Source organism: Puma concolor, chromosome D1 (assembly GCF_028749965.1).
Source record: "Puma concolor isolate L17-30 chromosome D1, mPumCon1.1.hap2, whole genome shotgun sequence".
Taxonomy (NCBI): domain Eukaryota; kingdom Metazoa; phylum Chordata; class Mammalia; order Carnivora; family Felidae; genus Puma; species Puma concolor.
In genome coordinates this window covers 82,875,497-83,019,675 of record NC_141676.1, presented here as the reverse complement: position 1 = coordinate 83,019,675, position 144,179 = coordinate 82,875,497, and positions in this window count along the sequence as shown.

The window sequence follows — 144,179 nt, the reverse complement described above, 5'->3', positions numbered from 1 at the left end:
ATACATCTTGAAGTCCAAGATTGTGAAGCCTCCAGCTTCAGTTTTCTTTTTCAGGAATACTTTGGTTATTTGGGGTCTGTTCTGGATCCATAAAAATTTTAGGATTGTTTGTCCTAGCTGTGAAGAATGCTGGTGTTATTTTGTTAGAAATTGCATTGAATATGTAGCTTTGCTTTATTTTAACAATATTTGTTCTTCCAATCCATGAGCATGGAATGTTTTTTTCATTTTTTGTGTATCTTCTTCAATTTCTTTCATAAGCTTTTTATAGTTTTCAGTGTATATATTTTTCACCTCTTTGGTTAAGTTTATTCTTGGGTATTTCATGGTTTTTGGTGCAATTGTAAATGGGATCAATTCCTTGATTTTTTTGTTGCTTCATTATTGGTGTATAGAAATGCAACTGATTTCTGTGCATTGGTTTTATATCCTGTGACTTTGCTGAATTCATGGATCAGTTTTGGCTATTTTTTGGTGGAATCTTTTGGGTTTTCCATATAGGGTATCATGTCATCTGCGAAGAGTGAAAGTTTGACTTCCTCCTTGCCAATATGGATACCTTTTATTCCTTTGTGTCATCTGATTGCTGAGGCTAGGACTTCCAATAATATGTTGAATAACAGTGGTGAGAGTAGACATCCCTGTCTTGTTCCTGACCTTAAGGGGAAAGCTCTCAGTTTTTCCCCATTGATGATGATATTACTGGTGAGTCATTCATATATGGCTTTTAAGATATTGAGGTATGATCCTTCTATCCCTACTTTCTTGAGGGTTTTTATCAAGAAAGGATGCTGGAGGGGCGCCTGGGTGGCTCAGTCAGTTAAGTGTTTGATTTTCGCTCAGGTCATGATCTCTCTGTCCCTGAGTTTGAGCCCCGCGCTGGGCTCTATGCTAACAACTCAGAGCCTGGAACCTGCTTTGGATTCTGTGTCCCGCCCACCTGTTTCTCTACCTCTCCCCCATTCATGCTCTGTCTCACTCTGTCTCTCAAAAATAAATAAATGTTAAAAAAATTTAAAGATGGATGCCGTGTTTTGTCAAATGCTTTCTCTGCACCTATTGAGAGGATCATGAGGTTCTTGTCCTTTCTTTAAATTTTTTTAATGTTTATTTTTTTTTTTGAGAAAGAAAGAGACAAAGCGTGGGGGGAGAGGGACAGAGAGTGGGAGACACAGAACCAGAAGCAGGCTCCGGGCTCCGAGCTATCAGCACAGAGCCAGATGCGGGGCTCGAACCCACAGACTGTGAGATCATGACCTGAGCTGAAGTCGGAGGCTCAACTGACTGAGCCACCCAGGTGCCCCTTGTCCTTTATTTTATTGATGTGATGTATTACATTGATTGATTTGCAGATATTGAACCAGCCCTGTATCCCAGGTATAAATCCCACTTGGTCGTGATGAATAATTGTTTTAATGTATTGTTGATCTGGTTGGCTAGTATCTTCTTGAGGATTTTTGCATCCATGTTCATCAGGGAAATTGGTCTGTAGTTCTCCTTTTTAGTGGGACCTTTGGTTTTGGAATCAAGGTAATACTGGCTTCATAGAATGAATTTGGAAGTTTTCCCTCCATTTCTAATTTTTGGAACAGCTTCAAAAGAATGGGTGTTAACTCTTCTTTAAATGTTTGGTAGAATTCCCCTGGAAAGCTATTTGGCCCTGGACTCTTGTTTTTGGGAATATGTTTTTTAATGTTTATTTATTTTTGAGAGAGAGAGTCAAAGTGTGAGCAGGGAAGGGGCAGAAAGAGAGGGAGACACAGAATCCGACACAGGCTCCAGGCTCTGAGCCATCAGCACAGAGCCTGATGTGGGGCTTGAGCCCATGAACTGTGAGATCATGACCTAAGTTGAAGTCTGACAATCAACTGTCTGAGCCACCCAGGCACCCCTGGGGGATTTTTTTTTAATTTGTTTAATTTTGAGAGAGGGATAGAGCATGAGTGGGGTTGAGACAGAGATATAGAGGGAGACACAGAATTCGAAACACACTACAGGCGCCAAACTGTCAGCACAGAGTTGGATGAGAGGCTCAAACTCACAAACTGTGAGATCACGACCTGTGCTGAAGTTGGACACTTAACCAACTGAGCCACCCAGGCACCCTGGGAGAGTTTTCATTACTAATTCAATTCCTTTACTAGCTATGGATCTGTTCAAATTTTCTATTTCTTCTTGTTTCAGTTTTGGTAGTTTACATGTTTTAGGAATTTGTCCATTTCTTCCAGGTTGCCCAATTTATTGATGTATAATTGTTTATACTATTGTCTTATTATTGTTTGTGTTTCTTCAATATTGTTTGTGATCTCTCTTTTTTCATTCTTGATTTTACTTATTTGGGTCCTTCCCTTTTTCTTTTTGATCAAACTGACTAGGGGTTTTTCAATTTTTTTCTCTTTCAAAGAACCTGGTTTCATTGCTCTGTTCTAATGTATTTTTGTTGTTGTTGTTGTTGTTTGTTTGTTTTTTGTTTTTGTTTTGTTTTGTTTTTGTTTTGTTTTGTTTTTTTGTTTTTTGGTTTCAATACCATTGATTTCTGCTCTAACCTTTATTATTTCCTGTCTTCTGCTGGTGTTTGGTTTTATTTGCTGTTCTTTTTGCAGCTGTTTAAAGTGTAAGGTTAGGCTGTGTTTCTGAGACCTTTCATTCTTCTTTAGGAAGGCCTGGATTGCTATATACTTCCCTCTTAAACCAGAGGTTGCTGCATCCAGAGGTTTTGGGCTGTGGTGTTATCATTTTCATTGACTTCCATGTCAATGAACTTCCATGACTTTTTAATTTCTTCTTTAACTTCTTGGTTAGTCCATTCATTTTTTAGTAGGATGTTCTTTAGTCTCCAAATTTTTTCCTGTGGTTAATTTCGAGTTTCATAGCATTGTGGTCTGAAAATATGCACAGTATAATCTTGATCTTTTTATACTTGTTGAGAGCTGATTTGTGTTTCAGTATGTGTTCCCTTCTGGAGAATGTTCCATGTGCACTCAAGAAGAATGAGTATTCTGCTGCTTTAGGATGAAATGTTCCGAATATATCTGTTAAGTCCATCTAGTCCAGTATGTCATTCAAAGCTATTGTTTCCTTGTTAATTTTCTGTTTAGGTGGGCTTTCCGTTGTTGTAAGTGGGATGTTGAAGTCCCCTACTATTATGGTATTATTATCAATCGTTTCTGTATGTTCGTGATTAATTGATTTATATATTTGGATGCTTCCATGTTTGGAACAAAAATGTTTACAATTGTTAGATAGTGGATAGACCCCTTATTTATCATATAATGCCCTTTACATCTCTTGTTACCGTCTTTCTTTTAAAATCTAGATTGTCTTATATAAGTATGGCTGCTCTGGCTTTCTTTTGGAAAGTAAGTCATTTATTTTTTATTTTATTTTTTTAATTAAAAAAAATTACATCCAAATTAGCATATAGTGCAACAATGATTTCAGGAGTAGATTCCTTAATGCCCCTTACCCATTTAGCCCATCACCCTTCCTACTTCCCCTCCAGTAACCCTTTGTTTGTTCTCCATATTTATGAGTCTCTTATGTTTTATCCCCCTCCCTGTTTTTATATTATTTTTGTTTCCCTTCCCTTATGTTCATCTGTTTTGTCTCAAAGTCCTCCTATGAGTAAAGTCATATGATATTTGTCTTCCTCTGACTGACTAATTTCAGTAAGTCATTTATTTTTAATCCCACAATGAATTAATTTAAAATTTTTAAGACTATACAAAAATACGTATTTTGAGAATAAATGTAATGAAGGAAGCCATTACTCTATATGCTGTTCACTTAAGGTAACACTATTCTTTGTTTCTTTTTCAAAACTGGGTTCATTGTATATTCTAGTTTTTAGCTTCTTTTCTCCTCTTATCAATATATCTTTTTCAGTTGCACAGTGACTTGTTTTCCTATTTGATCCAAAACGTGGTAATCCAGAGAAGGTCTTGATTCCTTGATTTACTGTCTTAATTGTTAAATTCTTCCTTCAATTCTGTGAGATACCCCAGGATCATTTCAATAAAATCTTCCTTCCACTTAAGTTAGGGAGCCCGTTTTTGGTGTTTGATACCAAGAACATCTTAAACAGAATACATAAGTATTATGGGAAATATGAAGAGAAACAGGAATATACTCTGATGTAGTAAAAGGTGTTGCTCTCCAATGGGCAAGTTTAAGTTTAAAGAAACAAAAACAAAAACATTCATTTGAAACTGCATGAACAAGAGAGAAAAACTTACAGAGAAATAGAGTTCCATTAAAAAGAGAATTATACCTTGCTGTAGCAAGAAAAGATATTAGAAACTTATGGACTTGGCAATTTCATTAACTTAATAAATGTTGTTCAGGGCCTGGAAATATTTCCAACAAACAAACATAAAAGATGAGATTTTGGGATGAGTATATTGTCTAGGACTCACTAATTTTGGTGTAAGAAGAACCAAGAATCAAACAGTAACCCTAGTTTAGAAACTCTCTGAGGATTCTCCAGCTGGAAGAATCTACAATGTGGGACATTTATTGGGTTAAATGCCAGGGAGGAGGCAGGGCACTGACCAATATAGTAATAAAGAAGGCAAGATTGAGAATTGTTTCCTCAAAAAAGATTTTTTAAACTTTCTGTATTTTGCAAATATTTTAAATTAAGCATGAAAATTACACACTTTTGGGGCGCTTGGGTGGCTTAGTCAGTTAAGTGTCTGACTTTTGATATCAGCTCATATCATGATCTCGTGATTATGAGATGGAGCCATGTGTCAGGCTCCATGGTGAGTGTGGAGCCTGCTTAGGATTCTCTCTCTTTCTGTCTCTCCTTTTGTCCCTGTTCCCTACTTGCATGCTTTCTCTCACTCAAAATAAAGAAATAAACATTAAAAAATACACACCTTTTATTAAAATTTAAAAGCTCACTAAAAATTTAATTAACAGTTGCCACTTCAGAAGGAAGATCTTGTAAACATATCAGCTTTTTGTAGATGACTTGTCATATTTTTCACTTATTTTTTTTTTTTTACTCACTCAATTTGTTAAAGATACAGGGAGACCATTTTGAATTAAACTAATATTTATAGGCAAATAAAAGTGGATGTATTAAGTCTCTAGGTTGAGTTCATTTTCTATTAAGACACACAAAAAAATTTCCAGGGGGAAAAAAGACAATATGTAGATTCTTTTACATTTTGTGTATGGGCTATAAACTTAAACTTACCCATTTAATTGCCTTGAAATTCAAGTGTGACTGCCTGTGTTTGGTCTGTGCCCTATTCTATCAAGTTTTAAGCTTGCTACTATATTTACTGCCAATAAATGTTCAGAGTTTACTAGGGCACTAATGGATTTTTTTGAAATGTTTATTTATTTTTAAGAGAGGGAGAGAGAGCATGAGCATGGGAGGGGAAGAGAGAGATGGAGACACAGAATTTGAAGCAGGCTCCAGGCTCTGAAAGTCAGCACAGAGCCCAACGTGGGGCTCAAACTCATGAACCGTGAGATCATGACCTGAGCTCAACCAACTAAGCCACCCAGGTGCCCCAGGGCACTAATGGATCTTGATCAGTGGTCTCAATTCTCCAAACTCCTCAGTCATTATGTTGTATACTTTTAGAAATAGACATTTATCTTTTCTAGTTGTTGTAAAGGTCAGTACATCGATGGGCAATAGGCAGTCATTAAGAAAGTTAGATAGACTTCTGTCAGTCTGCTTTTCAGGAGCAATTACCATTATTGGGCCCAATTCTACTGGTAGTATAGAGAGTTACACTAGTTTTAGAAGAGCAGTTGAATAGATAGTTACATGTCTGTGGAGTCTGCATTTACTTCTCTTTTTCATCTAAGACATTAATAAAGAGTAATGAATCTAGTGACTTCCTTTGAATGTATTAACTATGAAAAGGAGACAAGACAGTTGAATGGTCACTGGAGCCTCTTTGAAACCATGCTAGGGAAAAGGAATAGGAGGTAGAAAAAGGAATGGGGAAGGGAAAAGTGTAAAGATGGAGGAACTGATTTATTTTATTTTATTTTTTAGGCAGTGTCCCCCAGATAAACCTGAGAAAAGGGAAAAGGGGCTTTCATTCCCAAGAGCAATATTATTTGTAGTTTAAGTTAATTAAAGCCATATCAGAAATTGACTATGCTTTATAAACATTCTTTGGTATGGTTTTGTGGATTTTCTTTTACTTTACAATTTATGTTCCATTTGAAAAGTTCCAACCTTGTCTTGGCTGAGGTAAAAGGAAAGGATGACTTTCCTTCCTTCAAGCTTTATGATTTTAAACAGTGTAGGTCAAATCTGCTAGGAGATTCAAGGGCCTCATTTAGGAATCAGGGTAAAGAGAAAAGCTCAGAGATTAGATTGTTTAATGCAAGAACAGATTTTAAGGCAAGAAACAAGACGGAAATTGAGTAAAAGGACCAATTTTCCCTGAAAATAGTGTTGGGGTTCCCAGAACTTTTTATCAGGTGCTAAATTCCAACTTACTGTGTTCTGTTGTGCACGAAATTACTATTAGAGCAGATTTATGGCCTTGTGTGAAGTTGCTTCTATGGATCATCTCTGGCAGGAGGTAGCATGGTCCGTATCTTTATTTAGCTCCACAGCATTTATGAGGTCAACTCCATCCTCAACACAGTTAATTATCAGTATACTTTGCTCTATACTTAATTGACATAAAAAAATTCTACCTCAAGTGCTGCTCAAGAAATATAAACAGTTTCCAGATAGCTAACAAAAACTCTGAGGAGTACCAGAAGGACATGCTCTACACATAAATAGAAACTTAAAATCCTTTTCTGCATTATCATTGCATCAAAGAATAATTTCTTCGACCATTATCTTTGGCTTCCTATAGAACTGCTTTTATTGAATTAACTGTTTTCCTTAAGGTGCTGGCTGTGTAGTGTGTATGTTGGCATAATCGGATCAGATATGTTCTTTCTGAATAAAAGATAATAACTGGTTAGTTTGATTGATTCAGGCCTTTTGCCTCAATCCTTTTTGCCATGCGAGGAGGGGGTACTGAACCAAGCTTTTTCTGGCACAAGAACATTGGGTTGACATCATTTCAAACTCTTTCCAAGTACTTACACTTTTCTCTGGGTTTAGGACCTGGGCTGCTCTTTATGGCCCATAGATATGCAGTACTTCCCCTCTTCAGCAGTCTCTGGTCCCCAGGCAAAGAAGCCTGCTAAGAAAAGTTATCAAGGGGTGCCTGGGTGGCTCAGTCGTTTGAGCGACCGACTTCGGCTCAGGTCATGATCTCACAGCTGGTGAGTTCGAGCCCTGTGTCAGGCTCTGTGCTGACAGCTCAGAGCCTGGAGCCTGCTTCAGATTCTGTGTCTCCCTCTCTCTCTGCCCCTAACCGACTCACATTCTGCTCTGTCTCTCTCAAAAATAAATAAACATTTAAAAAAATAAAAAAAAAGTTATCAAAGCTTAGAAATAGGCAAAATGATGATTATATGTCACTTCACTATCATTCTGGAATGTTATCTATCAGGTTTACTGAATAATTATCTAACTCTCTAGAGAAATATAGATTTGTTTGATTTACTATTTGCTATTAATTAGAGTCTGAACTCTGTATAGTTAGAAGACTGATAAATTACAAATGATTTTTACCAGTAGAAATGTAATGTGTTGTTTCCAGTGGGAGAAAAAAACCACACCAAGAGATTATGGTTTTATTGCCCTCTAGGACATCAACCAGTTTTCAAAAATCTAATTTATAGACTTGTTTCATCACTACATTCCTGACTGACTGTATAAACCTCTGTTCTGCAAGTGCTCTTTGAACCAGCTTCCCCACCCTGTTGGTTCCATCATTAATGAGTTATATTTTTGACACATGGTCTTTTTAGTCTCTCTTCTAAAGAGCTCTCTTCTTGGATCTCTGTAAGCCATATCCTTGCTTGTGATGATTTTTATGAAAGGCAAAATGGTGTCATGGGCAGTTTTAGAGTTTTAGAGTCAGATTTAAGCTGGAATCATAGCTTTCTGACATAATAGCATTGCTATCTTGAACAGATCACTTAACTTCTCTGGTCATATTTTCCTCTAAGATAAAATGAATTACATGTGTTCCCACAATTAGAATTTTCAGTTTCTTCTTCAAAGTCCTCTTCTGAAATTCTCTGATTGCAACATTTAAGAGCTTCTTATTCCCAATTAACTTTTAAGTCAGAAATTCAAATGTGCAAAATTCTTTTCTCCTAGTTCATTGCTTGGTTATAGAACAGCAATAGTAGGTTATGCTGAAAAACAAAAACAAAAACAAAAACAAAAAACAAAAACTCAAATATCCTTCACAAAGCAGGTTCATAAACTCCAAGGATGCAAGGTCACCAGGCAATCTTCCAGTCACTTTCAGTTCCATTTGGAAGCATCTGTTGCTTCGTTACAGTTTAAACCTAAGGATCTAACAATTCAGGGGGTTGACATTTAACTTTAAAATAAAGAGAGCTTATAGGCGAAAAAATTATTACAACTTGTGCCAAAGTCCACTGCAAAAATACCAGATGAGGTTGATTCCTAGTGCTGTGATATCATCTTCAAGGACAGGTATTGGCAGATGGTGTTGTCTCAAAGAATTACACAAAAATGAGACTCTCTAATAAGAAATTATTTTTCCCTGTTCCTATGGGCTAAAAAACCCTGATTTTAAAGTTTCCTTATTTAAAATCCCTCCAGTAAGGGATATTTCATCATGTTTGTGAGCTTAAAAGTCTGTTTCTATTTTAGATTTTTTACATTAACACCAAAATGTATTTTAATAATGCTCTTTTATAGATATTGGCATGGTGTTATCCTGATAACATTTCTAACTTTAGTTTACCTGTTTTCATTTTATTGAGTGATTTAAAAATTACACTGCAAAGCAGAATAATAATAATAATAAGCGTTTCCAGTGACTTCCTTATACTACCACAATAGCTGATGATTTCCTGCACTTAAGGCATATGTGAATGATGTATCCATTTTTACATTTTACTAGTTTGTTTTAACTAGACAGAAGTTAGAATCATAAGCAACAAAATCAATTGTGAAATAAGTCACAAGTCCTACTCATAGTCAAGGGGAGAGGATTAAACAGGGGCATGAATGAGGTGTGGATTTCTCGGGGCCATTTTAGAATTTACTCACTAATATTCATAAACAAAAAGTGTCGCAAAGTATTTAACCTATGATTAAATACAGAGATATAATATTTTCCAATGAAATCCTTGCATCTAAAATATAAGAGTTTTTTTTTTTTTTTCTGGTATTTCAACTTAGCAACTATGTTAACTTAGATTTTGGTTTTTTTCCCATATAAAAATAATTTGCTCAAGCTGTAAATATCATTGGAAATAACTATTTTTTATTACAAAATTTTAGCTGAAGATCTTAAAAATAGCCCCCTTTTTCCAGTGGCAGTAGCTTTATGTATGTATATTAACTCTCACTTATTAATATTGACTCATCTGTACCCAGTTTGTGCCAATGAAAATACTAGTCTCAGAGTTGTTCTACCATGCATTTCTAGATAAATTAAATATATATTGCACTGTGTTTACTTTTAAAAACTGTCTTAGGGATTTTACATTTCATGAAGTTCTCGTGTATATGGTTAAGTTGGTTCATTTAAGATGGCATTTGAATCAATTGTTGCATAAAAGATGGTGTTTTATACTAGTGTTATTAAGAAAATGATTTACATATATGTGATGAATCACTAAATAGTACTCCTGAAATCAATACTACCTTATATGTTAATTAAATAGAATCAAATAAAAGCTTGAAAAAAATGATTTACATAGAGAGGAGTCTGGAATTTGTAACAGGACAGTCCCCAGTCTTTATTACCTCTTATTTAATGACATAACAAATCTAAATGTTTTAATTTTAGTATAGTGTACTATAGACTGGGGACTAGTAGCCATGGAAACTTGGGAGCTTTGGTTGTGTATGTCAAAAGTGCAGGAGCACCTAAGTGGAATCATGATCTACATTATAAATACATCGCCATAGAGACAGAATTGTGGAATCAAGAAAGCACAGAGTGTCACAGCTGAAAACTTTTAGGTCTTCTAGCCCAACCTTGGGTTTTTTATTCAAAGTTTTTATTTGAACAATTTCATATCTTATGAAATTGCAGAAGATCCACTGAAATTTACTTATTATAATAGTGAGTCAGATTTGTTAACCTTCAATCGAAAGAATTGTGTGCATTTTTTTTTTTTGAGAAATGGTAAGATTTTATCCACTTCACAATCAGATCTTGTTTTGTTGCTAGATGACTTCCACTTGGTCAAGCCAATAGCATGTAACTTTTAAATAAGAACTTGAAGTATTATATTTAAATCAGAAATCATATAATCAATCACACCATATTAAAAATAGCTATTATAAACCATTGACTTCAACTATCTGCCTACTTCTCACTTTCCAAACATTTTCCAAAAAATAAAAATTGTATTAGTTAAATGTAGTACACAGATATAACAAAGAATAGCTTGTAATAGCTTGTAACATTTTTTTTTACGTTTATAGCTTCTACCTCACAGAATATAGTTCCTTCTCACTTCTTTCCAAGAGTTCCATGCAAAGTAGGGGGAAACAGTCTATTGTTCCAGATTCTGTAGTATGGAGGGGCGTGCAAAGAAGCACATCAGAAGAATACAGAGCTTTGGGGTTTTTTAATTTAGTTTTTGCTGATTTTTAAAAATTACAATCATAATATAGATACATTTAAAAATTGAGTATTTTTTAATCTTTATACAATTAAATGGTAATCCCCTCCCTCCCCCTGTCTTCCCTACTAACACTGTAAGCAGTTTGGCATGTATCTCCTAGTCAGTTTATGTGTGTATACATATATGTGAAATGTTATTTTAAAAAATTAGATCATATGTACAAAATATTCCATTCCTTTTTCCCAAATTCAATAATATATCTTGTTGGTAGATTAACAGCTCTCTCATTCTTTGAAATGATGACATGATAATCCGTGGTATGGATGTATAATAATTTAACTCTTTTTCTAACTCATTGATGGATATTCAGAATGTCTCAGTTTTTCTTTATTATATTATATGTGTTTCTTTTTATTTAATGTAATCTTCCTTAAAACAAGTTATTCAAGAGTATTCAGTGTGTAACTTCACATTACTCTGGTTGAGAATAAATTAATTTGTTAACAAAATATCCCTTTCGTGGCTGCCATGTTCTGAGAAAACATTGCTAAGTACTTAGGGATCAAAGAAGTGTAATACAGAGGTTTACCCTTAAAGGCCTTATATAACAGAGTGCTGTAAAGAGTGATGCATCCAAGATCTTGAGCCTAATTATTTTAATCTCATGTTTTGGTTTAAAAGTTCTATGCAGTGCTATATCCCTGAAAAGATTATTTGACTAGATAAAAATCATTCTATGATTATTGGTTATCTATTGTTAGTTATCACATTACCACAAATTTACCAGCTTAAAACACATTTATGATATAATGAGAGATAGAAGCCAAAAAATGTTCACCTTTAGCCTAGAAGGCTGACCTATAGCCTGCATAGTTTAAATAAAGATCAAATATGTGCAGGCTCCTACAATCTTTATAGGGTCTCCTGACTGCCTGACATCTCGCTGATAGTTAATGTTGAACTGAATGATAGACACCAAAGAAATCTTGTGAAAATAGTTTTATGAGTAGAAATTTGAAGAAAACATTTATGATCTAATACTTCCTGCATGTCTCCTTCCCCTTAAACACTAAGCATATAACCACCTGCTTCTTATGGCAAAAGTGCATCTCTTTCTACCCTTGGGTCCTGTCCCCTTGCTTATTATAATAAAAACACCTGTTTTGCACCAAAAGTGTCCCAAGAATTCTTTCTTGACAGTTCACTTGAGACCTCACATCATTGTACACATTCTGCAAGTGAGGAACCTGCACATGGCTTACCTTGGTTCTCAGCTTTGAGGCCTTTCATGAAGCTACAGTCAAGATTTTAACCCAGTCTTACCTGAGGCTTGAATAAGAAAGGATCTGATTCTAAGCTCATGTGTTTGTTAGTAGAATTAAGTTCCTTGTGAACTGTCAGACTGAAGGACTACTCTCTTTTCCAGATGCTGTTTGGAGGTCACCCTCAGTTCCTTGTCACACTGTCTTCTCTGTCTGGTGGCTAATGAAGGGTAGCAAAAATATGCACACAAACACACACCCCTCACCCCATCCTATGCCATGTTAGCATAAGGATTATTCTGAGCTGAAGGCAATTGTAAAGGAGATACAAGAAAAGCTTTCCTCCCTCCCCCATTTGCCTAAAAGAAGACCATAAATTTGTAAAGTTGTCCTCTCCTCTCCTCTCTACCAGTAAAGTTAGAAGTAAAAAACCATAAAGAATTCTAGATCTTTATCAACTCAAAAGTGGCACCAGAGAAACCTACATAACAAATCCTACTAACTAGCCCTTTTCTTCCATTAGTTCCTCCATGCATTTACCACCCACAATTTGCCACCTCTGGAAACTCTAATTCATCTTCCTCTATCTTGTCATTTCTCTAAAAAAATATTATTCTTTTGTTAAAATGCTATATAAGCCCAAATTCTAACCACTCCCTTGAGTTACTTATCAGAGTGTTCCCATGTGTATGTACAATACACGTGTTAATAAACTTGTTTGTTTTTCTTTTGTTAATCTGTCTTTTGTCAGTGTAATTTATAGGGCTCCAGCTGGGAAACCTAGGAGAATAGAGAGAATTTTTTTCTTTTCCCTACACTTATTTCATCAAAGCTGGCGTGAGAGAACCAATAAAGAATGTCTACTAGCAGAACAGAAATTACAATCTTATGTAATGAAATCACAGAATGATATTCTGTTATCTTTGCTACATTCCAGTGGTTAGAAACAAGTCACAGGTCCTGTTCTTACTCAACAGAAGGGAATTACACAGGGGCATGAGTACTAAGAACTGGGGATCACAACTGTGAAGTAGGGACAGGGAAGCTGATGAGTTTTAGAGCCAGCTCGCCACAATTCACAAAAAGTGTCACAAAGCTTTATCTGTAATTACATTCTAGAGGTACAGATAACAGATATAATAGTTGTTCAGAAGCTAGAGAAAGCAATGTGCCAAAACAGATGGAAAACTATTTTTGTTGCTTAGCCTAAATTGCTTATTATGGACTTATTTCCATATCTGTAAAAACAGATAATTGGAGTAGAGGACACCTAAGGTCCTAAACCTCTATGGTTGCCAAAATACTTTGGTGAGCTTCAGTTTTCATAGCTATAACATTTCATTTATTATTATTATCTTTCTAGTCACAGAATTCAGTCACAGATTCAGTCACAGAATCTGCAAATAGAAGAACTCATCAACTTTGAGATATTCTTATTCCCAAAAGCTATTAAAAATATCCACAATATGACTAACAATAATTTTTTTTTGTTTGGCATATGTAGGATGCTGATTTACTGTCATGTTTCAGAAAGTACTTCCCACTCTTTGTAAAACACAAACAGAACTCTGGGCAATGGAAAACCATGTCAGTGCAGGCTGCTGGCCTGGGTCTATGAGTACTGTTTAATAAGAGCTCTGTGCCAACTGAGAATGAAGGGAAAAAATTAACTATTTTCTGGTCACTCAGAAAAAAGAATCACATTCTGATACAGATACTTCTCAGATACTCCCAAACTAAAGATTCAGAAAATGGATCCCAGTGAAATTTAACGGACCATACATAAGTGGAATCATAACCAGAAGATTCACTAGACACCAATATAAAGCCACAACATTTGAATTAAAAAGGTGGCAAAGACAAAGAGCATGCTTTGCATTGGCAAGTTCTGAAAAGTGAGAAACATTAGATTTTATCAAAAACAATAGAAGAAACTGCTTGCACAATGTCTGAATAAGCAAGTGGAACAAAGTCTACCTAAAAAGAGAGCAAAACCAAATTGAAATTATCCCACTGTGGTATAAATCCCTCTGTGCATTCTTTTTGGATGCATTCTTAAACTTGGAACTGGTAAGAAAGAATGTATAAAAATAATTTCTAAGAAACAAATTCCATTTTCAAACATCATTCTTTTACAAATTTACAAATTTACAGTTTTCTTTTACAACTGCATGTCACTTTCTGAAAAGTCAAGTTGACCTTCCCATCATGTCAATCAAAGTAATTCTATCTTGAGTTTCAGATTTGATTGCATTCTCCTTGTTATGTTTCCTTAGTCATACCTCTGGATAATAAATCTGCAGTCTCTGTATGTGTGTGATTTTTGAACTTCCTTTTTCTTTTTCCCTTGAGTTCTGCTGTTCTGATTAATTGGAAGTATTTGAAATGACACCTTGAACTTTTGCAGTTGAAGAATGATTCTGCCTGAGTCTTCTCTAGGTGTCAGGAGAAGCCCATTCTCCCCGTGGGACTGAGTAAATAGTAAGGAGAGCAGAAGGGAACTTCTTTAGCCTGGCTCCCAGAGTCCTCCTCAGACTGAACCTGTAGAGGAGAAACATTTTCTATAAGTCAGCAGCTGGTGCAGATAGTGACTCTCATGCTATCTTCATGTCTCCAAATCTAAGGCAGCTCTGTTGAATTGGGAAGCTGTAATGAACCAGTATTCCCATGGGAAGTTTCATGACTCTGAATAGCTCCAGACAAGAATCTCACAGAACAGGTGGCTTTAACATGTACAGGTCCACCTGGGGTCACTGGAGTCATATTTTGGCATTTCATGGGTATGCTTCCAAAGATACAAGCAATTGGTTTTGCAAACATCAACAACAATATTTAAGATACTAATTTAAAATGAGAAAAAAAAAACCCAGAATTTTAGATTTAGGACAGAGCTTTGGAGTTCAGTGCTTCTCAGACTTTCCATGCATGTTGTTAAAAGATAAACGGAGGCATATTAAAACTTCAAGACTTTATTTGACCCTAAATCAATTCCAATCAGGCAGTGCCAAAACTGGATGTGGTTAAGAGTGTTCTACCAACAGGAGCTTGAAGAAGGACTTTTATAGAGAAAAGGTGGAAGCAGAGTCAGGAAATTATTGATTGGCTATAGCTTAAAGCCAAGATGGCTGTTTTTGATCGGTTGTCCTTAGCCTTTTGATTTAGAAACTTTGAGGTCACAACAGCATTAGAGTCACATCGGTCTAATGACCTCCTGATTTGGTTAATTTAGCTATGTGAATCACTTTCTAATTCTAATACAGGACCTAGGGAAGATGGCGGCGTAGGAGGACGCTGGGCTCACCTTGTCCTGCTGATCACTTGGACTCCACCTACATCTGCTTAAATAACCCAGAAAACTGCCAGAAGACTAGCAGAACAGAGTCTCTGGAGCCAAGGGCAGACGAGAGGCCCACAGAAGAGGGTAGGAAGGGCGGAGAGGCAGTACACTCTGCATGGACTGGCTGCATGGACTTGCGGGAGGGAGCCGGGGTGGAGGGGCGGCCCCCCAGCCAAGCAGAGCCCCCGAGTCTGGCTGGCAAAAGTAGAGGGGCCGGACGGAGTGTGTTCCGACAGCAAGTGGGACTTAATATCTGGAAGGTTATAAGTTAGCAGCTCTGCTTGGAGAGTGGGAAGGCTGGAGGACAACGGGAGGGAGAGGTGCTGAGCCCCAGGAGGACAGAGCTCAGTTTGGTGGGGAACAAAGGCGCTAGCCAGTGCCATCTACCTCGCCCATCCCCCAGCCAAAATCCCAAAGGGAACCAGTTCCTGCCAGGGAACTTGCTTGCTCCTCGCAAACACCCAACGCTGTGCTTCTGCGGATCCATCCCTCTGGTGGGTCTGACTCCCTCCCGCTGCCGCAGGGCCCACCCGAAGCGGATCACGGAAGGAGAAGCGGGCTAAGCCTGCCCCTCCCGCCCCCGTGCACCTTGCCTATCCACCCCAGCTAATACGCCAGATCCCCAGCACCACAAGCCTGGCAGTGTGCAAGTAGCCCAGATGGGCCACACCACCCCACAGTGAATCCCGCCCCTAGGAGAGGGGAAGAGAAGGCACACACCAGTCTGACTGTGGACCCAGCGGTGGGCTGGGGGCAGACATCAGGTCTGATTGCTGCCCGCCCACCAACTCCAATTATACACCACAGCACAGGGGAAGTGCCCTGCAGGTCCGCACCACTCCAGGGACTATCCAAAATGACCAAGCGGAAGAATTCCCCTCAAAAGAATCTCCAGGAAATAACAACAGCTAATGAACTGATCAAAAAGCATTTAAATAATATAACAGAAAGTGAATTTAGAATAATAGTCATAAAATTAATCGCTGGGCTTGAAAACAGTATAGAGGACAGCAGAGAATCTCTTGCTACAGAGATCAAGGGACTAAGGAACAGTCAGGAGGAGCTGAAAAACGCTTTAAACGAGATGCAAAATAAAATGGAAACAACCATGGCTCAGATTGAAGAGGCAGAAGAGAGAATAGGTGAGCTAGAAGATAAAGTTATGGAAAAAGAGGAAGCTGAGAAAAAGAGAGATAAAAAATCCAGGAGTATGAGGGGAAAATTAGAGAACTAAGTGATGCACTAAAGAGAAATAATATACACATAATTGGTATTCCAGAGGAGGAAGAGAGAAGGAAAGGTGCTGAAGGTGTACTTGAAGAAATAATAGCTGAGAACTTCCTGGATCTGGGGAAGGAAAAAGGCATTGAAATCCAAGAGGCACAGAGAACTCCCTTCAGATATAAATTGAATCGATCTTCTGCACAACATATCATAGTAAAACTGGCAAAATACAAGGATAAAGAGAAAATTCTGAAAGCAGCGAGGGATAAACATGCTCTAACATATAAAGGGAGACCTATAAGACTCGTGACTAATCTCTCTTCTGAAACTTGGCAGGCCAGAAAGGAGTGGCAGGAGATCTCCAATGTGATGAACAGAAAAAATATGCAGCCGAGAATCCTTTATCCAGCAAGTCTGTTATTTAGAATAGAAGGAGAGATAAAGGTTTTCCCAAACAAATAATTCTAATACAGCGCATCTGAGTGAGGCCCAAGGTTCTTTGGTATGTTTAATAGGATCTAGGGTGACCACACTTGAACTAAAAAGGGCCTAGTTTAACCCATTGTTTATAGGTGTTTAAGGATTGCTTACAGTCAGGTAGATAGTTGGCAATAGAACCCAAACTAAAAGCCAGATTTACTGTTTCTCTTTGCTAAATACTTTATAACATCCTTTCTCTCCTTGTCATATCCCCAAAACTTAACATCATTAAGTCTCACTATGTGTAGATTATAAAGGTATCCAATTTACTACCTATGCTAAAGGGTGTGAATTATAATCGTTGGAGAATTTTACTTCATTAACATTTTTTCTTAGAAGATAGAACTGTTTTCATATTTTCCTTAACTAAAAGGTGCTTGATTACTTCCTTAGTTAATAGGAAAAATAGGAAAAAAAATTGAGAAATTACAAATTTCAACCACATATGTAGGATCTTTGGCAAACCACATAGCTGGAAAAAAACCCATATTTTATAACTAGGTGTCCTTCTTCTACACGAATATTAATACATAAACATATAAAGAAAAAATAGTGAAATGAGAACAATTAGAAAGAAAGGATTGGAAAGGTTTGTGAACTAAAACACTGCTCTATCCATCACAGGAGCAAATGAACACACAGAGGCAAAGACTTTGAAAAGTATATTTCAATAATGCCAGATGTAAAGTAGAAAGAAGGAAAGATAACATAGAGCTCCATATCCCCGTGTGGAATCACAGATCAACTCTTTGGAACAACTGAGCTGATTTCAATTATTTGGCTTGAGTATATTTGTTGTCTAGAAGTCCAGCAATTTAATCATTTGAATATCTAACATCGCCTAAAAGCAGGGCTGAAAATTCTTTCAGAAAGGGAGGTCTCTCTTTCTCCTCCCAGGGCCCAGTATAATTCTCACAAAGGAGTGCACACTGAGAAAGTGTTGGAAGTGATTTTCTGGGTCAAGCTCTGCATTACAACAAATATGGATTCCACCAGAAAAGTAAGCCTTAAATTGCTATTTTTTTTTTGTAACCACAGTTCCTTTTGCTGCTGCTTAGATTGTTACACAAGCAAATAAATCCTTTTAATTGGCCCACCCCCAGGGCAAACAGCTCACCCCAGTAAATAATCATGTGGAAGAGTGGAGGCTGAGGAGGTGGGGTGCATCCTGCTGAACAATCTTTGCTTTTATTTTACCAACTGATTTTGAAAGGCGGCATTGTAACTTGCCATTAAATATTTACGAATTATATTAAGGTAAGATTGATTCATTTAACAGACATAATGGAGTAGGGAAGCCACATGGAGTGACTAAAGGGCTTCACAGTGGGAAATCCTTGCTAGCAGGCATCAATCTGCACCTGGTAATGGCCATGAATAGGCTCGCAGTCTTGCTACTTAAATAAATTGATGTGCAATTCATCTGTTGTTTAGAGCCATTGGAAATGCACTGCACTAACTCTGTTCCTTGGCAAGTATCCCAATTAAGTGCCTGGGTCATTTATTAGAGTGCCAAGTGCAGTTCAAGTTGCTACCAAGTTTTTTGCCATTTACCAAATGGCAATTTGTTCTGAAAGGGGTATAGGGGATGGGGGAGGTGGTGGAGCAGCAAGTGTAGTAGAAAAAAACCTGGACTCAGATGGGTGCAGTTCAAATTCTGAATTCCCCACTAGAAGCATATGTCATTGAATCTCCCCAAAGTTGTTTTTTTATCTCTATAATGGGAAGAAAATATCCCTGCTTTACCTACTTGTGAGACACAAAACAAGATAATAAAAGTGGAAGCACATTTTAGTTTAAAAAGTGCTATTCAAAATTTTGACTTACCACTACAAGCATAATTCTTGCAGGGGTACCTTAAGTGCCTGGCATTCATTTCCCCTAGTGTTCTACATTCTTCTGTCTCCTCCGTTTTCTGTCTTGATCAGACATTCTCAGAGCTAGGAGGAGAATAAAAGTGTCAAGCTTTTAAAAAGCTTACATCTTATGAGATGCATAGGTTTGTATTTCTTGGTGCTAAAATTTTCAGACTAGTCTAGTACTTTTATTAGCCACTTCTTGGTGATATATAAATCAATAAGAGAGTACTTTAAAAGCACTTGAAATTGGTATGATCATAAAGAGCAGCTAGCTAATTTGAAATTTTTATTTGTTTCATAATGACTTTTAATAGATTTCTGTTGATTCCAGTTATTTTGAAATGTGCCATTCTTTATTCCATCTTTCCCAGTTGGATGTGTGTGGTGAATTGGTTGTGAAATATAGAAATGTGACTTATGCTTTTTAATTTTAGAAAAATATAACTTAGAACAAATTAAATCCGTGCTTTTCATTGAAAAAGAAGTTCTACAAAACAAAGTGCTTAATGAATTGCCTCCTATTGAAAAGTTTGAAACAAGCAATACTATGGGCTATAACTATTTGTAATCCATATTTCTTTACTGATTCAATTAAACACAGTGCACAGTAGTGCACTAAAATGTCATTGATAGAAAAGTATATTAGGAATTGTATTGATTTAGGTTGTTTACTATTCTAATCCCTTTGTTGTTTCCTTTTTTAATTATATTGTGCTAATTATTAAAAAATAATTAATAAGATGGTTGAATAAATTTGCTGAATCATTACTGTCTAATACTCTTCAGCATCCTTTGTGATTAAATCTGATGTCCACCTTAGCCAAAATAAGATATTTCCATTGAGGGCAAGCAGTGTGATGATAATTCAACTACATTCAGTGAGACCCTAAACAATGTTACCTTCTATGTAGCAAAGTGATATTTTCCAACCTTTTCACTATACTAGGGCAATTGCCATTATATGGACTATAACTCATCTTTCTACTCAGTCTTCCTCTACTGATTTTTATCTTTCTCGGCTATCACCAGAAAAATGGTTTCTACAAGAATCTAGTTGGTATCAAGTTCTTTTTGCTTGGGAATAAGCATGTGCAAAGAAATATTGGTTATACTGATAAAGTATAGTGGAAAAATAGCTGGCCACTCTCTTCCCAGCTTTAGTTGGAACAGAATTTCTAATATCTCTCAACTGAACATCCTTCACAAGATAGTAAGAAATAGTGGTAGAGATTGATTAGGGGGATAGCAAGATACTGTCAAAACAGATTGCTGCCTATCTGGACTTTTGAAATGAAAAGATGCTCAATTCTTTAATTTTATGTAATAAAATTTTTGTGTAATAAAATTACATAATTAATGTAATTTTTTATGTAATAAAAATCCAACAGAACTCACAAATCTCTTCTTTAACTCCTCCACCTCTCCCTACAGTACTGTAATTCTATAGTCATATTTTTGTTAAACTATTGTCTTCAGGAGTGCCTGGGTAGCTCAGTTGGTTAAGTGGCTGACTTTAGCTCAGGTCATGATCTCTCGGTTTGAGAGTTTGGGCCCCATGCTGGGCTCTGTACTGACAGCTCAGAGCCTGGAGCCTGCTTAGGATTCTGTCTCCCTCTCTCCCTCTGTCCCTCCTCCACTTGCACTCTGCTTCTGTCTCTCTCAAAAATAAATAAACATAAAAAACTTAAAAAAAACTATAGTCTTCAAAATATAAAAAATCTTGCACTTATATAAATATAAAATTAACACATGCCAAGATTTTATTAAACTTATTAATTAATGAAGGAACCATTAAAATGTTACAACTCATTCAAAGGAGAACCTCACAAACAGACCTCTATAGGCAATCTAGAATGATGAAATGGATTTGCTAACAGATGCAAAACTCAACATCCTATGGGCACTAAGGTAATGTTTGGAACCATTTTTGCTATAGGGTTGATATTTATTCTATCCCTACTAGACAAAATATAATTGCATTTTTCAGACAAGAATCATCTGCCTAGTCAAAGACAATAAAAAATAAAGACCATTATAGCATCAGATACCTCCAAAGGATTTGCTAGACCACACCCAGTATTTCATTATGAGGACATTCAGTGATCTTTTGCATACTTCAAAGTCTTTCATAATTTGTCCTAACATTTGTAACTGAATGATACTTTTGTAACCATATCAAGATTCTCCACCTTCATGTCCACTAAAGAGTTAGCTTCCTGACCATTAGAAGCTATTACCAAGACTCTGAGTCCTGTTTCTATATTTCCTCTTTTTGCTCTCACATCTATGGTCCTCTTACTAGCTACACCCCACTTACACCTCCCAAAAATGCATGAGTAAGCACCCTTGGAACTTATAGTCCATAATGCAAACACTTTACTAATGTTACTAATACAACATCATGAATAGAAGAGAGAATCTCTAAAAAGCTCAAACAATGGCTTTATCCTTAGAGTATCTCTAAGTTTAAGAAAGAGAAAAGAGAAAAATATATTCCTAATAAAAATAGAAGAGCACATGGATGGAGGTTCACTCTCTTTTTATACTCTAACCCTATGAATATGTAACTTAGTCCGTTTTCCTTAATAACATTCTTCCAGCAGCTATCTGCCTCTGTTCCCGAATGCTCTACTGTCACTCCTTCTTTCTTGCAAACATTTTCAGGAGAAGGGGGACCTCAACGCAATCAAATCCTGACTACTCCCTGAAAAATTTATTTGGCCAAATAGATCCCAAACAAGCCCAGCCCTCCTCATACTACCATCATCAGAGACTCACATAGTGAGACCCATTGGATTTGGAAAACTAGTGCTGAGATTTCAGGTGTCAGAAGTCTAAATATAGAACACACTTAGGAATCATTTATAAAGATACTTGCCCTAAGGCCTTGAGCCTGGAATGCCAATTTATAGCAGAGATTTGCCCTAGGCAGATAACCAGAAGGAGCAATGGAAACATAGGCTAAAGATGACTTGGATCACATCAGGGCCAATAGCCATGTTATTTTAGTCTGCACAAAGATGAGTCCCAGGCTAAGGTCTACATGAGAAATAGCCCACAGAAGATCCAGCAACAGAGATTGAGGAGTATTCCAAAAAGCTAAGGCAGATGAAGGGAATATGGACAATGGACTGGAGGCCAGAGGCCAGAGTGGGACAGTAAGCCTGACTCAAAACTAAAAGGCTTAGCTGTTTGTATGTTGCCCTGGGTCATGGGTTGGCTCCATTGCATGAAGTATGTGAATGGAGGAGGGTGAGTTTCTGGATGGTTAATATGATGCTTTTCTGTATTACAGATCTGTAGGTGTTGGTAGACAGTAAGGAGGAATCAAGCAGCTTGTAAGAAATATTGTCTCTGAGTTAAACCATAATTTCTGTAACTAAAAACTCCCAAAGAATATGACATTTGGAAGTATAATTACTTGCCCCTGATGTTTTAAGAGTACTGTGAGGTTCTGTCCTCAGATATAGGACCTCATGATTCCAGGTGGTTAGTCAATCCACTGCCAAATATCTGTACCTATTAAGTAGTTTTGTGGATTCATAAATCGTGAAAAACATTTTGTCTTAAATTTTAACTTTATTTGCCCTCACAGAGCAATAAAGTCAATAAAAGTATGGTTCATTTACCATTAAATAATTAAAATCTTGGTTTTTAATAGCTACTAGCTTTTCAGAGAGTCAATTGAATCCATTTTTAAAGTGCATTAAAACCTTCATTTTTACAAAATAGAGGGTACGTTAGCTGCTTGAAGGCAAAATTCTGTGCCAGATATTTAGACTACCCTACAATTTCTGACCATTTGTTCCTTCAAGTAGTGTTTGCAACATATTTACGCATATTTTTAAGTAGATACATTCAGCAAATTCTTCTAATTTTCAAGAACTAATAATATACTATGAGCACCTTAAGCTCAATTCTTAGGTTCTTGTGTGCTATCTCTGAAGCTGGGTTTTGTGAAGGAAAGATTTACAAAGTGATAATCTTTCCCAGTAAACAGAGGTGTAAGGAAGAGGAAGGTTTAGAATTTGGGGAATGTCTGTAGGAATCAGTATTGTAATTTTACAAATTTAACTAGTACCATTATAGTAGCTTTAAGAGAGCACTGCCCTGTTAAGTGCAGAAACTTCAAAATTACACTGCCTTTCCTTGCCTTCTAAATTTAAAAATAGATTAAAAAAGGCTTAAAATTTATCAAAATATTTGTTAGCCTATTAAAACAAGACAACTCTGTATCGAGTCATCTATGTTAATGGAATCATCTGGCTTTTGGTGTAGGACTATTATAAAAGGTTTATAATTTGGGCAATCTGTAACTTATAACACTCAATATTGAAAATTAAAAATATATATATATTTGTTTCCCAATGTTTGAATGAATTCAAATAGTGTATAAAGCAAATAATTTTCGGTGAAAATTGATTATTTTGAAATGTGTCACCTAAAATTATCATTAAAGGAAATTAGAACTTCCTTTTTCTGTGAGATGGTGAAGATGGAAGAACATGGAAGTTCTCAGCTTCTTTTGTCCCTGAAATGCAGCCAGATCAGCACCAAATCATTTTGCATACCTAGAAAACTGATGTGAAGATTAATACAATAATCTGCATAACTGGAGCCACAGAATTTGGCAGGTCCATGGTTTGGAGAGGTGAACTGGGGGAGAGAAGCCACGGAGGGTAAGGAACTATTTTTGTAGAGAAAGGACAGAGAAAGAAGGGAGAGTGCAGTGCATCTGGAGAGCAAGAAAAGCACTCCCCTGAAAGTAGCTGGAGAGAAAGAGTGGAAACACTCACAAGGGACTGAACAAGAAATCTGTTCTCCAAAATCATTGATAGGGAGAAAGGAAAAATACCATTAGGATTCTATAAACTGGGGAGTGCACAGTTGGAAATTCTGGAGCTTGATACCTGGCAATGCTCGGGTGGGGAAGAAGGGCAAATCCCAGGAGCAAGCAGTGAGGTACAATGGGTCGATGGGCCACACAGGGAGAAGCAATTCCTCTGCATGGAGGGTGTTTGGTGGAAGTCATATGGCCTTGCCACAGGCAAAGGTCTCTGTGGACCCTGGAGAACAGCCATATTTGCTGGTATTGGAACAAAGACGCCAGAATGTAGTGAAACCTGATGCTGGCTGTGTGCTGTGATTTGCCATAATACCTGAACCTCTTCAGCTGTGTGATCAACAAACGTTTTCTGGGGCAAGTCGGTACCTGGCCATTGCTCAGGAAAATTCTTCTCAGGTCCAAGCTGCAGGGTTCTCTGGCATGAGGGGTTTGGAAACAAAGCCCCATCTGAGATGAAATTTGGGAGGGAGATGCCACCTGGCAGGCTGACAGCTTGGAACCGGACAGTGTAGAAGTGAAGAGTGGACGGAAACCTGAGACAAAGGAAGGGTGCTTGATTGTGGGTCAGTGAGAGTAGAGAGTTCCTGTGCCAGAAACTAGGAAGGTGGCTGAAGCCATCTTTATGTCTCCTCCGCATGTGCATACACAGGCATGCACACACACCCCACACTGATAGATCCCGGTTAGCTAAGCAGCGCCACTTGGTGGAGAATGGAGCCATTACACCAAGCCCCGACCAACTGTACCCTTCCAAGCACACATTCTAGAGGACCACCACAGGTTTCTCCACCTGCTTAGTGTATGGACTGTAAAGTGCTTCATAGTTTGAGTTCTAGGGGAAACTGGATGTAATTTCATTCGGGTTTCGTTCTATTTGCTGGTCCACCTATTTATTTTTTTCTCTTTTCTTTTTCTTCGACACAGAGAGAGAACAATTTATTTTTATTTTCCTTTTTTTAAAATTAAAAACCTATTTACCATGTTTTTTATTTTTGGGTAAATTTTTAATTCTATTTCACTCTCTTCATTTCATTTTATTCTATATTATTATACACTTAAAAAAACTTTTTCTTACTTTTTTTTCTTTTCTTTCTTTTTCCCCTATTCTACCAAGCTTCTTTCAACAAACGGACCAAAACAAACCTAGGATCTAGCTTCCTTTATTTGATTTTTTGTGTTTTAAATTTTTTTTATTTTAAATTTAATTATATTATTTTATTTTCTTCCTCCAAAATGACAAATTGAAGGAACTCACCCCAAAACAAAGAACATGAAGAAATGACAGCCAGGGACTTAATCAACACAGATATAACAAGATCGCTGAACTAGAATTTAGAATCATGATAATAAGAATACTAGCTGGGGTTAAAAAAACATAAAATCTCTTTCTACAGAGATAAAAGAAGTAAAATCTAGTGAGGACAAAATAAGAAAATGCTATAACTGAGATGCAATCATTAATGGATGCCACAGAGGCAAGGATGGATAAAGCAGAGAAGCAAATCAGTGATATAGAAGATGGAGTTATGGGGAATAATGAAGCAGACATAAAGAGGGAAGCAAGGGCAAAAGAGAATGATATAAGAATTAGACAACCCAGTGACTTATTAAAAAGGAATAACATCTGAATCACAGGAGTCCCAGAAGATGAAGAGAGAGAGAAAAGTGATAGAAGGATTATGGGAGTAAATTATAGTGGAAAACATTCCTAAACTTGGGAAACACAAAAACATCAAAATCCAAGAAGCATATAGAACTCCCATTAGATTCAACCAAAACTGACCATCAACAAGGCAATATCATAGTCAAATTCACAAAATACACAGACAAGGAAAGAATTATGAAAGTAGGTAGGGAAAAAAAATTCTTAACCTATAAGGGAAGACAGATCAGGTTCTCAGCAGACCCATCCACAGAAACTTGGCAGGACAGAAAGTAGTGGCAAGGATATATTCAATGTGCTGAATTGGGAAAATATGCAGCTAAGAGTTCTTTATCCAGCAAGGCTGCCATTGAAAATAGATGGAGAGATAAAGAGTTTCCCAGACAAACAAAAACTCAAGGAGTTTGTGACCAGTAAACCAGCCCTCTAAGAAATTTTAAGGGAGAATCTCTGAGCGGAGAAAAGACAAAACAAAACAAAAAAGACCAAAAGCAATAAAGCCTAGAAAGTACCAGAGAACATCACCAGAAACTACCAACTCTACAGACAGCACAATGGCAATAAATTCATATCTTTCAGTACTCTAAACTTCGATGGACCAAACACTGCAATCAAAAGACATAGGGTAATAGAAGGGCTAAGAAAACAAGGTCATTGATGTGCTGTTTACAAGAGACCCACTTTAGACCTAAAGACACTTTCAGATTGAAAGTAAGGGGATGGAGAAGCATCTATCATGCTAATGGTCACCAAAGGAAAACCAGAGTAGCCATGCTTACATCAGACAAACTATATTTTAAAATAAAGACTGTCACAAGAGATGAAGAAGGGCATTATATCATAATCAAGGGATCTATCCACCAAGAAGATCCAACAATTGTAAATACTTATGTCCCCAACATAGAGTGCCCAAATATATAAATCAATTAATCACAAACACAAAGAAACTCATTGTTAATAATACCATAATAGTAGGGGACTTCAACACACTCCACTTACAGCAATGGACAGATCATGTAAGCAGAAAACCAACAAGGAAACAATGGCTTTGAATGACACACTGAACCGGATGGACTTAACAGATATATTCAGAACATTTTATCCTAAAGCATCAGAATACACATTCTTCTTGAGTGCACATGGAACATTCTCCAGAATATATCATATGCTGGGACACAAATCAGCCTCAACAAGTACAAAAAGATCAAAATCATACCGTGCATATTTTCAAACAACAATGCTATGAATCTCGAAATAAACCACAAGAAAAAACTTGGAAAGACCACGAATACTCGGAGATTAAATAACATCCTACTAAGGAATGAATGGGTTTACCAAGAAATTAAAGAGAAAATTAAAAAGTATATGGAAGCCAATGAAAATGATAACATGACAGCTCAAAACCTCTGGGATGTAGCAAAGGCAGTCATAAGAGGGAAGTATATAGCAATCCAGGCCTCCTAAAGCAGAAAGCAAGCTCTCAGAAACACAACCTAACCTTACACCTTAAAGAGCTGGAAAAAAAATAGCAAGGAAAGTCACAAAGCAGTAGAAGATGGGAAATAATAAAGATTAGAGCAGAAATCAATAATATTGAAATTTAAAAAAATAACAGAACAGATCAAGAAAACCAGGAAGTGGTTCTTTGAAAAGATTAACAAAATTGATAAACCCCTTGCCAGATTGATCAAAAAGAAAAAAGGAAAAGACTCAAATAAATGAAAACAAGAATGAAAGAGGAGAGACCACAACCAAACACTGCAGAAATACAAACAATAATAAGAGATTATGAGCAATTGTATGCCAATAAATTGGTCAATCTGGAAAAATGGGCAAATTCCTAACACATATAAACTACCAAAACTGAAACAGGAAGAAATAGCACAATTGAACACAGACATAACCAGTAAAGGAATTGAATTAGTAATAAAAAAATCTCCCCAAAAACAAGAGTCCAGGGCCTAATGGCTTTCCAGGGGAATTCTACCAAACATTTAAAGGAGACTTAACACCTATTCTTTTGAAGCTGTTCCAAAGAATAGAAATGGAAGAAAAACTTCCAAACTCATTCTACGAGGCCAGCATTACCTTGATTCCAAAACCAAAGGTCCCACTAAAAAGAACTACACACCAATTTCTCTGATACACATGGAGGCAAAAATTCTCAACAAGATACTAGCCAACCAGATCCAACAATACATTAAGGATTATTCATCACGACCATTCATCATGACCAAGTGGGATGCAAGACTGGTTCAATATCTGCAAATAAATCTATGTGATATATCACAATAATAAAAGAAAGAATCAGAACCGCATGATCCTTTCAAGATGCAGAGAAAACATTTGACAAAGCACAGCATCCTTTCTTGATAAAAACCCTCAAGAAAGTAGGGATAGAAGAATCATACCTCGAGATCATATGTGAAAAACCCAACTCTAATATCATCCTCAGTGGGAAAAGCATAGCTTTCCCCCTAAGGTCAGGAACATGACAAGGATGTTCTCTCTCACCACTATTATTCAACATAGTGTTGGAAGTCCTAGCCTTAGCAATCAGACAACACAAAGAAATATAAGGTATCCAAATTGGCCAGGAGGAAGTCAAACATTCACTCTCCGCAGATGACATGATACTGTATGTGGAAAACCCAAAATATTATGCCAAAAAACATCTAGAACTGATCCATGAATTCAGCAAAGTCGCAGGATATAAAATCAATGCACAGAAATCATTTCTATACACCAATGATGAAACAACAGAAAGAGAAATCAAGGAATTGATCCCCTTAACAATTGCACCAAAAACCATAAAATACCTAGGAATAAACCTAACCAAAGAGGTGAAAAATGTATACACTGAAAACTGTAGAAAGCTTATGAAAGAAATTGAAGAAGACACAAGAAATATGGAAAAGCACTTCATGCTCATAGATTGGAAGAACAAATATTGTTAAAATGTTGATACTACTCAAAGCAATCTACATATTCAATACAATCCCTATCAAAATAACACCAGCATTCTTCACAGCTAGAACAAACCATCCTAAAATTTGTATGGACCCAGAACAGACCCCCAATAGTTAAAGAAATCCTGAAAAAACAAAAGAAAACAACAAAACAAAACAAAGCTGACGACATCACAATCCCAGACTTCAAGATGCATTACAAAGCTGTAATAATCAAGACAGTCTGGTACTGGCAAAAAAAACAGACTCATAGATCAATTGTACAGAATAGAGAACACAGAGGAGTGCCTGGGTGGCTCAGTTGGTTAAGCATCCAAGTTCAGCTCAGGTTATGATCTTGCGGTTCATGAGTTTAAGCCCTGCATCAGACTGTGCTGACAGTCAGAGTATGGAAACTGCTTTGGATTCTGAGTCTTCCTCTCTCTCTGCCCCTTCCCAACTCATGCTCTGCTTCTCTCTCTTTCTGTCTCTCTCTCTCTCTCAAAAATAAATAAACGTTAAAAAATTAAAAAAAATAGAGAACCCAGAAATGGACCCACAAACATATGGCCAACTAATCTTTGACAAAGCAGGAAAGAATATCCAATGGAATAAAGACAGTCTCTTCAGCAAATGGTGTTGGGAAAACTGGACAGCGACATGCAGAAGAATGAACCTGGACCACTTTATTACACCATACATAAAAATGAACACTAAATGGATCAAAGTCCTAAACGTAAGACAAGGAAGCCATCAAAATCCTAGAGTAGAAAGCAGGCAAATACCTCCTTGACCTTGGCAGCAGCAACTTCTTACTCAACATGTCTTGGAGGCAAGGGAAACAAAAGCAAAAATGAACTACTGGGATCTCATCAAAACAAAAACCTTCTTCAATTTGAAGGAAACAATCAGCAAAACTAAAAGGCAACCGATGGAATGGGGGAAGATATTTGCAAATGACATATCAGATAAAGTGTTAGTATCCAAAATCTATAAAGAACTTATCAAACTCAACACCCAAAAAACAAATAATCCAGTGAAGAAATGGGCAAAGGACATGAATAGTCACTTTTCCAAAGAAGACATCCAGATGGCTAACAGATACATGAAAAGATGCTCAACATCACCATTATCAGGGAAATATAAATCAAAACCACAATGAGATATTGCCTCACACTAGTCGGAATGGCTAAAATTAACAACACAAGAAACAGCAGGTGTTGGTGAGGATTCAGAGAAAGAGGAAACCTCTTACACTGTTTGTGGGACTGAAAACTTGGCACAGCCACCCTGAAAAACAATATGGAGCTTCCTCAAAAAAGTTAAAAATAGAACTACCCTACGACCCAGCAATCGCACTACTAGGTATTTATCCAAAGGATACAGGTGTGCTCTTTTGAAGGGGCACGTACACCCCAATGTTTATAGCAGTGCTATCAACAATAGCCAAAGTATGGAAAGAGCCCAAATGTCCATCAACTAATGAATGGATAAAGCAGATGTGGTATATATATACAATGGAATATTACTCGGCTGTCAAAGAGAATGAAATCCTGCCATTTGCAACCATGTGGCTGGAACTAGAAGGTATACTAAGTGAAATTTCAGTCAGAGAAAGAAATATTATGTGACTTCATTCATTTGCTGAATTTAAGATACAAAACAGATGAACATAAGGGAAGTGAGGCAAAAAATAACATAAAAACAGGGAGGGGGACAAAACATAAGAGACTCTTAAACACAGAGAACAAACTGAGGGTAACTTAAATGGGCAAGAGGCATTAAGGAGGACACTTTTATGATGAGCACTGGGTATTATGAATCACTGGGTTCTACTCCTGAAATCATTATTGTACTATATGCTAACTTGGATGTAAATTAAAAAAAAAATAATAATAATTACAAAAACAAAGAAAACAGGAAGAGTTTATATTCTTCAGGCAAGGACAATATAGTAGAATGTATTTTTTTCTTTCTTTCTATTTTCTTATAATGAAAGTGAGGTGTGTAATTTTTAGAAATACATAAGCACAAAATAAGAAAATAAAATGAATATTAATTATGTAATTAAAAAAAGAAACTTCCTTTTTCTGCCTCCTTATGCCTATAAAAGCCGTCCATTCTGTACAATTCCCAGAGTTCCTTTCTACTCGCTAGTTGAAATCTGCTTGATTCAAGAATCATTGAATAAATCCAATCAGATCTTTAAAAAAAAGAAAAAGGAATTAATTTATAGTCTGTTCATATAAGCTTGTTGAAATAGATATTTTCAGCCTAGATAATTTTTCAATGTGATGAATGCTGATAAAAATATAATATTAAAAAATTACAGGTGAGCCTAGGTGGCTCAGTCAGTTAAGTATCTGAATTCAGCTCATGACCTCACGGTTCATGAGTTCGAGCCCTGTGTGGGGCTCTGTGCTGACAGCTCAGACCTGGAGCCTGCTTTAGATTTTGTATCTCTCTCTCTCTCTCTGACCCTCCCCACTCACTTTCTCTCTCTCTCAAAAATAAATAAGCATTAAGAAAAAAATGTTCTGTTGTCTCCATTACTTATTCCAAATAAACAGATAACTGAGGAGACCTGGTTAAACAGTTCTTTATTATTAATAATTTTATACACAGATTACAAAGCAACTGAAGTCAGTGATACCTTCTACATAGTCTCTGTTACTTAAACTCTCTGTGTACCTTAGTTTCTTCATTCATAATAATTGATTTTATCATTGGACTGTTTTGAGGATTAAATAAATCAATACATGGAAAACATAGGTACTGGCACATATTCAATGCTCAATAAATAATGTTTATTGTATCATGAATAATGTTTATTATTATATCATTATTTGTATTATTGGCTGCTGTATTCAAGTCCACTTGTGCACTAGCCTCACCTAGATTGTGCTTATTCCTTCACACTTTCCCTCTTCATCTGTCTATGGAACAGGTATCTTCCTTTCAGTTTTCTTTCTTGAGTTGTGAAATCTTCCCTGAGGCAAAGCTGTTCTGTTCTGTTCTGCAAATTGCATTTTGTGTAACTCCAGGGGGCACCCTTTATATTATGGTCATCATATTCGGAGTGTTATTATGATAATCTGGCATATATCACAAAGTATCTTGAAAGAAGGTGTGTATAACAATTTGTACAAAGTCAACTTTTGGGCTAGTGGAGGTGCAATTATTCAGCATCATTGAGCTGTCACTAATTTCCAAGTAAAAATGAAGTAGACAGAAAGCTAGACTTAGCCTGTATTGTCTTTGAGGATGGGGAAGTTGGTGGCTGAGAAAATATTTAAGTGAATAAGATTAAATAAACTTTAATATAAGAACGAAGTTGCATCAGTTTTGGTATGAATTTTAGGATATGAGATCTTATAATCCTGTTGGTTCTATTGCTCAAAACTGTGCTTGAGACCTTGATCTGCAGCCACAGTAATTAAATAGCCTTCACAAAACAATAGGAGCTACTCCTTTGAATGTCAACTTTCTCATTTTAAGATTGGGCTAAAAGCACTTGTGAATGCCTAATTCTGAAAATCAGAAAAGCTCATGTTTAGGAAAACAACTCATAAATGTAAGAATATTATTATAATTTGCTCCACATATTTTGGAAGAAATTCACTTGATTTCTTTTTCTTATCATACTTTGCTTTTATCTGTTGTCTTTCTACTACCTTATTGAAAGCCTACATGGGGCATGATTAAGCAGGCGATGGCTCTAGCTGGCAATTTGTGATGTCAAAGCAGCTGTTAAAAGCTGCATCTCAGGGGGTGCCTGGATGGGTCAGTTGGTTAAATGCCTGACTTTGGTTCAGGTCTTGATCTCATGGTTCATGGGTTCGAGCCCCACCTGGGGCTCTGTGCTGACAACTCAGAGCCTGAAGCCTACCTTGGATTCTGTGTCTCCCTCTCTCTCTCTGCCCCTTACCCGCTAGCTCTCTGTTTCTCTCTCTTAAAAATAAATAAACATTAAAAAAAAAAGCTGCATCTCAAGAAAGGGTTCGATCTGATTTCCAGTTTAATGAAACCCTCTGAAAGAGGGCTTGGGGTATATGAAACAGAGAGTCTTGACAAGAAATCATGTTTGAAGAGGTTGGTGGGAAGTGGACCTTGAAGTGATTCTTGAGTCAAAGAGTCACCTCTGGCAACCATTTTTCTGGTTTATTTTGCTGTTCCTATGACTCCAGACCTATGTGTACTGGGAGCTCTTGGAGGCATAGCCCTGAGCAGACACAATCCAAGTGCTTTAAGATCATGAGCACTAAAATTCAAACTGACACTTGAAGAATCTGAACATTTCATTCTTGGATTAAAATAGACAGCTTGTTCCTTTCTATGAACACATGTTATCCTAAAGACTGAGCAACCTTGAATTTAGTAAGCAAGGCTTAAGTGAAACATAAGTTCATCCTTTAACAGAATGAGAATGGATGCTCCCAGTTCCCATAAACATTCATTTTTCCGAGTGCACCTTTTCTTGGGGATGAAATTAATCTTTTTGAAATGAGGAAATGAAGTGTGTCACTAGCCCTCAGACTTATGAGTGAAAAATATGGTGGATGTTTAGCCTCACATACTGCAGCAAATAATTCAGCATATTGGAAATGTTATGTCAGCCCCTCAAATGATTTTAACCTGTATTTACAAAAAAAAACTAAATTTTAATTCTTTAAGATTTCAACATATCCTGCCTATTTTTAAATTCTCTTTTCAAAAATGTGAGAATAGCTAGTGATTTTTATGGCTCTTTTCTTTTAAAAAAGCAAAATTCTAGATCTTAGTCTAGACATCATGTAGTCAAATATTTTATTTGTTTTTTAAAGATTTATTTATTTATTTTGAAAGAGAGAGAGAATGCAAGCAGTGGAAGGGCAGAGAGAGGGAGAGAGAGAGAATCCCAAGGAGAGTCTGCACCATTAGTGCCACCATCAGCATGGAGAGTGACCTGGGGCTCGAACCCACTAACCATGAGATCATGACTTAAGCTGAAGCCAAGAGTTGGTTGCTTAACCAGGTGGCCCTGTAGTCAAATACTTTAAATTTAAAGATGAGCTACTGAGGCTCAGAGAGGTGATATGATTGCCCAAGGTCACAGAGAAGAAAGTTGTGGAGCTGGGACTCAAATCAAGATTTCCTTCTTCTCTTTACTCTCTACTACACTATTCAAAAATAGAAAAAGAATAAATAATACAGTTTCTACTCATCAGTGTCAACTTAAAGTTTAGGTAAAAAATTTTGTGGAACCGAGCTGCATATAACATAATGTTAGGGGCATGGGTTAATATCTGACCTTGTCTCCATCCCAGCTCTTTCATCCCTTTAACTTTGGAAAATTACTTAATCATTCTAAGTTTCAGTTTCCTCACTCACCAAAAGTGGAAAATAATAGTACATATCTCACTTAAACCACACAATTAAATGATGAAGTATAAGCCAGACACATAGTTATTACTTAATAAGTATTAGCTATTTCTTTTATGTTTACATCCAAAAAACCAAATTTTTTGAGGCCACTTTTTGTGGTTAGAGCCTTCTGCAGTGGAAAAATGCTACAATAAATAGTCCTAAGTAATTCTGGAATCCTGATGGACTGAGGTGTTCAAGAATCAAACAGTCCATTTACATAGATTCAATTTTCTTTAGGAAGATCTGACATCACGGAATTTTTTATGGTGGACAATCAAGTTCAGTTATTCTGCAGTTTGACAGCAAGTATAAGAACTTTACCAAAGGGAGAAACTAGTCAAGTCAGCTTCCCTTCATTTGCCGATAATGTTCCCTCAGTTTGGAATGCTCTTCTGTTTTCCTGTCTGTCCAAATTCTACTCCTCCTTTATAGTCTTGGATCAGATGCAGTAGGGACTGTCTACTAGCTTCATGTGTTCATTTCTTAAAAAGCATCTGTCATTATTATTAACAAGTTTCAACGTGGACGTTTCTTCTTCCAGGTAGTCTTTAACACCCTACACACTCCTAGATTATATCTCTCTGTACCACACCTACATGTACTTCTTCCACCATAAAACTTGGAGAACGGATGTGACATCATGGCTGGGGCATAGGCCTTGCCACTACATTGCCTGTGTTCAAATGTTGGCCCTGCCATTTCCTAGATGTTTGATTTTGAATAGATGACACATCCTCTCTGTTCTTGTTTTTCCCTTCCTGAAATGGGGCTTTAAATAGTATCTATCTCAGGTGGTCAGTGTAGAGTATTAAATGAGCTAATTCATTTAAGCACAAAATAAATGTTAGTTAGCTGTATTATTATCTCCTAGTATCAGGACTGCCCTTTTACTTGTCAGTATATTCTTCCAGATCGTAAACTCCGTGGTCTGTACTCCTGATTGTCTCTTCATAATATTTTTTAAGGCCAAGTAATAATATTCATTGATAGAATGGAAGTGGAGCCGTGATATCTCTAAGGGTAGGAAGAATGAATGCATATTCTTCCTAAAACCTTCTCCAAAACTTCCTGTCTGCCAAGCCTGGGAATTAATTGCTAATTCCTTTGTGTTCTTGGATTCTCACAGTACTTAGCTAGTTCCTTTCCCACAGCATTTATGCATAACCGCCCTTCATTATACATGTTTGCATTTCTTTTCCCTGACCAGTTTTTGAACTTCTTGAAGACGAAGCCTGTGTTCATACATTACTCCTTCAGCACTTAGCATAGTGTAAGTGCCGAAGGTGTATATGCTGCAAAATGAAACTAAAAAACAATGACCTTGGTCAAGCGTGATCTGGAACATGTTGACAATCTTATTGATCACTGAGTCCCTGCTTCCATCATGATTTCACTTGAAAAAGATTTTTAAAAAGAGTTTCCTTAAACAAACAAACAACCAGAGACTTATTTTAAAAAAGTGTCAAGTAGCCATTCTCAGAAAAAATTCCAGAAGTTGTTTCCTACTCCATATTCTATTATTTAGAATTTCATATTGTATTTGTTTTGTTTTTGTTAATTTTCTCCTTCACACTGTGGAGATCCGTTAGATCTTATTTAAAAGAAAACTTTATCTTAATTTAAGTTACTGAACTTTCATACTATTCTCTGGAGGCACCAGACCAGCTTGTTATAATACGGACCTTGAGATCAAGTTGAATCAGCAACAACTCAGAAACGCAATTTGTAGCTGAACACAGCATCCGGTGTTGTCTGTGTTTTTATTTCAATAGCACTCATGTCACGACTAGAGCACACATTCTTTCCCTGGTTTGTTAAATTTGCCAAAATGTCATTCTTGTCAAAGTGTCTACAGAGGCCCATAGTAGATGTTAAAAATGTAGCCTTGTGGAAAATTGCTGTTAATATTATTTAGCTTTTGATTCTAAAGATGCTTTTCTTTATAAAGCATTTTGGTTTTGGTCATACCTCAGCATGAATTGTTGTATGTATATTTGCCTTTTATAAAGGAACTAATTTGTTGAAATATTATCACACAACTAATAATTAGGCAGTAAGATTATCCCCAAATTCTGCAAGGGCACTGGGGTCACACAGGTTTATAGACACCTAGCTAATGAGTCAGACTCATTTTAAAACATTCATTTGTCATGCTTATAAGAATGAACCTATATTCCTTTATTACCCAGTACAAATCCTTTGCACATCAAGCCCAGAGCATAAAATTAAAATTGCATGAAACTTTGATCTCCTTCTTCACTAATCACACTAGACAATTATACACAGGTGTCAGCCTCTGTGTAATGGCAGATGCTTTCTGACCCCCACAATAATGCTGAAAATTTGCTGTGTATACTTAAAAGGCTACTGATACGTGTATAATACAAGCCATACTCCTCTTACTATATCATGAGTTGAAAATTCTACCTGCATTATACTTAGGGATAACTTTAATTAGGAATATCTAACAGCTAATCCAAGGATAATGAATTTAAAGGCTTAATAAACAAAGAATAAAAGATGTAAGAAGAGATCAAATTAATTTTTAAATTAAATTTAATATCTTGTAGATAATGTTTCAAGACCTTCATTTGAATTTCTTTGTTTAGCTTACCTAATATGATATCTGAAATAATTAACCAAATCGTGATCATTCTATAATTCTATAATCACACAGTATTGCATCTAGTAAAATATACAGTGCACAATGCCATTTGAAAAGTGTAATGTAGTGACGATTAAAAAAGTCCTGTGCCATCAAGGACAGTCTGATATGAGAATGTCTTCAATCCATTGACTTCCCATTAGTATAACTTTAAATGTCTATTCTCATTTAATTTTCAATCAATCAGCTGTCCCCCAAAGGGGTAAGATTCTACTAAGGTATAGTATAACGTATAAGTTATGCTCATATGTGTTTTACTTACTGTATTTTTCCCTAGGAATGTCAGAAAATAGAACATGTTACTGATATCAAAGATGAATTAAAGAATTCCAGATATTTAAGCTAATATGAGAATAATGTTCTTAGAAAAAAATAAAATATTAACACTTTAGAATTGATCAGCAAAACTTATTATTATCATTTAATTTGCTTGACACAAATATCTATTGTGCTAGATACATAATGTAGAAACCAGCCTTATCATAATAGCCTAAATTATGTGATTACATAGTAATTCATGAGTGGTTTATAGAGCATTAACTATTTTTAGGTTACTGTGCTAGGTCCTGGAGATACAAAATGAAAGAGAATTCCTGACCTCAAGGAGCTCAGGTACTACTGGGGAAGAGAGATTAGCAAACCACAATTACAATGGTGTGGCTTGCATGGAGTGCTATAGGTACTCAGAAAAGAGGCTCCCAATCACAGATGAGGGAAGGTCAGGGAAAAATTACTGGAAGAGTGATCCCAGAGGAAAGTAAGTCTGAAAGAATAATTTAGCTCAACATGAGAACATTGGAAGGAATGGAATGGATAAAGAGGGAACAGATTGGATAAACGCAGGAAGACTCTGAATGGAACAGCATATTCTTTCCTGGTTACAGCTTTGAGTTAGAGTATGTGCTGTGGAGTAGCAAAAGATGAGACCGGGTCATGAAGAGCCTCATGTTTGGATGGGAGCCACTCTGGGGCTCTGAACCATTTCAGACAGGCTAGTGAATGTGGTCAATTCGATTTTTTGTGTTAAAAAGACCACTCTGATAACAGTGATAAAGTTAGCCCAAGGAGGCCTGACTAGGTAGTTTTTGTAGTACTCCAGGTAAATGATACAGCCCTGAGCCAACATAGTGGTAATAAAATGAAAAGGGGGGAAGAAATTAAAAATAATAAGAATCAACAGAACTTAACTATATGTACCTATTTTAATAGAAATTTGACAAAGTCAGATTGGGTCAATATGTGAGACATTTTCCCTTTGTATCTCTTTCTCCTTCTCCATTGTTTCCCATCAAGCATGTTTTGTATGTCCCAGTTGCCTCAGGGGCATATGGGGCAAAGAGAATAGACGTAGCCAACACATTATTTTTGGTTGTTGGTTTCCAAAAGCTGGAGGTTTAGGAGAATTTGGGGGAATTTGCAGAGTTGTTAAAAAGGAGTCGGATGCATGGGAATAACCAGCTCGTTATTGAAAGAGAGGAGGAAAGAAAGGATTTCCCTTGGATTGAAAAAAGATTCCACTGTTACAGAAAGGAAGCTATGTGAAGACTTTAGCTAAGTGGTTCTGTCTCTGAATCCCTTGTGAGATGGTAGTCAAGATGTCAGTTAGCACTGCAATCATGATAGCTTGACTGAGGTGGAAGATATGCTTCTATGTTCCCTGCTTATGGTGGTGGCAAGACTGGAGAAGGATCACAGGGTACATTTTGGCAGATAGAACTAAGAGCAATTTTGAGGCAAGATGCCTGTACTCCAGGTGAGGGCTCCTGGGCCTAATGGGAATGTGTGGGCAGGGACAGCAAATGTTCTAGCAGAAATGGTTAAATTGATATCCCAATAATTAGAGAATATAACCCCATTGTTTGACAATGTTTACCCCTTAGTAACCTTCGGATGATCTTGAGGGGAATCCTGAAAACAAGTGTGGCTAATTTTACCACTAGCTCTAGTTTTTCATCATCAAAATCATTTATGTCTGTGATACTCCCAATGACACTGCTAAAGGTAACTTCTTGGTTCTGAAATGTCTATAAACTGGCAGCTTTGGTTGTACTCTTTATAGAAAAGGTCTGGGAGACAGCCAGGCTCGTTGACACCCATATATATTGAGCATCTTATTCACAAGAATTAGGACAAATGGGCTGCTTCTTCAAACAATTTTAGGAAAACTTTGCATGTTTAAATGCAGCTGTTCTGTCCACTGTTGTTACATGATCCCAGCTTCTCATTACATCATTGATTATCTTTGTTTAAAAACTCTTCTTGCATCCATATAGGGGGCAAATGACAAATAACAATAAATATTTTTCAATTAGTTTGAATAATTGAATAAAATATTTTTCAATTAGTTTGAAATGTAAATTCACTATTGATTCAGATTTTATGGTTGATGGAAAACTCTTATAGCTTTATAGGCTTTTAAAAAACATAGTTTGCCTAACCTGTTTTCAGTTTCTTCAGGGGTTTTTCAGATTTCTCTGCAGAATTCTCAAGTTTTATCTGAAGACCCTGAGTGCTAACTTTAAAAAAGAAAGGGATGGTCATTCATTCATTTTATAAATGAATATTTATTGAGACTATCCTGTGTGTCAGATGTTCTTATAGGAATCTAGGATACATCGTGAACAAAGTAGGCCAGGTCCATGCTCCTTGGAACTTACATTGTTATGAGGTGGATAGACAATATACAATGGGGTTAAATCATATAATGCATGTAAAGCACTCACCACATGGCGTGGCACATAATAAGTGCTAAATAAATTACTGTTATTATTATTATGTTGTTATTAGATGGGTGCAGTTGGACTCTGTTGCCTTTGGGGTCAGGCTCCCTGTCATTGCTATACTTTTAGATAAGGTCACTTATCTTCATCAGCCTCAGAAACTGTCTTGATATCTGGCATCAGGAGAATCTGTTTTGGAGGAAGTTCCGACCTGCCTATGTGCCCTGAGTCTAAACTGAAGCAGATATTGCCAGTAATAACTTCCCATTGCCCTGCAGCTACATTTCCATCATTTAGAATGCATCAGTAAAATTTTTTTCTTCACTGTTTCCCTTCATCATTAGTGTGATATGTCAAAACAAGATGCAGCATGTCAATCATTTCTTGGAGGAATTCAATAGCAATTTTGTGAGTAATGAAAATGATTACCAGGTTGATAACAAGTGTACTGTTGACAATCTGATATGACAGTTGTCTTACATGTACAAGTGTTAAATGAAGCTGAAAAGAAAACTGGAATGCCAGTATAAGTAACAATGGAGGGCTGAAGTTTGCTCATAAAACTGTGACATATGATCAAATATTTCTCATCTGGGTAAATATTTAAGGATCTATATGGGAAAATATCAACTAAGACTTTCTAGAACATATACTAGAACATCCAGCCTAATCTCTTAGCTGTGGATATTAATATCAATAATAAGAGGGGCGCCTGGGTGGCGCAGTCGGTTAAGCGTCCGACTTCAGCCAGGTCACGATCTCGCGGTCCGTGAGTTTGAGCCCCGCGTCGGGCTCTGCGCTGATGGCTCAGAGCCTGGAGCCTGTTTCCGATTCTGTGTCTCCTTCTCTCTCTGCCCCTCCCCCGTTCATGCTCTGTCTCTCTCTCTCCCAAAAATAAATAAACGTTGAAAAAAAAAATTAAAAAAAAATTAAAAAAAAAATATCAATAATAAGATACCAGGTTTGGCTTATCTGATATCTCAACTTTCATTCTGTTTTACTTTTAAATTTATTAATTTAATAGTCTATTCAGTCATTAAGACCCTTAAATTTAAAAACACAATTTTTATATAGTCAGTGAGGAACATTTAAGCTATTTTTATCTATTATTGTCATCATTTAATAAAAGAAAGAGCACTCTAAATAAATACCAAAAAGGCAGGAAGGGCATAATCTCAGAATAAAGGATAGTTCTACAAAAGAATAAACTTAATTTTATAAAAAAACCTCTCCACACTTTTTTCTCATTTTCTAGGCACCCTGGGACAAGCTTTTACAGACTGGTACTAGCCAAATATTATGCCTTAGTGATTTCATGTAAACTTATTGTGCCTTCCTAGCATGCTTTGTGAGGGCCAATACCACAGCAAATTCTTCTCATTCTCCCTGTCAGTGCCCACTTGAACTGGACTCAGAGAAAAGACTCAATGAGATTGTAATAGATTACATTTCACTACAGGAACATTCTACTAATGACAACTGTGTGAATTGGAAAGAATCACTTGTGTGTCAATAAATTGTATGTCTTTAGAGATCTTCAAGCAGAGATTAAGTGGCTTGCCAAGAAGGACTGAAAGGGCATTTTTCTTAATCTGGATCTTAATCTAGAAAACAGACCTCAAGTAAAGGGTTAAAGTGTTAATGCTTTGAGATGTCAAACTAGGGCAGAGAGTGAGGGTGAGGAAAAAGACAAGTGAGTCAAGGAGGGCTGTGAAGCAATGAGAAATCAGGTAAAAGTTCAAAACAGACCTCAAAAAGACACAGTAGGGTGCTTACTAGTGAGTCTTCTTTTGTGTGAGAAAATTTTAAGATAGGCTTTAAAGAGAATTTTTGCCTAGATTAGTTTGTGGGGACAAAAAAAATAGAGGAATTATAGGTCAAAATTTGCTCTATAGGTTAACTTCCCTGCATCTCTAGGTTTTATCATGCAACATCTCTAAAAGCTGGTCAGTGTCAGATCCCATGCCTTGTGTGTGAGGTTTCTCTAAATCTGGAAGTGTTGGAGTCAGTAACTCCATGTGTGGGGTTGGTCAGCCATGTTGCTTTGAGGTGGCCAAATGTGGGAAGCAGCTACTCCCGAGCATGTGGCTTGTTGGTCTCAGGTGGAAGAATCCCGTGGGCATAAGCAGTGATGGCTGAAGTAGATCAAGTAGTTGAGTGTCTAAGAAACAGGTGTCTCCAAGGGAACTTGGGAAGTTATACAAATTTGTGTCTGATGTAGTTTACACATATAGAGGGTTGAACTAGACCAATGTTTTCCAATGTCTATTACAAGCGCCACTTGTTTCATACATGATAATTTTAGGTAGATTGTGAATGGATAAATCTTAAATGTTAAGTGTTTGCTTTAACGTGTATTAGTACAAAATAACTAGTATCTTAACATATTATATGTTATATTCAAAACAAAAATGTATGTTTTCTCTTGAATATAAACTTTTAAAAACAAAAAATAGGGTCAATTTAAGGTAAAATATTGAGTAAATCAGAATATATATTATATGCAGATGTGACAAAAGTTGCTATAGAATAATAAAAGTTTAGAAATACCAGACCAGATGATTCTTCCAACTTCAGTGTCCATGATTTGATGAATGCCTATACAACTTTGCCCTAGTGGTAATAAGAGCTACAAAGATATTGAAAACACAGGGCCCCTGTTCACCAGTGTGTGAATTGCTTTGGCTTGTATTTGATTTTAGAACCCAATACTTTTTCTCAATAAGCTCTGCTAGCTTCCCAGCTTGGTTTTATAGTGTCCCATTTTCTTCTTTCATTAAATATTTATTTTCTTCAGTCCCTTAAAGTGGGGAAAAGAAAGTAAGCTTAATAGTCATTTGTAGTGGTACTTATTTTGGCTCTCCATGCTGAAGCATTACCACTAACCGAGATAATTCATCTTCATCCTTCGTTAGAGTGTGTTACTCACTGAAGTAGTTTATGGCCAAATAGACTTGCTGGCCTTGCAGATTCTGTTTGGGGTGGTACTGAATCAAATATGTTCTTGATGTCTAGATAAATCATGCCTTAGATTTTCTTGGTTGAATTTGTGCTAATTTCCAACCAGCAAAAGAGATGAGACCTTACTAAAAAAACATGTTAGTATTTAGACACTATGATTCAGATGGTTTCTCATTAAATACATCTTGCATTAAAGACAATCTTAAATGAATAATTAAAAGCATTTATTCTTCTCAACAAAACTAAAAGCCAAAACGCATGAAAAGATGAGGGCATATCTTTGATGAATGCAATTTAAAAATTCTTATAGGAATGTAAAACGGGGACAGAAAAGCACTGCCAATATATGAACTATTAAAAATAAAAAAAATAACTGGATCTAGGACTTTTTTGTGAAGCTGTACCATCCCTACAGACTTCAGCAGCACTTTTGATAACATTCTAAAAATGATTTCAGGGATCTTGTCCCAGTTTCTTTGCAGGTGATTTTCATTCATTCCTTAATGAAATTTTGACAGTGTGTTCTCTTGATGACAATGCTGTAAGTATTGACAAGATGTAAGTATTGTAAGATGACAATAATAACAGCTATTATTTATTAAAACACCCAAATACTAGATGTCAGTGGTACACACATATGTATTACTTTATTATACTAATACTAAATACTAATACCATATTTCTATTTGAGAAAGAGGAAAATAGGACTAATTAACTTGTCTAAGATGGCACAGTTGCGACTTGAATTTTGTCTGTTTGAAAACCTGTACTATTTTTTGTTTCAAATTTTTTAATGTTTATTTATTTTTGAGACAGAGAGAGACAGAGCACGAATGGGGGAGGGGGAGAGAGAGAGGGAGACACAGAATCTGAAGCAGGCTCCAGGCTCCAAGCTGTCAGCACAGAGCCTGACGTGGAGCTCGAACTCAGAGACCGTGAGATCATGACCTGAGCTGAAGTCGGATGCTTAACTGACTGAGCCACCCAGGTGCCCCTGAAAACCTGTACTTCTCATCAGTATGCTGTTCCCACAAAGACTATAGCCAGAGTAAGCATGAGTTGAATGGATCAACCTGAGATGTATCACTCTGGTCATTGCCTAAAATAAGCAAGAGATTGGAAAAGTAAGTAAGAAGTAAATAAAATTATGAAAAAAATGGATGTTGCCAATCCAGAATGATTGTGAGAATTCTGTGGTTTGGATAGCTTTTCTCTTTCTCCTCATATTAGTCTTTTTGGATTGGAATGAATAGTTAAGGAATCACTAACAGCTCACTCATAGTTTCACACTTTCTGTTTTAAATAATCAAATATGTCATGATGGATGAAATGTTAGGAAGATATAGCCTTGAAGAAACTCTGGATTCAGAAATTAAAGATGGACCCTATTTTTCTCCTCTTTGCTCAGGAATGTATGAATAAATTGAGCTACTAAGATTTTGTGAGAATTAATGGAGATTATTCAATTTTGACAAAAGACATAAGATCAGAGTCCCAGGAAGGAGAAATGGAAAAAACAGTTACTTTATGAATGACTAAGAAAAGACAGTAATATTAATAGACCCAAATTAAGACGCTGATATTTCAGATCCTTAGCAGTAATAACGGGAAGGGTCAATGGCAGTAATTGACCTTGTAGGCTGGAACTGGAGACTCTTAGGTGTTCTGGGGAAAGTAAATTGGAAAATGAAAGATGGGGACATATAACTATAACTCTGTTTTTATATTTGGATTTAGCTGGCTTACCTGAAGCTCTAATCGCAGTAGCTTGTGAATGGGAAGACAAATAATAAATAATAATGTCCAAATTTTGACATTGGAATTCCTCCATCTGAGAAGGTGGCTCTATTATCGGGTCAGAAGAAACATGGTTATAGAAATCAGGGGGAGTTGTGGGATTAGTCTGATGCTCAAGTAGGCCACATTCTTCTAGGAAAGTCATGGGCTTAATTTGGGCACTATAGCTGGGACTTCACTGCATGTGTCTTCTGGAGGTTGAATGTAAGGATATAGAGGAAGCCTCATGGGTTCTGGTAATAGGATGACAGAAAGTTTATTTTTTCAGTACTATGTTATAGGTAATCAATAGGTTTGGGTATACTAAATGCACTGTTTCTCAAAGTATGGTCCTTGGCCAACTGTACCTGAATCTCCTGGGGTGTTTATTAAAATTGTAGATTTCTTGATCCTAGTTTTGGAGGTTTGGGCAGAAATTTGCAGTTGTAAGAGTTTCTTAGGTCAGATTCCCCAACAAACAGACTCTGAGACAAAATTTTGGGTTTGAAATTTTATTGGGGGATTGCTTTCAGATATAGCACTTGTAAGGGAGTGAGGGCAGCAGAATTGGGTATAGCAGCAGAAACCTCAGGCAACTCTACAGAAAAGTATGGAGCTAGGGCCCTTTAGATTTGCAAGGAACTGAGGCAAAGGGACCAGGTCTTTGTATTTTTGCATTGAACAATTATTGAATATGGGCTGGGGAGGGAGTGCAACGTTGGGAGAAACAGTTTCCTTTAGCAAAGAACAGTTGTAATCATCCACATCAGTAGCCAATATTCCTGGTTTCTGGAGGCATGAATGTCTCAGTCCACAGCAACCACTATAGTCTATCCTTTGCACTAGGCAAATATGTATGGGTCATCTACTAAGTTCATCCCATTTGGTAAAACTTCCCCCAGGGTTCTGGTTTGTCTTTTTTTCTGGGAAAATTTATAAGAGGAAGGTTAGTGAGATGAATTATAGCCTCACCTACTGAAAATACCCTTGAGACTGCAACAAATACACATTATCTCCTTCCTCAACCTTCTATTCTAGATTCCCATCACCTTGGCTAACATCTCTATCAGACTAGGGGGATTACTTAGCAGTGTGACTTAGATTGTCATTGCTGAGGAGTCTGAGTCTCTGGTCACTATATTCTTCTCAGGCTGTGATTGCTGCACTTGTACATTTACTAGCAAAATTAAGAAAGAAGTACCAGTAGAGGCCGTGATGGATCACCTAGCTGCCAAATAATTTTTCCCTGACCCCACTGTGTAATAGCAGTTCTACCTTGTGCCGAGGGTCAGGGGCAATTATAGTTGCAGCTGTATCTTCAAAAAGTCCTTCTTCTATCTCATGCTGAAAGCTATTGAGTAGTGTGACAAGTGAAAGAACCAGTAGGCTGCATCATCATGTGCCCATTGCTACAGATCTTTGCTGTAAAGTGGGTCCGTTGGTCTGAGACAATATTTTGTAGTGAAATGTGTTGTTGGCTCTAATACTCTGTAACCCTGAAGATAGTGATGCTGAGTGAGGTCCTGCTAGCAGGATAGGCAAACTCACACTTGGAAGAAAGGGTTCAATATAATCAACTTGCCATCAAGTGGGCAGCTGATCTCTGTAGGGTATTGTGTTGTATCAGGGCTCTGTATTGTATTGGTACTGTATCTGTGCTGAATTGGTTTCTGCTTCTCAAAGGTTGGACATTCAGCAGTGGCTATAACTAGATCAGCCTTAGGGGAAGGGAAATTGTGCTGCTGGGCTCACAGTTTCCATCCCTTTAACAATGACAGTGGGGTGACTGATGATAGAATCTGACTGATGTTAACTGGTTGAGTCATTTGGTATATTTGATTATTGTTTTTTTTAAGGTGGTTGCTCTTCAGGAGGAATTACAATGCAATACAATGATTATCATATTTTTGTGTCCACTCTTCTAGGTTCTTCCATAAGCTCTTTCCTACACCTCATATCTCTGATCCTCAAATCTTTCTCCTTTGAGCTCTGACCAACCAGTAAGGCCATTCACCACTGCCCATGAGTTCATGTACATTCTTACTTTGGTCACTTGTATTCCAACAAAGTGGTTGACTAGATACATACCCACATCTCTGCCCATTGAGAGGATTTTCCTCACTGCTATCTTTCAAGCCACCTCTCAGTGGGGCTATAATGCAGCAACCATCTACCTTCAGTTTGCTTACACGTACTGAGAAGACCTAGATCAGTTTTCTCATTCATCACCTGGTAATAAAGGCACCTTTTCCACCCCCTCCCATTGTCATTGGTATGAGCTGTTAGAGAGGCACAAATAGAATAGTGGTGGGTGACATGGAAGTCTGGACCACTGCTTGTGTACTTACTTCCACCTTCTGGCCTTACCCATGCTCAGTATGCTGTCTAGATTTATTGTTTCCTCATATGATATATTGTTATTGTGTCTACTTATGACTTGGTATATCTGACTGTATGCAACTTATGATGGGCAGCTCTAGTTCCATGGCCTTTTGATCTTCCAAGATCAGAGATTACATTTTCCCTAGAGTTCAGCAACAGGCAAGTTGTTTTAAAAGATGTATAGTTCTTTGCTGAAGATGACATGGCTTGCACCAGATCCCTAGAAGATTTATATTGTGATTGTCCTATTGGAGATTGCCATAAGCTTCACGAAGCATCTTTTCCCACTATAGATGCCTCTTGTCCCATAGGATCTGCCAGAAATTGTGGCCAGAGTAGCAGAACTGTTTGTATGATACCCTGGACTTGATGCAGAACTGTTTCTTGCTCTAAGCCAAATTCAAAGCTATATGCCTCTGTAGTACTTGGAAAATGGATTAAGACAGTATTTTTAAATGTGAAATATGCTGTACCTAGAACATCCAAAGGCCTGCCAGATGATTGTGTTTCCTATCTGGTGATGAAAGTTCTGAGGTGTAATAATTTTTCATTTATTCTTTTTTTCAAAGTTTATTTATTTATTTTTGAGAGAGTTAGAACAAGAGAGGGAAAGAGAATCCCAAGCAGCCTCTGTGCTGTCAGCACAAAGTCCAATACAGGGTTGGAACTCACAAACCATGAGATCATGACCTGAGCCAAAATCAAGTCAACATTTAACTGACTGAGCTACCCAGGTGCCCCAGTTTTTCGTTTATTCTTGAGGCAATGTGTCAGCATGCCCCAGAACACTGAAATTTCCCCATCCCCCAAATGTCAAAGATGTGGACACCTAAATCTTCATAGAGTTTATCTTTCTTACCTTGGAGTGCATGATTCTCACCAGTACCTCTATTATATTTGCCCCTTCTTGCTCATCTGGTCTGATGACCATGATCCCCTGAACATAATGTACCGATTAAATATTTTGTGGAATGTTCAAATGATGCAGGAGTCTTTGAACTATATCATGGCAGAGACTAAGAGAGTTAACATGACCTTTGGGCACCACTGTAAATGCATTTTGTTGTTCATCTCATGAGTATGCAGAGTGCTTCTGATCCTTCTTTTGGATAGGAATGGAAAATATAGCATTGGCCAGATCAAGGGCAACATACAATGCCCATGAGGCTATGCAGATCTGCTGAAGCAGAAATACCACATTTGGCAAACCAGCTCAGTTGAAACTACCACTTTTTGAGTTTGCATTAGCTTATTGCCATTTGCTAGCAATATCCAAGGATATAACCTTGAGTCAGCCAACTGACTCCTGGAGAGAGACTCAGCTGTGAATTATCAACAGCCAATACTGCTAGCAGCTGGGAGAATGAGTGCATCTATCCAGAAGGTGGAATCTGGGCAACATACCACAGCATACGGTACAGACAGACATTTTTTGATGATTTTTATACCTAATAATGGCCCTTTGTTCAGGGGGGGCCCTCTACATTTTTCAGCTGTGAATTTAAAATCATTTTCCTGGGGCACCTGGGTGGCTCAGTAGGTTAAGCATCTGACTTCTGCTCAGGTCATGATCTTGCAGTTCATGGGTTTGAGCTCCACCTTGGACTCTGCTGACAGCTCAGAGCCTGGAGCCTGTGTCAGATTCTGTGTTTCCCTCTCTCTCTGCCCCTCCCCTGATCACTCTCTGTGTCTCTCAAAAATAAACACTAAAAAAATTTAAAATATTTTTCCTTAGTATCATTGGAAAATGTCCAGTTTTGATTTATATTCCCCTTTCGGTTTATTTTAGCAAACTGTTTCTGTCTTCATGTTTTTTGAAAAGTTTTTTTTAAACAAAAACTATTTTCTGTATTTCAAATTTCAGTCATAGTTTTGTTCAGTAAATTACCTAGAGGTTAAAAGTGATCACAATTGAAATAGAAACATTAATATTTTCTATTTTCAAAAGAGATATAGTGATTCTCACCTTAACACACACACGCGCACACACACGCACACACACACACTCTATATACACTACACACATTCCTCCCCACATACCATATATACAGACATATCTTGCATACCACATATTCCCACAAACACATTTAGATAGGAATGCTTCATGTGCCATCTCACTATGTTTACATTTTGTTGTTTCTGCAAAACATGCATAGTTTGGATAAAATAAAATGAGAGGTTTTTAAAATGCTTTTTCTGATTGTGGATAGCTAGCTATTATTGTATGTAATGTTGCAGATTTAGATCTTATCACTAAGTTCTTGTGGAAAGGGCAATTCTGCATAGCTTAGTGGTTATTATCATGCACATTAGACCTAGATTTCTTGGGTTATGGTTGCTTTTTGTCTTTTCCACTGAAAATGGCTTTTTATGGGCAAGGAAGAAAGAAAAGGAAGAAAGAAAAAAAAGCAAAAGACATTATTTTAGAATTAAATTTGAGTCATCTCTAATTTAAATATTAAAATATCAACTATAAACTTCTTAACTTGTTATTAGTAACACATTAATTGTGATAAAGTACACACGCCTGATTATGACATATCAAAGTGAGGAAACAACACAGTTGAAAACCACTGCCTTAGTGCAAACTTTCCAAATTTGGCTGTACATTAGAAACAGTTGGAACGCTTAAATAGTTCAGATTCAATACCTCTCCTTTCCCATGAGATCAAGATATAGAATAGTTTTTTCACGCCCAAATTTTCCCATGTTTTTTTATAGTCAACTCCTCCCTACATACCCAACTTCTGGCAACCACTGATTTATCGTCTGTCCCTATAGTTTTGCCTCTTCCAGAATGTCATATAAAAGAAATAATAAATACGTAGCCTGGTTTCTTTCACTTAACATAATGCATTTGTGATTTATCCATTTTGTTGCATGTATTAGTAGTTCATTCTTTTTTACTGCTGTGTTATATTCTATTCATCAGTTGAAGGGCTGTTTCCAGTTTTAGGTGTTCATGAGTAAAGGTGCTATAAGCATTTGTATATGGGAATTTGTGTGAACATAAATTTTTATTTAGTTGGGTAAATACTTAGGGATGGAACTAGTGGGTCTAAATGTAGACTTAACTTTATAAAAATATGCCCAACTATTTTCCGAAATGGCTGCACCTTTGGTGCCAACAATGCGTAAGAATTTTAATTGTCCTGCATCCTTGCCGTCACTTGGTAGCGTCTCTATTTAGATTTTTTCAATTATAATAGGTGTGTAGTGGCATCTAACTATGGTTTTAATTTGTATTTTTCCTGAATTTAATGTTTTAATGTACAGTTAGGTTTCAGAATCTAACTCTGAATATCTGTTCTGTCACTTTCTAGTTAAGTCATCTTCAATAGGTTATCCAACCTCTCAAAACATCAGTTTTCTCAAATAGACAAAAAAATTCTCTATTTTGCAGGAGTGACATGTATGTAGTTAAATGCAAGAATTACATAAAGGAGTTTACAATGTCTGTTATATAGTAGATACTCAATAAAAGTGGGTGTTCATTAATTTTCTCAACTGATTCTGTTCTCAAAATTCCATCTTTTAAAAACCACACCTTCAGACACTGTAAAATACACCTGGACCCAGGTAGACCCAAGCAGCCATTTGGTCATATTCTAATAAGTGTTTCAGGCCCTACATACATAGGTACATGTTGCCCAATAGACTCCCAAAGTCTCAAGCTTAAGAAAAGGCACTTGCAGCCAATTTGAGTGAGTTTGTGTTTTACCTGAAGCATTGTATGTTCTCTGTTCTTGTCTTGCTAGACAATGAAAGATGCATTAACAGTACCAATTACAAAGTGTGAATTTGATTTATAGCTCTTTGTTACTTTTTCTGTTAGCAACCAAGCAATAGGAAAAATCCACACACAGCAATCTAAAGACAATTTAGGCTGAAATGGTTCTTTGCAATTTAGGCATTTAATTAGGGTTTTAAGGCTTAATTAAAAAGTTAAATCATTTGTCTTTATTTCCGAAACAATGCTATTGTAGATGGTTCAATTATGTAAAATAAAACATAATAAGATATGTATTTCCTTGTCTGAAGTTATAGCATCATTCACATATAACAGAACAGGTCCATAAAATGTATTTGAAAGTATAGAACAAAATAGAAATATGGAACTATTAAATAGGTATTGAAGGTAACTTCTGGTCTGTGGAGTTGTTTTTCTCTCCCTTGTTTCACAGTCCTTGCAACATATGAATTTCTCCTTCAAAAATGTAAATGATGAGAAAAAAGATTTTAAGTGTGTTAGCTACAATTCCATCCAAAATGCACAAAGAAAAATAGAATGAATCTTCTCAATCTTCAGTTATTTTGCACTAAGGAAGAAACTGCTTACAATCAGAAACATCTTTCAGGTACATAAATGCACTTTCTAATCTAGAAAAAAAAAGTTTATTTATTTATTTTGAGACAGAGAGAGCACAAGTGGGGGAGAGGCAGAGGGAGAGAGAGGGAGAGAGAGAATTCCAAGTAAGCTCCAAGCTCAGTGTGGAGCTCGATGTGGTGCTCGATCTCATGACCATGAGATCATGACCTGAGCTGAAATCAAGAGTTATACGGTCAACTGGCTGAGCCACCCCGGTACCTTATATTTTCTAATTTTTAAGAAACTGAACTGTAACTAGGCTTCCCACTAACCTAGGTCCTGGGCCTTTCAATTTCTGTAGATTCTTGGTTCATCCCTCCCTGTTTCACATGCTCTAAGGTTTTGATCTAGTCTTCTTCTCAAAGCAGCCTTGATTTTGTGGAGTACCTGTTGCCTCACTGTCTTCCAAGTCATCCTGAAAAGGAACCTCAGAACTGTAATTAATTCTTTCCTTTTCTTTGCACTAAGTGGCAAGTGGCAAGACTTTGGAATCAGTTTTAGGTTCACATGTCTGTTCTAATTGTCCTACTTATCCTTATAACAAGTGCTTTATTAAGAGATCAAGTTGGAGGGATAAATCCAATATCAGTGGTCTCAAATGGCCAAACAAAGATAAAAACTTTAATTTTCAAGTAGAATTAATTGTATGGTCACCAAAGTACAAATTCCCTTACCACTCTGAATTCTTTGAGGATGTAATCTTGTTTACTTTCTATATTGTGTGCCTAGTATCTCCAGTATCCTAGTATCTCCAATACCCTGCACTCTGCCAAATAAATCTTTCCTAGTGAAAGTAGTAAGTATTCATTGGGGAGTTTAAAAAAATTTTTTTAACATTTATTTATTATTGAGAGACAGAGAGAGACAGAGCATAGGCGTGGGAGGGGAAGAGAGAGAAGGAGACACAGAATCCAAAACAGACTCCAGGTTCTGAGCTGTCAGCACAGAGCCCAGTGTGGGTCTCGAAACCACAAACTGCGAGATCATGACCCGAGCCAAAGTCAGATGCTTAACCGACTGAGCCACCCAGAGGCCCCTCACTGGGGAGTTTTTAAATAAAGGGGTGGCATGGTCAGATGTATACTGGGAAATTAATCTGTTGGTTGTATTTAGGTTAGTGGGGTGGGAAGTAACTGAAGTTGGAAGTTAGAGGAACCAGAGAAAGAGTGGAGAAATGGGAATACATGATCTTATTAGAGGAGTTTGACTTTGAATGGATGAAGAAAATGTAATGTTGCTGTCATTGTTGTGTTGCTGGTGGTAGTAGAACTTTTATAAGATAGAGGAGATTCATATATGTTTGAAACCAGTGGGAAATTGCTTAAATACATATAAGAGTGAGGTTAAAGATGGAGAAGAGAATGGGGAAAAAGTGTAAGTGAGTTTCTGAAGGAGTCTTGAAAGTAAATAGGCATGTGTTCTGTGAAAAGGAAAAAGTGTAAGTTAAGTTAGAAAAAATGTTGAGGGGTGTGTGTGTGTGTGTGTGTGTGTGTGCGTAGACTGGGGGGAACTGTTGGAAGTTGAGATAATTGGTGTCAAATGGCCTAGATCAGTGGCTGCACATTAGAATCATTTGGGGAGTTTTAAAAAATACGGATATGTAGATTCCATGTTAGGCCAATTAAATTATAGCCTCTAAGGGGTAGAATCCAGACCCCAGTATTTTTAAACACTCCCAAGGTGAGTCGAATGTGCAGCCATAGTTGAAAGCTGCTGGCCTATATTTTCTTAGTAACATGGCAACAATGCTTCCTGCTGCTTCCAAGACACAGCTTGGAAGAAGGATAATTTAAGTGACTGGGAAAACTTAAAGGGAGGTCAATAAACTATACTGAAAATGTTTTGAGGAGTTAGAAAGCTTAAATTTCATTAAGTGGTTGAAGTGGTTTGATCCAACCAGTGTGGCATTGTGATGTTCTGTTGAAATGCTTCACAGCTAAGGAGGAAAAATTACTATTAGGGTCATTCTGGTTAGAGAATTGTTAATAGCTCCCAAATCATGCTTGGCATAAGAATAACTTGAGAATCTTTAAAAAAATCCAAATTCCAGGACCTTACCCCTCAGTGAGCTTCTTTCAGTGGATCAGAAGATCTGGACTGGAACAGGCAATCTTCATTGTTAAGCAGCACCCCTGGTAACTGTGGCATACAGGGCAACTGGAGTTGGGGACAACGAAATAGAGGGTAGACAGAATGTCAAGGAAGAGGAGGGGGAAACTGCAATTATAGTGCATGCATGCCTGAAATAATAGTCCCTGAGATTTAGCTGGGTGGGGAGGCAAGCAGAGTCAGAAAAGCATAGAAAAATAACGATCTGTGGAAGAGGTAAAGAGGTAAGTCACAGTAGGACATGCAATGGATTAAATGCTGTGTACCCACCAAATTCATATGTTGAAATCCTAACACCAGTGTGATGATGTTAGAAGGTGGAGCCTTTGCAAGGCAATGAGGTCATAAGAATGAAGCCCTCACAAATGGGATTTGTGCCCTTATAAATAAAAACGCCCCAAAGAATTCCTTTCTCATCTTCCCCCTATCTGAGGGTCTAATGAGAAGTCAGTAGTTTGCAACCTGGGAGGGAGCTCTTATCAGAATTTAACCATACTGGCACACTCTGATCTCAAACTTCCAGCCTCCAGAACTGTAAGAAATAAATTTCTTTTTTTTATAAGCCACTCAGTATTTTGTTATAGCAGCCCAAACTGACTAAGACAGGCACAGAAGAGGATTTCTGGCAGCAGGTAAAGTGAAAGGGAGGATCTAGAGACAATGAGGTATTCTTGCAAAAACAGTGTCTTGAGACTGTTGCCAGAAAAATTCCAAAGTGTCTAATATTGGATTTTATCTTATATCTCAAACCTTTCTCTCCTGCCTGAGATAGAAAAAAAATAGCCGAAGAAAACTGAGGAAAACACTGTATTAGTTTGCCAGGGCTATTGTAACAAATGCCAAATTGAGTGACTTGAGCAGCAGACATTTATTTCTCATAGTTCCAGAGGCTGGGAAGCCCAAGATCAAAGTGCCACCCAAGTAGATTTCTAGTGAGACCTCTCCTCCTGGTTTGTAGATGGCTACCTTCTTTCTATGTCTTCACTGGGTTGGGGCAAGGGTGGAGGCAGGAGAGAGCGAGGGTATTCTCTGGGTCTCTTTCTATAAAGACACTAATCCTATCACTTTAGGGATTCTCCCTTATGGCCCTGTTTAACCTTAATTACTTCTTCAGAGGCCCCATACGCAAATATAGCCACTTTGCAAGTTAGGGTCTCAATATATGAATTTTGAGAGGACACAAACATTTAGTCCATAACATAAGGGGGAATAATTCAGTCTATAACAGGCACCAAAGCTGGGCATATAATGCCTAAACTCTCTGCTGAAAGAAAAGAAAACATACAAATCAAGGCTGTTTAGAAATCAAGGCAAATTTTCTAATAGTCTCACAGCTCAAGACTAGGTTAGAGATGGTGGGCATATGTGGAACAAAGATCACCAAGCAGTTCTACCATGATTTCTAGTTCTTGACCTGGAATATTATGTCCTTCTATATCAGGGACTGCTGTTGGTGTGCACTGCCTCCTAACTGCATTAGGAATAATGGACCTAGATTGATAACACAAACCAATTTCCTTTTTGAACCTGCATGGGAAAACAAGTTTGGGTCACTAGCATCGTAATATTTAGAATCCAAATGGAATTTTTATAGAGAAATTACAACTTATGTTGTTATTGATTGAATATTCTTTAAAAAAATGTTTATTTATTTATTTTGAGAAAGAGAGAGACAGACAGAGAGAGAGAGCTCATGTGTGCAAGAGCAAGAGAGGGGCAGAGAGAAAGAGAGACAATCATAAGCAGGCTCATTTCTGTCTGCGCAGAGCCTGACATGAGGTCCAAACTCACAAACCCTGACATCATGACCTGAGCCAAAATCAAGAGTCAAACACTTAACCCACTGAGCCACCCAGGTTCCCTTATTGATTGGATATTTTTATCAAAAATGAAGGGAAATAGATTTTAGGGATCTGAGCTATTGATGTTATTTTAGTGACTTGAATCAGATATTAGTTAGTCTCCTGCTTGTTTCCTGAATGTTGGAGGAGAAGAATAGTCTCAATATTACTACTCATACTTTAGCCTAGAAACTTCCTGAAACCACAGCCATGTATAAATTTGATGTAGGCCCAGAGGTGCCATGGTTTTATCTTAAAAGCTTCTGTTAAAAAACAGAAAGCTCTATTGAGGTATAATCTGAATGCTATAAAAATTCACTCATTCCAAGTGTACAATTCAATTATTTTGAATTAGTAATTTTACTGAGTTGTTCAGCCATCATCATGATGCAGTTTTAAAATATTTCCATCACAGAAGCAGGCCAAACATGGTGGAGAAGTAGAGGGATCCATACTTTCCACATTTCTCAAAAAAGAAGTGCTGAAGCCAAAGGACTTTGAACCCCACGAGCCTGGGAGGAAAAGAGACTGAGTCTAAAAGGGAGACACCAGGGCATCCTTGACTGGCTATAGGTGGGTGATTATGAACTGGGGAAGATAAAATGGGTCATGTAGGCATGGAGGGGAGAGATCCCCTTTTGCAGAGAGACAAAGGGAAGAGAAAGAGTGGCTGGGGAAGTGTAGGACTGTATCTAGACAAGAGATAAACCTCGGACTGGGACTAAGAGGGATCCCATTTCTAACTATGGGGCTTTCTATGGACTGGGGCCAGCTGCCCTGTTTGCACACCTGGGAAGGAGGGGAGCCAGCCCTGTGTTCAGTGGTATGTTGAGCGCATTCTGCAGTAGGAGAAAGTGGCCCCTTCCCTGGAGTGCTGTGAGACAGTACAAAGCCTGCCTGCATCTGCCACCCCTGGGCTCAGTGGCTAGGTCAGCGGGGCAGTCCCCAGGAGGAAAAGGCAGTCCTCCCTGAAGTCCTGCAGCACAGATGAAGCCAGCCAGGACCACATATTGGGCCACACAGAGGCGTGCTTCCCTAGTGCCAGAGTGCATGGAGCAGGACTTTGAATCCTAGCCAAGTGCTGGGTCAAGGGAGTTAGTGGAGCAAGAAGGACTGCTCCATCTGCACCTGTGACACATTGAAGATGACTGGAATGGAGTCCACCGGGTCTGTGGAGAAGAGACCAGGGGATTCCATTCCCCCCCCAACCCCCCCACCAAAGCGGGGCCTCAGGAATCAGTCTCTGGGGCCCACAGTGGAGGTGGGACCAGTTTACACCAAACCACACCACTCCATGCTGGGTAACTGCGTATCTGCTGGAGCAGGATAGATTCTGTAGAACCAGATGGCTCCATCATCCAGACCAATGCTGCTATATAGCCTGGATAAATTACAGGACATCTCTTGTTATTTGTATATATTCTCCCTTCTTATCTCTTCCCTCCTCTAGGCTGGTTACTCTGGTTGTTGGTTTGTTTAAGCAGACATATTTAATTAATTTGCTTGATTCATGTTCTACACTTCCGTCTATACTTTCCTTTCTCTCTCTCTGGAATAATCAAGCCATATAGTGTCTCTCTCTGGGTAACTTTACCTTGTTTTTGTTTCCCCTGCTTCCTTCTTTATTTTCCTTTCTCTCTCTCTGGATTAAGCCATTTAGTCTCTCTGCCTGGTCAATGTTTCTTTTCTCTCTGTCCCCACGCCTGTCATTTCTCTCTTTGTAGGCGCTCTTCCATCAGCACTGCCTCAACCTTCTTCTTTACTTGTAGGTGGTGTTTCTGTTTTTTGTTTTTGTTTTGTTTTTGCTTTTGGATTGCTTGTGTGTGTGTGTGTGTGTGTGTGTGTATCTTTGTTTGTTTTGTTTGTGTGTTTGCATGTCTTTGTTTCCTGTTTGTTTGTCTGTTTTCCTTTCCAGGGCTACTTCAAGGAACAAATCAAAGCATGCCTCGTGGAGAGTCCAAAACATCACTACAAGTAGAGAAATAAAATAACCAAAGTTATAACAACAGAGAGCAAGGAACACTCTCCGAAAAACACGTCTTGAAGAGCCAGACCCTGGACAGTGTATGATTCCCCCTTTAATATCACAGTACTTACAGGGGCAGAGCACATAACAAGCTTTTAAAACTCATAAGGGACAGAAAACTAGCCAAAATGATGAAACGGAAGAATTCCCCTCAAAAGAAATTGCAGGGACAAAGGACAGATAAAGAATTGATGAAAACAGATATGAGGAGCATAACTGAAAAAGAATTTAGAATACTATTTACAAGATTAATCACTGGGCTTGAAAAAGTCATAGAAGACAGCAAAGAATCTATTACTGCAGAGATCAAGGAACTAAAAAATAGTCATGATGAATTAGAAAATGCTATAAATGAGGTGCAAAATAAGCTGGAGGTAGCCACAGTGTGGATTGAAGAGGCAGAGGGGGAGGATAGGTGAATTAGAAGATAAAATTATGGAAAAAGAGGAAGCTGAGAAAAAAAGAGATTAAAAATTCCAGGATCAAGAGGAGAGAATTAGAGAAATAAGTAATGCAATCAAATGGAACAATATCTGTATCATAGGATTTCAAGAAGAAGAGAGAGAAAGGAGCTGAAGGTGCACTTGAACAAATCATAGCTGGGAATTTCCCCGATCTGTGGAAGGAAGCAGACATTGAAATCCAAGAGACAGAACTCCCTTCAGATGTAACTTGAATCGATCTTCTGCCCAACATATCACACTGAAACTGGCAAAATACAAGGATAAAGAGAGAATTCTCAAGGCAGTTAGGGATAAATGGGCCTTAACATACAAAGGTAGAAGCATAGGGGTAGTAACAGACCTATCTACTGAAACTTAGGTCAGAAAGGAATGGCAAGAAATCTTTAATGTGGTGAACAGGAAAAATATGCAGCCAAAAATCCTTTATCTAGCAAGCCTTTCATTCAGAATTGAAGGAAAGATAAAGGTTTTCCCAAACAAAAACTGAAGGAATTCATCACCACTAAACCAGCCCTGCAAGAGCCTAAGGGGAACTCTGTGAGGGAAATGTTGCAAGGACCATAAAGTACCAGAGACATCACTACAAGCATGAAACCTACAGATAACAAACTTACTCTAAACCCTTATCTTTCAGTAATAACACTGAATGTAAATGAACTAAATGCTCCAACCAAAAGACATAGGGTATCAGAATGGATAAAAATACCCAAGACCCATCTATTTGCTGTCTACAAGAGACTTATTTTAGACCTGAGGACACTTTCAGATTGAAAGTGAGGGGATGGAGAACTATCATGATACTACCAGTATCATGCTACTGGAAGTCAAAAGAAAACTGGAATAGCCATGCTTAGACGAACAGGACTTTAAATTAAAGACTATAACAAGATGTAAATAGTAATTACAGGGTCTATCCATCAGGAAGAGCTAAAAATTATAAATTTCTATGCACTAAATTTGTGACCACCCAAATATTTAAAACCATTAATCACAAACATAAACAGTGTTTTTGATAAGACTGTGGTAATTGCAGGGGACTTTAATACTCCACTTATAGCAATGGACAGATAATCTAGACACAGAGTCATTAAAGAAACAAGGGCCCTGAATGATACATTGGACCAGATGGACTTGACAGATATATTTAGAACTCTACATCCCAAAGCAACAGAATATACTTTCTTCCCGAGTGCATACAGAACATTCTCTAAAGTGGATCACATACTGGGTCACAAAACAGCCCTCAATAAATATAAGAGTTGAGATCATACCACGCATACTTTCAGATCATAATGCTATGAAACTTGAAGATAACCAAAGGAAAAAATCTGGAAAACCTCCAAAAGCATGGAGGTTAAAGAACATCTTACTAAAGAATGAATGGGTCGATCGTGCAACTAGAGAAGAAATTAAAAGATATATGGAAACAAATGAAAAATAAAACACAAGAATCCAAACCCTTTGGGATGCGGCAAAGGCAGTCCTAAGAGGAAAATACATTGCAATCCAGGCCTATCTCAAGAAACAAGAAAAATCCCAAATACAAAATCTAACAGCACACCTAAAGGAACTAGAAGCAGAAAGCAAAGACAACCCCAACCCCAGCAGAAGAAGAGAAATAATAAAGATCAGAACATAAGTAAACAATACAGAATCCAAAAAAGAAAAAAAAAAAAAACAACAAAACTGTAGAACAGATCAATGAAACCAAGGGTTGGTTTTTTGAAAAAATAAACAAAATTGATAAACCTCCAGCCAGGCTTCTCAAAAAGAAAAGTGAGAGGACCCAAATAGGTAAAATCACAAATGAAAATGAATTTATTACAGCCAGTCCCTCAGAAATACAAGCAATTATCAGGGAATACTATGGAAAATTATATGCCAATAAAATGAACATGAACCCCACATGAACCCCACCAACAAAATGACACATGAACCCCAATATTTATAGCAGCACTATCAACAATAGCCAAAGTATGGAAGGAGCCCAAATGTCCATAGATGGATGAATGGATAAAGAAGATATATGCAATGAAGTATTACTCAGCAATCAAAAAGAATGAAATCTTGCCATTTGCAACTATGTGGATGGAACTGGAGGATATTATGCTAAGTGAAATTAGTCAGTCAGAGAAAGACAAAAATCATATGACTTTACTCACATGAGCACTTTAAGACACAAAACAGATGAACTTAAGGGAAGGGAAACAAAAATAATATAAAAACAGGCAGGGGGATGAAACATAAGAGACCCTTAAATGTGAATAACAAACAGAGGGTTACTGGAGGGGTTGTGGGAGGGGGGGATGGGCTAAATGTGTTAGGGAAATTAAGGAATCTACTCGTGAAATCATTGTTGCACTATATGCTAACTAATTTGGGTGCAAATTAAAAAATAAAACTAAAAAACAAACCAATAAACCAACAAACCAACAAACATTAAAAAATACAGCATCCTTTCTTGATGAAAACCCTCAATAAAGTTGGGATAGAGGGAACATAGTTAAAATCATAGAAGTGATTTATGAAAAGCCCACAGCTATTATCATTGTCAATGGGGAAAAACTGACAGCTTTCCCCTTGAGATCAGGAACATGACAGAAATGTTCACTCTCACTGCTATTGTTTAACATAGTGTTGGAAGTTCTAGCATCAGAAATCAGACAACAAAAGGAACTCAAAGGCATCAAAATTGGCAAAAATGAAGGCAAGCTTTCAATTTTTGCAGATGGTATGATACTATACATGGAAAACCAGATAGACTCCACTAAAAGTCTACTAGAACTGATTGAACTGATGAATTCAGCAAGGTTGCAGGATATAAAATTAATGTACAGAAATCAGTTGCATTCTTATAAACTAATAATGAAGCAACAGAAAAACAAATAAAGAAACTGATCCCATTCACAATTGTACCAAGGACTGTAAAATACCTAGGAATGAACCTAACCAAAGATGTAAAAGATCTATGTGCTGAAAACTATAGAAAGCTTCAAAAGAAATTGAAGAAGATACAAAGAAATGGAAAGACATTCCATGCTCATGGATTGGAAGAATAAATATTCTTAAGAGATGAATACTACCCAAAGCAATCTACACGTTCAATACAATCTCAATCAAAATTACACCACCATTCTTCTCAAAGCTAGAACAAACAATCTTAAAATTTGTGTGGAACCACAAAAGACCCTGAATAGCCAAAGTAATATTGAAGAAGAAAACCAAAGCGGGAAGCATCACAATCCCAGACTTTAGCCTCTACTAAAAAGCTGTAATCATCAAGACAGTATGGTATTGGAACAAAAACAGACACATAGACCAATGGAATTAAATAGAGAACCCAGAATTGGATGCACAAATGTATGGCCAACTAACCTTTGACAAAGCAGGAAAGAGTATCCAATGGGAAAAAGAGCATTTTAACAAATGGTGCTGTCTTTTTAAGAAAATGGTGCTGAGAGAATTGGACAGAAACGTACAGAAGAATCAAACCAGACCACTTTCTTACATCATACACAAAAATAAACTCAAAATGGATGAAAGACCTGCATGTGAGACAGGAAACCATCAAAACCCTATAGGAGAAAGCAGGAAAAAAACCTCTTTGACCTTAGCAGCAGCAATTCCTTACTCAACCATCTCCCAAGGCAAGGAAATTAAAAGCAAAAATGAACTATTGGGATCTCATCAAGATAAAGAACTTCTGCACAGCAAAGGAAACAATCAACAAAACTAAAAGACAACTGACGGAATGGGAAAAGATATTTGCAAATGACACATCAGATAAGGGGGTAATATCTAAAATGTATAAAGAACTCCCCAACTCCACACACGAAAAACAAATAATCCAGTGAAGAAATGGGCAGAAGACATGACTATACACTTTTCCAAAGAAGACATCCAGATGGCCAACAGACACATGAAAAGATGTTCAATGTCACTCATATCAGAGAAATACAAATCAAAACCACACTGAGATGCCACCTCACACCAGTCAGAGTGGCTAAAATGAACAACTCAGGAGACTATTGATGCTGGCGAAGATGTAGAGAAACGGAAACCCTCTTGCACTGTTGGTGGGAATGCAAACTGGTGCAGCTGCTCTGGAAAACAGTGTGGAGGTTCCTCACAAAATTGAAACTAGAACTATCTTATGACCCAGCAGTATCACTGCTAGGAATTTACCCAAGGGATACAGGAGTGCTGATGCAGAGGGGCACATGTACCCCAAGGTTTATAGCAGTACTTTCAACAATAGCCAAATTATGGAAAAAGCCTAAATGTCCATCAACTGATGAGTGGATAAAGAACATGTGGTTTATATATACAATGGAATACTACTTAGCAATGAGAAAGAATGAAATCTGGCCATTTGCAGCAACATGGATGGAACTGGAGGGTAATATGCTAAGTGAAATAAGTCAGGCAGAGAAAGACAGATACTATATGCTTTCACTCATGTGGATCTTGCGAAACTTAACAGAAGACGATGGGGGACTGTAAGGGGGAAAAAGTTACAGAGAGGGAGGGAGGCAAACCATAAGAGACTCGTAAGGACTGAGAACAAACTGAGGGTCGATGGGGGTGGGGGAGAGGGGAATGTGGGTGATGGGCATGGAGGAGAGCACTTGTTGGGATGAGCACTGGGTGTTGTATGGAAACCAATTTGACAGTAAATTATACTTAAAAAAAAATAAAACATTTCCATCACTCCAAAAAGATCCCTCCTCCCTTTAACAGTTAATCCCCGTTCCCACTCCAGCCCTAGAAAACTACCTATCTATCTATAGATTTACCCAAAGGCATATGCTATTGTTCGTTCTCAGCTCCTCTAGTTGCATGCTATAATAACTGAAGGCTAATTTACCCTAGAACTGTCTTATGGCCTGCCAAGATTGTCTCTTAAGCTTGGCATGTGTCTTCTATTTCAAGAAAGACACTATAGAGGATATATGTAGTACAGATGTCCCGCCTGTATTGAGTCTAAACTGTGTTTTTCCATTGCAATTCTGACAGATTTGATGGGGGCAGGCCTGCCAGGCATCTTCTGCAATAAATTAAAACTCATCCTAAGGAAAAAGAGATTCTGTGACCAATACAGATTTGGTTTCTCACATTTGTTTCCTGCCTCAGTTTCCCCATGTACCAATCTAAAATAAGTTTCTGAATTATTTAAATAACATAAGGGGGGTATTAACATATAAAATTATAAATATCATATTCCATCTAACACTCCTTGTTCCCTTTCTTATGTGCTGTGTAATTAAAAAACTTCTACTTACTGGATATGCATCAATAAAATAAAAGCTAACATGATCGTTTTTAATTCAAATTTCCTAAGTTAGGTTTCTAGGTTAATTCTAGTTGTAATGGCTTTTAAAGTGAATTTAGTCATCAGGTCAATTTAATAATATTGGAAAAAATCTAATAGTAAACTTTGTTCTGATATCTTCCTTGTTTTACTAAAGGTTAAGTTATGCATTTACTTAACCTAGTAGTTTGTATATTGTTTTATAGATAATTATTACTTTAGAGATTCTTGATGCAATCAAGACTGTCAGATGATGTAAAGAATGTGTGGTGAGTCTACTTGTTAGAAGTGGATTATCACTTCTTATTTCTAAGGACTGACAACCTTTTATTATGTCTAACATCTACAATGGGGCAAATGGGTAGTCTAGTAAAATGGATTTTATTACTTTAGAAATGGAAGCCTATTATTTTCATTTCAGTAATTCCACCAAATGGTCATCATATTTAAATGTTTTTTTTCCTAAATGGGTCCTTTCCATCTATCCTTTATGTCCTTCACTGGAAGTGAAAGATGTAGTTTATTGCAAGTATGATATACAAGAAGGCAGAAGAAATGTTGTGGTTCAAAAGGACATGAACTTTTCTAAACTGTATAATTGAAATAAGAAATAGTAAACATAACTCACACAATTAATTGCATGCTGTCAAATAAACTGAATATGCTATATACAATATTCCTTTAGCTATGTTCAAAACACTTTTAAGAGACTGAGACCACACACAATTTATAATCTTTTCTCTTTCTTTTCCTACTGTTTTACACAGGATAATTTTATTCACATCCTTTTCCCACATTGTTTGTTAGGATGTTTCTGATTATACCAACTCACATCAGCATTCATAGTTCACAAAGCCAAGATAAGTATAAAGATTAAACATGAACAGCAACTACAAAATCATGTGAAGATGAAAGCAGAGATTGGGGTAATGCATCTATCTACAAGCCAAGAAGCACCAAAGATTGCCAGCAAACGATCAGAAGGCAGGAGAGAGGCATGAGTCAGATTCTTCCTCACAGTCTCAGAAGGAACCAATCCTGCTGACACCTTGATTTCAAACTTTTAGCCTTGAGGACTGTGAGACACTGAATTTCTGTTAAGTCATCCAGTTGTGGTGGTTTGTTATGACAGCCTTAGAGAATTAATACACAAGGTTCTTATTAACTTGTCTGTGCCTCAGTTTCCTCATACATAAAGTGATGGTGATGATAATAGTTACCTTCTGGGTTTTTACGAAGACTGAGTTAATAAGTATTAACTGCTTAGAAGTGTGCCTACCACATAGAGGCATAGGGGAGACATTACTGGTTGGTTGAGTGAACAACTGTTGCCATACCCTCTCCATTGCTAAATAGCATCCCATTTGTAAGATGGATCTTCTGCTTATTTGAAGATCATAATTTACTACTGATATAAGGGTAATAGAAATCAGATCATTTTTTGGCTTAGCGTGGTGGAAGTCATTAGGTTATAATAAAGATGATAAACCAAAGTGGCTAGTTTCAGAAAGTCAAAATTTTTTTCCCCAGGAAGATAGGGTTTTAAAAGAAGGAATAGTGATTCAAAGTGTTTAAAAGGCCAAATGTCAATACTTTTAGAAAAAGGGAACAGGGTCGTTAGGCACATAAGTGTGAACCAAAGGATAGAATGCTTTTAGATACCACCCCCCAGCCTTCATCTCCTATGATCATGGTGCCTGTGTCCTCATAAAGCTGTTTTAAATGGAAATGTTACATTATTGTGCTCTATTTATGAATTAGTATACTAGTTTATCTTATTAACACAAGGTTGAGTAGGATGGGAAGCAATGTAATACTACCTACGTTCATTGTGGCCAGAGGGAGATTAGTGGTCACGATTATAGGAGGAACAAGTCTCAAAATTATGTCCTATTTGGTAGGAGTGGGAGATAGATTAGACAATCGGGGGGAGAACTTGGTAGTTGAGGATTAGAGGTACAGTGAGGGCATGAGGGTTGGAAGAAAATATAATACAATATATTCCTCTCAGGAGTTCTGTTATTTAAGATAAGTTCATGTTTTTTGAGCTTGAGTGTAATAGTTTCCAAAGGCTGCCATAAACTAGGGACCTTAAAACAAGGGAAATTATTCTCTCACAATTCTGGAGACCAGAAGTCTGAAATCAAGATGTGGGCAGGACCATACTCTCTCTGAAGGCTCTAGGGAAGATTCTTCCTTATCTTTACTTAGCTTCTGGTAGTGCCAGCAATCCTTGCATTCCTTGGCTTGTAGACACATCATTCCAATCATTGCCTCCATCATTACATGGCAGATTCCCACTCTGTGTGTCTGAATCCACATTTCTTCCTTCTTGTAAGGACACCAGTCATTGGATTAGAGCCCACCCCTAATCCAGTGTGATATTATCCTAACTTGATTACATCTACAAAGACTTTATTTCCAAATAAATTCGTATTCACAGATTCTGGGTACATATGAATTTTGGGGAAATACCATTTAATCCAGTACTGTAAGTACATTTTCTATAAGAATAAAACATTATAATTTATATTCATGCTTCAGTTTCCTCATCTTTAAAATGGGGAAGATAATAGTTTCTCTGAAGGTCATTGTGAGAAGATGTTTGTTGTTCTTTGGTTTCTCATTTTATTTTCTTTGCAATACCCTGATTTCTTCTGAAGGAATTACTGCTTCCTCAGTGAATTGAGTTTAGTTGCTTGATAATCATGGGCCCCCTCTTCCTTAGCTGATGGGCATGTATGTGACCCAATGAATATCAGCTAGATGGGACCTTTGGAAGTCTAATCTTGACCACAAGAATAAAAAGACTAAAATGGATGGAATCTGTGTGATGGTGATTAAGGGCACAGATTTTAGAGACAGGTCTTCTACATCTGAATCCTGAATCTATCACTTGCCAACTGTGTGGCTTTGGGATATATTTAGCCTGCCTCTGCTTCAGTTTCCTCATGTATGAGATGAGAATGATAATAGTACCTATTTCATCCAGTTCCAGCTACTGTGCTTGGCATTAGGTATGCATCAGTTAATAAAACACATTGTTTCTGCCTTCATGGGGCTTTTAAACTTTGAGACACAGATACAAAACAGAGAAAAATGATATTTATTACAAATTGTGATATGTGCATATGTGTTATATAAAATAATGGTATTTAGTTACATAGTTAACAACATGTCAGTGTGAGCATTTGCTCATTTATTTTGGCAGCAGTGTTCTGAGCACAAATTATTGCTGTAGTTGCTGATTCTTAGCTCTCTAGAAATATCTTAGCTTCTGCTCATTTCTGAGCTTGGATTTTTGTCCTTCCCATTGATGCTGAGAATTTCAGTATACTTCCCCTAAACTTCCTTTTGCTGAATTTCATCAGAGCTGGTTTCCATTGCTGACAACCTGAGAACTCTGATACAACATTCATAGGGTTGTTGTAAGGGTTAGTAAGACTACATATACTAAGCATGTACATTCTCAATCAACATTAATTCTGGGAAGGGCGACCTGAGTGTAATGAAAGCAGAAAGGATAGAAGTCAGATGATAGTGAGCTGATAAACAGAAGTAAGCAGAAAAGTCATTAGCAAATGAATTTAGTGTAAGGGAGACTCAGATGACTGGCTTGATGATATAAGAGGACTAGTGTTCACTTATAGGGTAAAAAGTCTGAGTGGTTGACAGGTCAATCTGAGAAACTTACAGACTTGAATGGAATACATTAAAGGTATTGTTATACTGTTGACAGTATTGCCCCAAAAGACTTAACCTAGTATATGTAGTCCTATTCAGAAGCAAACCCTTTCTTCTTTTTTGTATTACCTGAGGAAGCATTCTATAAAAAACAACCTTTAAAAAATAGTCTTTGTTCTTCGTATAAAGGACTACAACAGGAAAACTAATAAAGAATGGTAGAGCCATTTGTTTGACACCAATCCATGTAGACTCATTATTCTAAGGTGCAAAGGTATACATTTTAAAGCCAGGAGAAAAGGTAATATTGTGCTGATAGATGCACTATCATAAGTATGCACATGCATATTCATATGTTACAATTATTCTTTTGAAGCTGTGTAAATTATGCATTTAAGAACTAAGAACTAAAAATAGGATACATATGGAAAACTCTAAAGCATTCTGAGATAAAAATTGAATGAAGGAGGATTACTGCAAAAGCTGTTTTTCTATCATTTCTTCTATTACATTTTTTAAAATTAATCTTTATTTACTTTTGGGAGAGAGGCAGAGAGACAGAGAGTGAGCGGGGGAGGGGCAGAAAAAGAGGGAGACACAGAATTCGAAGCAGCTCCAGGCTCCAGCTGTCAGCACAGAGCCCGCCATGGGGTTTGAACTCAAACCACTTGAACTCACAAACCATGCGATCATGAGTGATCCAAAGTCGGATGCTTAACCAACTGAGCCACTCAGGTGCCCCTCTTGTACTCCATTTCTAATCAACAAATCCTACTCAGTCCCTTTAACTACCTCCATTTCCCAATTATGCATTAGGCATCAGAAAACAGGAGTACTCCAGCCCTTATTTATTCCCAGTGCCAAGCTCAGACATGGCTTTGAAGATAAGATCCTATCCTGAATTAAAGGGATGACACAATAGTCATCTCCAACACTTTCTACCATGGCATAGGATAATCAACATTCCTTTATTTATTTTACAAGTCTTTATGAAGTCTATACTATTTTTGCCTGATATTGTCCTTGATACTGAATAAGCATGGCAAATAAATACAGTTACTGTGTAAAAAGAGCTTCCAAGCTTATCAAGAAGACAGGCAGTAAAAAGAGAAACAAAGGAATATAGATTTTTAAGTTGTGGTGTGTGCTATGAAGAAAATGAACAGAAAGTGAGTAGAGGTGTAGACCAAGGGGTGGGATGGTGCTAGAGAGGGGGGACCTATTTAGAAGGGGTCTATTTGGAGATAAAGCCTTCTCTGTAAAGTGAAGAGAAGATTTGAGTGAGTCCTGGTCCCAGGCCTCAGGAAGAACATTCTCAGGCATTGAAAAGGCAATTAAGTTGTCTGTGGTGGGATGCTGAGGTTAGAGTGTCTGTGTATGTGCAGGCTACTTTTGTGGCACTGGAGCTGGAGCATTTCTTGGGTTGGTGGCTCCTGTACATCTTTCTTTCTTTCTTTCTTTCTTTCTTTCTTTCTTTCTTTCTTTCTTTCTTTCTTTCTTTCTTTCTTTCTTTCTTTCTTTCTTTCCTTCTTTCTCTTCTACAGTTCAGTCCTGTTTTGAAGAGGGGACAACTTGAGGCTAATGGAATCAGGCAAAGTTTGGGACTCAGTTTCTATAGTCCTCCAACAACTTAGGGGAGCTGTCCTGACTGGTGAACCTGGGGCAATGGTCCTGGTTCTTTGAGGGTTTTGGTGCCTCTTTCATTTGTCCTTTCTATTGTCATTTGTCTTCTGACTCTTCCTCGTCTGTCCTGGGACCCAGAGATAAACTGTCAGCTTTCTTGTGGACTTTCCTTAGTGGTCCAGGTACCACCTTCCTATCCCCTGAACTCTCACATTCATTTAGCCCCTTCCCCATGCCAGTGTTCTGTTGGCCTTATTTCCCCTCATAAAAAAAAAAGTTTAATGAGGTAATTATCATTAGGCAGAAAGTGCTAAGTTAGTTATTAATAAATATTATGGCAGAGGACACAGAAATCACCTCCAGAAACTGAGAAGCAAGGCTATAATGAGTAATTTGATATTTGGGGGTAAGCATTAGAAAGCATTCTCCTAATATACCCCTACTCTCTGCATCCTGCACTGAAAGATCTTAAATGATAGGCTTCTCATGCTTGATCTTAGGCCTCTGGCTTGATTCCACAAAATCATGGAGGTTAAAAGTTGGTATATACTTTAAAAATAATTGTAATTTCTTACATTGTGGTATGTTGAAAGGGTATCTCAGTAACTCTCCTGTACAGACCCTCACTTTCCATGCTCTGATTGGAATTAAACTTTATACAGAGATAGATTAGATAGAGGAAAAAGGAGTCAATTTTCAAGGATGCAGCCTGAAGAGGGCAAGGTGTTGCTGAGACCACCTGGACATATACACAAGACCGAACCCAGTTAAGATCTCTATAGAAAATTTTAAGATTTGACTGGTGGGTGTAGACATCTCATCTTGTGGCTGTTCAAGCCTAATTGCTTATTAAACTTGCCACCTACCAATATGGATTGGCTTGTTCCCTTTCTTCTGTCTCTCTCTGCCCTCTGTGTTATGGGGGCCAGTTTCAGATTTCACCTAGGAAACTCCTAAGGTTTTGAACCAACAGTTGGTGAGCCAGCCAGGAGACTGAGGGAATGGGCATTTGAAAAGAGATATCTATGGGGAAAATCCTCAGCTGTCCATCAACCTCCGTGTGGGGAATGGTGGCCTGTATGTTAGATGCTTGTGGATTGCCATGTGAATACAGGAACACCCCCAAAATATTGACTGGTTTAATGTATTTGTTTGAGGAATATGCATAGTGCATTGTGGCAAAGAAGTGAAATGCTTGCCTCCGCAGTGGGCTAGCCTCTACTGTGGGCAGTTCAGCTGGCTGCCAATGCCCAACTAGAGGCTGAAGCTCAGGTTAGAAAGTTAGAAGCGCTGAGTTTGGAGAAGGATGTGAAGGTGTCCATTACTCTGCTAGCTTGGAGCTGGCAGACAAGGTGGGAGAGCAGGACGAGCTGGAGACTTTAGCATGCTATTTTGACAAGCTAAGAGTGTGCACGCTGCCACAGATTAAGGTTGGAGCACTAGTAACAAAGCCTGATTGGGACATTAAGAGGTGGAATCCTGAGGGGTACCTGGATGGCTCAGTCGGTTAAGTGTCCCACTCTTGGTTTCGGCTCAGGTCATGATCTCATAGTTTTGTGAGTTTGAGCCCCGCATCTCTTTTTATGCTGGCATCACAGATCCTGCTTAGGATTCTGTCTCTCCTTCTCTCTCTGCCCCTCCCACACTCATGCTGTCTCTGTCTCTCTCAAAATTAAAACATAACTTAAAAAAATTAAAAAAAAAAAGAGGTGGAATCGCGGGAAGGTAGGAACAAAGAGGAAGATTTTTTGGCCATTGACAACAAAACAAACAAAACACTTTGTGCCATCTGACCCCTAAAACTAAGGTCAGCCCCCAGTTCAGGAAATGCTAACGATGAGAGAATATACTTCCACTAAGTTTATTTATATAGCTACCAAATTTCAGCAAAAACCAGGGACAGTATCCATACATGTTTGGCATAGCTATAGGAATGGGATGGCATTTCTCTGGCCAGGTAGGAAGCAGAAAAAATGAGCAACACATTCTGTCTTCCAGTAGCAGCCCTATGGCTTTTGGGGAATTGAAAATACTCACTCCCTTACAGATTGAATTATTTTAGCCTTCATGGAGGCTTGGTCCAATGAGGGGAATCTCCCTGAGCAGGTCTCTCTGAGGGCCTTGGAAATCTATAGAGGACACACAACAATTTCTTAAGCCATTAGGAATGAGACAGGCTATCTATGTCCCTGTCTTTGAGGGTTCTGTTCAGGCCACATTCACTCCAGAAATGAAAGCCAAGGTACTCCAGTCCACCCACAGGACCTGGTAAGGGGCACTGATATCCATGCTGAGCCCAGTTGTGGGACAAGACATTTATGATGTTTGGCAATCTATTGTTGATCTGGGAGAAACTGACAAATCTTAGGGATGAGTATGGACTGTGGGAAAGACCCAAGACAAAGAGGGAATTTAAAAAGTCAAAAGGCTTGGCTGTAAAGAGTCTAGTAAAAATAACTGGAAGCTAATGTGGTTTGATTTCATTGCTGCTGGGACCCTACCTTAAAAGATATACCAGTACCCAGTGCTGTGTTGGTCTGCCTATGGAAAACCCTACCTGAAAAGATAAACCAGCACCCAGTGCTGTGTTAGTCAGATATACCTCATCTGCCTCTGCCATCCTTAATGCCCTGCCTGATATAGCAGAGTGTTATTTGGGGTTGGTGTCTCCTATGCCCAGGTATAAGATGCAGGCCAGTATTGTCTCCAGATAAGGGCCACTGGAAGAGATTGGAGGCCTTATGTTGAGCTCAGTATTCACTGGTTTCCAAGAAATAAATATAAGGTAGTGGCTCTGATTGATACTGAAGCTGAATGTACTTTGATAAAGCTGGAGCTGTTTTCAAGGATTCAGATTTGAGAAAGTAATGTGTTGTGACAACCTGGATGGTATACCTTACTGAATCCAGTGACAGTCTCTATACAGTTGAACCTTGAACAACATGGGTTTGAAGTGTACAGGTCCACTTACATAAGGATTATTTTCAATAAATATAATATAGTACTGTAAATGTATTTTCTCTCATGATTTTCTTAATAACATTTTCCTTTATCTAGCTTACTTTGTTTTAAGAATCCAGTATATAATGCATATAAAATACAAACTATATGTTAATGATTGTCCATGTTATCAATAAGGCTTCTAGTCAACAGTAGGCTATTAGTAAAGTTTTGGGGAAGTTAAAAGCTATATGTTTTAAATTAAGTTAAAAGCTATACACTGAATTGGTGTTTGGCATCCCCAACCTTCATGTTGTTTAAGGGTCAAACAACTTTATAAACTCTTAGGATTTTGGCCAGAGGGTACAGATATCTACTTGTTTTGTGACAAGCTTCCTATGTAAGTTCCCTTGTGTATTAAACCTACCACCTACCAATCTGGAGTGGTCTTCCTCTTTCTTTGTTCTTTGCCTTCAGTGTATAAGCGCCAGATTCCATCTGGGAAGTTCTTGAGGTTTTAAGACAACAAATATCAAGTCTATCCCCACTACATTTAAACTTCAGGTCTAATTTCCAAAGCTTCAGTAAAGAGGAAGCACCCAGGTGGAAGGAGATAGATAGATAGCAATGGAACATAAAAAGAAAAGTGCTTTCTGGGAAATGTTGTCCTACACCAAGAACTTCATTTGTCCTCTCTGTGGTGGGTAAATCTACAAAGTGAGAAAGGTCCTTAAGCACTCCTACTCTGATTCTACCCGTAAATATTGGCCTTGCTTAACCAACTCCCTTGACTCTGATTCCATGCTTACCAAGAAACCATATGACTATAACTTAGTTTCTCAAATAGATCTGCTGTGGTGAGACAATGTTTGGTCATACCGACAGATACATTTCAGATGAACGTTAACAGTTCTGTTTCTTACTGAAAATGAACAAATTGGGTCCCCCTCTATAATTCAGTCAGTTGTGTGTTTGGTTTGCTGGAGTCGTTTTCCCTGTACCTAATCAACTTTATGACAAAGGTTGTAATACTGCACTTTCAAAACTAAGATTAGAACTGTAGCCATGGTAACATCCCCCAGTTTCCCTGACTTCCTTGTAGCGCAACTCTTTTTAACTTTAACACATAGATGTTCAGAGGATGATGGAGAAGTCCTTGGATCTTTGGGTATTTGTGGTGGAGACATAATTTTCCTTTGATCTTTGTGAGTGTGTATGTAAGGGAAAAACTCCAATCTCATAGAGGAGGGTAAGGAGTAAACTTGCTACCACTCCATAAATGATTAGACAATGGATAAGAGCAAGACAGTTGAAATCTCACAGCACAAGAAAGAAGCATCCTGTTTCCCTGCCTTTAAGTCCCATAGGGACAGACAATAGCCCCAGATAAATGTTATGTGTGTGGTAAGTTGCATTGTCTTTTAAGTTTGTCACACTCAGCAATAATGTGCATGGACTCTCAGGGCCTGTGGACTGCCTTTCCTGACAGAGCATGCTCCAAAGAAATAGGAGAGATAAAGGAATTCTAAGAAGAAAAAAAGGTGTGCAAATTCTGTAGAGTTAGCATCTGCCAGTTTAACTGCAGTAGAGGGTCCTTCAGAGAAGTCAGAAAGACACAACCAGAAAAGAAGCTTGCAATCAGATTCTAAGGGATTATAATCAGCTAAAAGATTCTACATCTCCAAAGAGTGCTAGAAGATCATTCCATGAGTCTTAAAAGCAGATTTTAGTAATCTGATACTCCAATCTCCTTAATATATAAAGAAGAAATTGGTACAGGGGGATGCTTGATATTACTATGATCATATAGTCACTCTCTTAGTGGCAGAACAGGAAATAATCAGGAAGTAATTTGAATTTCTTAAAGATAATACTTGGTTAATTCATAGTAGTATTATAATTCATAGTATTTTCAACAACATAATTTTTTCTTTTTTTTAATTTTTAATTTTTTTTATTTTTTTAATTTTTTTTTTCAACGTTTATTTATTTTTGGGACACAGAGAGACAGAGCATGAACGGGGGAGGGGCAGAGAGAGAGGGAGACACAGAATCGGAAACAGGCTCCAGGCTCTGAGCCATCAGCCCAGAGCCTGACGCGGGGCTCGAACTCACGGACCGCGAGATCGTGACCTGGCTGAAGTCGGAAGCTTAACCGACTGCGCCACCCAGGCGCCCCCAACATAATTTTTTCAAAATGAATGTCTACAGTCCACCTATTTGAAGATTTGAGAATCTGACGAAGTTCTAGGAAATGTAGATGTTTATTCTCCTCCTATTTAACTCTACTCCTAAGTACCAAGACTGACTACATATCTCTCCTGAGATAAGTAGCGCTCAGACTTGAAGTGATCTTGTGTGGTTAAGGTTTTGGGCTATGCTGAAGACCTTGCATAGAATTGGATAGGCTTTCCCAACCCCAAATGGGGCCACAGGCACATTGAAAGCAGTGATGGAGCTTAGTGATTAGGACTGGGAAGGCAGAGGATGAGAATACTGGGTCTCCTGACCCCAAGAGGCAGCTGACAGCTTATCTTTACACTATTGGCTCATCAGATGAGAAGCCATTTTGTCAAGCCTCTGTAAGATTCCAACACCAGATCTGAGTCCTAATGAGAAAAATGCCTTCCCATCCCAACCAGAGAGTGCTGACTTAGAGTCAACAATTAGAACATGTACTAATGAAATAAGACTACAAGGGAATGAAATGAAAAGAGAATAAGGATCTCGGAGATGTGATCTTCTAGTATTCTTTTAATACCTACTAGGATATGAATGAGCAATCTGATCTGAGAAATATCCCATCAACAGTGGGACTAATTTCTTGCCTAATAGAGTGTAACTAACATCCATTAGGTCAGGGACCTGTCACTATAGTCACTACTATATACTTGAAGCATCAAGCATAATGCCTAACCCATACTAAACAATCAATAAATTGTGTGGGGTGAATAGATAAATGAAAGACCACCAATCTCTTTTTTTTTCCAGTTTTATTGAGATATAACTAACATACATCACTGCATAAGTTTAAGGCATAGAGCATAATTGTTTAACATATATATTTTGAAGTGATTGCTGAAGTAAGTTTAATTAGCAACCATCATCTCACACAAATACAATAAAAAGAAAAAAACAACAAAATTTTTTCCTTGTGATGAGACCTCTTAGGATTTAGTCTCATATGGATCATACAGCAGTGTTAACTATAGTCATAATGTTCTATATTATATCCCTAGTACTTATTGATCTTGTAACTGGACAGTTGTACCTTTTAACCACCTTCCTTCAATCCCCTCCCTTCCCACTCTACCTCTGATACCACAAATCTGATGTTTTCTCATGAGGTTTTCATGTTGTTGTTTTTTAAATATTCCACACATAAGTGAAATGATATAGTATTTGTCTTTCTCTGTTTTACTTTTTTTTAACTTAGCATAATGCCCTTAAGTTTCATCCATGTTGTCATAAATGCCAGGATTTCCTTTATTTAATGGCTGAATAACATTTCATTGTGTGTGTGTGTGTGTGTGTGTGTGTGTGTGTGTGTGTATCACAACTTCTTTATCCATTCATCCATCCCTGGATGCTTAGATTATTTCCGTGTCTTGGCTATTGTAAATAATGCTGCTATGAACATCAGGGTGCAGATATGTTTTGTTTTTGTTTTTGTTTTTCGGTTTTGTATATATTCTCAGAAGTGGAATTGCTGGATCATTTGGTGATTCTATTTTAACTTTTTGAGGATCCTCAATACTGTCTTCCACAGTGCCTGTCTCAGTTTGCATTCCCACCAACAGTGCTCAAGGGTTCTCCTTTATCCACATTCTCACCAGCATTTATTATCTCTTATCTTTGTAATGATGGCCATTCTAGCAGGGTGAGGTGATATCTCATTGTTTATTTTTTAAGTTTATTTATTTTTTTTAGTGATCTCCAAGCCCAACATGGGCCTCAAATGGACAACCCAGAAGTCAAGAGTCACTCTACCAGCTGAATTGGCCAGGTACCCCTCATTGTGGTTTTAACTTGCATGTCTGTAATGATTGGTGATATTAAGCATCTTTTCACATACCTGCTGGCCATTTGTGTATCTTTTTTGGAAGATTGTCCATTCAGGTCTTTTGACCATTTTTACATCAGATTATTATTATTATTTTTCACTATTAAGTGTAAGATTCTTTATATATTTTGGTTATTAACCTATTATTAGATATATCATATACAAATACTTTTTTCCTGATTCTATGGTTTTCATTTTGTTGAATTTTTTTTGTTTGGTACTTTTACTTTCATGTAGCCCTATTTGTTTATTTATCTTTGATTTTAATGCTTGCACTTTAGGTGTCATATCTAAAAATTATTGCCAAGGCCATGTCATGGAGTTTTTCTCCTACGTTTTCTTCTAGGAATTTCATCGTTTTAGGTTGTACACTTAAGTTATTAACCCATTTTTTAAAGTTAATTTTTGTGAGCCTACTACTGTCTCATGGCAATATTCTTTGTTGCCTTTTGTGTCTTGTATTTTATTTAAAACACTCATACCCTATCCTGTGAGAGCTGGTTCTCCTTCTATAGTAAAGTTTCCTAGAAAAATAATTCTAACTTTAGAGTTTACTGCTGTAGTTCATGGTTTCTTAAACAAGCTCTAAAAAACATTGACAAAATTTGTAGTAACTCCACTTGTCAACCTGAAAGCTCCAAGGTTATTTTTCTTGCAGAGCGGATTAGCAAAGCTTGCAAAGTCTGTACAACAGCTCCATTACAAATGAACCCAGTATGGCCAGAAGGACCTAAAAAGCCCAGGAGGACCCATACAATGTTTTTCAAAGTTTAGTTGTCATGTTTATTTTCTAAGCAGACAAGACATACAGATATTGAGCCATTTCTCAACATGCTTCTGAAAGGGCAGAATATAGTCCAATTTGATCAGATCAATATTAAAAATTTTAAATTATATATTTAAAATTTTAATTATATGTTTTAATTGTATATTTAAAATTATATAGAAAGTCAACATTTGGTTTCAAGGCAAAACGTTAAGAAGAAACTGTTAGCTTTCAAGAAAGAAATGAGAAACAAAGAGAGATATAGGCCTTGGCAGTCAGAACCTTAGATGTTTAAGTAACAGCACGTATCTCTGTCAACTTTGAGTATCTATTAGGTGCCGGGCAACTGTTTAGAACTGGGAATATATGGGCCAAAGAGATACATATGGCCCTTGCCCTACCAGAATTTCTTATTTAGTAAGAATAAGACACACAATTCACAATGACACACTGTGGTATGGTCTGTAGCAGTGAAAGTCACTGTGGAGCACAGGGAGGAGAACTAGAGAAAGTGAATTATGAATCAAAGATGTGGAGGATTTAGGTGAAGGAAGAGGGGTATATGTGGGGCAGGGGCATTAAAGGAGACATCATACACAAAAATGCAGAGGAAAAAGTGGCACATTTGGGGAATTGATCCAGGAGATTGAGTGGCTAGGCCACCATGTAAGATTATGCATTTTAGGCTCTGTCCAAAAACATCAGGTGAGGGTTCATGTAAGTCCAGAAAACACTCTTCTCACCAAGCTTTTCACTCTGGCATGAGGCTACATCTGCTCTGAGAAAGGGATCTTTTCTAATTTGCATTGAAGTATCATTTGGGCCAACTGTGGTCCTATGAAGTGGTAAGTTGGAGCCAGATTATGAAGGATTTTGTAAATTTGGGAACTAAGTTCTAAGAGCAGCGGTGGGGGCAAAAGAAGGATTCACTCCATCAAGCAAGAGAATGACAGATTAGATATGCATTTTATTTTTATTTTTATTTTTTATTTATTTTTAATTTCTAATGTTTATTTTTGAGACAGAGAGAGAGAGCAGAGCAGGGGCAAAGAGAGAGGGAGACATAGAATCTGAAACAGACTCCAAGCTCTGAGCTGTCAACAGAGAGCCCAATGTGGGGCTCGAACCTACGAACTGTGAAATGGTGACCTGAGCAGAAGTGGAATGCTTAACAACTGAGACATCCAGGTGCCCCTAGATATGCATTTTAGAAAGATCAGTAACTGTATATATAAAAGGACTGAGAACAAACTAAGGGTAGATGGGGGTAGGGGAGAAGGGAAACTGGGTGATGGGCAGGGAAGAGGGCACTTGTTGGGATGAGCACTGGCTGTTGTATGGAAACCAGTCTGACAATAAATTATATTTAAAAAAAAATATCACTAACTGTCCTCTTGGAGGGCAATTAAGATGGGAGGCAGGGAGATGGATGGGGAGACTACAGTAATAACCCAGAGAAGAGGAAAGGAGGACCAACTTGGCAATGATGGTATGGAGGGAAATGATTGGTGTTTTATTTGGATTTGGAGGCCTGGAGAAGGTGAAAGAATAGGTACCATTCCAGGATAGAGCCTCGAGAAACTGAGTTGACTATGCTGTTTCTGGAGATAGGAGAGCAGTTGAATAGAGACACACTGACTTCAGTTCTGGACATAATTAAATTTTAGGTGTCCATGATGCATACAAGTGGAGAGGATCACAGGTAGTTGGATATGTGCATCAGCAGCTCAGGAAAAGATTGGACTATAGATACACATTAGGGTGTTATCAAAATAATAGATAAAATTACCGAGGGGAAAGGTGTAGAGTTCAAAGAGAAGTGGGAGCAGAATGGAATCCTGGGAGATCCTAGTGTTTAAAAGATAGAGAAAAAATGATGTAAAAGGTACTGAAAAATAACAGCCAGAGATCCTAGTAGACTTCCAGGACAGGTGTGTTGTCACTGAAGTCAAGATATTGCAAGGTTTAAAGAGGAGAAAGTGTAATTAGATGAAGACCAATATCTGTTTATATATTTTTTAGTGGAATTTTGGAAAGAGGGGTGAGTGGAATAGATTGGAATGGGAAGATGAGAGACAGGGTAAGGCAGAGGAGCACTGAAAATGATGCAATGGGAAATAATGAATCATCAGTCTATTTCAATATGGAAATTTAACCATTGGATTATTTTCCTTTGTCTTCTACGTTAGGAAGACAAATGCTTCCAAACCATTGGAAGGAAAAGGTAAACGAGTCCTTCCAAAATAATGGAAATAAAATATTTTTTCTTTTAAAGGAAGATTTGTAGATTAAGACCTCTTTTTCCTCAAAGGAAAAGTAGGCAAATTTTTGGTTTCTTTTTTTTTCACCATATTTTTCTTTAAATTCCCATTGGTTAAAATATAGTGCAAATTAGTTTCAGTGTAGAATATAGTGATTCATTACTTACAACACTCAGTGCTCATCACAAGTGCCCTCCTTAACTCATTATCTATCTAACCCAACCCCTCACCCACCTTTCCTCAACACTCAGCTTGTTCTTTATAGCTAAGAGTCTGTTTACTGGTTTGACTCTTTCTCTCTCTTTTTTCATATGTTTGTATCTGTTTTGTTTCTTAAATTCTACATGTGAGTGAGGACATGTGGCATTTGTCTTTCTCTGACTGACTTATTTCACTTAGTATAATACTCTCTACCTCTGGAGAGTGTTATGCTAAGTGAAATAAGTCATACAGAGAAGGACAGATTCCATATGTTTTCACTCCTATGTGGATCCCGAGAAACTTAACAGAAGACCATGGGGGAGGGGAAGAAAAAAAATGGTTAGAGAGGGAGGGAGCCAAAACATAAGAGACTCCTAAAAACTGAGAACAAACTGAGGATTTATGGGGGGGGGGTGGGAGGGAGGGGTGGATGAGTGACGGGTATTGAGGGCACCTGTTGGGATGAGCACTGGGTGTTGTATGGAAACCAATTTGACAACAAATTTCATAATAAAAAAATACTCTCTAGCTCCATCCATGTCATTGTAAATGGTAAGATTTTGATAGCTCAGTAATATTCCATTGTGTGTGTGTTATATATATATGATGCTACACCTTCTTTATCCATTTCATCAGTCAAAGGACATTTGGGTCTTTCCATAATTTGGCTATTGTAGATAATGCTGCTATAAACATTGGGGTTCATGTATCCCTTTGAATTAATATTTTGTATTCTTTGTGTAAATACCTAGTAGTGCAATGGCTGGATTATTGGGTAGTTCTATTTTTAACTTTTTGAGGAACCTCCATACTGTTTCCAGAGTGGCTGCACCCAGGAAGGTTGAACATCTTTTCATATGTCTGTTAGCCATCTGGATGTTTTCTTTGGAAAAATGTGTATTCATGTCTTCTGCCCATTTCCTAACTGGATTATTTATTTTTGGGGGGCTGAGTTTGATGAGTTCTTTATAGATTTTGGATACTAACCCTTTATCAGATATGTCATTTGTAAATATCTCCTCACATTCTGTAGGTTGCCTTTTAGTTTTATTGATTGTTTCCTTTGCTTTGCAAAAGTTTTGATCTTGGTGAAGTCCCAGTAGTTTATTTTTGATTTTGTGTCCGTTGGCGCAAAAGATATATCTAGTAAGAAGTTGCTATGGCCAATGTTAAAGAAGTCACTGCCTGTGTTCTTCTCTGGTATTTTGATGGTTTCCTGTCTCACATTTAGGTCTTTCATCCATTTTGGATTTATTTTTACATATGGTATAAGAAAGGAGTCCAGTTTCATTCTTCTGTATGTTGTTGTTTAGTTTTCCCAACATCAATTATTGAATTTACTTTTTCCCACTGGATATTCTTTCCTGTTTCATCGAAGATTAGTTTGCCATATAGTTGTGGGTCCATTTCTGGGTTTTCTATGCTGTCCCATTGATGTATGTGTCTCTTACACCAGTACCATAATGTTTATATACTACAGTTTTGTAATATAACTTGATTTCTGGAATTGTAACCCCTCCAGCTTTACTTTTCTTTTTCAATATTGCCTTGGCTATTTGAGGTCTTTTGTGGTTCCACACAAAATTTATGACTATTTTCTCTATTTCTGTGAAAAATGCTAGTGGTAATTTTGATAGGAATAGCACTGAATGTATAGATTGCTTTGGATAGCATAGACGGTTTAACAATATTTTTCTTCTAATCCATGAGCATGGAATGTTTTTCCATTTCTTTGTGTCATCTTCAAGTTTTTTCATCAGTGTTTCATAGTTTTCAGAATATAGATCTTTTACCTCTTTGGTTGGGCTTATTCCTAAGTATCTTATGGTTTTTGGTGCAGTTGTGAATGGGATGAATTCTTTGATTTCTCTTTTTGCTGTTTCATTATTGATGTATAGAAGTGCAACTGATTTCTGTACATTGATTTTGTATCCTGCAACTTTACTGAATTCATTTATCATTTCTAACTAGTGTTTTGCAGGAGTCTTTAGGATTTTCTCTATAGAGTATCATGTCATCTGCAATAGTATAAGTTTGACTTCTTTCTTACCAATTTGTATGCCTTTTATTTCTTTTTGTTGTCTGGTTGCTGAGGCTAGGACTTTCAGTACTATGCTAAATAACAGTGGTGAGAGTGGACGTGCCTGCCTTATTCCTGATTGTAGAGGAAAAGGTCTCAGTTTTTCCCCATTGGAAATAATATTAGCTGTGGGTCTTTAGTATAAGGCCTTTATGATGTTGAGGAGGTATATTCCTTCTACCCCTACTTTGTTGAGGGTTTTTATTATAAATGGAGGTTATACTTTGTCTAATGCTTTTTCTGCATCTATTGAGAAGATCATATGGTTCTTGTCCTTTCTTGTATTAACGTAGTCTATCATGTTGACTGTTTTGCAAATACTGAATCACACTTGCAGCCCAGGAATAAATCCCACTTGCTTGTGATGAATTATTCTTTTAATGTATTGTTGGATTTGATTTGCTAGTATTTTGTTGAGAACTTTTGCAACCATGTTCATCACGGATATTATCCTGTAGTTCTCTTTTTCAGTGGAGTCTGTTTGGATTTAGAATCCAAGTAATGCTGGTGTCATAGAATGAGTTTGGAAGTTTTCCTTCCATTTTTATTTTTTGGAATAGTTTGAGAAGAATAGGTATTAACTCTTCTGTTAGTATTTCATAGAATTTCCCTGGGAAGCCATCTAGCCCTGGACTTTTATTTGTTGAGAGATTAAAAAAAATTTTTTTAAGTTCATTTATTTATTTTAAGAGAGCAAACTGGGGAGAGACAGAGAGAGGGTGAGAGAGAGAATCCCAAGTAGAGTCCATACTGCCAGTGCAGAGCCTGATGCAGGGATCAAACTCACGAAACGGTGAGATCATGACCTGAACCAAAATCTAGATTACTGATTCAATTTCTATGCTGGTTATCCGTCTGCTTAAGGTTTCTATTTCTTCTTGTTTCAGTTTTGGTAGTTTATATGTTTATACAAATTTATCCATTTCTTCCAGATTGTCCAATTTGTTGGAGTATACTTCTTCATAATATTCTCTTATAGTTATTGTATTTCTGTGGTGATTATTATTTATCCTCTTTTGTTGTGTTGTTATTTATTTGGGTCCTTTCTCTTTTCCTTTTGATAAATGTGGTTAGGGTTTTATCAATTTTATTAATTTTTTCAAAGAACCAGTTCCTGATTTCATTGATCTGTTCTACTATTATCTATCTATCTATCTATCTATCTATCTATCTATTTTCTATATTGTTTATTTCTGCTTTGGTCTTTATTATTTCTCTTCTTCTGCTGGCTTTGGGCTTTGTAGTTTTTTTTCTAGCTTCTTTAGGTGTAAGGTTGGTTGTTTATTTGAGATTTTTCTTGAAATAAGCTTTTATTGCCATAAACTTCCTTCTTAGAACTGCTTTTGCTCCATCCCAAAGGTTTTGATTATTGTGTTTTTATTTTCATTTGTTTCCATATATTTTTAAATTTCTTCTTTAATTTCCTGGTTAGCCCATTCTTTCTTTAGTAACATTTTTTGAACCTGCATGAATTTGTGGTCTTTCCAAATTTTTTCTTGAAGTTGACTTCCAGTTTCACAGTGTTGTGATCACAAAAAAATGCATGGTATGATCTCAGTCTTATTGTACTTGTTGAGGACTCATTTGTGATCTATTCTGGAGAATGTCTCATATGCATTTGAAAAGAATGTGTATTCTGCTGCTTTAGGATGAAATGTTCTGAATATACTGGTTAAGTCCATCTGGTCCAGTGTGTCATTCAAAGCCATTGTTTCCTTGTTGATTTTCTGTTTAGACGATCTGCCCCTTGATGTAAGTGGGATGTTAAAGTCTCCTACCATTATTGTATTACTATCAATGGGTTCCTTTATGTTTATTAGTGTTTTATATATTTGGGTACTCTAGGTTGGGTACTTAAATATTTGCAGTTGTTAGACCTTCTTGTTGGATAGTCTCCTTTATTATGATATAATGCCCTTCTTCATCTCTTGTTGCAGTCTGGTTTACTTATTTTTTTTAATTTTTATAATTTGTTGTCAAATTGGCTAACATACAGTGTATAAAGCATGCTCTTGGTTTTTGGGGTAGATTCCTGTGGTTCATTGCTTACATACAACATCCAGTGCTCATCCCAACAAGTGCCCTCCTCAAAGTCCGTCACCCATTTTCTCCTCTTTCCCACCCCTCATCCACCCTCAGTTTGTTATCTGTTTTTAACAGTCTCTTATGGTTTGCTTCCTTCCCTCTCTGTTTGTAATGATTTTTCCCCTTCCCTCCCCCATGGTCTTTTGTTAAGTTTCTCAAGATCCACATATGAGTGAAAACGTATGATATTTGTCCTTCTCTGACTGACTTATTTCACTCAGCATAATACCTTCCAGTTCTATCTACGTTGCTGCAAATGGCATGATTTCATTCTTTTTCATTGTAAAGTAGTACTCCATTGTATATATAAACCACATCTTTGGTTTAAAATCTGGTTTGTTTGATAGAAGTACTACCCTAGCTTTCCTTTAACATCCATTTGCATGATAGACGGCCCTTCATCTCCTCACTTTCAATATGCAGGTGTCTTTAGGTCTAAAATGAGACTGTTGGAGGCAGTGTATAGATGGATCTTATTTTTTAATCCATTATGACACCCTATACTTTTTGATTAGAGCATTCAGTCAATTTACATTCAGAGTAATTATTGATTGATAAGTATCTAGTGTAATTTTATTACTTGTTTTGTTGTTCTTTCTGAAGATTTTCTTTGTTCCTTTCTAGTCGTTGTCACTTTTGGGCTTTCTTTCCCACTCAAAAAGTCCCTTTTAATATTTCTTGCAGAGCTGGTTAGTGGTCATGACTTTATTTATTTATTTATTTATTTATTTATTTTTTGTCTGGGAAACTTTTTATCTCTCCTATTCTCAATGATAGACTTGATGGATAGAGTATTCTTGACTGCAGGATTTTCTAATTCAGCACATAGAATATGTTATGCCATTCCCTTCTGGCTTCTCAAGCTTCTGTGGAGAAATCTACTGTAGCCTTATAGAAGTTAGGGACTTATTTTGTCTTGATGCTTTTTTGATTCTTTATTTATCACTATATTTTGAGAATTTAACTACAATATGTCTTGGTGTTGGCCTGCCTTTGTTGATTTTGATAGGAGTTCTCTGTGCCTCCTGATTCGAATGTCTGTTTCCTTCTCCAGATTAAGGAAGTTTTCAGCTATTATTTCCTTAAATAACTCTTATGGCTTCTTTTCTCTCTCTACTTCTCTCTCTACTCCTATGATACAAATGTTATTATGTTTGATGGAGTCCCTGAGTTTCCAAAGTCTACTCTCGTGATCCATAATTTTTCTTTCTCTCTTTTTTTCAACTTCATTATTTTCCATAATTCTATCCTCTCTATCACTTATTCATTCCTCTACTTCTTCCATCCTTGTGGTCATTACATCAAGTTGGTTTTAAATCTCATATATTGCATTTTTTATTTGTGCCTGATTGCTTTTTAGCTCTTTTATCTCTGCTGTAAGGTTCTCCCTGATATCTTCCATGCTTTTCTCAAACACAGCAAGTATCCTTATGATTGTTGTTTTAAATTTTCCATCAGGGATATTATTCATATCTGTTTCAATTATATCTCTGACCATTACCTTTTCTTGTTCTTTCTGTGGGATGAAATGTCCATCTTGACATTTTGTCTAGGTGTCTGTCTTCTGTGGGTTAGAAAAGCCTGTTATATTTCCTGTTCCTGAGAGTAATTAGCTTTATGAAGAATAAGTCACACAGTGTCCTGGGCCTGGCACTTCAGGAAGTGTCTCTGGTGAGTACTTCATGCATTCTGCTGCTGTGTTTTGCCTGCTCTATTCTTCAGATCAGTCATCTGCAGAGGTTCTGACTGCAGTGTCTGGACTTTGGTCAAAGTGTGGCAAGTTTTAAGTAGGAGTGTTCTAGTTAGTTAGTTAAATGATACCTGATGCTACTTCCACAAGAACTGAAGCCTTGTAGAGCTCTATGGTCAGAAGACAAGGTATGAATGGTGGTTTATGCTGGTCTTCTGGGGAAAGGGTCATATTTGCTTATCCTTAGGCACACTTGCCCAAGAAAAGCAATACAAGCAGAGTGCAGGAGAGTGGGGGTGAGAGTTTGTATTAAGCAGGTTAGGTAGCTAGTATTAGTGCTGTGCTATTTACTGAAGTTGGTGTATGCTGAGGGCTGGGTCCTGGGAAATGGTACCAACCAGCTCCTTTGTCCCTGGAGAGGGGACTCAGTGCTTGTTACTCTCAGGGAAGCACACCCAGAAGAGCAAATAATTTCTCCTCATGCACCACAGGCATTTTTCAGATCACTGTTTTCATGCTATCTCTGGGTTGCTTGCTTGCCTGGAGCAGTGCAGTGCAGTTTGGGCCCTATTCCAGCCATGCCTGTTGACTGTTAAAACTTCAAACTTTAGGAACATGGAGTAGTGGGGAGCTGTGCTGGTCTTCTGGGGGAGGGTCTTGCCATTATGGGACTGATGCACGTTTGACTGAGAAGTGCAGTCACTCTAGAGTACAAGGGTGTGGGATTTGGGGGAAAGCAGACTAAAAAGTCAGTCTGAGTTAGCCTCCCTTAGCAGGTGTCTCTGCACCTATGCTGAGGGGCAGGGAAGGGAAATGATGCATTTTGTCCCCTAAGAGATGACACTCACAGAAGCCTTCCAAGAAAAGGGAACAATCTCTCCCAGTGCACCTTGCACCGTTTGCCCCCAGGTTGCTTGCCTGTATTCTCTCAAGCAGTAGGGCAGCACCCTAAGAACTCTATCCCAGCAGAGACTTCAACCTCTAAGACTGCAGTCATTAAGTCCTGCTGGCTACAAAAATTCATGAAAACCATTCCCAGCCAATGACTTTGGGCAAGTGTTCTCATTGTGCATTTCCCTGTGCATTCCTATCTTTCTCTTTCTTGCCTTTCCGTATGACAGGGCTCCCTCTCCACCACAGTACCTGTGATCTGTTTCTCCCACCAAACCACATCTCCAGCCTTCTTACTTTCCTCAATATAGCCTCTTCTCTGCCTCTAGTTGTGAAGTTTGTTCTGACAGTCCTCAGGTTGATTTCTTGGGTATTCAGAATGATTTTAGAGTTATCTAGCTGTGTTCAAGGGATGAGAAAAGCCTAGGGTCCTCCTACTATGCCACCATCTTAGCTCCAAGTTTTTGGTTTCTAATGATCTTAGCTTTGATTTTCATGGGCCACTGAGATCTTATCAGAGAAAAAGATGAGACAATGGATCTTTGGGTATGAAGATAAAAGAAGATGTAGGGAAGATAATGAAGAAGTAGAAAGACAGATGGACTTGGGAAACCAATTTCATGGAAGCTTTGTTTCTCTGGTGAGTGAGGTGACTGAACCTAGAGGAACTCTTTCAGGGCCATTGTTCATGTGCCTAAGAGTCTCAGGTTTCTGAACTATCAGCAGTGATATCACTCTAGAGCCAGCACTCAGGGCTGTCTGCTACTCCTTGGTTTCCTTGCAGAAGACCACCATCATAGGCTGCAGTCTGCTTAGAGTGTGAGGCTTTGCCCAAACTCATACAACAATGCCCATCCTTCATGCCTTAAGAAACCCACAAACCCAAAGGGCACCTTGCTCATCTGACAGGGGTGTGATGAAGTTACATTCCTGAACCTATGTTAGATAAGAGTGAGAGGGAACTCCTGTACACAGTAGTTTGGAGACACATGAGTGGGGACATTCAGTGACACCTCTGTCATTACAGTGTAAAGCAAGCATGAGGTAAGGAAGGGTTAGCTACAGGCCTTGTTGGGAAACCAGAAGTCAAGGATGATTACAGATAAATTATGACAGAAGAACAGGGCATTATGACTGATAAGGCATATTGGTCAGAGGGATATTTAAGTCCATGTGATTAGAAAAATATTTTAGAAAACACCTGGAAATTTCTTTTTGTGCATCCTTTTTGGGATGTAGGTTGTCAGGGCCAATGAGGAAATTTGAGCTCCCTTGGAACTCAACTATTTGGAACATCTTTCCTATTACTTAGTAAGTAATAGGAAACTCTCAACAGTATAAGCCTTGGTATTTAACATTTTCCCTTACTTCCCTTCACTCACCAATTGTTTCTGAAAAGAGATGAATGAGCACAGGCTTCTAGCACCCACTAGCATACCCACTTGTTAATGAAGTGACTGGGTACCTGCTTGCACAAGGAGGGCCAGATTCTAAAACGCTAATGGGCATACAACAACCCACATTTTAGAGACATAGAATAAGGTAGTGGGTAGTAGTAGTTAAGAGTGTGGTTTCCTCAGCAGACTTAAACTCAGACTTCGGCTCTCCAGTTTAACTGGTTTGAGGTCTTAGCAAATAATTCAATGAGTCTGAGACTCTGTTCCCTCAACTGTAAATAAGTTTGTCAAGAGGATTAAATATGATATTGAATGTAAGGTGGTGAACACTCTGCCTGGCTTATAACAAAGGCTTTGTAAATATTAATTGTAATTATTTATAGAGCTGCTCTAATACAGTATTGATTAATAGTCTAGGAGCCCCCATCCCATTAACAATCTCTAAGCCTATAATGCCAGTACTTAGTTTTGGGTTTTGCCACTATTTTCTCACTGTTTTCCTGAAGTACATATTCGATACATGTATATATACAATATATAAATATATATGTGTGTATATATATATATAATATATATACATATATATGTGTGTATATATACATACATGTATATAATATATACAATATATTGTATATTGTGTATATTATATATATACACATTTTAATCATAGATTCAATAATATTTATTGAGCATTTATTATATCCTAAAACTAGATAATTTAGCATATTTTAGAATCCTATATTTACTTTATCTTATTCAGGCTTCAAACTACTCTATACAGTTGACAATATCATGAATATTTTATACCTGATAACCATAAAAACTTAGATAAATTAGTGATTTGACCAAGGTTATACAAACAGTAAAGGGCAGAGCTCCTATATGATACAATTTGATGCCGATCCCAATATACCAATTTGACTTTTCTGATGTCATTGTAGGAAATAAGTGAGTAGAAACTAAAGTTTATCCTTAGGTTTGACTAAATCATGGTTTGAATATTTAAAAAAAACTTCAAGTTATTTTGATATCATGTGGCAACAGTGTAAATCATAAAGAGAGGTGCTTTGAAGACTTTTTTCAAATTTTGACTTTATTTTTGACTTTATTTTTTTTAAATGTTTATTGATATTTATTTGATAGAGAGAGAGAGAAAGAGAGAGGGAGAGAGAGAGAGAGAAAGAAAGTGCAAGCAGGGGAGGGGCAGAAAGAGAGGGAGACACAGAATCTGAAGCAGGCTCCAGGCTCTGAGCTGTCAGCACAGAGACTGATGGCGGGGCTCGAAATCATGACCTGAGCCAAAGTTGGATGCTCAACAGACTGAGCCACCCAGGCACCCTGACTTTGATTCTTTATATTTTTTATAGTAAGAGTAGCTTTTTGTCCATCTCTATTCCTCATGGATACTCAGTTTTGTCTAGGTATCTACCCTGGCTACACAAAGCCTTGTGCTTTGTGGCAAGCTAAGTGGGACCCAGCTCTAGAGGTTGGCCTGGTTGGTCTAAGGGGCAATCTTACTGACTTTGCTAGTAACTGGTTTAGCACTAGAGAAATGTGACCTCATTCAGGCTCAGGCTTGAGGAGATATCAGGCTCTTCGAGACCCAGAAAATAATAATAATAATAAACATCATGAAGAAAATAGAACATAGAGCAATGCTTGGCAAAAATTGTAAATGACAATGTATAAAAATGTTTTTTTAAAGGTGTTTCTTATGGATCGTATTTTTATCTCGTATATTTTAATAAAATAAGTTACTGGTACCCTTTGCAAATTAAAATTGACTTGTTGAATATGAATCTATTACAAAATATAATTCTAAATTTTGCCATTAGTTGGGAATTTGTTTTTTATTTTTCTCCTTTTAATGAGAATTTGTTGAAAGGTTATGGCAAATCATTACTCCCTCATCTCAGCTGGACTGTGTTCTCAGCTGTTACATCAAGCAACGCCAGAGTGGGCTTATAGTTAGAGATGACAACTCTTTTGTCAGTGGCAAACTGTCTTCTGGTCCAGGGAATAATAACTGTGAGGGTTCTGTTAATAAAAGTCTCTAGTTTAGCCAGTTATTGCAGAATGATGTTTTCATGGAGTACTTACTTCCAACATTCAAGAAATCAGTAACATTGTCATTTTAATAGCTTCTTTTTATGGCAGATGCCATAAACATATTTTCTTCCCCTTCTAGCACACTGCCTATTATGCAGATACAACTTTAACCAAGCAAAGTTGTAAGAAGTATAAATAAATAATTTTGCATTTTTCTCATAGGACAAATGACTAAATGCTAATTTGGAACCTGGCAAACTTGGCTTGCTTGTTAGAAAATTTTAGAATAATAGACCCCTTACTGCAATTCATGCCATATATTCTATTTTATATGGCAAATCTCCAAATGAATAAATGAATTGTACTTCTCCTAATGCTATTTTCTGGAAGACAGGAAACTTATGCCATGGCACAGGCATAAATTTAGTGTTGCTTTAACTGAGTGAATCCTATTTTTCATTTATATATTCCTAGGTTTCATTTATACCATCCTAGGTTGAAATTATGTTATTTCTATAAGTCTATATGATGACCCAAAATATCACCCTCTTATGTTTCATGAGCCACTTTATTTCATGAGATTTAAAGTCCCTGTATTGTAGTAAGTACAGATAGACTTGGATATTGGTAGTTGCTGAGAAATTTTGTGCATACTAGCATACCTGCATTAAATTTACTCTTTTCCCAAGTGAGTGGTATTATGTTATTTTCTGATTCATGTAAAATTATTTCAAATACTGCAGGACTAATTCACATTCAAAAGCTAAATAGCATAAAGTGGAAATCTGGTAATTCTACCTCTAAAATTGCTACTTTTGGTCCAAAATTATTTTTCAACAAAGATTTACTGAACACCAATTATGTGTCAGGAACTCCTCCAGGCACTGGGATAACAACAGTGGAAAGAACAAAGCACATGTTTTCATGTAGCTTATATCCTAGTTAAAAGAGAAAGATGATACATTAGTAAATTCATAAATATATTACATGTCATGTGTGTTTTGGAAAAGGTAAGCTATTAGAAAGTGGCAATTTGTGGACAGGTGTTGCTAATTTATATAAACCAGTCAGAAGAGGATGTATAAAATGAGCAACAAGAAGTGGATTTGGCAACTGAGAGCCAGGTGCCCGGAGTAACTACCTTGGGACTGATAGCAAGTATACACACATGTGTACCAGGTTTTTACTGCTGATTGGTCCCTGTTCTATACTTGTTAAATATTTTGAAAATTCTTCCTGTTCATGGTGCTATTAAAAAAAGGAGCAAATAGTATTAAAAATTTTGACAAGAATTTTTCTTTAGAAGGACATGGTGAGCAGTTGCTAAATTCTTCAAAGAACAAGGAGAATGAATTGGAGATGTGGGTATGAATGCAACAAGGAAGGACAAGGATGACATGGGTAAAGGCTTGAGCTACAAAATACATATGGTGTTTTAGGGAGGAGGCAGAGATAACTATCCTTGACTGACAATGGGGAATAAAATAGCCTCACCATCTATAGACCCAGTGAAACAAGATGTGTGGGAGAGAAAAGATGCCACTTGAGTTGGCTACGTGCAAAGAAGAATTCTTAGAGAACAGATTTTTATTAGGATTGGAGGGAATATTTGGAGAAGAAGTTAAGTATAAAACATGTTTTGTCAATGGCAGGTAGAGAGCCTTAGAGAGTATAGTAGATAGAGAGGTCAGTGAGTGGTAGACCCTTCAGTCAAATTAAGGAGATATACATATCCATGTGAATAAGAGTCCAGATAATGGGACATCAACTAAGGAATGCACAGGGTGGGGTGTGATGTTTTTTGAAAATTTATGACAGTGAGGGTGGGATGATGGAAAATGGTAAATTTCTAAGCTAGGCATAGATCCCTGGGTTCCTGGTTCAGTTATGGTAATAGTAGAATGGAAGCAGCATTTGCACTGTGGCATCCATAGGATGTGTGACTCTGTGGGCCACTCTCTGTGAACTCTATTTAATGTCATATAGTGGGCACCCCATTATCATTTAGTCAGGTAAGTTCCATATCTCTACATCAACTATTTACATAATACCAAAATATCTGAATCAAAATGGAAAACTTCAACTAATTTTCCAGATGGTTTTGAAATATTCAGATGATTTCATTATTTTGGACAAATCCTTTGTAAACATATTTTTAAAAATCTAATGTGCTTGATATGTTAAAGACTTGCCTTTGTCTGTTTTGGCTGACACTATATATGCCTGATATTCTATAGATATTAAATCACCACTTTAAAAAGGAAGAGAAGCAGATCCTATATGAACTTAATTCCTGGATGTGATTAAATCTCTTCAATCTATATAAACTTGTTCAAATGGATCAACATAGAAATTCTGAAAGAGATGGTCATGAAGAACTACCCTTTCTGGACAAGTGAAGTTCATCATCTAGCACCTTTACTTTATACAACAATTTCAAGAGCATTTGGGGAGAAGAAGAAAGAGTATTATATATTGGAAGAGTCAGTGGAATATTTTTTAACTCCAATGTTGCAGGGGAGTGGTTTCTCAGGCTAACCAATGACTGCACAGATGAGGAAACAGATGTGGCCAAGGCCACAGATCACATAGTGGCTCACGCCAAGACCAGATCCTGGAGTCTTGGAATCTTGAGTTTTGTGCTCCTTTGGCATCCAGAGCAACAATGTCTCTAAAACTTTGTCAAATATCTTCCATTTGCCTGTTGGTTTGCAACCTTGGGAATTTCCCTGGTGAAATTTGAACTAGCCCCTGACATGAAAGGCAAGGAGAGACTGAAGAAAGAAGCAGATCACTTCAGGTTGGTAGGTTGCAGGTTTAATAATCAAGGGAATTTAAGAGACAGTCCTGGGTGCCTGCAAGACAAGTAGATCTCTGCACTCACCTGTCAGAAACTTAGAAGTTGACAGAGAGGCCTTAACTGTGTTCATTCATGTATACCATCCAGATGGTTTCAAGGACATATTGCTTTCTCAAGGCTGCATCCCACTTCCCCTTGTAGGAAGTATGAGTGGAACATATATTCCAAGGACAGGAGATGGGGTAAGGAGCTTCTAATTCCCTAGGTCATTTACCAGGTCAAATTGAGGTCATGTCCTCTTGATGACCTTCTCCAACATTGCCTTGAAACTATTTCTATTACCATAGGAGGATAAAACCACAGACAATGAGAAGGCAAAGCCTCAGGGTGTTCTATGGGGAACCTGTGAACAGATTTGAGTCCCTCTTCTAACAAACTCTCTTCTGAGCACCAGGATAAAAGTCAGCAAATTGAGGATTAAGTTAATATTTGCTTAGAAGATACTATGTTTCTTTCCTTCCTATGTTCCTTTCCTTCCTTCCTTTCCTTTCCTTCAGCCTTGCAGATGATGGATGAATAAACATCTCTGAAGTATTTATTGAAAGTGGGCCTTTGGTTGCAGCCTATGAGAAAAATAATTGTCAAAAAGTTACTCCCATTTGTTGGAATTTTAATCATACATAGGTATAAACACAACTAGTTCATATGCACTTTAGGAATAAGAAATTACACATCCCCAATGGATTTAAAGGAGACAAAGGCAGTTTACGTATTCTGCAATTGCCATAGGTGGAAAGCTACCAGTAAAATTCTGTGCTTTCCCCAGTGGTTATGCAATCCTAATAATTAAATCTACACATCTGCTAAATAACAGCAGATTCAAAGTCTAGCAATTTACATAGAAGAAAACAGATGTCATTCTGGTGTAATCTCTTCCATGAGTGCTGTGAACACTGCACACCCCGCAGCGATTAATCTATCAAAATACTCTACTCCATTTACTCCATTTTATTACATCCTGTGTCACAGGAGATGGAGCAGCTGTTTCTGGATAGAAAGCAAAGAACTGGTACAAAATATAGCACCCTCTGAATAGGTGCAGCAAACCAATGTTCTTGAATTATTAGAAAAGAGACATCAAAGGCTTACAATAGGGTGATTTTCAGAAACTCCAGTGGAACTACTATCTCAATCAATAACTTGAGCAGTGAATAACCTGACATGTACAATAAATATGTGCATTATTCCCTTCACTAAAACACTCTTAAATGGAATCCCCTCCTTTGGAGTCAAAAACCCAAGTTCATACCCTTTGTTAAGCACAGCAATTTGGTTTAAAGAGCAGATTCTTTACTAATTAACTTGCTATCAAGCAAAACCCCACCTTAAAGAGATCATCCAAAATTCTGGAAACTTATGTTGAAAGGTTTGGATTAAAAAAGTAGAATTTATTATTCCAGTGAAATTTATTTAGTTTTTAAAAATGTTATGAAATAGAACATTGAAAATTTTTTGGGATGAGTTACCAAATGGATTTTCATTGCTGCAAGTGAGATATAGAAAAGATAGAAAGTGGAAAAAAATTTTAAATTATGTATATCTTAAATTTATTCTTAGGATGAAAATAAAACATATTTCACCAGATGGGCAACTCTTAAGCTTTGGTGGGCATAAGAATTCCTTGGAATGTTAAAATCCCTGGAGATTCTGATTCACTGAGTCTGGGATAAAGTTCAGGCATATACATTTTTTAGATGCTGCTGGTTAATTTTGATGCAGGTCCTCCTTGTACTATTCCAAGAAACACTGTAGATAATTGTTCAGATAAACATTTATCAATACTATGTATCATGTAGTATACGTACATATGCATATATTGCAGTATATAAACATATGTTTGCTAAATGCATGGAATGAGTAAGAACTCTATCTTTGAGTTAGACATTTGTGTTTAGGTCCCAGTTCTTCCTTTTGCTAGCTTTTTCATTTTGGGCTGAATCTTTAGTCTCTCTCAGTCTCAGTTTTCTTATCTGTAAAATGAACACACACATACTTACCTTCCAAGGTTGTCTTGAAGGTTTATGATTAATGATTATATTCCTAGAAATATTTATCTACACTTGCTGCCTTTAATTCCTTTCCTCTAATTCTCTTTTCAATTCATATTGTTCTCTGTCCCCATTACACTATGTAACTATTCGTGTTGGGGTCACAAATGACTTCCATATTGCTGAATCTAAAAGTCAGGTCTCAGTCTTCATCCTACTTGACCTATTAGCAGAATTTGTACAGTAGCTGTGCTTCCTCTTCAGTAGAATTTCTTTACATATGTCCTAAGAACCACATTTTCGTGTTTTTTTCTCCACCTTACTATACCTTCTTAGTCTCCTTTGCTCACTTCTTCTCTAATTCCTGATTTATTAGTATTAGAGTACTCCAGGGTTCAATCATTGGTCATCTTCTTTATCTACATTCACTCTCTGGCTTTAGATACCATACCTGATTACTACCAAATTTATATCTCTAGTCTGCACTTTTCTCCTGAACATATCAGAATCATATATCAAACTGTCTGACCAAATCATGTATCTCCACTTTGATATCTTGTAGACACTTTGGATTTAGCATGACTAAAACTGAATAGCAGATATCTCCTCCAGTCACAAAACCTACTTCATCTATGACCTTCATTTCAGTTTATGATAACTTTATCTTTATAGTTGCTAAGGACAAAAACCTTGGAGTCATGCGTGATATCTTTCTTTGTTTCAAACCCAAATCCAATCCCTTAGGAAATCTGTAAGTTTCTTTCATTTCTTACCATTTCCACTGTTACCATCGTGATGTGAGTTACAATGATCTTTGGCCCAAAATGCAACAAAAGCCTACCTAATTTGCCTACTTCCACCTTTGCCTCTCTCTTAGTCTATTCTTTACAAGATGACCAGAACAATCCTTTGGTTCAAAACCATTCAGTGACTTTGCATTTAGTTCAAGTAAAAACCAATTTCTCATGATCTTCCAGGCTCTATGATATGCTCTCCATTTCTCCTCTAACCTGATTTTCTCATATCTATGCCCATCCATCCAAACTGGACTCTTTGTTGTTCCTGAAACTAACATGACTACCCTGACTATTCCATCTGCCTGGAACATTCTTCCTCCAGGTAGTCTTATTACTTTCTCCTTTACATTATTCAAGTCTTTCCTTAAAAGTCACCTGTTGGGGCGCCTGGGTGGCTTGGTCGGTTAAACGTCCGACTTCGGCTCAGGTCATGATCTCACGGTCTGTGAGTTCAAGCCCCGTGTCGGGCTCTGTGCTGACTGCTCAGAGCCTGGAGCCTGTTTCAGATTCTGTGTCTCCCTCTCTCTCTGCCCCTCCCCTGTTCATGCTCTGTCTCTCTCTGTCTCAAAAATAAGTAAACATTAAAAAAAAGTCACCTGTTTAATGAGACCTCCCCTGACTACCCCACTTAAAACTATAACCTTTACCTTTTCCCTGATTCTCCCTATTTCCCTTCCCATTTTATTTTTATATATAGCGTGTATCACTCCCTATAAAATATGCCTTACTTATTATTTCTATTGTTAATAAAGACAATTTGAAACAATTTAATTTAATATATAAGTGATATATCTCTTTCTCCAAATTGGTATAATAGGTAATATGTAGAAACGGGTTACACTTTGCTAAGCTTTGTGCTTTATATATACCACTTCATTTAATACTTATGAATGACTATAAAGCAGGTATTATAATTATTACCATCCCAACTTTGAGGTGAGGAACATGATGAATAGAGAAGTCAAGTGACTTACTCAAAGTCACACAGTCATTGAGCTTTGGAATGGGGACTCAAGAACAGGGAGCCTTCTACAGATTCTGCCTTGACAATGCCTTGGGAAAATAATCACTTGGAGTCACACAATCACTCAGTGACTGGTTCTGCTCAAAATAGTGGTTGCTTGATGGCTTATAATTACTTTTAAACAGATGTGTGTCAGATGTGATTGGCCCTTGATTCACTTTTCAGGTAGTTGTTATCATCTTCTTTTCTTTTTAAATTTATAATTTTTGTCTTAAATTGCTAAGTATTTATCTCTATTTCCTACATATTTGACTTCTAGATGCTAATCAAATGCATGCCCTTTCTTTGAAAAATTGTTACACGTATGTGTTATAGGCCTATTGAGTGCTTCCAGGACTATGGACTATTGAGTCCATTTTCTTTTCTTCTATAGAAATAACAGCTTGGCATCAAACAAGCTTTCAAGGAGACCCAGATGGTGAAGAGTAATTTTAACAGATCTATTGTTCAGTTTTAAACAGATATCAGTCTGTCCATTAATGAAAGTCAGGGAATTGCTTTACTGTAGTGAAGTACTGTCAAAAGACCATTTATAAATTGTAAGTATATTACTTTTTCAATTAAACTTAAATATGATAATGAATGAAGAGAAAGGTGCACCAGCTCATAATTATAAGAACTTGTATAAACACAAAGGTCAAAAAAACCTCATGAAGATATTAAAGTACTTGTAATTTCTATCAGCAGAAACCTCAAGAGTTCAATGGAAAGGATCAGTGCTAAATGATTGCCATTATATTTCAATCTAGTTTGCTTGGGTTATTTTAAATCTTTTGGCTTATATTGTGGAGGTGTGTTATATACTAGAGATCAAATCTTTTACTGAGTTCAAATTCTGATTGAGGTCATCAGTGATTATGGGAGTACTCATAAATAATATTCCCCATATTCTGGGTTGAGGTTAAGATTTCGAGAGTCCATTAATAATGGTTATTATTATTATTATTATTATTATTTTATATTCACTATAGTGGGATAGAATCAAGGTTAGATTGCCCTGAGGAAGATGGAAAAAAATATACTGACTTTGGGATAACTTGGAGAAAGTTAACTGAAAGACTATGGTCAAGTACTGAAAACAGTGAATTATAATTGTATTATAATTATATATAACATATATTAATATATATTGTATTATAATTAATTTAGTTAATTATATTTATAATTATGTATAAAAACTGTAGACTTTTTTTGATTTTTAGCTTAGTACATATATATGTAACAATGAGTTGATTTTTAAAACTTATTTTGAGATTTGAAGTCACCTATGTGAGCATGTAATTATACTCTGTTGTGTGACATGTGATATCTGAGGGCTCTTTTTATTGATGTATGGGTATATGAAAACTTTTTAGGCAGTTATTTTCTATGGATGATTAATGAATTTCAGAATATGAATTCACAGATAAAACTGGACTCTAATAAGAATTACATATACTACTGTGCAATGTATAATGTTGTTGCCTCCATGGCATTTATTTATTGCTGTTTTCGTTTTTTTTTTTTTTTTTTTTGCCTTTTGAAATGATAAATGCAATTTTTTTTATTTGTATATGAAATTTATTGTCAAATTGGTTTCCATACAACACCCAGTGCTCATCCCAAAGGTGCCCTCCTCAATACCCATCACCCACCCTCTCCTCCCTCCCACCCCCCACCAACCCTTAGTTTGTTCTCAGTTCTCAACAGTCTCTTATGCTTTGGCTCTCTCCCACTCTAACCTCTTTTTTTTTTTTTTTTCCTTCCCCTCCCCCATGGGTTCCTGTTAAGTTTCTAAGGATCCACATAAGAGTGAAACCATATGGTATCTGTCTTTCTCTGTATGGCTTATTTCACTTAGCATCACACTCTCCAGTTCCATCCACGTTGCTACAAAAGGCCATATTTCATTTTTTCTCATTGCCACGTAGTATTCCATTGTGTATATAAACCACAATTTCTTTATCCATTCACCAGTTGATGGACATTTAGGCTCTTTCCATAATTTGGCTATTGTTGAGAGTGCTGCTATGAACATTGGGGTACAAGTGCCCCTATGCATCAGTACTCCTGTGTCCCTTGGATAAATTCCTAGCAGTGCTATTGCTGGGTCATAGGGTAGGTCTATTTTTAATTTTCTGAGGAACCTCCACACTGCTTTCCAGAGCGGCTGCACCAATTTGCATTCCCACCAACAGTGCAAGAGGGTTCCCGTTTCTCCACATCCTCTCCAGCATCTATAGTCTCCTGATTTGTTCATTTTGGCCACTCTGACTGGCATGAGGTGATACCTGAGTGTGGTTTTGCTTTGTATTTCCCTGATAAGGAGCTACGCTGAACATCTTTTCATGTGCCTGTTGGCCATCCGGATGTCTTCTTTAGAGAAGTGTCTATTCATGTTTTCTGCCCATTTCTTCACTGGGTCATTTGCTTTTTGGGTGTGGAGTTTGGTGAGCTCTTTATAGATTTTGGATACTAGCCCTTTGTCCGATATGTCATTTGCAAATATCTTTTCCCATTCCGTTGGTTGCCTTTTAGTTTTGTTGGTTGTTTCCTTTGCTGTGCAGAAGCTTTTTATCTTCATAAGGTCCCAGTAATTCACTTTTGCTTTTAATTCCCTTGCCTTTGGAGATGTGTCGAGTAAGAGATTGCTACGGCTGAGGTCAGAGAGGTCTTTTCCTGCTTTCTCCTCTAAGGTTTTGATGGTTTCCTGTCTCACATTCAGGTCCTTTATCCATTTTGAGTTTATTTGTGTGAATGGTGTGAGGAAGTGGTCTAGTTTCAACCTTCTGCATGTTGCTGTCCAGTTCTCCCAGCACCATTTGTTAAAGAGACTGTCTTTTTTCCATTGGATGTTCTTTCCTGCTTTGTCAAAGATGAGTTGGCCATACGTTTGTGGGTCTAGTTCTGGGGTTTCTATTCTATTCCATTGGTCTATGTGTCTGTTTTTGTGCCAATACCATGCTGTCTTGATGATGACAGCTTTGTAGTAGAGGCTAAAGTCTGGGATTGTGATGCCTCCTGCTTTGGTCTTCTTCAAAATTACTTTGGCTATTCGGGGCCTTTTGTGGTTCCATATGAATTTTAGGATTGCTTGTTCTAGTTTCGAGAGGAATGCTGGTGCAATTTTGATTGGGATTGCATTGAATGTGTAGATAGCTTTGGGTAGTACTGACATTTTGACAATATTTATTCTTCCAATCCATGAGCAGGGAATGTCTTTCCATTTCTTTAAATCTTCTTCAATTACCTTCATCAGCTTTCTATAGTTTTCAGCATACAGATCCTTTACATCTTTGGTTAGATTTATTCCTAGGTATTTTATGCTTCTTGGTGCAATTGTGAATGGGATCAGTTTCTTTATTTGTCTTTCTGTTGCTTCATTGTTGGTGTATAAGAATGCAACTGATTTCTGTACATTGATTTTGTATCCTACAACTTTGCTGAACTCATGTATCAGTTCTAGCAAACTTTTGGTGGAGTCTATCGGATTTTCCATGTATAATATCATGTCATCTGCAAAAAGCGAAAGCTTGACTTCATCTTTGCCAATTTTGATGCCTTTGATTTCCTTTTGTTGTCTGATTGCTGATGCTAGAACTTCCAGCACTATGTTAAACAACAGTGGTGAGAGTGGGCATCCCTGTCGTGTTCCTGATCTCAGGGAAAAAGCTCTCAGTTTTTCCCCGTTGAGGATGATGTTAGCTGTGGGCTTTTCATAAATGGCTTTTATGATCTTTAAGTATGTTCCTTCTATCCCGACTTTCTCAAGGGTTTTTATTAAGAAAGGGTGCTGGATTTTGTCAAAGGCCTTTTCTGCATCGATTGACAGGATCATATGGTTCTTATCTTCTCTTTTTTTGTTAATGTGATGTATCACGTTGATTGATTTGCGAATGTTGAACCAGCCCTGCATCCCAGGAATGAATCCCACTTGATCATGGTGAATAATTCTTTTTATATGCCGTTGAATTCGATTTGCTAGTATCTTATTGAGAATTTTTGCATCCATATTCATCAGGGATATTGGCCTGTAGTTCTCTTTTTTTACTGGGTCTCTGTCTGGTTTAGGAATCAAAGTAATACTGGCTTCATAGAATGAGTCTGGAAGTTTTCCTTCCCTTTCAATTTCTTGGAATAGCTTGAGAAGGATAGGTATTATCTCTGCTTTAAACGTCTGGTAGAACTCCCCTGGGAAGCCATCTGGTCCTGGACTCTTATTTGTTGGGAGATTTTTGATAACCGATTCAATTTCTTCGCTGGTTATGGGTCTGTTCAAGCTTTCTATTTCCTCCTGATTGAGTTTTGGAAGAGTGTGGGTGTTCAGGAATTTGTCCATTTCTTCCAGGTTGTCCAATTTGTTGGCAGATAATTTTTCATAGTATTCCCTGATAATTGTTTGTATCTCTGAGGGATTGGTTGTCATAATTCCATTTTCATTCATGATTTTATCTATTTGGGTCATCTCCCTTTTCTTTTTGAGAAGCCTGGCTAGAGGTTTGTCAATTTTGTTTATTTTTTCAAAAAACCAACTCTTGGTTTCGTTGATCTGCTCTACAGTTTTTTTCGATTCTATATTGTTTATTTCTGCTCTGATCTTTATTATTTCTCTTCTTCTGCTGGGTTTAGGCTGCCTTTGCTGTTCTGCTTCTAGTTCCTTTAGGTGTGCTGTTAGATTTTGTATTTGGGATTTTTCTTGTTTCTTGAGATAGGCCTGGATTGCAATGTATTTTCCTCTCAGGACTGCCTTCGCTGCATCCCAAAGCGTTTGGATTGTTGTATTTTCATTTTCGTTTGTTTCCATATATTTTTTAATTTCTTCTCTAATTGCCTGGTTGACCCACTCATTCGTTAGTAGGGTGTTCTTTAACCTCCATGCTTTTGGAGGTTTTCCAGACTTTTTTCTGTGGTTGATTTCAAGCTTCATAGCATTGTGGTCTGAAAGTATGCATGGTATGATTTCAATTCTTGTAAACTTATGAAGGGCTGTTTTGTGACCCAGTATATGATCTATCTTGGAGAATGTTCCATGTGCACTCGAGAAGAAAGTATATTCTGTTGCTTTGGGATGCAGAGTTCTAAATATATCTGTCAAGTCCATCTGATCCAATGTCTCATTCAGGGCCCTTGTTTCTTTATTGACCGTGTGTCTAGATGATCTATCCATTTCTGTAAGTGGGGTGTTAAAGTCCCCTGCAATTACCACATTCTTATCAATAAGGTTGCTTATGTTTATGAGTAATTGTTTTATATATTTGGGCGCTCCGGTATTCGGCGCATAGACATTTATAATTGTTAGCTCTTCCTGATGGATAGACCCTGTCACTATTATATAATGTCCTTCTTCATCTCTTGTTCCAGCCTTTAATTTAAAGTCTAGTTTGTCTGATATAAGTATGGCTACTCCAGCTTTCTTTTGGCTTCCAGTAGCATGATAAATAGTTCTCCATCCCCTCACTCTCAATCTAAAGGTGTCCTCAGGTCTAAAATGAGTCTCTTGTAGACAGCAAATAGATGGGTCTTGTTTTTTTATCCATTCTGATACCCTATGTCTTTTGGTTGGCGCATTTAATCCAGTTACATTCAGTGTTATTATAGAAAGATATGGGTTTAGAGTCATTGTGATGTCTGTATGTTTTATGCTTGTAGTGATGTCTCTGGTACTTTGTCTCACAGGGTCCCCCTTAGGATCTCTTGTAGGGCTGGTTTAGTGGTGACAAATTCCTTCAGTTTTTGTTTGTTTGGGAAGACCTTTATCTCTCCTTCTATTCTAAATGACAGACTTGCTGGATAAAGGATTCTCGGCTGCATATTTTTTCTGTCTAGCACACTGAAAATCTCGTGCCAATTCTTTCTGGCCTGCCAAGTTTCAAAAGAGAGATCAGTCACGAGTCTTATAGGTCTCCCTTTATATGTGAGGGCACTTTTACCCCTTGCTGCTTTCAGAATTTTCTCTTTATCCTTGTATTTTGCCAGTTTCACTATGATATGTCGTGCAGAAGATCGGTTCAAGTTACGGCTGAAGGGAGTTCTCTGTGCCTCTTGGATTTCAATGCCTTTTTCCTTCTCCAGTTCAGGGAAGTTCTCAGCTATTATTTCTTCAAGTACACCTTCAGCACCTTTCCCTCTCTCTTCCTCCTCTGGGATACCAATGATGCGTATATTATTTCTTTTTAGTGTATCACTTAGTTCTCTAATTTTCCCCTCATACTCTTGGATTTTTTTATCTCTCTTTCTCTCAGCTTCCTCTTTTTCCATAACTTTATCTTCTAGTTCACCTATTCTCTCCTCTGCCTCTTCAATCCGAGCCGTGGTGGTTTCCATTTTGTTATGCATTTCGTTTAAAGCGTTTTTCAGCTCCTCGTGACTGTTCCTTAGTCCCTTGATCTCTGTAGCAAGAGATTCTCTGCTGTCAGCTATACTGTTTTCAAGCCCAGCGATTAATTTTATGACTATTATTCTAAATTCACTTTCTGTTATATTATTTAAATCCTTTTTGATCAGCTCATTAGCTGTGGTTATTTCCTGGAGATTCTTTTGAGGGGAATTCTTCCGCTTGGTCATTTTGGATAGTCCCTGGCATGGTGAGGACCTGCAGGGCACTTCCCCTGTGCTGTGGTGTATAACTGGAGTTGGTGGGCGGAGGCGCAGTCAGACCTGATGTCTGCCCCCAGCCCACCGCTGGGGCCACAGTCAGACTGGTGTGTGCCTTCTCTTCCCCTCTCCTAGGGGCGGGATTCACTGTGGGGTGGGGTGGCCTGTCTGGGCTACTTGCACACTGCCAGGCTTGTGATGCTGGGGATCTGGCGTCTTAGCTGGGGTGGGTAGGCAAGGTGCACAGGGGCAGGAGGGGCAGGCTTAGCTTGCTTCTCCTTAGGTGATCCACTTCAGGAGGGGCCCTGTGGCAGCAGGAGGGAGTCAGATCCGCTGCCGGAGGTTTGGCTCCGCAGAAGCGCAGAGTTGGGTGTTTGCGCGGAGCGAGCAAGTTCCCTGGCAGGAACTGGTTCTCTTTGGAATTTTGGCTGGGGGATGGGCGGGGGAGATGGCGCTGGCGAGCGCCTTTGTTCCCCACCAAACTGAGCTCTGTCGTCCGGGGGCTCAGCAGCTCTCCTTCCCTTTGTCCTCCAGCCTTCCCGCTTTCTGAGCAGAGCTGTTAACTTATGACCTCCCAGACGCTAAGTCACGCTTGGTGTCGGAACACAGTCCGTCAGGCCCCTCTGCTTTTTGCAAGCCAGACTCGGGGGCTCTGCTTGGCCGGCGAGCCGCCCCTCCGCCCCGGCTCCCTCCCGCCAGTCCGTGGACCGCGCACCGCCTCGCCGCCCTTCGTACCCTCTTCCGTGGGCCTCTCGTCTGCGCTTGGCCCCGGCGACTCCGTTCTGCTAATCCTCTGGTGGTTTTCTGGGTTATTTAGGCAGGTGTAGGTGGAATCTAAGTGATCAGCAGGATGCGCGGTGAGCCCAGTGTCCTCCTACGCCACCATCTTCCCTCCAACCTCTGTTTTCGTTTTTTCTAATAGAACCTTAGTTTGACTATTCACCTCATTCCTCTAAGATGGGTCTCATTAATCCAAGCTAGTTAGTATATGATCTTCCTGTGAAGACTACTAGGGACTCAAGGGTTGATACATGACTAATTTTGACCATTCAGGTTGTAGAAAAGGATGCATATTCTCCAAGTATGGGAGAGGTCTTTCTCTTTTCCTGTTCAATATGAAACAGAAAGCATGAAGTATTAATTTTCAAATATAGCCAAATTGGAATTAAGAGAGGTAACTCAGGATGAATCTGACACTGATGATAGTTGAGTAGAGAGAAAGACAGAGCACATTATCTTTGATAACAGAATTGATCAGCCTAATAGTACTGGACAAATAGCATCATACCTCTGGTCTTCCATTAATGTAGATAATCAATATCCTAATCGTTTCAACCTGTTTGAGATTATACTTTATGCTATATTTGCAGCCTGTCTTAGCTTGGGTTGCTGTAACAGAACACTCCAGACTGGGTGGCTTAAGCAATAGATTATTTATCACAGTTGTGGAGGCTGTGAAGTCCAAGATTAAGGTGCTAGTAGACTCAGGTCTCAAGAAGAGGATTCTCTCTGGCTAGCAGATGGCTGCCTTCTTACCTTAACCTCACATGCTGATGGAGGAAGCTCTGGTGTCTCTTCTTTTCTTTTAATGATGTTAATCCCTTCAAAGGGACCCAATCTTCTTGACTTCATCTAAGACTAAATACCTCCTGAATGCTCCACATTGGAGTTTAGGGTTTTAACATAAATTCTGGAGGGACATATTTAGTGCATCACATTCTGTCTCTGGCTCCCCAAATTCAAGTTCTTCTCACATACAAAATACATTAATTTTACGTCAATAGCCCTAAAAATCTCAACTTATTCCAGCATCAACTCTAAAGTCCAAAGTCTGAAGTCTAGAGTCTTATCTAAATAAATCTAAATTAGATATGAGTGCAAGTGGAGGCATAATTCATTTTGAGGAAAATTACTCTTCAGCCATTAACCTGTGTGACCAGATAAGTTATGTACTTCCCAAATACAATGATAGTACAGGGATATGATAGGCATTATAATTTCAAAAGGGAGAAATCAGAAGAAAGAAAGGAATGACAAGCCCCAAGCAAGTCCCAAACCTAACAATGCAAATACTTAAATTCTATGCTTAAGGCTGGAGAGCAATCCTCTTTGGTTCCATGCTCTTCCTTCATGACCCACTGAGGTAGCAGACTTGCCTGTGCATCTCTGCCTGGTGGGGGTTATGCCTCCAAGACTCTGCTGGACTGGGTTTAGTCCCCCAACCCTCCTGGCAGCCCTGCCCCCCCACAGCTACAGGGAAGTTGCCTCTGGCATATTGAATTTGAGGTGATAGCCCTATATTGAGAAACTGAGAAGGGTGTTCTCATAATTTTTGAATTTGTCTCAAGGGTCATTCTTCCCCTGTCTTGAAGATTGATGCAAGTTTGCATTTGAATACTTTGTCATATAACCTGGTCCCGTAGTATCTAAAGAAGTCTGATAGCTTTCCTTCATGCTATAGACTGAATATTTGTGTCTCCTTAAAATTTATATGTTGAAACCTAATTCCCAGTGTTATGATATTTGGAGCGGGGTGGTGCTTTGGGAGGTCATGAATGTGGAGTCCTCATAATGATATTAGTGTCCTTATGAAAGAGACCCCATAGAGAACTCCCTCACCCCTTTTGCAATGCGAGGTTACAGTGAAAAGACAGATGTCTATGAACCAGGAAGCAGGCCCTCACCAGACACTGAATCTGTTGTTGACTTGATCTTAGACTTCTCAGGCTCTAGAACTAAGAAACAAATTTGTATTGTTTATAAGACACCCAGACTATGATATTCTGTTCTAGTAGCTCATACTGACTAAGATACCTCATTTTGTCCCATTTATGCCCTCTTCAGTTCAAACTGGCAGTGCTTCCACTGGGATGGCTGATTAGGTCTGTGGTTCACACCTGTGCTAATATTCTTATCAAATGGCTGTTCAGCCACACTCTTGGTATTCTCTGAAATATGGATAGGCTGAGAATTTTCCAAATCTTTAAGTTCTGGTTTCTTTTTTGCTTAACAATTCCTTCTTAAATTCATTTCTTTCTTCTTGAAATATACTATAAACAGTTAGGAGGAAATAAGCAACTCCTTCAACACTTTCCTTAGAAATGTCCTCAGCTAAATATCTAATTTTATCAATCAAAAGTTCTGCCTACCACAAAACACTAGAACACTAACACAATTCAGCCAAGTCTTTCATCACTTTATAACAAGGATCGCCTTTTCTCTGTTGTCCAGTAACATTGGAGACCTCACCAAGAAAGGCTCTCACTATTGATATTTCTCCCAACATTCTGTTCCTTATTATTTATGTATTCTCTAAGAAGATGGAAGCTTTCTCTATAGCTCTCTTCTTTTCTTTCTGAGTTCTCACCAGAATCACCTTTAACAGTCCCTTCACAGCAATCTCTACTTACCATGAATTATCAACTTCAATGAGCTTATATAGACTTTAATAAAGTTTTCAGAGAAGAGATGAAAAAGGAGGTTACACTGCAGCAATGTAAACAACTTTAAAAATATTTTAGTTTTTGACAAGTGGTTTTTGTCCTTGGGAGATGTGTGGTAAGTACGTGCAGGTGTATTGTTTGAGAACATGTGAGTGTGTGTGTGTGCTGTGTGAATGCGTGTTAGTATGTAGTACTTGTTCCAGTAGTTACTCACTAGAAAAGATTGGGCAGATTAAACATATTCATATGTAGTTCACTAAGAGTTTGAGAATATGACTTTATCTGGAGGGTGCCTTCCTTTATCAGCTTGGGTTGCCATAACATAATACCATAGACTGCATAGCTTAAACAGCAGACATTTATTCCTCAGAGTTCTGGAGGCTGGGAAGCCCAGATCCCAAGATAACAGCTGATTCAGTTCTTGGAAAGAGCACTTTTTCTGTCTTCTCACTGTATCTTAACATGGTGGAAAGAGAGAGCTTTGTTCTCTCTTCATCTTCTTGTACAGACACTAACCCCACTCTCATGACCTCATCTAGACCTAATTACTGTATAAAAGGCCCAATCTCCAAACACCATCACATTGGGGATTAGGGCTTTACCACATGAATATTCAGGGGATGTAAATATTCAGTCCATAACAGAGGGCTTATGGTTCTATTTGAAAATTGGATTTTCAAAGCCACGCACCATTCTCTGCATGATGAGATGTCATAGCCATCATCATTCATTCTATTGGAAGTCACTAACCCCCATCCTTCCCCTCTCCATTCTTATAGACTGCATTGAAAAGACTTGGAGAAAAGTTCTGCATGCTTGGGGGAAGGGGACAGGGAATGGATTCTGGAGTAAGAAAAATCCTTATTTGCAAGGAGTGGAGTCTTCTGGAAGGCAGAAGGAGCTCTGCATGGGAAAGTTTAGATAAAGGTACACTCGGAGGCAAAAAAGCTAGGTGCAGAAAATAATTTGTATCTTTTAGGCTTGCTTAATGTTTTTGCAGAGAATATAAGGGCAGAGTGCTGCACACTGTCTTCTCCAGCTAGTACCTGCAGAGGGGAGATGGTGTCCAAATAAGAGTCAGTGTCCAAGAGTTCCAGACGAAGAGCAGCAGCAGAGAGGTGGTCAATGGCTAAGTCAGGAGAAATTGCTGCTCCTGAGGAACTTCTGAGTGGACAGCTTGAGACAGACTTAAAGAAAACTTAACCTTTTAGGGTATTTTAGAGGAAGCTGAATGTTGAAATAAGAGGTGCGAGTGAGGGTGGACATCAGTGCTTGTGTTACATCTATATGTAACCTTGAGTGTGGCAGGATTCCCTCCCATTTTAGGTCTTGAAGCAAAGAATCTTTGTAAAGTTAGAGTAATTTTTTCTGTGACCAACATGCACAGTTTTCTTTGCACCATTTAAAGAAAGAAAGGAAGGGATGCTTTAAGTTGTTCTAACCTGAAATGCAAGTGTTTACTTGGCAAACTGCATATCTCCCAATAGAAGGTATTGCAAACTTGAGTGCCACCTGAGCTTTGCTGAGAAATACACTGAAGATCTCTCTACTAGATCAGGTTCAGTAAACCTTTTTTTTTTTTTTTTTTTTTTTTTTGGAAAGAACTAAATAGGGGCGCCTGGGTGGCTCAGTCGGTTATGCGTCTGACTTCAGTTCAGGTCATGGTCTCTCAATTTGTGAGTTCAAGCCCCGTGATGGGCTCTGTGCTGACAGCTCAGAGCCTGGAGCCTGCTTCCAATTCTGTGTCTCTCCTCTCTTCTCATGCTCTGTGTCTCTCTGTCTCTCAATAATAAATAAACGTTAAAAATTTAATAAAAAAATAACTAAATAGTAAATATTTTAGGTTTAGGTTTAGCCATAGACACTGTATAAATAAATGAATATGGCTGTGTTCCAATAAAATTTTATTTATGGACACTGACATCTGAATTTCATGTAAATTTCATGTCACATGACATTGTTGTAAAAAATAACTTCTTTCAATCATTTAAAAATGTAAACATTTTTAGCTTATGTGCCACACAAAAATAGGCTGCAGACTGGAATTGGCCCCTAGGCCATAGGTTTCTGACATAACAGATGACAGAGGACAATGTGTCACCTTCACTTCTGTGAAGTGTACATGCCAGTCTCTTAGTACGAGTTCAGCTTCTTCACTTTTGAGAACAGTTTTTCTTAACTAAATGACATGTAGAGTACATCCTTCTCACCAAGACAAGGATTAATTTTACTCTGAGAAAACACAGGCTGGTCTGGTAATGAACAAAGGACCTTTTTCCCATCAACTTGGATTTTGTATTTTGTCCTTTGTGAACAACAGACGGCTCTATTATTGTGCTGAGAAGCATTTTGATCTTCCTTGCCAGACCTGAAACTTGGCTGAATCACGAGAACAACCATACTGGTTGTCAATGGCTGTTCTCTTTGGCACCAGGTGGAATGGTGCCAACTATGATTAAATTATTTTGATTATTGGCCTCCCACTGATGGAAACAATGAGAAGTCATGCTTGCCAATTCATCGTACCACATATAAAATTGTTTTTGTAAAAATAGCATTATTAGTGAATGTGTTACTTTGTATTCTGTTTAGAAAAAAAACACTTTGCAACATAGCTGGCATTTCTTCATATCACTGATAACATTATTTTAAATGGCTATGAGCTATTTCATAAGTGTGAAATAATTTGTCCAGATTCTCTATTGTTGCCTTCTAAGTAGTTGCCAATCTTGTAATATTATAAAAATTGTGTAATGAATTCATTTTAGATAACTTCTTGTGCAGCTTCAGGGTTATTTTTTTAGGATGAGTTCCCAGAAATGGATTTGCTTGAGTAAGCATATATTGAAGTCTTTTGATAAACGTTACAAAAATATGTTCTAAGAAGAGTTACCTCAATCAACTTATATTCCCTTCAGGAATACACGAAAATATCAATTTCTGTGTACTTTTGTCATTAAAATTGTAATTTGTTGGGAAATCATAAACACTTAAATAAAACTTATCTCTCTCTCTATCTCTCCCTATATCATCTATATCTATATCTATATCTAACTATATCTATATCATCTATATCTATCTATCTATCTATCTATCTATATCTTTCTCATTGTGAATATTTAATGGGATAGGGACACTGTCTTCTTGATTATTTCCAGTTCCCAGCACAATGCCTGGCATACAGTAAATGTTCAAAAAATAAAGATTCAATTAGAAACCAAAGGAAAGAAAACAGATGACATTTCCAATATCTGGGCATGTATTTTACATAGTTCCTTCAATTTTTCAGACTGGTTACTTTGTTACAAAATAGCTCATTAAATTTGTAAGATCTGCTTTTTCAAAGCTATGCTTATTAGTATACTTTTTTCTTTTCTTTTAAAAAATTTTTAAGTGTTCATTTATTTCAGAGAGAAAGAGGGAGAGAGACAGAGCACAAGAGGGGGAGGGGCAGAGAGAGAGGGAGACATAGAATCTGAAGCAGGCTCCAGGCTCTGAGCTGTCAGCACAGAGCTGGACGTGGAGTTCAAACCCACAAACCGTGAGATCATGACCTAAGGCAAAGTCAGATGCTTAACCAACTAAGCCACCCATGTGTCCCTACTTTTCTTCTAAATATGGCTTACAATATAGAAGAAAAATGAAATAATTATAGTATATAGTTTTGATTCCATCTTTAGAGAAAATCTTTTGCTTCTACAACCTTTATAATGTTATCATCTTTCTATTTTTTTAATTTTATTTTTTACCTTTTTAAATTTACATCCAAATTAGTTAGTATATAGTGCAACAATGATTTCAGAAGTAGATTCCTTAGTGCCTCTTACCCATTTAGCCCATCCCCCTCCCACAACTCCTCCATAACCCTCAGTTTGTTCTCCATATTTATGAGTCTCTTCTGTTTTGTCCCCCTCCCTGTTTTTATATTATTTTTGTTTCCCTTCCCTTATGTTCATCTGTTTTGTCTCTTAAAGTCCTCATATGAGTGAATTCATATGATTTTTGTCTTTCTCTGACTGACTAATTTCACTTAGCATAATATCCTCCAGTTCCATCCGCATAGTTGCAAATGGCAAGATTTCATTCTTTTTGGTTGACGAGTAATACTCCATTGTGTGTGTGTGTGTGTGTGTGTGTGTGTGTGTGTGTACACACAACATCTTTATCCATTCATACATCGATGGACATTTGGGGTCTTTACATACTTTGGTTATTGTTGATAGTGTTGCTATAAACATTGGGGTGCATGTGTCCCTTTGAAATAGCACACCTGTCTCCCTTGGATAAATGCCTAGTAGTGCAATTGCTGGGTAGTAGGGGAGTTCTATTTTTAGTTTTTTGAGGAACCTCCATACTGTTTTTCAAAGTGGCTGCACCAGCTTGCATTCCCACCAAAAACGCAAAAGAGATCCTCTTTCTCCGCATCCTCGCCAACATCTGTTGTTGCCTGAGTTGTTAATGTTAGCCATTCTGGCATCTCTTTCTGTTTAAAATCCAATTACGTTGATTATTGGATCATATATATATATATGTGTGTGTGTGTGTGTGTGTGTGTATATATATATATATATATACATATACATATATATATATATATATATATATATATATATATATATCTCATGGTTTGTGGGTTTGAACTCCACGTCCAGCTCTGTGCTGACAGCTCAGAGCCTGGAGTCTGCTTCAGATTCTATGTCTCCCTCTCTCTCTGCCTCTCCCCCTCTCGTGCTCTGTCTCTCTCCCTCTTTCTCTCTGAAATAAATGAACATTTAAAAAATTTTTTAAAGAAAAGAAAAAAGTATACTAATAAGCATAGCTTTGAAAAAGCAGATCTTACAAATTTAATGAGCTATTTTGTAACAAAGTAACCAGTCTGAAGAAAAATACACACACACACACACACACATATATATATATATATATATATATATATATGCGGTATGTGTATATCCAAAGAATTAGAAACCTTTTCATTTTTGGATACTTAACATAGGTTGTATAATAGCAAAAATAAATGACCTTGGACAGATCATAAATGTAAATATCCTTGTTGTTGGTTGAGTGCAATTAAGATTTTCCTATTGTAATAGTAATTACAGCTGTGCATTCAAATGAAGAAATGCCTGCAAGGGCAAGATGCTCTCTTTAGATTGATACCCTACTGCTACTTTATTGTCTCAGTTGACTTATAGACCCTGTAGTAGACTAATAGACCCATTATTAACTCAGATGAGTAAAATAATTGTCTATTTACATAGACAAAGCAATTTCTGTCTCCAAGGTCACTTGCAGTTTATAGAAAAGAGAATTTTTTGAAATTTTATAGAAACAGAACTCAGGTAGAGGCATGGGAAAGAATAACAGATTCTCTAGGAGGAACACTTCTATGAAATCCCTCAATTCTGTTATGATGCCTTAAGATGTTCATCTCACTAAAGAAGTCATTATTGTTTTGTTAATTGATATGCAGAAAGCATAAAGAAACGTACCAGGTCTTTTCTGACCACAGTGATATGAAACTAGAATCAATAGTAGCAGGAGAGCTGAAAAATTTACAGATACATGGAAATTAACACATTCCTGAACAAGTGGGTCAAAGAAGAAATCAAAAGGAAAATAAAAAAAAAATACCCTGAAACAAATGAGAATGGAAACACAAAATACCAAACTTATGGGATGCTGGAGAAGTACTGCTAAGAGGGAAGTTCATAACTATTAATCTCCATCTTCATCTTTCTCCTACTTGTGCTGTCTCTCTTTCTCTAAAATAAAATTTAAAAAGCGTACATTCAGAAAAAAAAATTCAAAAAATCTAATAGCCTACCTTTATACCTCAAGGACTAGAAATTAAGAAAAACTAAGCCCAAAGTTAGCAGAAGGAAAGAAAAAACGAAGGCCAGAGGCCACTCTTTCTAGTAGCTGGCCTTATTTAGAAAGTTTTATATTCTAATACCAGTCTCCTGGAGGTCATAAATTTCCACTATATCACATTCTTTGGTTTTAGGCTCAAGCAATAATGGAAAAGGTCCAAAATTGAAATACAAAAACCAAAAGTTTTTTCTTAAGTGTGTAGGAAATTCATCTTATGTCAAAACTTTCATTCTTATGTGATAGATTTATAGTTTTTATGATTCTATATTATGTCTATTTTATAGACATAAAATATAAAGTCTATATAAAAGTCTCTTTTATGACTTTGTGTGGCTATTTAAACACTTTGCTATAAAAATATTAATGCATTTTTAAAGTTTATTTATTTTGCGAGAGATAGCAGGTACGTGTGTGTGTGAGAGTGAGCAGGGGAGGGGCAGAGAAAGGGAGAGAAAGAATCCTAAGCAGGCTCTGTGCTGTCAGCACAGAGCTCAATGCAGGGCTTGATCTCACCAACTGTGAGATCATGACCTGAGTGGAAACCAAGAGTTGGACACTTAACTGACTGAGCCACCCCGGTGTTCCTTAGTGTGTTTGATTATGGGGCTCCCCAGACCCTGTGGGGGATGTTACATAATTATAATAAAAGCACAAATTATGTTTATAATATCTGAAAGAATATGAATTAAAAAAAAATGTAGTCTTCGGTTTTAGGACTCTGATTGGACCTTTGTTGGCTTCTGTGGAATATCATCTCTTAGTTTAGTGTGCAAGACTGAGAACTAGAATCATAAGAAGATAGGAAGATATACATTTTGAGGATAGAAAAGACTTATTTTCTTTCCTACTTTAATTTATCATTCCCATCCTCCATGATAATTTCCCATGATAATAAGCGGACTTTTAGAACATATGGTTGGTATTGGCTCCTTCTGAACTAAAGCTGTGGTTGACATCAGTCGGAGCTGCGAAAGTGAGGTTAGGTTTAAGGCATCATCCAGAAAAATTCTGTCATTGGAACAAAGCACTGCGTCTCTGGAGTCTATTCAAGACTATTTTTATGTAGTCTTCTTTTTTTCGTCTTCCAGAAGCAGGATCATGGTGATTTCTAGTCCATAATCACCAAGGTTAATTCATTTTAAGTCAAGGAAAAATTCCTTGCTTTAATTTACTTTGGTGGCCCAGGCATTAGAAATGTAGACTCACTCTTGGTTGGCTGAACTATTAATTTAGCTCTTGAAACAAATCTTAAATTAATATTTAGGCAATCTCTAATTCAATGACTCAAAATCATACATGGGAAACATTATCAGCTTAATACCTGGTATTTCAAAGGGATCATGACAACATTCTTTAGAAAATTATTTTAGACCTTGAACCTCTGTTTTTTCATCTGTGAATGGTGTGAATAATAATAATCCTTCTTCAACTTGTTGCAAAGATTAAATGAATTAAAATATCAAATTAATTAATATACAGTAAGACATTGGAATAATGCCTGGAACATATGAGTGATGATGAATAACATTTTTACACCTTCCAAACTTGTCAGATTTGTCCTTAGGCTAAATTTACTTGTACCTTCTCCTTGTACCATGGAATGCCCCCCGCCCCCATCATTTCTATATAAATAAGTCTTTCCTTTTGTCCAACCAAACTTTCTCTTGTGCTGAGATAATTTTGTCTTGTTTTATTTTAGTTTTGTTATTAGTTTTTGAACTTAAATATACTTACTGTGTCTTTTCCAAGGTGCCTTGGATTCAACCTTATTATCAAAAATATTTCAGTTTTGAATTTTTAATTATAGAATAAAGGCTTTTTATTCTTATTTTAAAAATAAAGGATCATATATCAATAGTAAGCAGCAATTTGTTGATAATATTTTTGTGGAAAAAGGATTTTTTTTGAACTCTTATTATGCCAATGGGTAACATTAGCTCTGACTAGAGAATTGTACTGTTTTTTATCATTTAACTCAGATGATTCCTCCTTATATTTGTGTACTGATATTTTGTTTACAGGATTTAATATATGTAATTACATGTGATCCTTACTACCTGGTAAAATGGATATTGACATCATCTTTACTTTTCACAGGACAGGTTGAGTAATTTGTCAAAACTAAGCTGTTAAGACACAAAATTGGAACTCCTTGCCCTTTTGACTCCATGTCCTAGGTCCTGAATCTCTTTCTCAATTCCCTTTTCAAAAAGGATGAATATTGATAAGTGCCAATTACCTAAAACATAAGGAGGTTATGGTATACTATGTATCTTGAAATAAAATTCTAAATACTTTCTTAATAATCATCCTAAGTAAAGTCCTATATTAGAATGTTATAATAAGGGCACCTGGGTTGCTCAGTTGGTTAAGCATCTGACTCTTGATTTCAGCTCGGGTCATGATCTCATGGGATTTGTGGGATTGAGCCCCATGTTGGGCTACATGTTGACAGCATGGAGCCTGCTTGGAATTCTCTCTCTCCCTCTCTCTCTCTCTGCCCCTCCCCTACTTGGGCACTTTCACTCTCTCTCTCTCTCAAAATAAATAAATAAATAAATATTAAAAAATAAAAAAAGAAAGTTATTATAGAGGAAGAGTTAAGATGGTGGAGTAGGGCAACCCTGGGCTTGTATTACCCCTTGAACACAGCTAGATCAACATCAAATTATTTGAACACCTAGGAAATTGATCTGAGAATTAAAACAACAATCTGCACAATTTGAGGCAGAGAACATGGCAGGTATGTGGTGAGGGAGGGGAATTGGGTGAGAGAAAAGCTATGATGTCATGGAAGAGTGGTAGCACTTTTTGCAAAGAGGAGAAAGAGAGGAGAGAGACAGCAGCACGAGAAAGAGCAGCACGTCAGGTTTGCACAAGAAAAGCATTCCCTCTGACAGTAGCTAGAGAGAAAGTGGAAAAAAAAAGAGTGAAAACATGCACAGGGGATTGCACAAGAAAACTGATCCCCAAAATAATTGATGGGGAAAAAGGAGAGGGTTTCAATACTACCAATTTTTTATAAACAGCAGAGAGGAGAGTATGAAGTTTCTGTAGGTCAGCTTTTGACAGTGCTCTAGTGAGAAAGGGAGCAGGCAGCAGGGTCTGAGATCACCTGGGTTAAGTGGGGGAGAAGTAGTTCCACTGCTTGGAGTGCATTTGGTAGAAGGATATGATGTCTTTGTGGGCAAAAGACCCAGAGGGCACTATAGAGCTGCCCCATTTGCCAGTATAGGAACAAAGCTACTGGCTAAGAGCAGCAAACCTTCGTGCCTGTTGTGTGTTGGCGATTTACCGACTCCTGGCCACTGCTGCTGCTGCGCAATTACGTGACCATTTTCAGGGACAAGCTGGCACTGACCAGAGAGCAGCAAGACCCTCTCCCAGAGGAGCACCAGTCCAAGCTGTGAGGGTCCCTGAAGTGTGGGGTTTTGAAACACAGCCCCACCTACGGGCGCCTGGGTGGTTCAGTCCGTTAAGCGTCCGACTTTGGCTCAGGTCAAAGTCACCTTATGAGTTCAGGCCCTGGGTCGGGCTTTGTGCTGACAGCCCAGAGCCTGCAGCCTGCTTCAAATTCTGTGTCTTCCTCCCTCTCTGCCCCTCCCTAGCTCATACTCTGTCTCTCTCTGTCTCTCTCTCAAAAAAGAATAAATGTTAAACAAATTTTTTAAAGAAACACAGCCCCACCGAAAATAAAACCTAGGAAGGCAGTGCTGCCTGGCAGATAGCTCAGACACAGATGGGGGAAAGCAGGTATCTGATTGAAGCAGGGGGCATAGGGGGAGTGATTGATCTGTGAGCGTGTGAACTTCTCGCTCCAGAGACTAGAGAGCAGAGTGAAGTCATTTTCACACCTAGCCCACCAGCATCGATGGATCTCAGTGAGCTAAACAGTGCCACCAAGTGGAGAATGGAGCAGTTCCACCAAGCCCCTGCTCCCCTGTACCCTCCAAGCACATCTCCACTAAGACAAATCAGCCTAAGAATCAGAGCAGCAGGCCCCTCCCCTAGAAGACCAGCACAAATTCTTCGCACCTACTAAGTCTACTGATCGTAGAGTGCTACAAAACTTCAGTTGCAGATGAAACAGGATCTAGCTTTCTTTGGGTGTTTGTTTTGTTTCTGTTTTTATTTTTTTCCCTGCATACAGAAAGAACAGATTTTTAATTTAATTTATTTATATTTTGATTTGTTATTTTTTTCTTTCTCTTTTTTCTTTTTTCTATCAAGCTTCTCTTAATGAGTAGACAAAAACACACCAAGTTTCTAGTTTCCTTTATTTTAAAAATTTTTAATTTTTAAAACTTAAAAAATTATTTTATTATTATTTTTTTCTTCAAAATGACAAGACGAAGGGATTCACTCCAAAAGAAAGAACAAGAAGAAATGATTGCCAGAGATTTAATACATACAGATATAAGTAAGATGGTTGAACTAGAATTGAAAACAGTTATAAGGATTCTAGCTGGGCATGAAAAAAGCATAGAAGACATTAGAGAATCACTGTAGAGATAAAAGATATAAATCTAGTCAGGGTGAAATTAAAAATGCTATAACTGAGATGCAAACCTGAAAGGATACCATGACAGCGAGGATGGATGAAGAAGAGGAATGAAGTAGTGATATAGAAGATAAAATTATGGAAAATAATGAATCTGAAAAGAAGATAGAAACAAAGGTAATGGATCATGCTGGTAGACTTAGGGAACTCAGAGACTTTTAAAACAGAATAACATTCATATCATGGGAGTCTCAGAGTATGAAGAGAGAGAAAAAAGTGCAGAAGGTTTTTGTGAGCAAATTATAGCTGAAAACTTCCATAATCTGGGGAAGGACACAGACATTAAAATTCAAGAAGCAAAGAGAACTCCCATTAAATTAAACAAAAGCTGGCCATAACCAAGGCATATCATAGTCAAATTCACAAAATACATAGACAAGGAAAGAATCCTGAAAGAAGCAAGGAAAAAAGTCCTTAACCTACAAAGGAAAGCAGATCAGGTTTGTAGCAGATCTGTCCACAGAAACTTGGCAGGCCATAAAGGAGCAGGACATAGTCTACATGCTGAATGGGAAACATATGAGCCAAGAATTCTTTATCTAGAAAGGCTGTCATTCAGAATACAAGAAATAAAGAGTATCCCAGACAAAAAAAAAACTAAAGGACTTTGCGACCACTAAACCAACCTTGCAAGAAATATTAAGGGGGACTTTTTAAATGGGAGAAAAAAAGATCATAAGCAACAAAGACTAGAAAGGTGTATCGCCAGAAACACCAACTTTATAGGTAACAAAATGGCACTAAACATGTCTTCCTATAATCATCCTAAATGTAAATGAACTAAATGCTCCAATCAAAAGATATAGGGAATCAGAATTTGGCAAAAATAGAAATAAATAAGACCCTTTTATGTGCTGCCTACAAGAGACTCATTTGAGACCTGAAGACACCTGCAGATAGAAAGTGAGGGGATGGAGAGCCATCCATCAATGTTAATGGACACCAAAAGAAAACTGGAGTAGCCATACTTATATCAGACAAGCTATATTTTAAACCAAAGACTAAAACAAGACACGAAGAAGGGCATTATATCATAATTAAGGGGTCTATCCATCAAGAAGATCTAACAGTTGTAATAATTTATGCCCCCAACTTGAAACACCCAAATATATAAATCAGTTAATAACAAACGTAAAGGCATTCATTGACAATAAGACAATAATGGTAGTGGAATTTAATACCCCACTTACATCAATGGACAGATAATCAATGGCTTTGAATGACAAACTGGACTGGATGGACTTAACAGATATATTCAGAATATTTCATCCGAAAACAGCAGAATACATATTCTTTTCAAGTGCACACAGAACATTCTTCAGAATAGATTACATACTGAGTCACAAATCAGGCCTTAATACATACAAAAAGAGATCTTACCATGCATATTTTCAGACCACAACGCTATAAAACTTGAAGTCAACCCCAAGAAAAAATTTGGAAAGACCACACATACTTGGAGGTTGAAGAACATCCTATTAAAAAATGAATGGTTTAACCAGGAAATTAAAGAGGAAATAAAAAGTACATGGAGGCAAATTAAAATGAAACACAAACAGTTCAAGACATTTGGGATGCAGCCAAGGTTGTCCTAAGAAGAAAGTACATTGCAGTTCAGGCCTATCTCAAGGAGCCAGAAAGATCCCAAATACACAACTTAACCTTAAACCTAAAGGAGCTAGAACAGGAACCGCAAACAAAGCCTAAAGCCAGCAGAAGAAGGGAAATAATAAAGACTGGAGAAAAAGTAAACAATATAGAAAAAAAACCACAGTATAACAAATCAATGAAACTAAGAGCTGGCTCTTTGAGAGAATTACTATAATTGAAACCCCCCTAGCCAGACTTATCAAAAAGAAAAATGAAAGGGCCCAAATAAATAAAATAAAAGGGGAGAGATCACAGCCAACACCACCGAAATACAATTATAAGATAATATTATGAAAAATTATATGCCAAATAACTAGGCAATCTGGAAGAAATGGATAAATTCCTAGAAACATACAAACTACCAAAACTGAAACAGGAAGAAATAGAAAATTTGAACAGACCTATAATCAGCAAAGAAATTGAAACAGTAACCCCAAATCTCCCAACAAACAAAAGTCCAGGGTGAGATAGCTTTCCAGGAGAATTCTATCAGATATTTAAAAAAGAGTTAATACCTATTTTTCTCAAATGTTCCAAAAAATAGAAATGGAAAGAAAATTTTCAAACTCATTATACAAGGCCAGCATTATTTTGATTCCAAAACCAGGCAAAAACCTCACTAAGAAGGTGAGTTACAGGCCAATATCTCTGATGAAGCTGGATGTAAAAATTCCCAACGAGATATTAGCAAATCAAATTCAACAGTACATTAAAAGAATCATTCACCATGATCAAGTGGGATTTATTCCTGGGCTGCTAGGATGGCTTAATACTTGCACATCAATCAATGTGATACATCACATCAATCAAAGAAAGGGTAAGAACCATATGATGCTTTCAATAGATGCAGGGAAAGCATTAGACAAAATATAGCATTCATTCTTGATAAAAACCCTCAACAAAGTACAGCTAGAGGGAACATATCTCAACATCATAAAGGCCATACACAAAAAACCCCACAGCTAATATAATCCTCAATGGGGAAAAACTGAGAGCTTTTCCTCTACTATTAGGAACAAGACAGGGATATCGACTCTCACCATTGTTACTCAAGATAGTATTGGAAGTCCTAGCCTCAGCAATCCAATAACAAAAAGAAATGAAAGGCATCCACATCAACAAGGGAAAAGTCAAACTTTAATTATTCACAGATGACATGATATTCTATATAGAAAACTTCAAAGACTCCACCAAAATATTGCTAGAGCTAATAAATGAATTCAGTAAAGTTGCAGGATACAGAATCAACATACAGAATCCGTTGTATTTGTACACATGAATAATGAAGTGGCAAAAAGAGAAATCTAGGAATCTCTTTCAGTTACAATTACCAAAACTCATAAGATACCTAGAAATAAACCTAAGTAAAGAGGTAAAACTTTTATACTCTGAAAAATATAGAAATCTTACAAAGAAATTGAAGAGGACACAAAAAATGGAAAAGCATCTCATGCTGGTGGGTTGGAAGAATAAATATTGTTAAAATGTCTATATTACCCAAAGCAATCTACACATTTAATGCAATCCCTATCAAAATATCACTAGCATTTTTCACAGAGCTAGAATAAAAAGTCCCAAAATTTGTATGGAAACACAAAAGACTCCAAATAACCAAAGCAATCCTGAAAAAGAAAAACAAAACTGGTGGCATCATGATTCCGGATTTCAAGCTCTATTACAAAGCTGTAGTCATCAAGACAGTATGGTATCAGCACAAAACAGACACATAGATTAATGGAACAGAATAAAAAACCAAAAAATGTACCCAAAACTGTATGGTGAACTGATCTACAAGGCAGAAAGAATTCAATGGAAAGAAGGCAGTTGCTTCAACAAATGGTGTTGGCAAAACTGAACAACGACATGCATAACTATGAAACTGGACCACTTTCTTACACCATACACAAAAATAAACTCAAAATGGATGAAAGACCTAAATGTGAGACAGGAAACCATCAGAATCTTAGAGGAGGCCATAGGCAGCAACCTCTTTGACCTCAGCCACAGCAACTTCTTACTAGACATGTTACTGAAAGCAAGGGAAACAGGAGCAAACATGAACTATTGGGACTTCATCGAGATGAAAATAAACTACACAGCAAAGAAAATAATCACTAAAAATAAAAGTCAGCCTATGAAATGGGGAAAGATAGTTTCAAATGACATGTCTCATAAAGGGTTAGTATCCAAAATCTATAAAGGAGTCATCAGACTCATCTTCCCCAAAACAAATAATCCAGTTAAGAAATGGGCAGAAGACATGAACAGTTTTCCAGAGAAGACATCATGATTAACAGACACATGAAAAGATGCTCAACCTTACTCATCATCAGGGAAATACAAATAAAAATCACGATGAGATACCAGCTCACACCTGTCAGAATGGCTAAAATGAACAACACAAACAAAAACAGGTATTGGTGAAGATGCAGAGAAAGGGGAATCTTCTTGCACTACTGGTGGAAATGCAAACTGGTGCAGCCACTCTGGAGAACAGTATGGAGGTTCCTCAAAAACGTTAAAAATAGAACTACCCTAATATCCAGCAATTGCACTACTAGGCATTTACCCAAAGGATACAAAAATACAGATTCCCCCATGGGGTAAATGGGGGTACATGCAGCCCAAATGTTTATAGCAGCATTATTACAATAGCCAAATGATGGAAAGAGACCAAATGCCCATCAAATGATGAAAGGATAAAGAAGATGTGGTATGTGAGAAAGAGAGAGAAAGAGAGAATACAATATTATTCAGTCATCAAAAAGAATGATTTGCAATGACAATTTGCAATGACATGGATGCAGCTAAAATGTATTATGCTAAGTGAAATAAGTAAGTCAGAGAAAGACAAATACCATATGATTCACTCATATGTGGAATTTAAGAAACAAAACAGATGAAAATATGAGGGTGGGAGGCAGAGAGAGAGGGAAACAAATCATGACAAACTCTTAAAGATAGAGAACAAACTGATTGATGGAGGGAGGTGGATAGGGGATGGGCTAGAAGGGTGAATGATTTTAAGGAGAACACTTTTTCTGATGAGCACTGAGTGCTGTATGCATCACGAATAACTGAATTCTACTCCTGAAACCAATATTGCACTGTGTGTAACTAACTAGAATTTAAATAAAAATTTGAAAAAAAAAGAAAGTTATAATAATTCCTATCCCATTAAAACCATCATAGGAGGGAGGAGTTTATTTTTGTTATGGAAAATAAACCCCCTGTAAGACAATGCAAAGCTTGTTGGTAAACACAGATCTTATAGCTCTATTCTAATACTGATCTTTTGGTAAAAATTTCAATCTGAGGAGAAGAAAAATTTCATTTTTATTTACTTTTATTTTTTGTTTATTTATTTATTTTGAGAGAAAAAAGAGAGAGAGAGCCTCACAAGTGGGGGGACGGGCAGCGAGAGAGAGAGAGAGAGAGAGAGAGAGAGAGAGAGAGAGAGAGAATTCCAAGTAGGCTCCATGCTGTCAGCACAGAGCCCAATGTGGGGCTGAAACTCATGAAATGTGAGATCATGTCTTGGGCTGAAATCAAGAGTTGGATTCTGAAACAACTGAGCCACCCAAGTGCCCCAGAAGTTTTATTATTTAAAGAACTATTTTTTGGAATTTAGATTTTTGATTTTTCCTCTAGCCACAAAATGAGCCTAAGTACATCTCATAAAGTAGAATTTATATATGTAGATACACTGTGCAGTTTTGTCTCCTGTGCCTGTGCTCAGAGGCAAATGTATTTAAAATTATTAACAAGAATTGCAGACTTCCTGTCCTGAGCACCTCCATCAAATGGTCCAGCCCCAAAGTGCATCACCCTGGTGAAATGAGGTAGCTGACCAAATGTATGTCTTGCTTAACACTCAGTGTTTTCTTAAGGATGGCTCCAATAGACTTCTTTTTCTGTTACTGTGCTATAAAATATTTACTGAAGGACACTCAAAATTCCTTTTAGGATGTAGCTCTGGAAACAGAGAATGTTACTAATGTAGAGAGACTTGATGTGGATGTGAGGTCAATAAGAACTAATTGAAACATAAAACTCATATGTTTTTCAGGGTCATTCTGGTATAATTTTTGCTTACTTATTATTGATCTCCCTAACTCACTTATCAATTCTTTGAGGACCGGTCTTATTGATCTCTATATTCACAGATCCTAGCACAGAGCTTGGCACAGAATTAGTATTTAGGAAATACTTGCTGAATGGATATAGTCCAAAAAAAAAGAACCCCATGATTTGATAAAACTCCTTATTTTTTATTTTATTTTAAGAAGTGGTTATAATGTTACTTCTTTGTATAGCAAAGAATGCAAAGTAAGTTTCTGAGGAGGGTAGGGTAAGAGACAGAAATATTGATCTGAAGTACATGCAGGATTCTGTTAAGTTACAGAGAAGTATTTAACCCAGCTTGGGCAGAAAGGTGTGTGTGTGTGTGTGTGTGTGTGTGTGTGTGTGTGTGTGTGTTGCCTCCTGAAGAAAGTGATACTTGAGATTTGAAGGGTATAGAGTCATTAGCCAGGTATAGAAGGTAGGAAGGTATATCTCATGGCAGGAACAGCAAAAACAAAGAGGGTGATATGTGAAGTGAAGGAGGAAACCCTCTGCTTCTGTGTGGTTTGTCTTCCTCTCCACCCCTTTATATTATTTTCTCGTGTATTCATCTAAGTCTTCAAGAATTTTGTATGTATTATATCTCCAACATTTCTATGGTATTCCTTATTTTTAGTTTTATTTTTGTCATACTTCATATTTTTTAATCCTCAATTCCCTGTTACATTTTTTTTTTATTTAATGTGTTTTAGCTTTTAACAATAACCTTTTATGTTCTTTACACTGATGGCTTTTGATCCTCTAAAACTGTTGACATTTATCTTTAATTTCACCTTTTTGAGCCTATTATTTAAAACTCCTAAACTCTTATCTTTATTTGCATTCATGTATTCATTTTTAATTTCTATTTTTTTCCTAGTCCACTCTCAATTTTAGCTTTCATGTTTCCTAATTTTGTAATCCACTCTTTTTTTGAATATTTCTTCCTTATCTCTTAACACCCTGCTTTAATTTTGTTTGTTTTCAGAGTGGCAGCAGGAAGCGTGGCCATGAGGGTGACAGCAAGGGCATACCTATTTATTGAGGAGGCTGGCAGCTTCCTTGCCAGCTGTAGTGACGCCACTCTAAACCCGATGCACTATCACCCTCAGTTCCATATGCATCCTCTTCCTGGTCAGTCCCAGACATCTAACCTGTCAATAAATGCTAGACTGGAGTCCCAAACTTGCTGATGTTCATCTCCTGATCACTTTATCTAAAGTAGTCATTTTTCTATGAACTAAAATATTTGTAAACACTGTTCAGTGTAACATGTCTATGTGCAAAGTTCTCTGTCACCTGGCCAGCAGTAGAACTGTCATGTACTGTAAACTATAGACTCACCCTTGGGTCCTTGAATGTGTTAAAATGTGAAGCCTTACGTTCAAGGGGAGAAATGAAGTGCACTGGGGGTGTGCTCTTTGGGCTGCAGAACTTAACTGGAGAAGGGTGCCCAGAGTCGATGCAGTGGTGTCATCCTGAGAGTTGCAGAATGAAGTCTTCTAAGTGAAACCAGGAACCATAGGGTTAATGAGGTTGAAACTAGTTGAAAAGTTAAAGCTTGTTTTTCAGAGAACTGTTTCTCCCTAATCAACCATTGTTTCTTTTCAGACTCCATTAACAAATCCATTAGCTGTCTCTGCAGAAGCCTGGATTCCAGGTCAACTGATGTGGTTCCTTCTGGCCTATGCACAAACAAGAATCTGCATTCCTTACCCCAGATAAGAGCCCGTGACCCCATCCAGTTTATGCCCATAGCCTCTTCTCATTGTCCTAAGATAACCTCCTGATGTCAGGGATTAAGTTTTGCTTTGTCGTGTTGTTAAGTCTCTACCCCAAAGTGAACATGGGGTATATGTTACATACATGTTTGCTCTATCTGTATGCTCCATCTTTTCTTATGAATAGACATAAGTTTCCCTACCGTTTTCATTAACTGGTATGTAACCTCAACTCTTATGTTTATAAAAAAAAACTTGTTCCAACTTGCCAGGAAGACAGATTTGGGAATGCTCCTCTGTCTTCTTGCTGAGCTGCCCTTCTGATAATAAAACTTTCTCTGCGTCAAACCTGATGACTCAGAGATTGCCTTACTGTGCATCAGACACAGGAATCTGATTTCAGAGTTCAGTAACACACTCACTGCTCCCATGGCCTGCTTTTGTTCATGGTTGCCAGGCACTGCTCCACTGTGTGTTGGGGTTGGGTCACAGAAAAGAGTGGAATGAAAGAAAAACAATGTACTCTTACCTACATGAATATGACTTCCCATGCCCATTTTAGATTTGTTATTTTTGCTTTTATAAAAGTCCTTTTCTTCATAAAGTCAATTTTCTTGGAATTCCTTGAGTTTTTTTTTTCTTTGTGTGTGTATATTATATAAGAAACCCATACCTACTCCAAAGTCATAGAGATAACCTGTGTTTTCTTCTAAAAGTTGTAAATGTGTAAAGTCACAGAACTTCAGAGAAAGCTCTTTTTGTCAAAACCAGCACCCTGATAGGGAAAAAGTGGAACCTGACACCTGGGATATCTGAGTAGATGTACTTGAAATCTTGAATTCCTAAGTTCTCCTGAATCCTTTTGGACTGCAAAAGTATCCCACTCATTCCTTTGGAAGACACAGCATCCTCTCCTTGCTTGAAGACTAAGCAAATTCCTCCAAAGAGGCCAATGCCCTGTCTGACAATCCTTCACCTCAGGCACTGACCTCACTTCTGACCACCATACCACCAATAATGTAAAATCTTAGCATAAACTAATCAGGCAAATGTTAGGACTGTTAAGGGAGAGAGATTATACACTAAAAGAGCTATGGTATCTAGTTAACGTAAACTGGCAAGAAGAAGAGTTGACCCTGACGGTGCTGGACACTTGGGGCAACTATAAGAGAACAATGTCAATCTAGGACACTCTATGCATTGAATTCCTGGCTTGGGCTGTGGGTTATTGTTTTAACATGTTGCTGAAAAAGGCTCTTGAGTGCATGGAAAAAAACAATAATTCTCATAGATGAAATAAAGATACCAGAACTGCTATGGATAACTGTGAAGGAGGCAATTAAAAGTCTCAGAGCATTGGTCATGCTCAGTTGGGCCCATTTTGCTGACAGTTTTCCTTGGAAGTACCCAAAGATCACTCCATTTTCTATGGTGGTAAGGAATGTACTAGTGAGGGTACCAATATGTTGAAAAGCTCAAGAGTGGTTCACATGGTAGGAGATGCTATTTAGTAACCAGGGGGGAGATAGGAACCTGGAATAATGGAGGACAGGTAGCCACACTTTATTTTCATAACCAAGGTGGGCCTAATTACCATAATGGGCAGCAAGGTTAGAATGGCAACTAGGGTGTCATGACTCAAGAGTTATATGAAGATGTCTCAGAGAACAAGGTTTTCCTAGAACCAACATAGATGGGCAGTCTATAAGCATACTGCTTAACATATATAATCAAAAGAAATCAAGAAGGGATAAATAGCTGAGATGAGTCTTCCCAATAGTAAATCTATGACTCCTTGACCAATTTCCAGACATGAGCCAGTTTTCACACTCAGAACCATAATGAGTGATCATACCCCTTGAGGAAGGACCCTGCAACATCATGGCTAACTCCTCCAGTTTTTCCTGAAGAGATTTAGTCATCTACTTAGGTAATTGTGCACTGGGAAAAGTGAATGGTTTTGAGAACTGTTAGACACAGGATCATGGTTGATGCAAAAGCTTAGGGATTCAAATCACTCTCATAGTATTCCTTTTAGAGTGAGGACACTATGTTTTGTTTTTCATAAAGGGGTTTTAGATAGATCTTAAACATTCCAGTCTCACAATTTTGTGTTTTAACTGTTGAGTCTAGTACATTTATATTTAAAATCACATAAATGATTATTTATATATCAAGAAGGAATAAATAGCTGAGATGAGCCTTCGCAATAGTAAATCTATAACTCCTTGACCTATTTCTGATATATCTGTATACATTTTTACTGTTTTATTTTGTACTTTCTATTTAATCCTGTTTTTCCCCAATTTTAATTTTTTTCTTCTTTTGCCTATTTCTTAATCAAGTAATTTCTATCTTGTCCTTTCCCCCCAATGCTATTTCAGAACCTATAAACTCTTATGTATTTTGTTAACAGCCTAGACATTTTAGTATGCATATGCCAAAATGTTTAAATAATTTTACCTTGTTCTTAAAACAATTTAGAACATTTTAACTCATCTTGTATTCCCAAATTGTACATTTTTCTCCCCTAGGATTTTAGTACTTTCTTTTTTTTAAAGTTCACTATCAATGTTCACTTGGATTTATCTAAATATTAACAATTTTTTTTTCTTCACCATTACTCTTCTTAGATCTCCTTTCTAGAATGTTCTTTCCTTTAGGAGTCTACATTTAAAAAATTTCTTTAGAAAATATCTGTTGATAGTAAATTCCCAGTTTTGTACAGAACTTCAGTTCTTCTTCTTGAACCATATGTTTGCTGGGTACCCAATACTATGCATGTGTATACGCACACACACACACAGCTTTTTAACCCTGGATTTTTACTTAGGATAATAACGTGATATGAACATTGTGTATGTTCCTAAGAAATTTCAAAAATGATTTAATGGCTGTTGAATGTTCTATTTTTATGGATAAACTATAATTTATTTAAATCATCTCCAAATATTTATTATGTAGGTAGTTTCCATCCTTTTACTATTATAATTCATACAGTTGCAAACATTCTTGTACATATATCTTTGCCTTCATTTCTGAATGTTTCCATAGGGAATATTACTAGAAGTAGAATTTCTGGGTCAGAATATCTCAGCCTTATCAATTCAATTTAATTTTATTCCTCACCTCATCACAAATCTCCATTGAGGCTCTGCAATCACTGTTTAAATTAAAATTTTTGCTTATGCCAAGGTAAAATGTGCACATGATTAAAACATCAAATAGTGTGGAAGTATTTAATATGAGAAGGAACAGACCCTTGTTCTATTTCTCCCCTGGAAAGGATTTTAATTTTTTTGGTCATAGTTCTAGTTACATCAGCACTTCAAAATAGTTTGCATGTCCTGCTTCCACAGTAGTGCATATTTTTCCACTTTATAAATGAAGAATTTTTAGCATCCTCACAACTTTCTACCATTCTTTTTCCAACCAACTCCCACTTTCTGCTTTCTATAAACCTACATTTATGCTTTCAAGATTAAAAAGCTAAACATTCTGTCTTGTAACTATTCTAGACACTGATTCTAAATGTTGAAAACATGGTCATGACTGTGTAAATGTTGCTTTGCAGAGCTAAGCAGTGTGCTCTGATGTACTTCTTTACCTTGGTTTTCCACCTCTTTCACTGTGCCTTCCTTCTCAGTTTTTTTCATTGCTTTAACCTGTGTCTAAATATTGGGGACCCCAGAGTTTGTTCTTTAGTCTTCCATCCATTCTCCTCCTCACCTCTTCCTAGGCAATTCCATCCAGCATCATAAATTTAATTCCGTCCAAATGCTAATGAATCCCAAGTGTACCTCTTTAGCCTTTACTTCATCCTGAGCTGTTGGCTTGATATAGAGATATACTGACATATTTCATTTTTATTAGTCATTTTCAACTTAATATGTCTAAATGCAATTTTTAATTTTATTCTGAAATGATTCTTCATCCTCTCTTTCCCTCTTCAGTAAATGGCATCACTCTTCACTTAGTTGATCAAAATGAAAATTAGTAGTAGTTATCTCTGATGTCTCCTTTTTCTCACCTACATATCTGTTACACCAATAAAATATACAATATTTCTATATCTTTCTCTTTCCACTGCTACCAGCTATCATTTATTGAAACAGCTTTATACCTGGTAGAGACCTTTTAAAATCCAGTTTTCATATAGCAGAGTTCTCTTTTTAAAATATAGATCAGATTATGTAACTCTCTTGAATTAAGAGTTCTGCAGGTTTCATAGGCTAATACCCCAGTTCCTTATGATGGTGTACAAGAGTTTCCTTCACTGTCTATCTCTCTGCCTTTATCTCTTGCCATCTTCCTTAAGCTATATTTCCTATCTGAATATTTCTCTAAAGAAATGTCAGCTGAAATTTTTAAGAAAAACTATTTGAGATATTTCTTCCAGAAAGGGAAAGATATGATGGGGAATTGTTTAGTAGGAAACTATTCAACTGAACCACTTGCTTCAATATTTATCCATTATAATTTGCTATGTTAGGTTAGGGAGTTCATTATCTCATGGGGAAGGCAGATCTTTTAATAAACGATCTTAAATAAAAGGTTTATGAAATATTGGGAAAGTTTCTAGAACTTGGTATGAACTTCTAAAAGAGACATAAGAAATATTTTTTTCTTTTTATTGGTTTCAAAGAAAAGCAGAAAAAAAAAAACAGGAAAAGGGCAGGGGATCAGTAGGCATATTTTCAGCAATTGATTCCTTATGCTGTTAGTGAGTTTCCTATGTTAGAGAGGAGGAGAATTTGAGGCGGGTCCTGAAACATAGGTAGGAGTTCACTGGCAAGACAAGGAAGAGAATCTCATTTCATGGAGAAGACACAGCAAGTGTCATGATATCAAGGTGAAGAAATTTGAATATTTTTGGAGTACTAGAAGTAGTTGGTAATGCTGAGTTAATTTAGAAAGACTCTGTTAGAAAGAGTTCTGTTCCTTAAATAATTGGTTACATAATAAAGTCATCACATGTAATAATGAAGGGAAAAGAAGGGTAAGTTTGGTGGGGAAAATAGTTTTCAATACAATAGAATTTGAGGTAGTTGAGTACCAGACATACATGTTTGGAAATATGCAATAAAGGGTACTTTTTGAGAGCAACCCTATCAAAGTAACACAGAGAGATTTCAGGGAGAAATCCTATTTCTCACTTCTAAGACGCTAGCACTTAGCTTCTCTGAGAAAAGGGTTTAGTTACAAGGAATACTAAGTGAACTTGTCCTGGAGGACCTTACATTTACATTTCTAAGGAAGGTTTATTATTTGAAGTAGACATTCGTAGTTAATTTAAAAAAATATTTAGATATGTTTCAACACACTCAGAAGGGTGTTCTTTTATCTCTTCATCTCTGTTATGATCATATCTAGTACTTTACTGATGGAAAATTTTAGCTACTAAATAAGAATCATTCAAAAAGGAGTTGCTAATTTGATTTATATTATGAGTTTGTATTTAGGAAGGTCATTAAATATATAGTAAGAAACTATCTTCAGTTTAACTGGTTAATTTCCTTTTTAGGTTAAAAAATCTGAAATCAGATAAAATCTACAATTACTTTTGAAATAATTTCATTGCTTGGGAAGTGTTGAACCCTCCTTCACAGTGAATGTTTAAGCGTTGGTAAGTATGCCAATTATCAATTTATTGCCTCTATGCCCCACATTCACTCTCACATTTTGCTTACAACTTGCTTTGCTGTAATGGATGGAATTTCTTAAGCCATTTCTCCTCTACCATGAGCATAATGTTAAGCTTCCTCAGTAGAGGGAGCTGCAGGGATATTGCCCTATGGGGCATCTCTTACCAGATCCAGAGGCTACACAGTTGAACAGCCATGTGAGTGTGAGGATATCCAGCGATGCCTTGCTTAGCCATGCAGCTGAAACACATGATCTTTCTTGAGATTGTAGTCCTGGTCCAGTTTGTCAATCACCTTTCTGTGGCTCTCCCAACATGGACAATGTGTGCTCCAGGCCTCCTGCCCACAGAGGCACCTCGACTTCCTCTGTTTATATGCATGCTAGCCCACTGGCTGGAGCTCTTCTGTGCCTCAGAAGAATGTTTCCTATTTGCCCGGTTACTGTGGACCAGATTGGGGTTTAGGCAACACAGATAACTTTTCCACTACCTACTGGATTACAACTACAGCTCTTTTGGCAAAGTTTGAATCCTCTCCTAAGTGTGGGTACCTTCATCCAGATTTGTCTTTATCTGGGCATTTTCTTTCAGTCCTAGACTATCCTATAGAGTTTTCTTTATATATTATAGTATCTCTTTTATTATTTCCTAATGATCTTTATAATAAAATTCTTTTTATATTATGTTATGGCTTCTGTCTCCTGTGTGGACTTGGATTGCAAGAGTTGGGGAACAAAATTTGGGGATAATACAGGGAGTATTCAAGCATTAGATTATTTGAGAAAAGAGTTAATTTGAATGATTATTTCTAATCTTTTCTCATACCAAGCCTATGTGTTTTTCTGAGTGTACCTTTTTAAAATAATGGAATCAAATCTTGCTTTGAGAGAAGCATGGCTGGCAGTTGATAATAGCTTTATTTACTGTGGCCACAGAAATCATCTGCACTAATGATAATTATTTGAAAGACTTAGAAAATTGATTTATTTAATGAAACTACAGGTAATTGTGAATTTACTTACTAATGAAATTAGGGAAACGAGGACTGTTAACATTTAAAATAGTGTATAATGGACATGTACATCCTTTAAAAGAAGAAAATCTTATATTCTCATTAATTCCCTTACATTGAAATGAATGTTTTAGTTTACACTTTCTTCTAGAAAGACTAGAGCCTTGTCTACAGATCTGATATGAGTAAATTGGCATAGGACTTATTTGTTTACTTTGACCTCCTTCAAAACATATGAGAAATGTAGAAACTGAATTTAAATTTTGAGTTGCTACTGTGTGCCAGGTGACTGGGTATTTTATTTGACGCTTATATCAAAAATCTATCACTATAATAATGCTGAATAACATGCTCCCCACAAAACGGTGATTTAAAACAATAATCAAAAGTTTTGGTCGTATGTCTATTGGTGCTTTTGGCTGGACTGAGCAGGATGTGGTCTTGGCTAATTTTGGTTATCTGGAGTTGACTAGCTACTGGATGACCTATGATTGACTTAACCATGGTTACTCAACTCTGTTCCATTTATTTTTCATTCTTCTAGAAGGTACTGAGCATGTTCTTAAGGTGAGGCAGAGAACAAGAGTGAGAGCAGGTGGAAAGTGCTTTTTCAGTTTCTGTTTGTATCATATATACTAACATCCTATTGGGCAAAGTTAGTTATATGGTGCCTTAGTTTACTAGGGCTGCCATAACAAAATATCCCTGATTAGAGGCTTTAAAAACAGAAATTTATTTTCTCATAGTTCTAGAGGCTAGAAGTCCAAGATCAAGGTGTTGCCAGGGTTTTTTTTTTAATTAATTTTTTTTTCTTGACGCATCTCTCCTTAACTTGCAGATCACCACTTTCCCACTGTGTATTCATGTGGTCTTTCCTCTGTGTGCTTGCATTCCTGGTATCTCTCTGTATTCAAATTCCTTCTTATAGGGATACAAGTCAGATTGGATAAGGTCCACTCTAATGACCTCATTTAACTTAATTACCTCTTTATAGGCCCTATTTCCAAATACGGTCACATTTTGAGGTACAGGAGTTAGGGCTTCCACATAATGAATTTTTAGGGGAAGAACACAATTTAGACCATAAAACATGAACAAGCCCAGAGGTAGAGTGGGAAGTCATGGAGAGAAGGAGATGCAAGGAATAGGTGCTAACTTACCACAAGGCTAACAAAATCACATCAGTGACAGTTATTATTTTTTGTCATTTTATTAATGAGGGGAAATGAAGCTCAGTTGATGTAAGTTCCCACATGTTTATGTTTTTTCTTATACGAAAACACTGATTAACAGAAATAAGAGGTTAAAGAAATCTTTTTACTTTTCATTTTCACTTATTTGAATTAGAGGCAACCTAGTATAGTGGCTAGGAGTGTGAACTCTTTGCAATAGACTGCCTGAATCCAAATCTGACTTTCAATGCTTACTGCCTATTGTTCTTTGGGTGAGTTATTTAAGCATTGTGTATTTTACTGTCTTGTAACAAAGAATAAGAGTATTATCTACTGCATAGTGTTTTAGAGATTAAATCTCTTAATATATTTAAAACCTAGAATGCTGCCCACTATATAGTAAATACTATAAACTACTCGTTATCAGAAAATAATACTTATAATAACTTTTTCTTGTTTAATGTATGAGTTCTGTTAAACAGTTTCTAATTTTATTGACAAATAATTGGCATTTATGTCTGTAGAAGTTTAATGCATACAACATGATGGTTTGACTTACATATAATGTGAAATGATTATTGCAATAGGTTCAGGTAACATTCATCATCTCATATAGATATAATATAAAGAAAGGGAAGAAGAAAATCAAAAAGATTTTCTCTTTGTGATGAGTCCTCTTTGGATTTACCCTCTTAACTTTCCTATATATCTTATATCAGTATTAACTATAGTCATCATGTTGTACAGTACATGTCTAGTAGTTATTTATCTTTATAACTGGAAATTTGTACCTTTTGACCATCTTTAGATGCTTTGATGGTGGGCTCATAAATATTTACAATTGTCATATCTTCTTGATGAATTGACCCCTTTATCATTATGTAATGACCTTCTTGGTATCTTTTTAGCATTTTTGGTATTGTGTATTTTGTCTGATATAAGTATAGCTGCTCCTGCTTTTTTCTGGGTTACCATTTGCTTGAAATGACTTTTTCCATCCCTTCACTTTCAAGGACTCTCTATGAGTGTTCTTAACACTATAGTGAGTCTCTTGTAGGCAGCATATTGTTGGACCTTGTTGTTGTTTAAACCCATTTAGCCATTCTATGTCTTTTTATTAGAGAACTTAATCTGCTTATATTTGAAGTAATTATTGATAGGTAAGGACTTAATATCACAATTTTATTCATTGTTTTCTGGTTGTTTTGTAGATCCAGTTTTCCTTGTTCTTTATCCTGCTTTTTTTTGTGCTTTGATGACTTCGATTATGAGTATACCTTGGCTTTTTTTTTTTTTATCATGTTCTTTTGTATAATTACTACAGGTTTTTTTTTTTCTTGTGGTTACCATAAGGCTTATATAAAATATCTTATACTTGTAACATCCTACTTTAAATTGATAGCAACTTAACTTCAGTAGAATTCCAAAACTTTATACTTTTATTTTTACTGCTGTTATAATTTATGTATTTTTATGTTGCATAACTAATAACATATTATTGTAATTATGGTTATTTTATTATGTTCATTTTTAAACTTTCAAACTCAAGTTGTAAGTGAATTATATACCATCATTACCAAATTACAGGATTTAATTTTGACTATACATTTACCATTACCAGTAAGTTTTACTCTACCTTTTTATATTGCTCTGATGTTAATTAGCATTCTTTTACTTCCAATCAAAGAAATCTCTTTAGCATTTCTTGTAAGGCAGATATAATGGTAATGGGTTCCTTCATAATAATGGACTCCTTCAGCTTTGCTTGGGAAAATCTTATTCCCTCCTTTATTTTTAAAGGACAGCTTCACTGGGAATAGTATTCTTGGATGACCATTTTTTTTTTCTTCCCGTATAATGAAAATATCATTCCCTTCTCTTCTGACCTGAAATGTTTATTGGAAATCCACCAGTAGTCTTATGGGAGTTCCCTTGTATGTAACTTCTCTCTTTTCCCTTACCGTTCTTAAAATTATTTCTTTGTCTTTGACTTTGAACTAATTATAATGTGTCTCAGTTGCAGTCCTATTTGGGTTCAAAATATTTGGGGTGTTTTGGGCCTCAAGGAGCAGAATGCCCATTGCTCTCTGTAGAAGACTCAGGAAATTTTCAGCCATTATTGCTTTAAATATACTTTCTGTCCCTTTTTCTTTCTCTTCTTCTGGAATGAACATAATGTGAATATTGTTTCTTTCCACTGTCCTTTAAGTCTCATAAACTTTCTTCACTCTTTTTAGTTCTTTTTTCTTTTTGCTCCTCTGACTGTATAATTTCAATGTCCTATCTTCCAGGTCATTGATTCCTCTGTATGGTCAAGTCTGTTTTTCAAACTGTCTATTGAATTTTTCAATTCAGTTATTGTATTTTTCACTTATAGGATTTCTGTTTGGAGTTTTTTGATGGTCTTTATAGCTTTCTTGAATTTCTCATTTTGTTCATGCATTGTTTTCCTAATTTAATTTAGTTGTCTGTGTGTTCTTGCAGCTCATTAAATTTAAGAGGATTATTCTGAATTCTGTGTTTGACAGTTCATGGATATCCTTTTCTTTCAGATCAGTTATTAGACTTTATTAGTTTACTTTGGTGGTGTCATATTTACCTGGCCTTTAATGATCCTTCATTTATTACATTTGTATCTCTATATTTGAATGCAGACTTTACACTTTTTGGCAGAGATGAATCTTCACCAGACAGCTCAGTTTGGGTTTCTAGGTTATCGTCTAGTAATATCCTTGGGGAGGTGGGGCCTGCTATTATGGTCTATTTTTGAGTGAGGCAAATGTTTGAGGTCTGAAGATGGAAATGAGGAATAGCTGAGAATAGTTGGATAGGACTTCTGACTTGGTTTTCTACCCACGTGAGGCAGTGGGATGGGCTCCATAGTTGTCTGGATTCTCTGGTCAGGCCTGGCAGAGCAGCAGGATGGACCCAAGCCTGTATAGCTCATTGTTTGAGGACCCAAATCAGGCAAGAGTGTGTACTGAATTCCCTGGTCTTGTGAGACTACCAGTTCTGCTCTGCAGATGGGGAAAGCCACAGATTGTGTTCTTTGTTAAAGTGCCACTGTAAACAGGGCTGTTGGATGTGCTACACAGATTCCCATGTACTCTGGTTAGGTTCCCTGGTTGGGCAGGTGAGAGGTGGTATTCAGTAATGAGCTGGGCTGCATATTAGTTTCCCTGACAGCATGTTGTAGGATAAGCAGCTCTAAGGCTGGTAAAGCTCTTTTTTCATTATCTTAACTCAAGCTAACCTGCACCCCAAGTTCCCTGGCTGAACAGGTTCCCTGGTTTTGCTTTGCAAACTGTTAGCTCTTCCTGCTCTTCTCTTGGCTGGGCCACATAGTTTCCAGGCATTCTTGCCAGCCCTTCTGGTCAGATGGGGCTGTGCCAAAGTGAGTGGGTGGGCTGTATCTCAGCCCCCTTGTCTGGGCTCAAAGGGGAGGGGCTGCTCCAGGCAACTTCCAATTTCCTAAATGGCTCTCCAGTTGGGAGGGGCTAGGAGCTACCCACAACCTTGGCAATAAGCTTTTCTAATGCCTCTCCCTGTGCATACCATGGGAATCTTCCATATCTGGTACTGATTTTGTTCCGGGGGTTATCAGCTCTACCCACCCACCTTTCAGCTTAAGCATTGCTGAGCTACAGGGCTTCCACATGTTTCCACTAGCCTCTCTTGTCAGGAGACACTCTCCACAGTTGGTGGGGTTATAAATCAGCTCCTTGCCTGGGTGTGGGTAAACTGGGCTCTAGGTCTGACAAAATTTCTTGTTTAAGAATCTGAATTGAGGAGATCTGCATCCTGCAAATACTTTGTCAGAGAGTGCCTCCAACTTGGTTCTGCAGTTGAGCGAAACTGTTGGTTGGAATTACTACTTGGGCACAGCAGGTGTGAATGCAGTCTGCTGAGATCCATGTGCTGGTTTTTGCAAGCCCATCTCCCCTTCTTCATTGCAGTCAGATTTCCAGTGGTTGACCCCCACAGAGTCCCCTGCAATCCCCATGGGATTTGGTAGTGCAGTAGCTTCCACAAAGCAACCCACAATGCTGAGGTCTGCTTGTCTTCCCTGGGTTCTCTTTCCCACTAGAGAAGTTGGAGACTCAGGGGAGACCTCTCCTCATGGTGCTGCATTGGCCTAGGGGAGGGGTAATGTGTTCAACTTATAGCTGTTTCTCTTACCCTTCTAATTCAGTCTGTCTGGGTCTCTGAGGTGCAGGAACATGCTTTAGCCTCACCCTCATGGTCTAGGATTCTCTCAGTGGTAACTTATTCTTGAATAGTTGTTAGTTCTTCTTGTGAGGGGTGTCAGGAACCCTACCTATTTTGCCAACTTGGTCAGAAGTTGTACAACAAACATAATTCTTCTTTCATAGCAGATGTTACCTGATGATCAGGGGATGAGCAAGCTAAATAGTTTGGTTAACAGCATTAAACTCTTTAACCGGGACTCTGTTGCAGGAAGTCAAACACTCCACTAACAAATTCTCAAGTATTTAAAAAAAAAACTCATGTTTATTTGTTTTTTGAGTGGGGGAGGGGCAGAGAGAGAGAGGGAGACACAGAATCTGAAGCAGGGTCCAGGATCTAAGCTGTCAGCACAGAGCCCGACACAGGGCTTGAACTCACAGACTACGAGATCATGACCTGAGCTAAAGTTGGATGCTTAACTGACTGAGCCACCCAGGTGCCCCTCAAGTATTGATTAACTTATATTTTATAAAGGTATAATATTTTTTAAATTTTTATTTATTAAAAAAAATTTTTTAATGTTTATTTATTTTTGAGACAGAGAGAGACAGAGCATGAAGTGGGGAGGGTCAGAGAGGGAGACACAGAATCCGAAGCAGGATCCAGGCTCTGAGCTGTCAGCACAGAGCCGGACGCAGGGCTTGAACTCACAGACCATGAGATCATGACCTGAGCCTAAGTCAGACGCTTAACCGACTGAGCCACCCAGGCGCCCCTAAAGGTATATTGTAAGTCTCAATTTTCTATAACTATATGTTAATGAAAGGACAGGCCTATAGAGCCAATCAGCTACTTGGACTATTTTCTTAACTTCAAACTGATTTTTCAATTTATAGTTTCTCTTCTCCCCAAACGCATTTAACATACTGAAGTTAAATTCAGATTCTGAAAAACAATCAATTTCATCATGTTACTCCACGGTTTATGCCTTCATTAGCTCTCTGTGGCCTAAAGGATAATATTCCAACTCCTGTACCCTAGCATACAAGACAGTCCACAGAATGATTGCCTCATTTCCTGTAATTTTTTATCATGACTTGCATATTCTCAGTACCATTATTTTGGTCACACTTATTTCTCAACATGCATTTCTTCTTCCATTTTCTCCACTTAAGGAATCTTTCCTTATGTTAACATTGGGATTTGGTGCCTGTGGGTATGTGTCTGTTTTTTTGATTAATTACTTTGCCACATTATCTATTGATTTTCTGTTAGGGAATATAAAAACTTGCTTTTATTATAGTTTTGTTATGACTATTGGCAAAAATAATATTAAGTCTTTATACTATGCTTATACAAATGCTACTCACAATTGAGTGGTACAGTGTACCATTGTTATGCTTTCTTTCCCTGAAGGTAAAAATAATCTCCTATTTATTCATTTGCACAGTTTTCTTTGTACCCGTAACTAATTTTTCTCATATCTTTCAGGAGCTTCATAGTATAATTTTCTGAAGTCCACTTCCAATCCTCAATCAGTTTCAATTTATTTTTCCTTCTGAAACAAACCCTCAGTTCTCCAGTCTAGGTGGATTGTTCCCCATGCCTGAAAAAGTTTCACCTTAAACCTCTTTTTGCTATCTTTCTTTAATTCTCTCTGCTATTCTAGGTAGGGTCCTGGTCACCAAGAATCTAAGTAATTTGTTTTTATTTGTTTCTTTAGCATGAAGGTTGAGGGCAAACAAAATTTCTTGTATGAATATTGTATGAACATTTCCTGTATGAATACGTTGAATATTCTTGGTTGCTAAATTCTGAGAAAGGAAGATTTTACTGCAGCAAATTTAGTATATTTCAAAAATTGCAAACACAACCTTTACTTAACAAAAGGACATTACACATGAGTTTCACACATTTCATTAAACAAGGAATTTGGAACTTATAATTTTTCAGAGTTTTTAGATGAAGGAGGTAACTTCTGTTTTCTAAAACACTTTGTCCTCATATTGAATAATTTGCCATGTGGTAAAGATGAGATAGATCTTGTACTTACTTTAATGACTAGTGGCTAAAAGAAGCAATCATAAAATCCAATGAACAAAGGTAAGATTATTGTGGGACAGTTTCCTCTCCATATCACTTAAACAGATTAATAAAAAGAATATTTACTACCTACAGTTGTATCACCTTAGCCATGGATGGGCTGACTTTAACTTTTTATGATAGTATAAAATTCGTTTTTCACCTTTAAATCCCCTTAAGTTGTCCCGATTGTACAATGAAATAGCTGAGGGATGAAATTTGTTCAGAATCAGTATTTGTGCATGTTTTATGTATTATATGAGGAAAGAGGAAATAAGTGAGGTTCTTCAAAATGGTTTAAGAGCCTATTATTTGTCACTTTTTGTCCGTTTTGAACAGCAGACCTCTGAGGCTAGTGTGCGTTTGGAGGGGAAAAAAAGTGTGAAAAACACATGTGTTTCTGTTTCTAAATCAATCAGTGTTATTTTATCTTTAGTGTGACATTGCTACGGATATTTTTATCCTATAAGGAAATCTGTAAAACAAACTTTGTAGAAGCAGTTGCTATTTTTTCTGTCTCATGGTCTGCTGCAAATCAATAGCATTTTGTAATATTTTCCCCTCCCTTTCCTCCCACCCTGCCTTCCGTCATCCACTCCCCCACACCTTTTCTTTTTATTTAACTAATATTTTAGAGGTTCTACTATGTGCCAGGTGATAGTATATATGTTAGGGATATAATGGAGAACAAGAAATGTCATTGACTCCGGGATTTCTATATTCAATTAGAAGCAAGGTGGAAGATTAGAGTGGTCAAGGTTCCTAGAGGTCTACCAATTTCCTCTAAAGCAAAAATACTAGTGTCCATAATCTGAACACCTCAAAAATTTATTGGTCTGAAAATATGCATCTGAAAATTGAGAACATTTTTGAAGTTGCTATTCCCTTGACTTAGATGACATTAAAATGCCTTCATTTTCCTGTGGACTCCAAGGGATAACAGGCCTTCTGATTTTCTGCCTTCTGTGCTTTTGGATGGATCATCTCACACTCATATTTATATAGTCTCTTTCATCTTTCCTTAAACTAGCATTTCTTCCAGAGTTTTCAGTTACACTACTTTTGCCACTCCTTGCCATCACTAAGACTTAAAAGTCCTTGCAGTTTTACTGGAATCATCTTTGATTCTCCATTCCCCTTTCACAGTTTATTTTCATTCATTCACCAAATACTTATTATTCTTTCATTTGTCTGTTCTTTATCTCATCACATCTATAATATCTCTATAATAGCTTTTTAGCTGTTATGTCTCTGCATCCAGTTAGAGATTCTTCTGCCACTAAATGGTGGCACAATTCCTCCTGCCTAAAGAAATTATCCACATCTACTCATGGTTAATTTCATGATCTAATAATTCAGTTGAATTTTTCAGTTTTTTAAAAAAACGTTTATTTATTTTTGAGAGACAGAGAGAGATGGAGTGAGATGGGGGAAGGGCCAGAGAGACAGGGAGACACAGAATCCAAAGCAGGCTCCAGGCACTGAGCTGTCAGCACAGAGCCTTACTCGGGGCTTGTACTCACAAACCGTGAGATCATGACTTGAGCTGAAGTTGGACTCAACCAACTGAGCCACCCAGGGGCCCCTCTCAGTTTTGACTTCAAAACAGACCCAGGAATTTTGTCTTTTTTTATTTTTAATTTTTTAATAAATATTTTTAATGTTTATTTATTTGAGAGAGGGTGTGGGGGGAGACACAGAGCTCAAAGCGGGCTACAGGCTCTGAGCTGTCAGCACAGAGCCCAGTGCAGGGCTCGAACTCATGAACTGTGAAATTATGACCTGAGCTGAAGTCAGACACTTAACTGACTGAGCCACCCAGGCACCCCAGGAATTTTTTCTCTTAATATTTGTCGACTCAAATATTGACATATATTCACTTAGCTTCCCAGGAAGCAAACTCTGGCCACATGCCCAAGATCAGTCTAATCTCCCAACTTTCTTATTCTCTGACATACCTAAGAATTTCAGTGTGGCTCCTGGTTTCTTGCCTTATCATTAACTATTAACTCTAGTCTTATCCTATGAAAGTACAAGCTGCATTCTTACAGGCAGACATGCTTTTTGATTCTATAGACTATAGACTCAAAGGGCTTGCAATGATGGTAGGTTAGGGAGTGATACTGAGTGGCTCAGACCTTGAACAATTTGCAGATTTTCAGAAATAAGTGTGAGTGTTATAGTGGTGGCTGATAGTCAAACAGCAGTCTTCTGCTAGGCATAGTGTAGAAGGAAGGCACTCATGGATGTGACCTGACATTTATAATACCTGCCCAATGGAGAAAAACAATTTATTCATGAATTTATTTACTTATCCAACATATGCTATGTGTTAAACAGTGTTGTAGAGGCTTGAGTTATAAGATAAATCAGGTGTAGTCCCTTTAAAGCATCCTAATATCTAGGAGAAGAAAGGAGAGACATATACATACATAATTAAAATATATACTTCATAAGATTATTTCAGGGAGTAAATGAATAGATGTATTTAAATGACTTAAAAGAAGTGCCTTGCAAATAAAACTCACTATGTAAATGTTTGCTTTTAATTTTACAATAAGCTTTAATTATGTTCAAGTGCTAGGGGACTATAGAGTTTCCTTTGCATGTAATGTTTGTTCATTCACGGACTCTCATGAGGTTCCAACTAGGACTTTACACAACTGATTCCATGTTTATTCATTCAAAAATACTAATTTAGCATCTTTTATAAGCTAAGACTGTGCTAGACACAAGGGGAGAAAGAAAAATAAGACAAGATCCTCAGCTTCAAGCTGCTTACATTTCTATTTGTCTAGCGTTTGGGTAATGGAAACAATTGAATAATTGGACTCTATACTCCTTGATTTTTCTGCCAATGATAAATAAATGTGGGCATTTGGATTTTGTTCAAAATAAAGAAAAATGCAGTCACATTACTACGGAATGTCTTGCGCCTGTATGCATTTGTTTAAGTATTCTGTAATACCTACATTTACAGGATTGCAGCAGGATGAACCATGTTTCAAATGTAACACTAAGCTCCAAAAGAGCCAGATCATCATAAAGGATATATTTTCAATTATCACAGGCTTTATTGTTAAGTATATTTTTCTAAATCCTTGGAAAATTGGTGACCCATAAATAACTAATTTTAATTAGGTAGAATAGCCTAACTTAATTCATAAGATGTAGGGGAAAAAGCATGAAATCTGAAATCAGAAGATAAAGGGTCAATCCTAGTTTTATCACTTTCTAGCCATGTGGCCTTCAGTGAATCATTTATCCCTTTCATTTGTGAAGTAATGTAAGTAAATACCTTACAAGGTTGATGAGAGGATTATAAGAAATATTGTATTCAATAACTCATACTAAAATAGTTGGAACATAGTAAATATTGAATATGTATAGGTGTATTTAGCCAGGTTGTATGGGTATATGTATATATGACCTTTTTAATTTGTATTACTTCACCTGACTCCACAGAGAATTTGAGAGTACTATTTTCTTTGATATATCACAAACTTTTTTGCACATTTTTCTTAATGTTGACTACCAGTGGGGGCTATGTTTACTTTGTCCTTTATTAGTTAAGTTACAGAAAAGGCCATGTTCACATGCATTCAGTGGATACACAATAAATTCATAAAGAGCATGAATTCTTGGATACAGTGAGGTGTCCAGCATACAGGGAAATTCCAGTGGTTTCTAAATAAGTCATCTGGGCTGGTTATTAATATGCTTCAGCTTCTTGGAGGTCAGTCATCTATTACAATAATGGCCACGGGGTATTCCTTCATCTCTATTTTATGCAAGCTTACTGAATACCCTTGCAACAGCGAATTGTCATATGACATGCTCTAGGAGAGATTTGATATCAATTTGTCAAGCATGATTTAGGAATAATGAAATCCATTTCACTGAGATAAGGTGGTAGGGATGGTAAGCCATAGATGAGATGTTACGCTAGAAGTTCCTTCTAACTCCACTTATTCCTTGACTTACTAAACAAGGACATTTCCTCCGTGAATTATATTGAAGGCTAGCTCTTCCCTTAGCAGCTCTAGGACTCCCATCAAAATAATTTAATGATGAAAATGAAGCTGGCCTAATTGAATTCAGTATGAACTCAGAGTCATCACCTTAGGGTGGGTTTATCCCTTATTGCTTAATAGTCTGCTCAGCGTGTTGGCCTTGTGGCAAAGCCAGAGCTGTTATCATTGTAGGCTTTAAGCTTAGAAGGATGTTTTTCTCTTTAATACAGAGAATGGGAAGCTGGGACTGTGCCTGGAATTGAGATAAATGTAGGCACTCACTTTGACTACTTAGGAGCTTTTAAAGTCTGACAGCTCATTAGCAAGTAAAAATCAACTCAGCAGGTCTCAATAAAGCTGATTTCAAAACTAAAAGTCAATTTTTGGCTTTTCCTTCAAAGGTTCATGTTTTTTATTTAAAGAACTAAACCAGACACTCACCCTATTCTTTTTAGGAAGTAGTTTTAATGAATATCAGTAGGTTTCCTAAGTCTCTGAAATAGAATATACTTAAATTGATTTTTAAAAATTGGATTGGAAACTCTAAGGACAGAATTCCCTGACTCACCCTGCTGTGAAATATTATGCTCACCTCCCCATTGTTGGATCCTGCTTCATTTAACCAATGATGTTTTTAGGGCTAAGATTCAGCGTTCCATTTCATTTCACCGGGTCTCTGAAAGACAATCTAATGTTAAAATTGTCCCATTATCTAGACTGGTTTAATTTGTGCCTTAAAATGACTTTGGAAATAAGTTTTGATTAAAAAGTTACACCAGTGATGCATTTTCAGTATCACAAAGCAAAACCTATTTGAAGAAGTTATTCCTGCATGCCAGATTGAGCAGAAGCCTTAATTCCCCTCGGTAACTGTGTAGGCAGAAAAGAAATTAGGAGCCTGGTGAATAAATAGGAAGCCATAAAAATCACAGATATCTTTGCTATCTGTCTTGTTTTTCCATTGAATGGATTGTGCAGTCAAAAATTACAACCACAATCAAATGTATTTTAAGAATGAATACACACATCTTCTTTTTTTCTGAAATAACTATTAACAACCAAGAGCATATGCTTCAGTGAATACTTTTAGTTGAATCATAAACTACATTTCCAACAACTGACTTTTTGAAGCCAGTTGAGACAACTACACAGAGTATGTTAAAGGAAATCAAACTCTCACAGAGCCCATCTGTGCCTTCCCAGTGAGTCTCCAGCTACTACTTTTCTCCAGTTACTATAAGCTGTGCGTTTGCTGCCTTGTAAAGAGATGCCCTGTTCTCATCTTCCAAATGTGAGAATTATTTCTCTAAAAATTAAGGAGAAAACTAAAAGCTTTCTTTGCTCTTTTGAAACTGAGTGGAGGGAATGTATTTCATTATGGAGAAGTTGCTGAAGATATTGAATTTTGCAAAAACTTAATTATTTGCTTATATTACTGGATGTTTGCTATTGGCAATGATGAATGTGTCCTATGTTAAGAGGTTTAGGGAGATGAGGCACCAACAGCTGCCAATGGCCTTGGAGTAATGAAAAATCTGAAAAAGGGGGTGGAGTTTGTGTTGGATAATAGGGTTAGATGGTGGGAAATAAGGAGAATCTGCAGTATATCAGTCTAGTATTCAAAGTTAAAGCACAGTCAAGAGGCAGCTGCAACAAGGTGTCAATTCAATACAGCAGAGCCAAGGTCAAGAATTCTAGAAGAATTCTAGGTCAAGAGTTCTAGAAGGAAGCCAGATTAAAATCTGTCAGGGAGGTAGAAAAATACTTGTTCACTCTACATCCATTCACTTGTGCTGTTATGATGAAGCATCATCTGGAGACCCAAGGCTCTGCCTCTTCAAGATGAGTGGACTTTTTAACATATTGGAGGCCTAGCATTCTTAAAAATATTTAAAGAATTTAAGGTCTACTTTCTTGTTAGTGCAGGGAAGCAATTAAACTAAGTCAGCGTGGGAACTAGAAAAAACACCAGATTTTAATTTTAGTGCAAATATCTATGACATTTCATATATAGGAGACAAATTATCCTTATGGTAATTACAATTATGTGAAATGGTTACAAGTTGGGAATTGCCTATAAGCCTTCCCCTAACATTTGCATGGGTAAAGGTACAGATAGAAACTGTTTCTCTGACCTATGACTCCTTTACCCTCTTCCTGCTTCTCTTCAAACCCTGGTTCTGCTTCACACATGGATGTCTGAACTTTATCCACAACTCTTCCTTCTGCCAACAGAGGCCCCTGGCCTTCTCCCTGTGCCTAGAGGGGCACACACCAACAGTGTGGTCTATGCGTGAGAGCGTGGAGCTGCAGAAGAAACTGTACAGGCCCTGGAAGTGGGTTTGTGGGGATTTGGGCAAGTGGGTTTAAGGTTCAGAATACCTGGAGTATTGTTTAGAATGGAAGAGTAGAATGGGGTTGTGGGCGTTGGAAGGGTGAGAATGTGGGGAAAAATCAGGGGACGGGCTCCAGGTGGGAATATTCACTTGGCCCCACAGATTTCTTGTACCATAGGGAGTGAATGACTATACAAAGGTCAGAGGGAAGCTTTCTGAAACCTGGGGCCTAGAGCAAAGTGACCACTGTCTGGTTCTATGGGTGGAACTCCCTCCTTATAAATTTTTCATTGTTACCAGATTAGCAAAGGAAATATTTCACCGTGTGGCCTCCTCTCCAGTGTCATCTTCTTAATACCCATCTTAATCTCTAGTGTCCTTAAAACTTTTGGTTTCTCATCAAAACATATTGCCTTTCATTCTTTGTATCATTTCCTATGTTTTTCCCTCTCTGGGAAGAACTTTTCATACCTGAAAAGCTCCTAATAATTCTTGAAAACTTGGCTCACATGTCACAAATTCTATGAAAGCTTTTCTGGCTTCCTCAGAAAGTTAACTGCCTCCTCTCTTTGGTGTCATAGTCCTATGCTTGTATCCTCATTATAGCACATATATTGTATTTTAATTATTTACTTTCTCTTTTTTCCCTCTCTTTTCTGTCTCCTTGAGTCTTTAATATCCAGGAAAGTACCTGGCATATAGTATGTACACTATAACATTTGGTGAATTGATTAGTTCATTAGAATGACACTTCTATCTCAATAGGAAGTATACTTAAGATTTCCTGCTTGGGGCGCCTGGGTGGCGCAGTGGTTAAGTGGCGACTTCAGCCAGGTCACGATCTCGCGGTCCGTGAGTTCGAGCCCCGCGTCAGGCTCTGGGCTGATAGCTCAGAGCCCGGAGCCTGTTTCCGATTCTGTGTCTCCCTCTCTCTCTGCCCCCTCCCCCATTCATGCTCTGTCTGTCTCTGTCCCAAAAATAAATAAACGTTGAAAAAAAAAAAAAAAGATTTCCTGCTTAAGGCATGTCTTCCTTCAATTTTTTTTAAGTTTACTTATTTATTTTGAGAGAGAGAGAGAGAGATCAAGCA